This window comes from Pollicipes pollicipes, unplaced genomic scaffold (genome assembly GCF_011947565.3).
Source record: "Pollicipes pollicipes isolate AB1234 unplaced genomic scaffold, Ppol_2.1 Scaffold_5724;HRSCAF=6776_pilon_pilon_pilon, whole genome shotgun sequence".
Classification (NCBI taxonomy): Eukaryota; Metazoa; Arthropoda; class Thecostraca; order Pollicipedomorpha; family Pollicipedidae; genus Pollicipes; species Pollicipes pollicipes.
Window position 1 is genome coordinate 40,055,656 of NW_023596746.1, and position 142,634 is coordinate 40,198,289.

The following is a 142,634-nucleotide window of genomic DNA, read 5'->3' on the forward strand; positions in this document are numbered from 1 at the left end:
TTTGTCACACAACCACGCGTGACTGAGCCTGGCGCGTGTCACTTTTCCCGTGATGATTCTTTCCTTTCTTTCTGTGACGGTGATGACAGGGCCGTGGAACACTGACCAGCGGATAACTAAGGCACTCGGTCGAGTCATATGTGCTAACAGAGCCACAGGAACATGCCTCCTAAGTCGGGTCTTTCATCTGTTCTCATGTCAGAATGAGTTATACATGTATATGACATGCAATATAAGACATATATATGACATGCTTGACAATACCAGTAGAATTGTATGAATGATCGCCGCAAATCTTCACGATTCGTTCAGCGTTTTTTTTTTTGCACCAGATGCATTGTTTACCAATCAATATGCCCGCAATATCCTGTCCCTAGCAATGACCTATGGATGCAATTGTAAAATGGCGACGTCTCGATCGTGGTGGTGTTGCAATCCATAACGTCATTACCAAAGATAACCTGGGAATATTTGGGATTTTAATCGACAAGAGCTCAAAAATACGTGTGAAATCAAACACGATTACACGCATCTTCATTAATTGACGGAAATAAATCACTAGTGTTCATTAGTGTCACCAGAGTCCCAATCGGTACTTATTTTTCAATATTCAGCATTATGTGTCAAATGATTGCATCATTGTTATGTTCACATATTGCTAGCGTTTTTCCTCCATCGCCGTTTGCTTTGTTTTGGAGGGATCTTTCCCCATAACACCTCGTTTTGTGTGAGCCCGCACGCTGAGTGAGCCTTACTTGAACTGTGATAAAATTTCCAACCTCAGTGGCCTGACCCAGCCAGGTAAGGTCCCAGCAGTCACGCTTTCTATAACGACGCTTGAGCAAAAACCGAATGGAAAAAGTCAACTAAAAAAGTCGAGCGGCAAAAGCTGAACAACATATGTCCACAGGGATAAAAGTCGACGAGAATCAAAGTTGGCAGAGATGAGAGTTGAATCGTAAAAACTCCAAAGACGAGAAGCTGGAAGGAATAAAACTCGAGTCAGATAAGAGGCAAAGGACAAAATTGCAAAGGCTCGAAGTCTGTCTTCCAGCCAAGAGTGTTTATCGTGTGAGCACAGGCGGGCCCAAATTAGACCCAGGGGAGCGAGGTAGCGAAACCCAATGAATCCTCGGGAGCAACCGAGCGCAGTCGGTGACATCCCTTTGCATGTCAGGCGTCCGGTCAATAAGACGCTCCTGACTTTAATCTTCTCGCCTGCGTGTTCGTTCGACTACGTGCTTGTTTCACGTGTTTGTTTACTGTCATTCCAATCGGCAATTGTCCATGCCAAATTTCGGTCAGACTGGCTATCATTCTGACTTTTATTGCTATCAACTTTTATCCCTCGCGAACTATTTCTGCTCCATGCCTTATAACTTTTATTTTCGATCTTTGAAGCGATGCCCAATCTTTCACCACCGTCTACTTTTTTTATTTTTCTCAAGCTGACTTTTGTCCCTGTCGATTTGTATTCCTTTGAATTGTTGTGCTCCGCCTTTATTCGATTCGACTTCCATTGTCGTCAACTTTTATCCTTTCGGACTGTGTTTGTGCGTCTTTTTCCATTATCTTTTACTTTTGGCCATTCGTCCAGGAGGCTACGAGGTCTGATTTGTTTCCAAACCTTGATTGCAATTGCATGCAGCTCACAGCAACAGGTGTTACCATTCTTCGAGCCTTGAGCAGTATACATTGCCATTCAGGTGTGCACGGCTCGGTCAGGCGGGCCTGCCCAGCAACATTACAGTATCGCCTCGAGCCATCTGCTGCCATTCAGTACGTATAGGCGGAGCACAAATTCTAATTTGCGAAAAAGCGTAAGCACTTGCACGGAAACAGCTGACCAGATCGCATAATCTGTGTGATAAAGTCGAGTGGACTCCGCGTTGCGGCAGTAAAACATTGGAATATTCTAAGCGAGCAAGAGACGATACATGGCATCTGCAAAAGCGTTTGTCGAAGGGTGCAGACGGTCACGTGTTGCCGCGCTGTGTTGCACGGATCCACTTGTTCTGGAGCATGTTCAAGGCTTGGTATCGGATCTTAACAGCCAGAGAAGATAAAGACATGAAGGCGATTACACCGCGTAGGCGAATGCACTGGTGACCACTCACTCGGGGATCTCAAGTCTGTTCGATTAGTACTCGCCGGTGATCGCCGATGAAGCGCCGGCAATCGACTGCAAAGCGTTCAACTGCATCCATTCCCATGCTGATCCCGAATGCGAGACGTTGTGGCCTTAACTGAGAGGATTTGGCCATGAAGTTTACATAAAGTTGAAGCTCTGCTTGTGGTGACCGATAATCGTCCCAAATATTTGCCTTTTTGCACTATCTTGTTCACAATTATCAAACGGTGACTTACTGCAAACTGTTTGATGTCACCGACAAAATTCCCAAGCCTGACCCGATTCAGGGCTGGCCATCGTTAAGCCATGTTATTCGTGGATGAGCGATGGCCATAGCAAGCAGCGTTATTCCGAACATGTCACCCCTGAACTTCATGCTGTGGGCTAACCTTAACAACCATGTCCACGTGGACAAGCCAGTGAACCTCCAAAAGCTAAAGGCCCATTCAGGCCTAAACTGGGACGCGTCATCAAGGACATCCGACCACCACAGACAGTCGGATAACAGGCCGGCTGCAGCGGATTCAGCTGCTGCGCACTCTAGACCACCAGCGGACACGTCTGGAGCCTATTTTGTCGTTACGATTTGATGGGTGCGGAATTAATGATGAGCACAGCTGTAGCCAATTGTGTTTTTCCATTCAATTGCCAATCGAATACCACCACAACCAAGCCACTTATGCGAGAGTTGCACTTGTGTGACCAGAAGGGTGATGGCACCCACTTGTGCGGTCGGCTGATGACGGTATAAAAGCTGGGCTCACGTGGCCAATAACATCGTCTGAGGGACAGACGGCCAACGCCTCAGGATGAAGCTGTTCGTAGCCGCTAGCCTGCTGGCCCTCGTGGCCTCCGTGCCCCTCGACTCCAGGGTCGAGGACCAGGACGAGCTGGAGATGCACGAGATGTGGGCGCCCACCTATCAGGAGGTCCAGGCCAAGATGGGACTAGGAGGTAGCGCTTCTCTCTCCCGCTCCGGTCAGGTCTTGGACTCGGTCTTCTGGAAGAGCATGGCCCAGGACATCATCAAGACCAAGCTGAGCGACCAGGTATACCACAAGCAGGCCAAGAACGCGATCCTATTCATCGGTGACGGCATGTCCATCCACACGCTGGCCGCCGCCAGGAAGCAGAAGGGTCTGCTCCATGGCGCCGACGTACCCGAGCACACCATGCTTTCCTGGGAGATGTTCCCCTACACCGGTCTCTCGAAGACCTACAACTGCGACCGCTGGACGGCCGACTCCGCCTCCACCGCCACCGCCTATCTGACCGGCGCCAAGGGCAACTTCCTCACGGTCGGCGTCGATTGCTCCGTCCTCATCTGGAACTGCGACGCCGTCAACGAGGGTTCCTCACCCAAGTCGATCCTCCGCTACGGAGTGGAGGCCGGTAAGTGGGTCGGCCTGGTGTCCACCGCCCGTATCACGCATGCCTCTCCCGCTGCCACCTTCGGCCACACCGCCTACCGCACCTGGGAGTCGGATGCCGACTTCGCCGCCATGGAGTGGATGACCGGACCCGTCAAGGATTCGTGCAAGAACGTGATGAAGGACTTGTCCACCCAGTTTGTCGAGCGTGAGGGCATTGACATCAACGTTGCCTTCGGCGGCGGCTGGGGCAAGTTTACCCCCAAGGAGGTCGAGGGCGGCTCGCGCCTGGATGGCCGTGATCTGATCCAGGAGTGGAAGGACAAGCAGGAGTCCCTGGGACGCAGCCACGCCTACATCAGCACCAAGGCCGAGCTGAACAGCTTCGACGCCGCTTCCGCCGACTACGTGCTGGGTCTGTTCAGCCGCAGCCACATGCAGTACCGCGCCTTCCAGACCGCCGACGATGTCAACCTGACCGAGATGGTGAAGAAGGCCCTGGAGATCCTGAAGCGCGGACCCAACGGCTTCGTTCTCTTCGTGGAGGGCGCCAAGATTGATCACGGACATCACTACGGCAACGCCTACACGGCCATCGACGAGACCGTGGAGCTGGAGGAGGTCGTCCAGTACGCTGTGGACCACACCGACATCGAGGACACCCTTATCGTTGTCTCCTCCGACCACGCTCACACCTTCACCATCAACGGCTACCCGGAGCGCGGCCTGGACATGTTCGGCCCTGCCTCCTTCCTGGCCGGCGGCATGCAGAAGGGTGGCCCGCCGCCCAAGCTGCCCTACTCGATCCTGCAGTACGCCAACGGTCCGGGCGGCGCTCGGACCAAGGAAGAGCTGGACGCCAAGCGCTCCGGTCTCATGCAGACCGGTCCGGACGCCGAGTGGCGTGACCCCCACTACAAGCAGGTGGCCGGCATCTACCTGCCGAAGGAGACGCACGGTGGAGATGATGTCGGCATCTTCGCGCGCGGTCCTGGTGCCCACTTGCTGCGCGGCAGTGTGGAGGAGAATTACATCCACCACGTCATCAACTGGGCCCTCTGCCAGGGCGACTACCTTACCGTTTGCGACGAGTAATCGTAGGCAGCGCTTCAGTCAGATACCACAGCTTTGTTAACTCAGTCACTCTGTAGCGTTCCTGTCTGTGTGATCACTGTTGCTCCTACCAAGTCTTCAGTGAACTTAATAGCCATTCGGTAAAAGCAGAATACAATGTTTCCTTGGATCAAGCAGTGCTCTTTGGTGCTTGTTTTTAACTGTGTGGTAGATTTGAAACCTCGCTGACGGGCTTGAAAAGGAAGCGGGCCTTGTCAGTTATGCCATCAATCGAAGCATTCATCAATGGATGCGAAAGCAGGAGACTATGAGACAACAGCGCCGTTGTCTGCCTTAATTTGACAAAACACTTCCCGTGAAACGGCAAACAGCACCATGAACGGAGCTGTTCATGGTGAACGAGCAACGGGCAACAACGTCGAATTCGATCAGCCAAGTTTTCCCTAACTAATCCGAACAAACAGAAAACAATTTTGGTATGCTTTATTCATTAATCATGTAATGACAGTGCTGCTCACCTCCTTGCCCCTATGCAAATAGGTTTTCATTAGAGCCCCTTTAATTCTCACAGCCTCAAATAAGTTTCATTTTCACCGTCTAGGCCATGGACAGCATCCCGTGCCTCGGCGACCTTCTTCGGGCGTAGCAAAGCCATAGCGGGACACGTTTACCCAAAACCTTGTATGCTATTGGATTTAATACAAATGTTTTAGCTGCTAACGAACCTACACCAAGCTTGATGCACGCCCACGTCATGCAGGCACCACATCGCAGCACCCGAGTGAAGACTAATACTAAACACGCGAAAGTCTTGGGTTAACAATGCATAACTTGGGACCAGGCGCAGCGGTGGCCTTCCTAGACCCGCACCTCTATCAGGCTGATCCGCATGGCCAGGTCCTTTCGCGCGAATATATCGGAGTAGTGAGTTATTACGAACGCATTTTCCAGATCACCAACTGATGGTCGCGTCAAAAGTGTGTCAAATTACGCCAGATGCAGACAACTGGTACAAGGTGACGAGAGCCTAAAGGCCCGCCGAGCGCAAACCGTCAGGTCTGGCCACTCGGAGCTGCATCTGTGGTCAGGCATTCCAGGGCCAGTCATCGTAAGTGCTCGTGCTCGTACATTTGTCGTGTTCGGCGCCGAATTCCCCCGCGGAGGTATTGCGATTTCGTCTGGACGGCTGCGTCTCTTTCGAGCAGGTCACACCATACCTAAAACCAGATTGAAACAAATGCTCTTTTCCACACTTGAGCAATCGAACGCGCTAGGCAGGCCGAAATAAGAAGACCTTTTGCGCAAAAGCCGCTGCTTAAGTCCTCAGACACGGAGTCGTAGTTCCAAGACCAGCTCATTAGTAATGGCGGATAGATAGACCATTATTGTCACAAGATTGAGGAATGTTTGTATTCCCCATTTGCTCTTTTTGACTCCTGTTTGGCTGACAGGGCTACTACCCATGGCCTACGCGGCCGTCACAACTTAGAGTTTTAAATTACGAAGGTGGCATGCCTAACAGGTGAGCAGCCATATTGAAACAATTTTCGCAAACCTCGTATTACGAGACCAAATACAGCCGCGGCATGCCTGTATCATATGTGTGGGGCCTTGGAGCTTGCGCGAGATGGCGCTGCTTCCTACGCGGTGGCACACTGTCGAAGGGAGGCCGGTGTCGGCTTCAAGACCCGCTGGCTTATTAAAAAGAGTCATTTTTGCACGTACTACTGGAAGACAAGCGTTCGCCACGTGCGGGAGTGGTCGACGCTGGGACGTGAGCCGCACCCTGAGCTGGGCCATGAGTGGGTAGATGCTGGAGTGCCGCCGGCAAATCTGCGAGCTCCGGGCGGGACTGCACTCTAGCTTGAAACCCGACATCCGCAGGCTGGGGCTAAAGCGCATAGAGTTGCTATTCGATCTAGCCCGATTCGTTATCGTTCGCTCTCACGATGATTTACTGTGTTCCTGTATCGCTGTTTGAGGCCATGTTTTGGAGCAATTTTCATTCATCACCATGCACCGAAACCAACACGGTCCGAGCTCAACTGGTCACAGACTGTTTTTTATTGTTACTCCGAGCGTCCATGATATGCAAATAAATGATCTTCGGCTGGACGAGGGACACTGACAGCGTCAGTACCATTTTACGTGGCGATATGATCTGACAGTGGAACCCAAGACCGCGCCAGTCTAAATTGACACTGATACAAGCAAACGTTTGATTTAACAGCGTTCGCACCAACGGGCACCGGTGTTAAAATATTTCATAAATGACTTTTTTAGGCACTCCAATGGTCGCACCCGTTTTGAGTCTTTTCTATCAAAGATCAACGTAGATTGGTGTTTGATAGCGATATCTGGATGAAGCGTCCATCTACCAGTCTATTTGTGTGATGCATGGATCAGGGGTGTCTCAACAATAATGAAAAGGTCGAGCATGATCAAGGTATAGGGTATTTGATATGATGTTTGTTTTCATGTATTTCCTGCTAGATTAAAGGAAGATTATCGCCATTGTTTGCCCATGGTGCCATTTTTTTACCTTTTGACATGCGTATGCAAAAAGACAGTGAAAAGTGAGGGTAGATCATGACAGGAACATGATGACCTGATAAGGCAAATCATCAGATTGTCATGCTACTTGGATCTAGTTGATAAAATGGGCGGGAAAATCATGCCAGATCTGCAGATACGTGGCGTTGCGCACGAGATGGCACCACATGCAAACGTGGCAATTTCCCTTGCATGCTCCCTAACATACATCGCGGAAATGCAAGATAAGATGGAATATTGCGCTAGTATTTGCCGGCCAATTGTTTGGAAAATGGACTTAACATGCAAAAGAGATGGTGAACACAACAATGCTAATGTTTCCAACATTAGACATAATTAAGAAGCAAGAAGGGATTTACTGCTGTGCTCCATCTTTTCCATTAATTAGGGTGGTGTCCTCTTTTTTGAAGAAACAAATAATCAGACCACGACGTGGAACAGGAGATAACTTAAGTGGGCCAACATCATACCGAACAAGTTTGCGGCTGAAAGCCATCTTTTTTCATTATTTATCAACTTTTCATGAATCTGCTCTGTTTCTTTTCTAGTGGTGGCCATGCTCGGGGCAGATATTCTACGTGGAGAGGGAGGGAGAATTCTCCAAGGCCCTCTTAGGGCCTTCTCGTAGGGCTCTTAGGCACGACTTTCCATTGCGTCTCTTGAGTTCGCACGGGAAAAGGCAAGTGGATCACAACAGCAACCAATTCATGCTCCTCAGAACTATGTCTGGCGTGCATCCCTAGCTTAGGCAAGTACAAATTTCACATTTTTTCGAAGCGACATCGGGATTCGATGAGGCAAACGAAGTCCCTTTGTTGTGCAACGGATTAAAAGTTGGCGTGACATTACGGCACTCTCTGCATTCTCATTTCGGCACATTTCGGTGGTTACCAAAATTAGTTTAGGTAGGTAAGGTTTGGTTATAGATAAATACTGCTTAGGATTCTAAATGGTGGATTCTACGGTGCAATAAATGCGATTTGCGCTCTACGACAACCATGCTCTTGATCAAATATCCTTAAATTGGAACAAAAACCCATATGCTGCTTTCATGAACGCTCATTTTAGGATTCAGACTCAAGTTAAGATGGACGCACATTCGTCAATGATCCATAGCAATTGTGTTTTTTTCCTGTCATGTCAATAAAAATAAAACATAAATGATAAGGACCCGGGCATCACTCTACGAAGCACGGAGTGCGCACCACATGCACACACGAACTTTTCAGCGACGTCTAGACATGATTGCACATTTCCGTGGCGGAGGGAGGTTCAACAGGATTGCACGTGACCGTGATGGGAAGGAGGCCCATTGACATAGTTGACGTGCCCAATACCAGCATTTGAGTTCTGGTGATATGGTCTTAATATCATTTTGACAAAACCATCGGTAACCATAAAACTTGCATCCACGATTATTAAGGAGTGGCGCATGTCACTAAAGAATACGACTCACTCCGCGCTACGCTGCAGCATGCACGCTCCCCCACATTCTCATCCTGCTGAGTGGTACCCCTCATTAATGACCGCCAGCACCCCCAGACTTCAGCTGGTTGTCCGACGTGGCCGCCCAGCCGCCCAGCGCACTTCTTTTTTTAAACGCTGGAGCCTTGTCTGGCCGAAACTGAAACAGCTTTGGGAAATCTCCCGCGTGTGTCTCGTGGGGGCTTGAATGGAGTATCCCACTTTGCTTGAGCTCTTCGGCTATTGTTACATCGAAACGTGCGATTTTCAGTTATACCAGTTTTCTTCAAATCCTTCTGAATAGCTTAGAATGTTGATTTAAAGTAGCCGACCCTGCGGGATGAATCGCATTTGACTCCCTGCTCATCTCCATAAAAGTAATGGGTCAAACATGTGATGTATTGTTAGCAACACAGTTCATGCATCACAAATGCGACAAATGCCTTATTTTTTTTCCAGCGTGTGTGTTCTGTAATGTTAGCAACACGCTACTGTGCCAAAACGTTTGTGCAATAAATGCTATGAGAGTTTGAAACATTTCGTTTAGACAAAAAACATGCTAACATGAAGTTATTAGCCCGCGAATTCAACCAAACGTTTTACTATAGCTTTGATTTCTCCCCTACAGCTCTTCTCGAGGCGCATTTTGGCTTTGGGAATGGGAGCATCACATGATGCATGTGACGCGCTAATTACACTTCAACCAATCAGCGTCTCAGAAACAAGCACTTGTCCGCTGGGCCAACCACAAACATATTTTTCGCACCAGTAGAGGTGCACACGGTTTTTGTCACGACGGCAGTGGTCGCGAGGGTAGTGTTTTCACAAAGCGTTGACGGTGCAAGTTGGACTCAGAAATAATTAGATTTGATTTCCTTATTATCCTTTGATGATGCTCCAACTGCACTACCAGGTGCAATTATAGGTCTTGAGGTTTCATTAGAGAATATTCTTGAAATATGCCCTAAAGATGGGATTCATAGGCATAGGTAAGACCCTGCAGAAGTCGAGTGTCTCACACGCATATATTGCGGGGCTGCCAGGTCCGGCCAGAACACAAACCACAGGGGCACACTTTTGGCAGGTAACTCTGCACCAATTGAATGCTGACAGCACGTGTCCCCGGCCGCCACAGCCGCGCTCGAGGTTTACCCGCCTCCTGGTCTGCACATTCGGATTGGTCACAACTATATGTGTGCACTAAATCGTGGTAGAAGGGGCATCCAGTGCATGGCAAGAACGAAAGCCCGCTCATCACGGTAAGGATACCATTTTGGACACCCCTTTTGGGAAGCTAGCCACCCATGCGCGAAGCTTCCGAGGAAACTAGTAACTGCACAGTACGTCACGATTATGTCTTATCAGGAGCGCCTCCGCCTGGCCCAGTATAAAAACCTAGGCTGGCGGTCATGCGACTTTCAGCACAAACATCGAGGCTTTCATCTTTCACCACTGAAGCCAGTTATGGCCCGGCCCGCAGCAGGCTACGAGACACCTGCCTGAGCCGAACACGGGGCAGCGGGGATTGCTTTGTTGTGACGAGCGGGGCTTTCATTCTTTTTTGTGCACTGGACGCCCCTGCCACGATTTGGCGCACTGCCACGATTCTGCCACGATCTGGCGCGCATATGTATGTAGCTTTGGTCAATATGTAGCTATATGTAGCTTTGGTCAATCCCAGTTTTAATGTAAGACAGGAGGCGAGTAAACTCCAACGCTGTGCGCGGCTATCCAGGTGTCTGCAAAGGTTTTTATATTTTGTTCCGATCAAATATTCGACACGACTACTTAAGCAGACAGGTTCTGTATGCATCCTAGACCAGGGCTCTTGGCCTTGGTAAGGGAGGTGAACACAGGGTTGACAAAGGGTCCCTGATGGTGAAAGGTCCTTCTAAGGTTTTGACGGATATGGTTCACTTACTGGCCCCTATACTATATGACATCAAGGGGCATGGTTTTCTTCGATTCTTTTATTTGTCTTCTTTTGAGGGCGGCCCAGCCCTTGGGGCATATTTCAAAATGATAATCAGGTAAAACCTCAAGACCAGCTGCATATAATCATAGCATCCGGTAGCGCTACTGCGGCACTACCAAGTTACAATGATACAATTTATTTAATCTATTGTTTGGCCCAACTACGCCGTCAACGTCTTGTCATCGCACTACGCTTCTTCTCTCTTTGGTAGCCCCAGAGTGTAACCGCAGTTCGCACCAACTGACGACAGAATCTGCTGAGGACCGCTGAGGAGAATCAGCTAGAGGCACCACCTTTAAGCTGGTATAACTCGCACATCGCGGACCACGGGTTTAAAAGTGGCACCGCTTCATCTATGCGTGACGTCAGCACAAATAAATACGCGTCATTGGCACAGTGGGCGGCGAAGGCCGTTTAGCGAGAAACGCGTCAGTTTGAGTTTAAATCAATGCCTCACTACAAACCAGGCGAAGTATCATTTTCTGGAAACCAACTTGCGTTTTGAAAAGAGGCGCTGTGCTTAAAGCCGTAGGGAAGAATCCGCAGTCATCATATAACGTTTCGTTGAATCCGTTGGATAATGCCCCTATGTTCGTATAAGTGGAAGTGGCAAGAGTAAAGGCTCTCTCCTTTGTTCGTGTAGCTGTAAAGGTTAACCTGTCAAATGATCAAAGCTTACCTGGTCTTTCTGGATTTGATCGTCTGCAGCTGTAACGATCAAGGTCGAAATCATACAAAGATACACCCCAGTCTAATGTTTCAGCGGTGCACTCCGACCCTAAAACAGCTTCGGAAGTATCATTTCACGACGGCCGCTCTCGCCCGCCCGACGCTCGCCGCCTCGTGTTACCAGCAGCGGCCAACGCCGTTCGGTTCTACGGAAGCTTTCACCTCAGTCACCGCTGTTACTGCTCCTTAGATTGCGAAGCGCGGGCTCTCATATGTTTCATGCAATTTGTTTCTTTACCGATTCTGCCAAAGAATGGACGGTCGCAAGCTAAGATCAGGTGTCCCCGTCATTTTTGAACTTATTTCGATCCACTATATTGAACATTAGCAACCCCTTAACTTTTCGCGCGAGGAGCTCGTGAGAAGAACACTAAGGGACACCTAGCCGTTCTCGGCCAAGGGCTGAAGGGCCATTCCGTCCCAGCGCGGCATGCCTATCGGCTGCAATCCTGGTGACACGGGGGACAGGGTTCCATGGTCGAACCGGAGGCCCTAGCGGGATACATCACACATCGATCCTCCCTAGACACGAGAGGTTCTCTGACCCGGGAAGTTCGTCCCAGATCGATGCAGGAGCTCTCATTGATGCAGCTAGATCTCTCATCGCCACAAGTGGTCCAATAATTAGCACGTAGACCCCAGTCCGGTTTAACGGGCCCTTGACTGGAATGGGGGTAGGGGTCTCCCGTTCGGTGCATGGAGCTATGGCTGACGCAGGACCCTTCCACTGCATTAATGTGGACTCTCACCATAAGCTATCATAACTCCTTTTGTCGTCAGAGGCCCTCGACCGACACGTGAGACCCTTGGCATTCCGGGTCCATTCACGGGGAGCATTTGCTGTCTCCGTTCAGTAGATGTTTCCCTGGCCGACCTGGAGCTCGTCGACACAGAATCTCCTGATAGGTACTGTGGATCCCTGACAAATACAGGATCTCCTGTCGGCCACTGTCGGCTCCCAGCAGAGGCCTCGGCCACTGTAAACGGCTGACCCGAGCTTTGTTCCTGCATAGGAAATAATAGGCCCTCAGGCCCATACCGACACGTGACTGGCTGTGCGGTACTGGTGTTTCCAGACAGACACAGATCCCTTATCGGCTCAGGGACTCCCCCATCGTCGCAAACGACCCCCTGACCGTCATTCGAGGACTTGTTCCTGCGGTCAGTGCCTGGGCCTAACAGCGAGTCCGTTAAGTATCCAGCCAGTCCAGCCAGCCCTTATCTCACCGTGAGCTGTTTTTTTTTTACCGCAGCTCGTTCCGCCCCACAGCGTCGATGATGGCGTTGGGTCTATTTTTTATGGCAAGCAAAATAGGCTTTGCGAGTCTATGTCGCTAACCATTCAAATACATTGGTATGAAAGTGAAAACGTACACCAGAAAGTTGAGCGAGATAGGACGGCCAAAACGTCGGGCTCTTCGTATCGATGGCAGATACTGGGGTCAGGCGCATATACTGGGGTCAGGCGCATATAATCAGAGAGCCGAATGCGCAGAATGTTATGGCGAGTATGAGCATGTCCTCACCGCAATTCGATATGCCTAAAAGCTACAGTGCAATCAGCGTGAAACTAGGAAAAACGTGCACACGAAAACGTGCAAACCTTGTTTTTTTACCGGCAACAAGTAGACTATTCCTGGTACGTGCATGCATCACAGAACCGATCTGGTATAAGTAGATTTGTCGCCAATTCCTGTCGCACCTGCATAAGATAATCCTTTTTGGCCCTTCGCCAGGTCTCCTGGAACCGGGCCGACGGCGGTGCCTGCTCGATGCGGACCACTGACGGCTAGATTATGTCACCCTACCCAAGATCCCAGCTCCTGACTGTTCTCAGCTAACTGCACATATTGCCATCGCCATCCCGCCATCACGCACCCGGCGAAATTACACCTCCGGAAAGCACAACACCAAGTGGTAAAAAAACATGGGATATATTTGTCCCTGGATGATCAAGACGTACGCTTTTAGCGGATCGTGTATCCGTGAGTTCGCCTCTAGTGTACTGAAACGACGGGAAAACCGTGCGCTGGACGATTGTAACGGAGCGGGATTAAGTCCATGTAGCTCCTAGATTCGGGGCTAAATTTGCTTCTCTTGAAATATCTTGCGTTTTTAGCAATTCAATGAAAAAAGGAATGCAATTTATCAGACGTGCCCTTTCTTGGCACCAGACAGTCAAAAACCCCGCCAGCAGAATGCTGCCACTACACAGTTTCGGCCAAACCACCCGGACGGATCGGTGACAGCTGAAATGACCCCAAACAAGGAGTCGGACACGAACTACAAGACACAAACCAAAACACGTGAAATCACAAGCTTTCAGCTTCAGCGCCACGAGGAGATCCGCCTATCTCGCTTAACAGAGACAGCTCAGAAATCAAGTCTCGCACCGGGCTGAACAACAGCTGATCCGAACAACACTAAAACATATCCGCGGGACACAGCGTCCGCCTGCACAAAAGAGCGCGCCGAAAACCGTCAGACCGGAATGAGCAGCGCTGGCGCCGGCGCCCGTTGCCGAGCCCGCCGGCGCCGGCCGCCGAGCGCGGAGGCGGCGCGAGCGGGCGGCGCCAGCGCTCGCGGGGTGCCTAGGGCGGTCGAGCGTCAGCCGTCGCCGCACGCGAGCGCCAGCTCCAGCAGGTGACGCACGTCTCGTGGATCCTCCGCCTCGCCCGGCGCGTCTGCAACGGCACGGCCGGCGCGTCAGCTCCCTGCTCAGCCCGAGCCAACCCGGCCACACGTCCACACCGGCCTGCCAGACCACGCACACAGACGGATACGGCGCGGCTTTTTAAGGGGCAATACATGCTTGGTGCAAGTGAAAGCTTGATGACAGGCGCGACAGTTTTTCGTGACCACGAGCGCGGCCTACTGCCACGCGAACATTCTATCGCAGACCATCTCACCAACGACACGAGCCGACCGAACTCGCGCAAGCATCGGCACTACCGGGCCCCACCGCTGGCGGCGGCCGGCACGGCCGCACGCGCCGTACCTGTGCCGCCGCTGATGTCTCTGTCCAGGCTGAGCTTCTCCTGGCCGACCTGCAGCATACACTCGTCGATGGAGTTGGCGCAAATCAGCTTGATGACCTGCACCTCCCTGCGGTAACGCCGCAGGGTCACGTGGCGGGCCAGGCGCCGCTCACGGACGACACCGTCTCCAAACGGCCGCACCACCGCGACGCACCCGCCCCATGTCAGGTCTCCATTCTACCATGGCACGCGCAATTGCTTCGGCTGTCGAGATCTCGCTCTCCGAGAACAGCGGTCAAGACGATCAACCGGTCGCGACATCTGGAACCCAAGACGCATTCGCCAAATCCAGCGGGTGAGCCCTGACACCCATCTCAGCCTCGTCCCCCACTCCAAGAGCGGCACAGCCGAGCGCAGCACAGCCGAGTGCCAGCAGCGGCGGCGCCCCTGATCGGAGCGCGTCGGCCCGCGCACGGGGCCGGTGCGTACCGCGGCCCGCGCCGCGGCCGGCGGCGCGCCTCACCTGGTCTGACCGATCCGGTGGCAGCGGTCCTCCGCCTGACGGTCATTGTGCGGGTTGAAGTCGACGTCGTGCAGGATGACCACGTTTGCCGAGGTCAGGTTGATGCCTAGGCCGCCCGCGCGCGTCGAGAGCAGGAACACGAATATGTCTCTCTCAGAGTTGTACTTGTCGATCAGCTCCAGCCTGGGCAGGGCGCGCCGAGTCACACGGCGGCGTCACAGAGGCATGCATGCTGCCACGGCCACCTCGTCCGTGACGTCACACGACCAGTGCTGACGTCCGGGGTCGGGGCGTGGCGTGACAAAAATCACCTCTGGGACCGCCGTCCAGGGTCGGGGCGTCGTGTGACAAAGCCCACCTCTGGGACCGCCGTCCAGGGTCGGGCCTGGGGCGACAAGGCCCACCTCTGGGACCGCCGTCCGGGTCGGACCTGGGGCGACAGGGCCCACCTCTGGGACCGCCGTCCAGGGTCGGGCCTGGGGCGACAAGGCCCACCTCTGGGATCGCCGTCCGGGTCGGACCTGGGGCGACAAGGCCCACCTCTGGGACCGCCGTCCAGGGTCGAGGCGTCGTGTGACAAAGCCCACCTCTGGGACCGCCGTCCAGGGTCGGGCGTGGGGCGACAGGGCGACCTCCGTGATCGCCGTCCTGGGTCGGGCGTGGGGCGACAAGGCGACCTCCGTGATCGCCGTCCAGGGTCGGGCGTGGGGCGACAAGGCCCACCTCTTCTCGGACCGCCGTCCTGGGTCGGGCGTGGGGCGACAGGGCGACCTCCGTGATCGCCGTCCTGGGTCGGGCGTGGTGTGACAGGGCGACCTCCGTGATCGCGGTCCAGGGTCGGGCGTGGTGTGACAGGGCGACCTCCGTGATCGCCGTCCAGGGTCGGGGCGTGGCGCGACAGACAGGGCTGACCTCCGGGACCACCGCTCTACAGCGAGCGAGTCGAAGGCACTGGCGTCGGTGCACGCGCGCGGCGGCACCCTCCGTCGCGCGCACCTCGACCCCGCGTCCGACGCTGCACCGAGTGCGCCGCGGAGAACCGGGCCCCCGCGGAGCCGGCGGTGCGGCGGACGGGCGCCGGCGCCACCCACCGGTCGGTCACCGCCGTCTGGCCGTCCAGGCGGCAGTACTTGTGTCCGCGGAGCCGCAGGTACGCCTCCAGCACGTCCAGCATGATGACAAACTGGCTGAAGAGTAGGACGCGGCTGCCGTCGCGCTTCAGCTGCGGCAGCAGCTGGTCCAGTGCCGCGCACTTGCCCGAGTCCAGGATCAGCTGGTCCGGCAGCTGGTGGCCGCGCAGCCGCTGCCGGTCGGGCCAGGCCAGGTCAGGTGAGGCGGGTCACCAACGGTCAACTCGACACCGCCTGAGTACGGACGCCAGGGGTGGGTCAGACGCCAGAGATGACGGTGAAATGCAATATCTTACAGGGGGCGGCAGTGGGTTCCTCAAGGCTCGTGTATTACGCTAGGGTGGCAAAGGGAAGGCGTTCCAGGGAGGGATCCTGATGAGCCTTTGAAGAATCCCGTAGCATCTTGGACATTGCTGCCTCGATGTCAATACTATAAGGGACATGTGACAAGTCCACTTACCGGATAGAGCTTGCAAGTCTGGTGAATCTCGAAGTCACTCATGTATGTTAGGTCTTCCAACACCAGCGCCTCCTCTTTGTGCTCGTGGTCAGGCATCGCAACGAAGATTTTGGTGATCTCTCGGAGCTGAAACGAAAGCGTTCAGCCAATGCTCCAACACATGCATACCTACAAACGCCATGCAAATTAAGTGGGAAGAACATGCGGCCAAACAAATCCTAAGTTTCACCCAGACGCTGCGCATACTAGGCAAAACAAGCGACACGGATGTCTTAATGTAATCACCCCGATTATTTGCTGGATGATCAGCACCACATCAGGCTGTTGGTATTGGACGGTTACTTCTCAGGTGTTGCCTAGTAAGACCTGGATGAAGCGCAGCCACTTGGCCATATCCCGCCAGTCTGGATCAAGTACTTCTAGTGTATAATAGCACGCTACTTTCCATAGCATAACGAATAACGACCATCACGTCTGTGCAATGCGACCACATCGCTTCCATGCCCACGCGACAACTCTTCCTTCCGTGTCAGCCGAACCCGCCGCTGAGAGCCGCCCCCCCCCCCGCCCGGCCACAGAGCGGTACTGTCCGAGATCCCCGCGGCGCCGACGGGAGCCCGCCGCTGAGAGCCGCCCCCCCCCCCCCCCCCCCCCCCCGTCCCGCCCGGCCACAGGGCGGTGCTGTCCGAGTTCCCCGCGGCGTCGACGGGAGCCCGCCGGCGCGGCACCGCGTGCCGAGTCCAGTACCGCGGCCGGCAGCGGCTCCACCCACCTTGGCGTCGTCGTAGTAGTGGCGCAGCAGCAGCGGGTGGTTGGCCAGCTTCCGCATCGACATGACGAGGCCGATGCCGGTCTGGGAGACGTCAGCCGCCGAGCCCCGCAGCTGGACGCCAGGACCACGGTCAAGCGCACGCGCAGGCACAGCGCCAGCTCGGGGGCCCACTCATCGTTAGTGCCAATATCATTTTCTTGGTGTGCTATGCAGTGGGGCATTATGATATACTAAGCTCCGTTCTTTTAAGCAGCAGCGGCCTGCAATGACAACGAACGCCCCCTCCCCTCTCGCACCCTCGTCCAAATTTTTCGGTATACGCAGACTGCCAGGTCGCACACAAAGTACGAAGCGGAGCGCTTCCTCGACTTTAAGCACTCGCCGAAATACCTAAACGCAGAAAAACCTGCCCCGCAACACACACGCCTCCCCCCCCTCCCCTTCCCAAACGGGAGCCACCGGCTGAAAAGAGGCAAGGCGCCCACCTTGTCGGAGGTCTCACGGACGAAGTTGTCTCGCAGCTGGCGGTACTTGGCTGCCTGGCCGGCCGTCATGGCTATCCGCCGCACCTCCTCGCGCTTAGCCGGCAGGTCGACCAGCACGTCCCGCTTCAGCCGCCGCAGGAAGAACGGCGACATGATGCGTTTGGCCTCACTGATGCGCGCCGCCTCGTACGAGGAGCGACTCTCCTGACCGGACGCCTTCTGTGGACGGGACGGGCCGGGGGGGGGGGGGGGGAGGTCACGGCCGCCTCGTGCGAGGAGAGGCTTTCCTACGACGCCTTCTGTGGACGGGACGGGCCGGGGCGGCGAGGTCACGGCCGCCTCGTACGAGGAGAGGCTCTCCTGACCGGACGCCTTCTGTGGACGGGACGGCCAGTGCGGAGTGGTCCCGGTCAGGGCGGGGAGGTCGCAGCCGGCCCGGACGACGCCGCCGCAGCGTCGCGTGGCGGCCGCGACAACAGTGACGTCACAGCGCGCGCAGCGGTGCCATGCTAACCATGGCGGGAACAAAATATGTAGTGGCCAGGGTCCATGTGGCTGCAGTGAACATTGTAAAGCGACAGCATGACGACAGTGAAGGCCAAACTGGGTAACGTCTGAGCAACCCTAGAAAAACAGTGGATTTATCAAGGTGACCTAATCTGGCTTGCAACGTGTCGTGCAATACGATTGTGGCCGAGGCAAGACAGATCCCCTTTGACATTGCAGCCGACGCTGAGTCATGCCAACACCGCCCCGCCCACAGCCAGAGCTGCGTTATTTCGGGCCCCGGCAGACAACGATGCGTGACCACCGCCTCCCTATCACACGCACGCACACACACACATACGCGTGCACGCACGCACACGGACACCCCAAACGGAGGGACGCAACGGGCACAGCACTGATAGGACACACGCCCCCGCCCCCGTCCCCGTCCCCGTCCCCGTCCCGTGCCATCCCCGTCCCCGTCCCGTGCCATCCCCGTTCCCGTCCCCGTCCCCGTCGCCGTCCCCGTCCCGTCCACGTACCGGGATCACCTCGAACATGGTCTGAAGCGACTGTCGGAACTTGCCGAACATGTGCGGCATGACGAACACCAGTAGCGACATCAGCTCCAGCAAATTGTTCTGCAGCGGCGTGCCCGTCAGCAGTAGCCGGTGCTCCCCCTGGCGGCGGGAGGCCCGGTCAGCGGCGGTCAGCGTCCCCTACCAACCCCACCGGAGCCAGGCCGGACATGAGAGGACGTCCCACATTCACGAAAGTACGCTGCGTAGATATGTTTAATTACGCATCTAATTACGCATCATACTAAAACATGTAAGATGTCGTATGGTACATGTCAAAATCAATTGCATACATGTGTGCCTGCTCCCTTTTAATGCCTGGCAAAGCTATGCCTCCAAACCCGGGCCGGAGAGTAAACATATCAGGGTACTACTTGCGCACTTAAGGTATCACTAGCCCTTGAAGCCCACTTAAGGTATCACTAGCCCTTGAAGCCCACTTAAGGTATCACTAGCCCTTGAAGCCCACTTACGATCAGCCTCATGAGATTCGTGTATCGTTTGGAGCCCATGTTCTTCAGCATATGCGCCTCGTCGAACACAATGTACTTGAAGCTGAGGTTTCTGAAGAGCATCCTGTCCTCCGGGGAGCTGGCCACCGTATTGTACCTGCAACGAGAGCGAAGCGCCGCTCCGGCATGGGATAATGCACCGCTTCGTCTCCCTCCCAGCTGTGACTCAGCACACGCAGACGCATCACCAGGTAAGGTACAGCATGGCGGCGCTGGGGCGAAGGTTAATGACAGGGGGAGCTGTCATTTAGCAGACCGACAGCCGCATTGCGAAGACAGGTTTTCAGGCAATGGCCGAAACAGACAGGATCAAGAATAACAGCAAAAACGCGTCTAAAGATCATTTAACCTTTCCAACAAACTTGGGCCCTTCGCATTACAACGCGGCAGATGGTGACAACAAATAGTGATGTAACGATGCCACGCCAATGTCAACGACAGTATCCATATCCGTATCCATGACACGTTTTAGCGACAGTGACCGGCACAACTCCCAGCGGCATCCCACAGGACAGTCACTGGCACAAATCCCAGCGTCAGCTCACAGAACGGCGACCGGCACACATCCAGCGGACCCTCACAAGACAGCGACCGGCACACATCTCAGCGACAGTTTACGGGCCAATGACGGACGGCCGCCCCAGTGACCCGACAGCAGGACGCTGGCGTGCGCGCGCGTCCGTGACTCACGTGGTGACGACCACCTGCCAGTCGTGCTGTTCGCGCAGCAGCAGTTGCCGCAGGTCGCGGCGCTGTTCCAGCGAGCCGCGGTACTCCACCACCGAGAGCGAGGGGCACCACACCGACAGCTCCCGCACCCAGTTGTCTGGCCGGAGGGCGGGCCGCGGGTCAGAGCGCCTCACCACCACCGACAGCTGTACCGAGTGTGCATGCTCGGAGCCAGCCGCCTGCCGACTCAGCCAGCTGGGCGCCGGCTGTGCGGGCCAACCGTCCGATGTCGCGGCGAATCACCGCACCGGCCGACGGCTCGACTCGCGCCTAGCCCGCGGTCGGTGGGGGAGGGGGGGGGGGGGCGGGGAGAGAGCGTCCGGCGCCGGGCGCGCCGGGCTCGACCAGCGCACACGCCAAACGCTGGCGCCAGCGCATCAGCCGACGCACGCGACGTGTGCAGCTCTGAGCATGCGCCTACGTCTTCGGCATTTACTTATCAGATGAAATCACAGCATTTGTTATCACAATGGAACTGAATTGCAAAGGAATGACTTAAGCCGCCACATTATAAATTTGTTATCACAAAGGGTATGAATTGCAAGGGAGTGGCTAAAACCATCATATTATTACCACATAAAGACCCTCAGAAGCCTACGCGCAATAGGAAAACCAGCGTAACAGGGCCATTCTCAGAACGCAACTGATTTGAAGCCTGCAGCCGATACGTCCTGACTCTTGGCGTCTCCGAACAACACCAGGGTTCACATGGACGGTGTCCACGCCCGACGCGCGCCGAGCGTCTGACCGACCGACCACCTCGCCTTTCGGGAGTGCGATTACACGGCGGTCGAGCGCGCGACGTACCGAGCGTGGAGGACGGCACCACCACCAGGTACTTCCAGGCGGCGTTCTGCTGCTGCAGGTACGCCAGGAAAGAGATGGCCTGGATCGTCTTGCCGAGGCCCATCTCATCTGCGGGGGGGGGGGGGTGAGTACTCAGTCCGTGGAAACAGCACACGCACCGTACACGCTTTAAAGCGGGATAGCACGCACTTCCACACCAGGGCGGAGTTAACGCGTCCACATCCTACACCCGTGACCAGTTAGGCCGAGCCGCGCAGCCCCAGCCCACGGACTGGCGCCTGGGTACCTCGCGCCACTGACCTGCCAGCACCGCGTTCAGCCCCTCCTTGAACATGATGATGAGCCAGCTGAGGCCGATCAGCTGGTATGGAGACAGCCGCATCCTGCCAGAGCGTGGGGCAGCTGGTCAGATGGGACACGGCGGACGGCAGCGGCGGCGCCAACACGGCCACTCGCGGCCTCTGTCGCAGCAACAGCGGCGACCCCTCGACAGTAAGCCCGCGCTGGGGAGGCTGAACGACCGAGCAGTTCAGAGTTGGCTTCCAAACAGCTGTCAGGACAGGGTCGAGGTCGAGAGAACAGCTGACCGACACGACTTCAGTTAACGCTGCCGGCATACATCCCACCGCACGCCAGCCAGCACGCAACAATGCAGCCATGCAATGCGCGGCAGCTCAACGGCGTGGCGATGGACGACCGTCACAGCCAAAGCAAACGGCAGTGTCGGGAGCCGACAGCGGCCAGGCGCGTTGTAGCGCAACCCATTTACACCCAGCTGGCGCCTGGCCCAGCGGAGCACACGGACAGCACAGGGTCAGGGCGTACAGCCCGCCCGTGTGGCCGCGACGGCGGCGGCGGCCGTACTCGGAGTTGAGGTTGGAGGGCTGCTCGGTGATCTTGTCCTGGTCGGCGCGGCCCTGCACCAGCTCGGCCACCCGCGCCTTCAGCTTCAGCGCGATGTCGCCGCACCGCTGCAGCAGCCGGTCCAGCATCTGGCGCATGCGCAGCACTCGCAGCGTGGCGTTCAACATTTGCGGGTTCAGGCCCTTCAGGCCCATAAAACGGGCCAGCTGCGGTGACACACGGCGGCCGTTACCACTCACGTTCGGGTGACGTGCGCGTGTCACCCGGCGAAGCAAGGTGTAGATACGCTATTGTAACAGCATGGCGTGGCGTTCGGACAGGTGGTGTCCACGACATCAGCCTCGCCCAAAATCAAACTAACGCACATCATGACCTCATCGATGCGTATTACATCAAAGCACGGCATCAAAACCAATAGGAAGAACGACGTCCTGTAAATTCGTTATAGCGTAAATAATTATTCTGATTTATATCCCATTAGGCTGTCGGATGCAGTTCCGCTGTATCCATGACCTGCTCAAACTATACGCAGCTGTGGCCAAGGTACACGTGTATACGACCAGCACAAAACTTGATAAAACTGAACAAAACAGAGCCGTGTTCAGACCATCAACAACCGTTGATAACCATGTCCGGTCAATCGTTGAATTGAAACGCATTCCCCACCAACCAGCGAGCGACACGAGTGCCACTCTCCAAAATGTTCGGTATCATTTGAAGCAACGACTCAGCTTCCACGATGACACCCTCTGGCCTTTCGGGCCCCAATCACCGAAAGCCAGCAGCCAAACACCAAGACGCCTAACAAAGCCCCCTCCCCGCCCTAAAACGCTGCCGGGCACCAGGCCTGGCGGGCGCGCAGGTCTCACCGCGGCCGACCAGTCGGCGAACGGTCGCTGCTGGACGATCAGCTCTGCCTTCTTGCGGCTGCAGCCGTTGATGCAGGCCAGCTCGTCGGTGGTGGCCGAGTCCAGGTACTGCACCACCAGGCGACGGTCGGCGGCCAGCCGCAGCCCGTCGGGCCGCCGCCGGCCGCCGCCGGCCGCCTCGTCCTCGTCGTCGTCGCTGTCACTGGACGCGAGGCACGGCTGGTTACCGCGGGCGCCGGCCGGACGGAGGGCCGGGCCACGCGGAGAGGCGCCAACGCACTCGAGCGGGAAGTTGGACACGTAGGTGTACTGGACTCGCCAGTGACATGGGTGGTGCCTCTCACAGACTGCGGTGCTTGGCGTACACGTTTGAGAAAACAATGAATGGGAAAACGTGGGTCCCTGAAAACACTTACGACGACGGCAAACGGCCTACAAATTGCCCGTGTCCGCTGCTATGGTGACAAGCGGGGCTTCCCGAAACTATGACGCACATTTGGTAGGTTTTTACTGTGTTATAGCTAAGAAACATACGTTTGTTTACATCATACATCTCCAACGTCTGCGCGTCTGTGACGTCCGTGGCCATAATGTTGTGTCCATGATGCCCGTGCCGACCATATTGTGTACCCGCTGTTGGCGGCGACTCTACAATATATAAAACAAGGACAACACGCGCTCACTCATCTCTATCTGCTTACCGCCCAAAAACAGACGGAATAATGCGTGACGATCGGTCAGCCGAGTCAGGCACTTCCCGCAAATTGCAATGCAAGCCCCGGCACTAACTCCTAGCTCTGAGTTCCAGATATTCCCTATCCTCCCCACACCCGCGACTTAAGACAAGCAACTCCTGCCTGTGGTGACAGCGAAGCCTTCGTACCTCATGTAGACGACGCACTTTGCCTCGAAATCCTCGTCGTCGCTGTCGTCCGCTGCCGCCGCTTCAGAGGGCGGCCGTCGAGCCGGCTTCGGCTTCGGTTTCGATTTCGGGAGCCCGTTCGTCGCCGCTGCCAGAGCGGCGACACCAGGTCAGCAACGCAGCCCGCTGGAGCGGCGCGCGCGGCGTAGGTCGTCGTCACGGACTCCGCCATCGGGTCAGGACGCCGGCATCACGCGTCGGGGGGACGCGTACGCGTATGTGCGCGCGGCAGTGGCTCGCCGGGTCGCTTTCTGTGACCTAGCTATGAAGAGTACGGCGTGACAGACGGTGCCCCGCTGGGACATCAGCAATGAGAGCGGGTAACCCCGTGCACCCGCCATGTGCAGCTCGCCTCCGTGGAGTGGGAAACTACCGGATCGAAGGCTGACTGAAGAGTAATGGCACGTGACCAGCAGACAAGCACGCATGATCAAGTTAAGTTGGAGCAGGTAACACATAGCAGCACTCGACACATGCAAGCATCGTAGAGCCGTCATTCACATGAGCAGGAGATGGGGCAGGTGTACCACACCGTGCCCCACATAAGGAGTGTTTCGTTGCTGAAAAGCCGCACTCCCCCCCCCCCCCCCTGTCCCTTCCCCTCCCCCTCCCCCAGCGGATCGAGCCCCGCTCCCTTCCCAGCGGATCGGATCCCGCTTCCCTCCCCGCGGATCGGGCCCAGAGGATCGAGCCCCGCTTCCTAGCAGGTCGAGTCCCGCTCCCCTCCTAGAAGATCGGGTCCCACTACCTCCCAGCGGATCGGGCCCCGCTTTCCTCCCAGCGGATCGAGTCCCGCTCCCCTCCCAGCAGACCGGGCCCCGCTCTCCTCCCAGCGGGTCGAGCGCCGGCCGGTCACCTCTGGCGGCGCCGTTCTGGAGGCCGTTGCTGGCCGGCGCGGCGGGCTTGCCGTCCTCGTCGCTGCTGTCCGACTCGAGCAGGACCAGCCGGCGCCGCTTGACCGCCGGCCTGGCGGCGGCCGCGGCCGGCTGGGGCGCCGTCTCAGGACTCCGGTCACCGGCCTTCTCCACCAGAGCCGCCATGGCTGGCTCCAGGCACCACCCGTGCTGCGCCAGACAGTCCTGCAGCTCCTGAGACACGGCCGGGGAAGCGGCGGTCAAGTGGGGCGGTCGGGTGGACCAAGGTCACAGCCACGGGGCGGGCAGTCTTGCTACGCAGGCCGACAGTACAGGCCCCAAATATTGAAAAAGGACCAATTCCGACGACACATCAGTTTATTGGCGCATTTCGGGGTAGGTATCGTATTTCTTCTTGGCCCAGTCCCACCCTCACCCCCTCGGCTGATTCATTTTGATAAACCATGCAACTGAGCGTATTTGCATTTTCCTTATCACCTTCGCAGCTCTCAACACCCCGGAGGACAGAAAGACCTGGCCCATGGGGCAGATATCACTCACGTGCTGACACGGGTACCGACAGCCCGGACAAGGACGCGGGCAGCCCAGACACGGAGAGCAGACAGCCCAGATACGGAGAACAGACAGCCCGGACGCGGAGAACAGACAGCCCAGACACGGAGAACAGACAGCCCAGACACGGAGAGCAGACAGCCCAGACACGGAGAGCAGACAGCCCAGACGCGGAGAACAGACAGCCCAGAAACGGAGAGCAGACAGCCCAGACACGGAGAGCAGACAGCCCAGACCGGAGAGCAGACAGCCCAGACGGAGAGCAGACAGCCCAGACGCGGAGAGCAGACAGCCCAGACCGGAGAGCAGACAGCAGACAGGAGAGCAGACAGCCCAGACGCGGAGAGCAAACAGCCCAGACGGAGAGCAGACAGCCCAGACGCGGAGAGCAGACAGCCAGACACGGAGAGCAGACAGCCCAGACGCGGAGAGCAAACAGCCCAGACGCGGAGAGCAGACAGCCCAGACGCGGAGAGCAGACAGCCCAGACACGGAGAGCAGACAGCCCAGACGCGCAGACAGCCCAGACGCGGAGAGCAAACCGCCCAGACGCGGAGAGCAGACAGCCCAGACGCGGAGAGCAAACAGCCCAGACGCGGAGAGCAGACAGCCCAGACGCGGAGAGCAAACAGCCCAGACACGGAGAGCAGACAGCCCAGACACGGAGAGCAAACGGTCTTCGTCACAGCGCAGAGGCATACAGCCCCGTCACAGAGCACACACGTGACCCAGCGGAGCTCGACGGCGCCATTCTGTCACAAACCACCGATGAGAAGCTGCTCAGTCCACTCTGACCACGCAGACGAACGGCGCATGCGTGGGGAGGGGGAGGGGAGGGGGGGGGGGGGCACCACCCGAGCGTCGGGCAGCCGGCGAGTTACCATGGCGTCTGCATCGGGGAAGGCCTCCTGCATGAAGGCCAGGTTGCGGTCGATCGCGCGGGGACTATCGGGGGCAGACGGACAGGTCGGTTCCGGGTCCGGCGCCGGCGCCGGCTCCGGCTCCTTCTCCTTCTCCTCCTCCTCCCCGTCATCCTCCGAATCGCTCAGCACGCACCGCTTAGCCGGCCTCTGCAACACGCGGACCGCGGGATAAAGTGAGGGCCAAAGAGGCTGGTGAAAGTCAGCGGCAGCAGCTGTCATCACGTGAGGACAGCGGTGACCCGAAGGCAGACACAGTGGCGGGCAGGCGGCGGCAGTCCAGTCCCAACAATCACATGGATGGGGAATCACGGGGAGAGAGGCGTGTACCCTGCTGAGCTTAACAACTTCGTCGCAGCCGCGTTCGGTGCGACACGTAACAAGTCGATTCGCCAGACAAGGTATTTCAATTGATATTGTGCTCACGCTATTGTGCCCAGTAAGCACAAACAGCCATCACGTGCTCTGTCAAATCTCAACGTGTCGGAAAACCGGAAATGTTTATGACGCACAAACTACTTGCTCCAAATAAGCAAGTTGGTGGTATTACGCAAGGCATTTCTTTTCTCATCATTATCACATGGCCCCGTAAAACCCTCCAAACATTGCCGTAGCCGACGGTATTTCACGTCGTCCCGGACGGGGTATTGGGTAAAGTTTTCAACTAGCAATAACAGCACCTCGGATGAACCTCATTAGTTACTGTATCGCCACTGCGCAAAGATACTTCTCTGATTTCATTTCATTTGCTTGTTTGAGGCGTTTCGGCCTGTTCAGACCATCTCACGCCTGGATGATGTTATTTTAAATTGGTGTAATTATGTATGTGAAGAAAAGTGCACGTTTATTGACATTTACAAAGCTTGAAGCAAACCGGCAAGTCTGAGAAAGTTAAAGACAATGTTAAGCAGTTCAGGATGGTCATCGCCAAGGACGTTTTTTAAAGAAAACTCGATATTTTAATTACGACAAAAAGCCTGCATATATTTGCGGTCCTGTTGATATCTTGTGCACTCAATAACAATGTGTTTAACCGAAAGTGGATGATCGCAAGGCTGACAGTGAGGACGAGGTTGACTTAAGTATATGTAACTATGTGTGAGTGTAGTGTGTCCGATTCGTAAACGGGCCAGCACCTTCTCCTCCAGGCGGTCTTTACGATGCGTTGATGGCCAAGGGGTAATGTCTGGTTTGGTATCATGAAGTTGTGTTCTGGTAGTATCGGTCCATTGTTGTTGCCAAAAACGTTTTGTCATTGTGCGAATGGAATGTTTTGTAGATGCATGCTCCGCAGGGATCTCCATGATGTGTTGGTTTGTCAAAGCTTCCTTGGCTAGTTGGTCAGCCCGTTCATTGCCCATGATGACTGTATGTCCTGGAATCCATAGAAATTTGATATTCATATCCTGTGTATGTAATATATGATAGAGATTGACGATTTTAACAAGGAGGTGGTATGTAAAGTCTGGGTCAATAAGAGATTGCACAGCTGTCTTTGAATCCGAACAAATCACTATTGTCTTCGTTTTGTGGGTGTGTTGTTGAATGTGTTGCAATGCAAGGAAAAGAGCAAATATTTCAGCCAAATATACTGAGGTGCCATCCGGTAACCGACAGTTTTTATGGCAATGTTCAGTGCAAATAGCTGCACATCCGGTGTGGTTATTGGCCTTGGAGCCATCGGTGTAAATAAAGTTGCTATTTTGATTGTTGAAAATTAGACGATTAAATGTTTGTTGAACATAACTTGCTGTGAAAATGCGTTTGGGATCATCAAAAAGAAACAAAACTTTCCGAGGGGTTAACTGCCATGGTGGTACTATTAAAGCAGGTGGCATGGAAGAAGGCGGTGAAGTAAACTGAAGAGCGGTACAGTAGATAGTGGTTCGAGATGCTATTGTAAGTCCTGAGCGACGTTCTGCCGGTCCTACGTAGTCATGGTGAATGTGAGGTAAGACATGTATGGATTTAAAAGCTGGGTGACGGATTTTGTCGCACTTTTGTGATGTAGCTCAATGTGTGTTCCATTCGTCGGAGGGCAAGAGGCATAACATGAGCGTCCACTTCAAGCGCTGAAATCGGGGAAGTACGCAGAGCTCCTTGGGCAACTCGCAAAAACATATTTTGTATGGTGGATAGTGATTTGAGTGTGTTGGCTGCCTCCTGCATATACCACGGAGCCATATTCAATGATGGGAAGAACTAAGGATTTGTATAGACGTAATAACGATTGGCGGTCGGCACCGTATGTTGACCCGGAAATACATCTAAAGAAATTTAGTCTTTTTAGGCATTTGGAGCGAACATGCTCCACGTGCTGTCGCATCGATAATCTGGGGTCAAGTACGATGCCAAAAAATTTGAAAGACGAAACGAAGGGAATGTGGTGTCCATCTAGTCGAAGCCGAAAATTGGGAGTATCACGCATATTTTTGCCGAAAATCATAACTGCAGATTTGGGAGCGGAGAAGAGGAACCCGTATCGCTCTGACCACTGCTGCACCTTGTTTAGGGCGGCTTGGAGCCGTGGCAGCGAATGGTCATATTCGGCGTCTGAGCACCAGATGGCGCCATCATCCGCAAAAAGTGAAGAGGAAATACCCGATGGTAATGAGTCAAATAAATCGTTTATCATAAAATTAAAAAGAATCGGTGAGATACAGCTCCCTCGTGGGAGGCCGCTCTCCATATGGTGAGTGTCGGAAACGGCGGATCTGCATCTCACAGGAAATGGTCCGATGCCGGAAAGAAACCCAATAAGATAATGTGCAAAATGGCCTTTAAACCCTAACTGATGGAGCTCGAAAATTAGTGCAGGTTTAAAGACCATGTCGCAGGCTCGGCTAATATCCAGGAATACAGCAGTTGTGTGGTGTCGATGTTTAAAGAAAAGTCTGATGTCAGTTTGAAGTCTGATGACATGGTCTATTGTGCTAGGATTGTGTCGGAAACCACATTGATTTTCTGTAAGCAGGCAGTCTCGTTCTACAATCCAAGAGATTCGCTTCACCACCATCCGCTCAAAAAGTTTTCCTAGACAGCTGGTAAGTGCAATGGGACGATAATTTGATGGATCTTTGGTGTCTTTTCCTGGCTTTGCAAGTGGAATAATGATGGTGTCTTTCCAGGCGTCAGGAAAGACATGGGTTGACCACAAATCGTTAAAAACTGCCAATATAAAACAAAGCATATCTTCTGAAAGATTACGAAAAAAAGAATAGTGTAACTGATCATGACCTACTGAGGTGTTGCCGGCGAATTTTATAGCCTTTTGTAGTTCCAGAAATGAAAATGGTAAATTATAGTCTTCGGTGTTATCGGAAACAAAACAATCAGCATGTAAACGAAAACGGGCTTGCGCAGTCTCCACAGATCCTGGTCGGTAATTTCCAGATGAGCTACACTGAGAGACTTTCAGCAAGAGCATTGGTGATAAGAGGTGTTGCCGAAATGATTTAATTATTAATGCGTAAAGTGGGCAATGAAATAGAGGTGCGTTTTCCGGAAAGTGCTCGAACCAGTCCCCATAGCTGGCTTAGGGGAGTAGCAGCAGTGAACTGCTGGAGATATGCTTGCCAAGAATGACGTTTGGCACTCCTTATAATTCGTCTGGTTCGAGCACGCTCATAATTTCGGGCAAGAAGATGAGGTACATCATGGTGGCGACGAAAGCAGCGGAAAGCACGTTACCGTCGCGCAATAGCGTTCTTAACTTCGGTTCGTCCACCATGGTACTGGGATGCGGCGTGATGGCGTTTTAGTAAGTGGAATTGTCGCGGTTGCTGCAGCATGAATAATATGTGTAATAAGGCCAACGAGCTATAAGGCCATAAGGGCCATGAGGGCTCTGGCCATAAGGGCCACTAGGCCATAAGGGCTCTGGTGATTCATAACAGTCTCGGTTCACATAACAAAGTTCTTGAAATTTGGCCCAGTCTGCTTTTCGTAAATTTCAGCGGGGCATGGATTGCAAAACTTCGTCAGCGGCTGCGTCAAAAGCGGAGTAAAGTTTAATTGGAAAATGGTCGCTGTCGTGTATATCTCCCCCAACAGTCCAATCAAAGTATGTTGCTATTGAGGGAGAGCACAGCGACAGGTCGATGGCTGTTTCTGTACTAGTGGGTAAGTGGTGATGAGTATTACTGCTTTTGTTTAACAGGACTAAGTTGTGTGTATCAATAAAATCTTCAACCAAATGTCCTCGGCGATTAACGGCTTGGGTGCCGTTACTCCAAGCTGGACTGCGAGCGTTGAGATCGCCGAGGATGAGAAAAGGGTTTTGAAATTGAGCGACGAGTTGGTCAAGTTGCCGCAAGAGCTCCGTATTATTAAAATTTGGTGTAATGTATATTGAGCATATATCGATGGTACGACCATGCAGTCGAACTGAACATGCAACGGCCTGAAAAGGTGTGTTAAAGAGTGAGTGGCGTGTGTGTTAATTTTTGACTGATGTACAGCGCCACCCCACCTTGGCGACGCTCACCGTCCATCGTGTCATAGCGATATAACGAGTAATTTGGCATTTTAAAGTTATATGTGTCGGTGGGACGAAACCATGTTTCCTGTACGGCAATGATGACTGGAGATAGTACGGCAAAAAGTGCTTTCATTTCGGACCATTTTGAAATGAGACCACGACAATTCCACTGTAAGATGAAAGACATTTAGTGATGAAGGGATCCATTCCCACCGGTTGATGGGAATCGCCCGAACGAAACACACCTAGGCCGTCCCATCGCCACCCTCACCGGTGGACGGGACCGGCGGTCTTCGTTCGGGCGTGTTTCGACAGGTGTTGTGGTGGGGGAAGGGGAGGTGATGTTTGTGTGGTGGCCAGAGGGTCCGGGCCGCCGACTGTTCATAGCCGGGGGGCTAGAACGCCGGACGGCCTGACCCGCACGTGAATCACTCACAGCCGGCGGGCTGGAACGCCGGCCGACCTGAGGACGGGGGTGCACGGGCGCCTGGGCATCCGAACGTCCAGCCAGGGGCGACTCAACGGCATTTTTCGTCTGGGTCTGTGTAGTTGACTCAACTGAAACCGAGGGGCGAGGGTTGAGAAGTTTCAGGAGAGGCAGATGGGTGATAGGGTCTGTCTGTGTTGCACATGTGGCCATCGTGGCTTTTGCTACTTGTGCATATGTTTTGCTGGGCTGCGACGACATTTTAGATTCAACGGTGCGCCGTGCTTCGGGGTACGACACACCTGTCTTTGCCTTTTCAGAACAAATTTCTTTTTCTTTTTTCCACGTGGGACACTGAGAAGAGTTGGCGGCGTAATCAGCACTTCCGCAGCTCAGGCATTTCTGGGGTGATGTGCAGGCAGATCCCTCGTGAGGAGTCTCGCCGCATTTCAAGCATCTGGCACTCTGTTCGCAGTACTTGCTGCCGTGTCCGAACCGTTGACATTTAGAACACCTGAGTGGATTTGGAATGAATACTCTTACTTTATAACGAAGGTAACCAGCGGTGGGCGAATCTGGAAGTCGGGTGGTACCAAAGGTGATAACAAGCAGGCTGGTGTCGTGACGCTGACAATCTCTGAAAGTCGTCAGCCAACGGACATGGCAAACTTGCTCATCTCTGAGCTCCGCTAGGATCTCGTCCTCCGTCATGAAGCGGAGTTCAGGCGCGAAGATGGTGCCCTTACTGGTGTTTCTGGCATGGTGCAGGGAGACTTTTACTTGTTTGCCGCAAAATTCAGCTGTTCTGAGTAGGGCCTTGGTTTGTGCGCGAGTTGTTGTTTTAATGATGAGTGATCCGTTTGCTGGTGCTTCAATTTTGAGTTCGCATGGACCGCAGATAGCTTTGATTTGCTTTGATGGCCAAAAAACGTTGATCTTTCGAAACGACATATTTTCATCACAAGGTTGGACGACAACGTACGATCCGAGAGGATCCAGAATTGGCTCAGAAGGCAGGCGAACACTGGTCATTGTCGAGAGAGGGTCAGCATCAGGGCGAGCAGGCACCGGAGTGGTCAAGGACGAGCGAGGGTCGGAACCGAGGGCGTTGAACGGAGACGGAGTCTGCTGTCCACCCACCGCGGTGGAAGTGTGCGTACCAACGGTCATGGCCTGGGGCGCGCGAGGGTCATCAGATGAAGTGGCAGCCAAAGCGGGGCTGGCGGCACTTCCATCGTCTACATCCAGGGCATTATCAAGGTCGGAGGCCGAGTTCGAGTCCGTGTCAGTATCATCCTTCTTGCGCTTGCTTCGCTTCCCCATATTAGGGGAGCGAGAAGGGAACGACAAAAACTAAGCGGAAAGGTGTGTTTGGAGCTAGTACGAACGGAAAAGCCGACGATGCGAAAAAAGGACTCCTTGGTTGAGAGCCGCAAAAGGAGCAAACCACTTGCTGGGGTCCTGCCAGACGGATGTATGGCCGCCGAATGGGTCGACGACAGCCTGTCGATGTGTGTGGGAATTTCTTCAACGGCATTTTGCCTGTACATGAACTCTGCTTTACCACACAACGCCTGGTTTACTAGACAAAAACGGATAGAACCTGGCTGTTACTTGCAAGGTAATGTTCACCCCAGCATCGCAGTCTCCACCCACGTGACACCCGGTGCACCTGACGTTTGATTTCACGCGCTAGTTTGCCCTTAAGCACCATTACCAAAGACTTTTGCGTCGCAACAAGTTTGCCGTCTTCACGCCATCTATCGAACGTTCTATGAACCTCAAATAAATATACAAGGACTAGTTTTTCTGGAATGCTGTTGGCAGACACAGGCTTTTTTAAATACTTCATCTGATCCATTTTAATAACTAAATTTCTGGGATCAGAGCTCAGGATAAGCAGTGCTTCTGGTATGAGCCGGCACCCCTGCCTTCCGACCGCGAAATTCCAAGTCAAAGGCGGAATTTGGTGGCGAAAGTTTGACGCGACGCAATGCTCGGCACGGTTCGTCCTGCTCTCTGGCATTATCTGACCTTTAACGCGTCGCAGCCACCGGCCCGAGGCCACACCTGCTTCTGACGACTAACTTATTTTACCTTTAATAGCAGAAAGTTAGTGTTTATTATGCTTAATAGCACAAACAACCACCAAGTCATACGTAAACTCTCAACGTGGTCATGTCGGAAAACAAGAACTTTGAAAGCACTAACTACAATTGGCGAGGAAAATACACTTCAGGTGCCCTAAGAACAACGTAACGTCAAATTTCGCACCAAGTAATGACAGGGGACTACTTCCACAAGTGTCTCATGTAGGGCTCCGCAAATTTCAGGCTACATTCGTGCTATCGGCTAGGGTCCCGCATATCCCGAGGTAATATGCGTTTAAATGTTTCCAATGATTACACGCCGTCATCTTAGACTGCTGACAACGTTCTGAACACTTACTGGAGACATGAATCTAAGCCAGTGCGCTCCAAATAAGCAAGTTGATGGTACTACGCAATGCATTTCTTTTCTCATCATCATCACATGGCCCCGCAAGACCCTCCAAACATTGTCGTAGCCGACGGTATTTCACGTCGTCCCGACGGGGTGTTGGGTAAAGTTTTCAACTAGCAATAACAGCACCTCGGATGAACCTCATTGGTCACTGTATCGCCACTGCGCAAAGATACTCTTGCAACGGCCTTTTGTCTATACATACACGTCGCTATACCACACAACGCCTAGCTTACTGCGCAAAACCCATCCACTTGGCTGTTTCATGCAAAATAATCTCACCCCAGCATTGCAGTCTCCATCTACGTGACATTCTGTGCACTCGACGCCTGACTACGTGCGTATATTTGCCCTTAAGCAGCATTACCAAAGGTTTTTGCGTCGCAACAATTTTGACGTCCTGACGCCATCTATCGAATGTTTCATGAACTCAACATACATATACAGACTAGTTTGTGTGAAATGCTGTTGGCAAACACAAGTTATTTGTAAAGATTTTATCCGACCCTTTTGAACACACGGATTTCTGTGACCAGAACTCACACTAAACAGTGTTTGTCGTACGAGCCCTGACCTCTGCCATCCGATCGCGAAATTCCAAATCAAACGCAGAGTTTGGTGGAGAAAATTTGACGTGCCGCAATGCTAGGCAGAGTCCGCCCTGCCCTTTGGCGTCACCTGACTTCAACGCGGCCGTAGGCCACACACGTCAATGGCGACTGACAAATTTTAGATCAAATAGCAACTACTTAGCATTTATTATGCTTGCTGGCACAAACAATCATCATGCAACCTGTAAAAACTCGACATGGTCGCGTCAGAAAAATGCAAGTGCTTACCAACCACAACTTACAAGTAACGAGGAAAACACAACTCATGTGACTTCAGAACAAAGTAATGTCAAACCTCACACCAAATAATGAAAGCAGACTATTCCCACATGTGTCTCATGTTGGGCTCTGCAAATTCCAAGTTGTATTTGTGCTATAGGTTTACGTCTCGCATATCCCAAAGTGACAGGTGTAAATGTTTCCAAGGATTGCTCGCTATCATCTTTACCCGACGTAACGGCAATCTCGACACTTATTCGCGTATGGAGTCAAAAACCTAAGCCCGTCTGCATCAAATAAGGGGGAATCAGTGCTTCACTTCTGTCCCTTTTTCGCGGAACACTGAAGGTTCAATACAAATAGCCCTGCAAAAACAATCAAAGCTTGTTTCGCAGCATACGAGACGGGACACAACTAGCGTCGTTCCATCATCCCACGACAGCGCGACGAAACAAACACTCGCCACAACTTAGCACTCAAATGGGACCGCACAAGGTATATTTATTTCCTCATCGTCATAACATGGCCCCGTAAAACCCTCCAAACATTGCCGTGGCCGACGGTATTTCACGTCGTCCCGGCGGGGTATTGGGTTAAGGTTCTCAACTAGCAATAACAGCACCTCGGATAAACCTCATTAGTTACTGTATCGCCACTGCGCAGGGATAATTTCTTCAACGGCATTTTGTCTGCACATGAACTCTGCTTTACCACACAACGCCTGGTTTACTAGACAAAAACGGATAGAACCTGGCTGTTACTTGCAAGGTAATGTTCACCCCAGCATCGCAGTCTCCACCCACGTGACACCCGGTGCACCTGACGTTTGATTTCACGCGCTAGTTTGCCCTTAAGCACCATTACCAAAGACTTTTGCGTCGCAACAAGTTTGCCGTCTTCACGCCATCTATCGAATGTTCTATGCACCTCAAATAAATATACAAGGACTAGTTTTTCTGGAATGCTGCTGGCAAACACAAGTGTTTTTAAAGATTTCATCTGATCCATTTTAACAACTAAATTTCTGGGATCAGAGCTCAGGATAAGCAGTGCTTCTTGTATGAGCCGGTACCCCTGCCTTCCGACCGCGAAATTCCAGGTCAAGGCAGAATTTGGTGGCGAAAGTTTGACGCGCCGCAATGCTCGGCACGGTCCGTCCCGCTCTCTGGCATTATCTGACCTTTAACGCGTCGCAGCCACCGGCCCCGGGCCACACCTGCTTCTGACGACTAACTTATTTTACCTTTAATAGCAGAAAGTTAGTGTTTATTATGCTTAATAGCACAAACAACCACCAAGTCATACCTAAACTCTCAACGTGGTCATGTCGGAAAACAAGAACTTTGAACGCACTAACTACAATTGGTGAGGAAAATACACTTCAGGTGCCCTAGGAACAACGTAACGTCAAATTTCGCACCAAGTAATGACAGGGGACTACTTCCACAAGTGTCTCATGTAGAGTTCCGCAAAGCTGCATTCGTGCTATCGGTTAAGGTCCCGCATATCCCGAGTTGATACGCGTGCAAATGTTTCCAATGATTACACGCCGTCATCTTAGACTGCTGATAACATTCTGAACACTTACTGGAGACATAAACCTAAGCCAGTGCGCTCCAAATAAGCAAGTTGATGGTACCACGCAAGGCATTTCTCTTCTCGTCATCATAACACGGCCCCGTAAGACCCTCCAAACATTGCCGTGGCCGACGGTATTTCACGTCGTTCCGGCGGGGTATTGGGTAAAGTTTTCAACTAGCAATAACAGCACCTCGGATGTACCTCATTGGTCACTGTATCGCCACTGCGCAAAGATACTGTTACTACGGCCTTTTGTCTATACATAAACGTTGCTATACCACACAACGCCTAGCTTGCTACGCAAAACGCATCCACTCGGCTATTACATGCAAGATAACATTCACCCCAGCATTGCAGTCTCCATCCACGTGACATTCTGTGCACTCGACGCCTGACTACGTGCGTATATTTGCCCTTAAGCAGCATTACCAAAGGTTTTTGCGTCGCAACAATTTTGACGTCTTGACGCCATCTATCGAATGTTTCATGAACTCAACATACATATACAGACTAGTTTGTGTGAAATGCTGTTGGCAAACACAAGTTATTTATAAAGATTTTATCCGACAATAGCAAGAACTTAGCGTTTATTATGCTTGCTGACACAAACAACCATCATGCCACCTGTAAAATCTCCATGTGGTCGCGTCAGAAAAATGCAAGTGCTTACAAAACACCAATAACAAGTAATGAGGAAAACACAATTCATGTGACTTCAGAACAAAGTACCGTCAAACATCGCACCAAAGAATGATGGGGGACTATTTCCACAACCATCATGCCACCTGCAAAATCTCAACGTGGTCGCGTCAGAAAAATGCAAGTGCTTATTAAACACAAATCACGAGTAATGAGGAAAACATATTCATGTGACTTCAGAACAAAGTAATGTCAAACATCACACCAAAGAATGGTGGGGGACTATTTCCACATGTGCCTAATGTTGGGCTCTGCAAATTTCAAGCTCTATTTGTGCTATAGGTTTACGTCCCGCATATCCCAAAGTGACAAGTGTAAATGTTTCCAATGATTGCTCGCTATCATCTTTAGACACGTGACAGCAATCGCAACACTGATTCGCGCATTGAGCCATACAGCTAAGAGTCTGCACCAAATAGGGGTAATCAGTACTTAAATTCTGCCGTTTTGTTCCGGAGCATTGCAGGGTCAACAAACATATATAAATTATTATATATAAATATAATCAATGATACGAGACTATTTACAAAGGTGTTTCTTGACGGGCTCCACAAATTTTAGGTCGTATTCGTGCTATCGGTTTGTCACGCATATCGCGAGGTAACAGGTGTAAATGCCTCCAACGATTGCTCGTTGTCACCTTTAGACGGCTAGCAGCAACCGGAACACTTCTTTGAGCATGAAGACGTAGATCTAAGCTCCTCTGCACCAATAGTACCAGCTCGTGAGCCCAGCCACAAATGGCGCGTCCCATCGTCGCAAGACAGCGCAACATGACAAACACTTGCCAGGACGAACTGCGGGGTACTGCAAATTAAAGCATACTGCAAACTTTCACAGCGTAGTGCAAAAAGCCTTCGTTCTGGTTCCTTCACTCTAATCCCGGGTCTCAAGATGTTATCTGACGCTACCCACTCCTTGATCCCATCCCCCTGCCGTCTAAAGGGGGACCCAGACTTCCCGCTTTCGTGGGAAAACGGAGCAGAGAACATCGCGCAGTGGTCGCGGGTCTGGCGGCCTGCAAAAGAAATACATGAACCACACGTGGCAGCTGGCGCCATCCGATACCGATGCGGCATTTTACGGTTTAAACTTTCTCCAACAAGAAACTACATGCATTCCTATCACGCAAATAACCGTAAAAAACTATCCAGTGTCAAATGTAACTGTAACCACTTCGGCACCCGGCTGCTCACCACAAGACTTGGGCCGAGACTATCGGGGAATGCGGGGGACGAACCGCAGTCACGCGCCGTAGGATGCTCGGGCTAGTCCTGCACATGTAAATATACTCGATGGCGGCGATGGTAATTGGTGTGAGCAAGAAATGAGCGCTGCACATGGCACGGAAAAGCCCGAAAGCGATAGGAGGGAATGTTTAGGCATTTTTAACTATTCGCACGCGAGGTTTCGGTATATCCAAAAGCGGTATGTGCAGTGCATTACTGCATTTTCACTTCTTGATGTCTGATCACGCAGCTGATTCGAGCTGTTAAGTGCATTGCTCATCCCTGGGGGAACATCTTCTGGCATCACCTGAAATCGACCTGACCTGCGCTGCCCTCATCCATACTTTTTGCTTCCCCAGAATTTGGCCCACCAACAGCTTCTGCATCGCCACCGCCAATCGAGTCGACTGGCTCAGTTGGGACCCGGCACACCCCGCCGTGCGTGTGCCCTGCCCCCACCACCACCCGATCCGCCAAGGTCTGCTGAAGGCGCGTCACGGCGCGCCCCCTCGCGACACCGCCGGCGGCAGACAGCTCGCGTTCCGCCGCCTGAGGCGATTATCCCTCCCCCTCCCCCCCCCTCTCCGCCGTCCCCGCAGCCCGAGGCCGCCGCCCCGACGCCGGCACCGAGAGGTGTGACGGCGTCGTCCGCGCGCCGGCCGGATGGTCTTCACGCCCCACTTCTAAGGCGGTGTTGGGACCGAACCGCTGTCGGCTGGAAAAAATTAACGATATTCACAATGACACTTAAATGTGCTGAACATATACACCACTGACATCTTTGAGGCAGAGGAAATATAATAACGTACTAGTGTTGCTCCCGGACACTGGGTTTCAGCTCCGGAGATCGGGACAGCAAACTGTACTTCAATGCAAAGTGCAACTGACGTACCAGACACGCGACCTCGTTGAAAACAGCAACCCGGGGCCCAGCTAAAGCGTCATACCTCGTGACCCATCTTGTGGGCAACCATTGTGCAGAAACAATGGAACGGAAGGCCGAAAAGCGCTATATTTTGTGAGACCCGCGACGGAATCCCAGAATTTTCCAACGATAGACAACAAACTACTTTTCACAGTCATATGTATGCTTCTTTTAACTTGTTTTCTTTACAGATAGGGCAAAAAGACATTTTCTGTGCCGACTTTTGGCACGGACGCTTTCCTTGGCCCGACGAACTTCTCCCCATCCGCAGCACGATTACACCTGCTGACTGCGTGCTAGCAGGATCAGAACCACTTGAACACACCTATGATAGCTTCTGACTAGATTTCGAACACGCGAACACCCATGCCGAGTCGAATGCTTAGCTACAGCCCCAATGCCGTCACAGGCGTTTAGGGACTGCGGCCGTACGCAATGTGGCGGTCATTTTACAGCCAGTTCTCCCCTGAATTCACTTCCTGAATCGCTGCTAACGACATTCCTACTGCCGCCATTGCCATTCCCACCCGCCGCGGTCGCAGGTGAAGCGTGAAAATGGCGGCCAAGATTTAGAGCGAGAGCGCGCCAGGATGTTCACGTCAGGAGATACTTGGATACCATCAAGACGCTGAGCGGTAAGACAGCTAGCTCAGCAAGTGCCCCATCATTATCTATGCAGTTCTGTTTGCTTAATATTCTGCACTAGAATACTCAATGCGCTTGCATATATTCAAGAGTGCATTGCAATGGTATTTGCAAGCACCCTTGACCAGGCATAGAGACGAGGCCAGCTTCTGGGCACGGAGCGGCATTTAGTCAAGACAATGACACGAACCCGAATGCCGAAGCTTCCAGGTTTGCAACTGCAAAGCCGAAGCTAGCGGCTTCGTATTTTAAAACGCAAGGCCGAATCAGAAGCCATTGCTTCTAATGATATACACGCGAGGCCGTAGCTGAAGCCAGCGACTTCGAAATTAAGAAACGCCTAGTCGGGGCCAAACCAGTCAGTTCACAATTACGAGGCCAGAACCGACCCTTGATGTTGCGTACAATGACATTTTGCGGAAGAAAAACCATTTTTGTCTCCGCTTAACTGGCTTGGGATCGAAAAAAATCCAGTAAGACAAGGCATTGCGGAAAGATGACTTGTCTCTGAATGTCACCCCCGTCATGTGTACCGGTCTGTACGCAACATTTCGGACAGCTGTTGTCCGACCGTCGGTCTTGAGCATGGCACGCTGTTTTTGGTAGCCGGTTTGAACCAGTGGATTCCCATCACGGACCATCACACTTCAGCCACGCATGCGTCGTAGGCTCGAAAAGTCGAGTGTCAGACTGGGGTTGAGTGACAAACAATGCCGCTCTTTTTCTTAGCGAAGTTAAGTGGCATGTACAGTGAAGACAAAAATACAATGACAGTGACAAAGTGAGCCATGATTTCAAGATCACGTGGAAGCGTGAGAGTTTACCATTAAAACCTGTTTGAAGCCGAAGCCAGGTGATGACGTCATAAAGCCGGAGCAAAGGCCAACCGTCTAAAAAGGCATAAAGCCGAAGCAGAAATCGGCCGTAGAAAGATCTCATGGCCGAAGCCAGAGCCAACCGTTAAAATGGCATAAAGTCGAAGCAGAAGCCAGCCGATCAAAGACTGCGGCATCACGACGTCATGGCCGCAACTGGCTTTGTCGCAAGTCTGCCCTGAACAGGAGAAGAACAGTGTGGCGACAAAAATACCGGAATTGATCATTTGCCAGCGGACATGTTCGCTGTTCCTATGACGCTTTTACCAATCAACGAGCGCATGGTTGCTGCCACGACTACGCGCTGGTATTTTGTACAGGGCTACGGAGACAGTATAAACTGCAATAACAGCGGAGCACCGAGAGACTGACACCTTCAGCCAAGCATTTCCTGGAGTACGTGTTCACACCGGGTTCGATCAACATAAAATACCAGATGTCGTTGAACCCTGGGTGCTTCATGTACTGCTATTCCCTTGCCTTCCTCCCGTATTACGCGAGGACCGCAGTTTCGCGAAACAAGTTAAGGGGGGGGGGGGACAGAGCAGTGCAAAACCATTCAACCTACCTCCAAACTATGCCAAGAAATGGGTTCCTTCCCGGACTTCTTGTTCTCGAAATTGGGGGGGTCGCCCGTCTCCCACAGTGAACAGGAATCTAAACCCCTGATCGGATGAGAACCCCGATAACCAGACACACAGGAAACAGTCGCTGCAATCTATATCCAATTCTTCCCTATTCTTTGATGCTCACCAGACTCTGTCATTTGTGTGCTGGCCCCAATTCCGGCACCCAAGCACCGACTTCCGAATCCCACAGCTTCTTACGTCGTAATGACTGGGCCCAATGCCACGCTTCACCGAACTCGAACCGCCATACTTCGAACTCAACTCAAAGCACTCCACAGCACCACAGCCGCCCAACATTCGCCACGTTACAGTTTTCAAATCGATGTGATATGGCCCCGTGAGGCCCTCCAAACATTGCCGTGGCCGACGGTATTTCACGTCGTCCCGGCGGGGTATTGGGTAAAGTTTTCAACTAGCAATAACAGCACCTCGGATAGACCTCATTGGTTACTGTATCGCCACTGCGCAAAGCTGCCTTACTCGCCGACCTTTCGTCTATAGATGAAGTTAGCTCCACCACACGTCGCCTAGTTTTCCAGGTAAAACTCATGAAATTTGGCTATTACTGTCGTGAGAATGTTCGAACGCGCACCTCCGCATCCACCCGCGCATTACCCGACGCACCCACCGACTGACTTCCCGCGCTAGTTTGCCCTTAGGCAGCACTACCTAAGATTTCTGCGCCGCAATAATTTTGACATCTTTACGCCATCTATCGTCTATTCTATGAACCTGAGACTAGCATACAAGACGCCACCTATGTGTAGCTTCATCAGGTGCTGCCATCTATACGTTAATGTTTTACATTGCCACCGGCCCTCACGAACACACGTTTTGGCCCGGGCGTGCCGAGCATTTTCGTACCTTAACGTTTCGCTGCACACCTATGTCAAAGCACCATAATTTTACGATCAGCAGATGGCGGCATCAGCGTTTACACAACAGGTGCTGCTCAGCGTAAACTATGCGCCCAGAAATCTATGCGATCAAAATATTCGGACAAAATCGGACCAAAATCGACTTCAAAAACAAAACGCAGAGCCCATAACTGATGAGCGTGCCAGAACAGTCGGTGTCAAGAAATACAATGGTCCCTGGAAAATACAACAGGGTTCACAGGCAGCAAGAGCCACTACCAGAGCTCTGTAGAGTGTTCACAATACATCAGGCATACATACTTGACTTCATAACGGCAAATGGTCGGTGAAAAATCATTTACAAAAAAACGACCAGCATTACCAACCACGCGAATGTCAGAGCACCCTCGGTGCAGCGAAAGACCTATTCCACGAAGGAGGAAACTAAGAACAGTCGCTACAGTTCCACTGCCGCATTTAAGTGGTAGCCAGCGACAAAAACTTCAGTGCCCGACTTTCATTCAACATGGCATACATCCTCACATAATAGGTTGGGCCGTGTGTCTTGGTTTTGAGCTTATACTTATTACCTGTGCTTCTGTAAGCCTTTATGTGATCGTAAATGACAATTCCATTCCCATGTCCTTGCACTTAAAAGTTATTTATCTGTGTGTGCCCACTTTGAGGTTGGCACACATGTTTGTTTCAAATAACCACACTTTTCGGTTCAGCTTTCGAATTCGTGCACATTTTAGTGTCTGACGTCACGGCGTTATAACGAGGCAAATTTATCGGGCGTTGTGACAAACCGAGGACCTGAAAAGTCAGCTCCACCGAAATACGCTGGTAGCACAACGGCTCCACGGCGTACTGACCTACACTATGTATCTATATATCTACTAACCCGTAGGGTTCATATGGTGACCCTCGGCCTGATTCACCGTTCTCCATAACGCAGATTGATGGGGCCGGGCGGGGGGGGGGGGGGGGAGCGGGCGACTCCCTGCCGTTTACAAACTAAGAAAAATGGAGATGTTAGCGAAAAACGCCAGTGGATTGGTTTCAACAAGATTTTGCTATTGGAAACAAAATATATCTTGTTATGTCACTAATCGACCGCATTCTGCCAGGCCCAAGGTGAAATTTTCCCGTAAATCGCACTTCTTCAGGTTTGCAGCCTGATACATGAGAGACGTTTCGTCATAGCAACGCAACACCTAAACAGGCGTGTTCCTTGTTGAATTCGGAGTACAACGGTGTACATTTTAAGTGTTTTGAGCATCTCTTTATGATATACGGCTCCGTTAATGTAACAATGTCGGCCCGCCACGCACGTTCCGCGGTATCGTCGGTTGCGACCCGCCGCACGCGCCGGCTGAAGAGCGCCGCGCCCTGCTCCTCACAAACGGCCGCTGCGCTGAAACCAGAAATCCCAGAGACACGTTTGAAGCGTCAAAAAGCGCGCCATGGATGCCTCAGGGCTACCGCAAATTTGAGCGCGATTGCAAGGTATGCCGGAGGGGTATCCTCAAGAAATATTTGGGGGTGTCCCGTTGATCCCTGCCTTTCAGGGCGAGAAGGCCTGCTTTTCACAGAGCTCTGAACCGCTGAAACCAATTCCTATGAACCCGGCACGAGACGAAAGATTGCATGATGGTCTCGAGCCGATCCATCTCGAGGAGCCAACTCTCACGTCGTACCAGGCGGGTTTTCGTGCATGGTACTTCGTAAATTATCCGACTTACGAGAATGGACCACTGGTCTCCATAGCTATATCAGCAACATGCCAGATGCGGAATGAAAGGGTTGCGCGTTCGAAGCCGAGCTTGTTGAAACTTTTCCACCAGTTCGCTATGGAATATGCTACATTTGCTTACAACCACCACATGCTTGCAGTGTGCCGTGCCGTGCCGTGCCGTGCCGTGCCGTGCCGTGCCGTGCCGTGCCGTGCCGTGCCGTGCCGTGCCGTGCCGTGCCGTGCCGTGCCGTGCCGTACTGTTCTAGCATAGCATCCTTAAACACTAGAGTAATACCAGACCAGAATTTAGTATAAAGTAGAAATACATCGCACATCACGGCTGCCAAACATTTCGCATAAGCTAGAAAGTTGGCCTCCATTGCACATTTAGTGTGTTCTTTGTTCTGTACTGTATTTTTGCAATGAAATTCGTTCCGCCCAACATCTATTACCGTACCAAAAAATTGCCGCTTGACTGAAATTCGAGCAAATACAAATGGAAAGACATTTCCAGACTCTGGACTCCGACCAACATTTACAAAATTATTTTTGCACTGCCTCCTTAAACCATAACGGCAGGCTGTGCTCATCGTCTTGGCTGGTTGTTTATCAATACCGGAAATACAGCAGGGCCTTCTCAAGCCTGAGGTTCTGAATTATCTACATGCCCCAGCAAACATTTTTGATTCAAAACTCCACACCCAGCAGTCGCTATATTTATATACACCATCTCGGTGTTAATGTTCGATTTTAACATTCAGAACATCCCGATGTCTCACGTTTTACCCTGTCCTGTCCTCTTCTACCCCGGCTGCCGGCGAGTGCCCTAGCGATAATCTGCGTCCATAATTTCAGTGCCAACAGCACATTCACTCACTGTGTGTGTAACTTCCGTGTTTTGCCACCACCTCAATACCAGCATTTACTGTGCCCCGTTTCCATGTTTACGGTATCGACATACTGCGCTGGCCAGGCTTGGGCCGGGCCCTGGAAAATCATAAAGATTTCAGCCCAGTTCAGCTGCGTCAGTGCGATGCTCCGTTTCACTCGTTCTGTCCCACTACCCCATGGAAGCAAAGATGGGCCAAGCTCCTTTTCTTTTCGCTCTTTCTGTATCCTGGTTATTTCTCGTCGTAGTCTCTGTTTTGAGGATTCCTTTAGTGTTTTCGGTTTGCGGACGGAAGTTTTTTCACAGTTTTTTCAGGATTCACAATACAGCGTTAAGTCAAATCGGTTTCGGTTAAGGAGGTGTCGTTCGATTTCGGAATTCATTCTCACGGAGTCTATTCTGGCAATCGGTTTATGAGATGATCTGTTTTACGGGCGTTAATAATATAAACACGACATTAATTTAAGCATGAGAGGACTGCATTATCAATCCGTCCTCCCGTCCGCCCCGGCAGCTCAGTTGGCTAGAGCGCCTGCCTTCCGATTCACCCATCTGTGGCGGGGTTGGTTCGAGTCGCTTTAAGCGCTCCCTATTTGCCCTTGACAGATGTGGCCTGCGGCCGGTGGCTGCGACCGCGCCGAAAATCAGGTGACGTCAGAGGGCAGGATGAGCCGAGCTAGCCATTCCGGGCCACGGAGACTTTGCCCCCAAATTCTGCCGTTGGCCTGGCATTGCGTTACGGAACGCGGAGGTCAGGGCCCACACATGAGTACCGTTTACCGTGAGCTCAGCTCCCAAAAGTCCCAGTCATCCAAAAAAGGTTGAGATGAAGCCTAAAAAAACAGAACCATGCTGAATTTGCCACGCATAAAAACCACCAGACATCATCACATTACCCAGATCCACTTTACAACCTAGTCAATGCATCGATTACCTGGTTGGCTCTATTCTGAATCAATTTTATAACGAGTGTGCGAAAGAGCTGATTACACCTTGTCCGAAAAAAATGATCCCGATTCTGACCGGGATCGGTGCCGGATTCCGAATGCCGTCAATTTCTAATTCCGACCAGGGTCGAGTTCGACTGCACCTGGATCCAAGCATTAGTCTGTCCCTAGTTGCTGTTACGACACAGAACAAGCAACATCAGTAAACAAATTCGCAAATCATTATTTTGACTGAGGGTACGGCATGTTGATCACATTTCATTGCTTATGCATCGCTAAGATGTAATTCTACGCTCCCGTTTATTTAATATGATATATTTCGAGCGCACACAGAGCAAGTGGGCGTACCATAAACTTCCTGACTGTAGATCCTTTACATCGAGCATAATGTGATGATTTCAAAACAAAGATTTTCAACCGCTACGGGTTCCGGACAGCTGAAATACACTGTTGTATTTGTCTCCGGCGTGGATCAGCGTAAAATAAAACGACGCCATGATTGAAAGCACTAGCGCTAAATTCCTATTGCAATGCGTTACCCTACGCCTTCCGGGCCAGCGCTATATTCAGAGCGTCGTATAAAAATTTCAGCGCGAGCGGCAGACGCTTGGCAAAAATTTACGTGTCAAAGGATCTGAAGGGGACACTGTCACTCTTATCATCTTTCGGTCAGGCAATTTTCCGCAGGTCTCATCCCCTTAACCTCAAATTTGGGAAATAATGCACATAATTATGTACAGCATCGGCCAGAAACATCCAACCAGCTCACAGCGATGAATGTTACCATTCATATCTGGTGGGAGACAGCAGATGTTTAGTTTGCCCACCATGAAAAGCGTGAGCAGTGTGTCAGAATAGTAAAGATCGAAGCTAAGCATGTGTTTTGGTGTATGGGGTTTGAGGGAGGAATAGGCTTGGCCACACATGTTAGTGAAAATGATGAAATGCAAAAGGACACATTGTTATGGAGCCAGAAAAACCCAATTTAAACACAGATGTAAACGTATAAATGTGCTCCCAAACAGCAGAAAAGAGACCCAGAGACAACATGATAGCATACATTCTATCATGTTATCTATGATAGAAAGCATGATATCATATGATACAATAGAATGTACCTAGATAGCATGCATTCTGATATTACTGCTACAGTTTGACTCACCTTCTTGACAACAAGCATGTCACCATCGCCGCTGTGGCAAGAGCTGATGCGACGTCGTCGGACAGGACTGTCGCCGTCGGCGCTGTGGCACGAGCTGACACGACGGCGGCCGATCACAGGGCTGGTCAGACCGCACTCTGAGGGCTCTGAGGGGGAGGGGGCACTGGGCTGGTCAGACCGCACTCCGAGGGCTCTGAGGGGGAGGGGGCACAGGGATGGTCAGTCTGCACTGAGAGGGATCTGGGGGGCACAGGGATGGTCAGGCTGCATTCAGAGGGATCCAGGGATTGTCAGGGATTGTCAGGCTGCACTCAGAGGGGGAGGGCACAGGGATGGTCAGGCTGCACTCAGAGGGATCTGGGGGGGGGGGGGGGGCACAGGGATGGTCAGGCCACATTCAGAGGGATCTGGAGGGCACAGGGATGGTCAGGCTGCACTCAGAGGGATCTGGGGGGCACAGGGATGGTCAGACCATGTTCAAAGGGCCCTAAAAGGGCACAGAGATGATCAGAATGCACTCAAGGTGAACACTCTGTACTTTGGGGAGCACAGAGGGACTGGGGACAGCATTCAGAGAAATCCGAGGGGCACCAGGTTGTCTAGACAGTAACTGGAAAGTTCTGTGAGTGAGGAGTTATGAGGTGGGTACTCAGAAGACCTTGAGGGCCACAGGGCTGATCGGGCTGCTCTCAGTACTCTGGGGTATGCAAGGGTCAGGCTGCAGGTGGCAGACATGAATCAGATACATATGATCCAAATGAGACAATAAGCAGATGAATTACATATGGAACAAAGGCTGGAAAGTGCTGAGGGATATTTTTTAATGGCAAAGCCAATAGAGCTGACACCTTTCAAGGAAGGAAGAATATATACTTATGCAACATGCTTTTTTAATTGTTTTTTTCTCTTTTTCTCATGAAAAAGCTTTTATTAGAACTTCTTTAACTGTCACTGCCAAAATACCAACCATGCTGATCATCCACATACATAATAGACCACACTACCCTACTCACAGGTATTTCACCACTTACCTGTTGCAGTGCTAGGTTCCTGGCCCATCCCCTGAGATGCATCCCCAGCAGATTCAGTTGGTCTTTTCTGGTACCTGAATCTTTTTAAGTCTGATAACAATGACTGTGACATGATTCCTCAATATGGACCTTAAAGCTGTATAGCTGACTTTATGATTTCTTGATTATATTATTGTCAGACCTTTCTGGTACTCAAAAGGCAACAATTTCATGCAGATTCCTGAAATTCACAAATGGGGATGGTAACAACAGCATTATTTAATAAGCCAACTTGGGTTTAATAGCAACACCTACTCATAACCCATTTCAGCACGCATGGAACATTCTCAAGCTCTTCACTATGACCTGTTCTGTGAGCTATAGTAGCTTTGGAAGAATCTTGATGAAGCTATGGTCCTGCTCCAAGTAAAAACATTGATTTACCCAAGCACCTAACCAACATCACTGCCATGGTTTGCTGAATGTCTATGGGCATGTCTGGACAAGCACCCACAAACTGTTGTGCTGAACACTGACTCTTTGGCCTTTTCATGTTGAGATAATTTATAACTAGGATACAATTTGCCAAACACTTGACATCATTCATTATGAAAACAAACAAAACAGCTACAATTCTCATATCTGCATAGCTGATCTGATGTTTACCTCCTAACTTGCACTGAATTCATCATATCTGGGCCACAAACCAGGCATCAAATGATCCTCTTACACATATTGCATAAACTGCAACCTGATGCCTTCATACAAGTTAAAGAGACTTTCATGTTCCGATAACGTCTCTATGATGCCATGTATCTACAATCAACTGCACATTAATTACAAACGCCTGGACAATGTGCCATGGTTTTGAATCCCCGCAATACAACTCAGACCAGCGATCCAAATGAAGCAATTACACGATTACAGGTACCAAATTACCTATTCAAGTATTTGACAAGGGAGGCAGTGCAAATTTCGCTGATTTATAACCCGCAACTGGCCCACTCAACCCCGCATAACCGGCACGGCCGGCCCACAGTCTTACTGGCTGGTGCCTGCTGCTGCATGCTGGAAGATCGTAAACACAGAAACGCTGCAAAAATGGCGCTAACACTGGAATCACAAAGTGACGCATTGAAAGCACTGAAGTTGTCAGCTGAGTATATGACGTCATTGAACCATAGTGGGCCCGAACTGCAGGATGCCATTACTACTTAACACACCCGATCGCACTCCCAATGCACGATTATCAATGTTTTTAAAGCGCTGCCGTGTTTTCGTCTCCACGAGCCAGGTGACCGTCCGCGTTCGGTTACGTGCTGCCATGGGCTCGTATTAAACAAATGGGTGTTGCCGGCGGAGCAGAATGCTTCGATGCTGACGGTAGCCCTGAGCCAGCGCTATGAAGCACGCGGAGCCCAACGTTCCGCGCATGATTGTAAATATTTTGTCAATTCGTACGGTTTAAAGATTGCACCGTGCGAATGCTTTTTTTAATTTGGGGAAATAACACGGAACTGGAGCCTGTGTGACAATTTTTAGACCACGTTTGGCGATCAAGGATGTTGTGTCGTCAATGAGTGTTCCTGTGCTGATCCGGGGCCAACTGTGCGGGTCAGAAGGCCTCCTGTGTCAGGGAGGGGAGCAATGAGATATGATATATCCTTCCAATGGCCTCCGGATCGACCATGAGATCCCGTCTCGTGTCACTAGAGTGACAGCCAGAAGACGCTTCGCGATGGAAAGGAGTGACCCTTCAGCTCTTGACCGGAACCGGTAATGTGCCTTTGGTTTTCTAGCCAAGGGCCCCCTTGCCCGCAAGAAATAAAGGGCCTCTTTATTGTTGAGTAGAGTGGAGGTCTCATTATTGTTGAATAGAGTAGGTCGAAATTAATTCAAAAACAACAAGCAAGGCCGTCCCATCTTTGCCCAAGAACGTTCATTTCTTCAGAATGGATTAGTGAAAAAGTGCGTCAAAATGTTTGAACATGCCTGCCCGCAACCTCGAGAGCAAGGAGAGCGATGGTCTGGGTTGCAGCTTTCGTAAAACCGAATGGCGTTGGCCACTGCAAGTGCCACCAGACAGTGGGCGCCGTGTTCATCTATATTCTGGACAGATTAATAGTTACAGAAACACGCAAAATAGAAAACCTACCTTCATTCTTCCAGTTCCACCACCAGATTCCAGCCCCACTTCGCGGTGCTTTAAGGGCCAATCCGTTCTTATCATCAGTCTAAAAATCGCACACGTGTAATATGCGCCCAGACCGCCTTGTAGATGTAAGATTTGATGTCATGGAGCGTTCAAAAGTACTTCTTTCAGAATTGTCATCATTTTCGTCCACCCGTTAGCCACGGCTCAGTAGCTGTTGAGCCGAAGCTGCGCGGCCTACGGAGACTGCAACGCCTGGCGTCGAGATTTTTTAAATAAGATTCGCGAGCACGCACGCCCAAAATTATGTAACATAGGTTTTATCACTAACCGATTTAAGTGTTCAAAAATAAAGGTAAATTTCAGAACGGTTGTCATTTTCGTATACCGATGGACCATGACGAAAAGTTACCCACTGAAAAGTATCCATAGTCCGCTCTGCGGGCTATGGAGGCTGCAACGCCTGATGTCGAGGTTTTTGTTGCTAAGATTTGGGAGCGCGCATGTTAAAAACCACGTTATATGAATTGTATAACTAACTGATCCTGACCGAAAGCTAAACATTTCCAGATGAACATGACTTGGCAATGTTAATACACAGTGTTGACCACTCAACCTACAATGAAAATATTCACCCTCAAATTTCGATCAAACATATCGATCTACAATTTACCTTCACGGTGTCCTCAATGTCTGTAGAACGCAGACAAACATTATGAAAAAGCTTCTGAATTCTATCGGTTTAGAAACGGTCCCCTAAGCCCTTGCAAGTTGGGGATGGCGGTGATTTATTCCATGCGGCCGTTAAACGCCTGATTTCTGCAGTTTATCGACCTTAGCACGCGCTCGGTTGGGGGTCGAATGACTCGCCCCCGAAAGGTTTTCCAGAATGGCACCGAACGGCGCGGCGCGGCCGCGCCCTGTTTTGTATTGCCGTAGACAATTTAAAAGCGAATCGTTTGACATAAAACAATTTAGATGCATTTTGTAAGGTCGCTCGCCTATGACAGGTCAAAGTCAGACCATCGTTTCTGGGAAATCCACTTCTAGGGAGTCGTTCAATCTGATGCCAAAATGGAGTGTTGGACGAAGCTATAAATCTCTGAGATCCTTTCTTAGGCATCACAAATACTGAATGAGCAAAATACGTTCACCTAAGGTAATGTTTGAAGGTGAAACCAAGGTCAAAGCCAACCTGTTTTTTACGCTAGGGCTTGCTGCAGGAGATTTTTCATTTCCCGAGGTCACGGCCTCGCTTCATGTCACCGGAGCCACACCAAAACAGTCCTCTGATTCACTGGGCCCGAGGAATCGGGATAGCCCCTGCGTGTGCACAAGTGTCACCTGGGGAGCCTGAGATCAGGCGCGTGTTCAAGACTGTCCCGCCAGGCTGAAGCCTCTGATATGTGCATGGCGCGCGCGCGCGCGCGTGTGTGTGTTAACTAACAGCGTGATAGCGTGCGTGTAACAAGATAAATTCCCGGTGGGCCGCCTACAAATATATCAAGACACCTATGCTCCCGCGTGGAGAGCGAGACCGTGCGCGTGTGATAGCAATGGCTCAGGACCATCGAATGACACCGAAGCATCATATCATATTTATCCACTGGCGCCAGCGTTTGACATCACCCGCTGGAAACGTACACTCGCGCATGATGGTGGCCGCGAGGTGCGTGGAGGCGACCCGTCGACTGACGTGTCTGCTGGTGAGTTTTACGGTGAGGACGGCGACTTGCGGCCGCCAATTTGCGAACGGGGGATGAGTCATTCCCTCTGTGCATAGATCGACCCAACCAGGGGCCCATTTGTATGTCTCGAACATCGCTTAGGTAGAGCTATGCTTTACATGAAAGCGGCGTTGCGGAAGTGCGCTCCGGAGCTGGAACTGGTTTTGAGTGATACGACCGCGCCCAGCCGACCTGCGACACAGCCTACCCGCCAACCGGTGAGCACCCGGCCGATGACCGCGTGAGGGGGACGCCGTCCACCGCCGCGGGCGCCGCCTGCTGCCTGGTCGCTAATCCCGACAGTCAGATAGGACTGGTCGCCATAACACGCCTTGCGAGTAATTCGTGCTACGCTGCTACCTTCCGTGCTTTAAGCTTTCTACGCTTGATCCCGAGGAACATCAGTGTGTTTGGAGATTGCATGTAACTCGCTTGTGCGAGATATTCGCCTCGGAGCGGCCGATCTGCCGCCTGACATAAGTACCACGGTGAACAATTGGTATTCGTGAAAGCATCGGGAGCGGCGGTCATTTTGCGCCCAAGCCGGTTGAAAATATTCTGGACGTGACGCTTCAGACAACTAATCCTCCCCGCCGATGTGAAAGCGACTCCGAGTCAGAGAAGGGACAACAAGCCAAAATCGCGGGCAGGTAAATCACGGGACGATGCATAACAAAGCAGGCCACTGATGACCTTCTCCCAGTATCCACTCCAGCCCCCGTCCCCTATCCCTCGGCTCAATACACCCTACACTTCGCGTATTCTCCGAACGTTTCTCAGCCCGACACGAGCAATGAGCATGTGATTCACATGTTGGCTGTTTACTGCAATGTTTACTTGAATTGAAGTTTACCGAGCCTCCACGCGCCAGAACGCAGAACTCGAAACTGGGCGTTGCCCTTATTTTGGAATGTTTGCAACAGAACACGCTTAACGTTACCATGTTTTATTGCTCTTCAGACGCGCCTTGTGCCCCCGCATGGGACCGGACTACAGACGGCACGTCATTACCCATCCTCCATTAGTGTTTTAGATAAATGTTGCCGAGCCGCAAAAGCAGGCCGGGTCAAAGGCATAACAAAGCGTACAATCTCAGCAGGACTGCAAGCGCCAAGCGCCAGCAATACCAAAGCACACGGTCCTGACCGGCCCGATGTGTGAAGGCCTGCCCCTCTGTCGGTGCTCTCCAACCTCCACCGTCCTTCCTCCCGACTGTGCCAGACACGAAACATTACAGTCAGAGCGGTGTATTATACTAATCAGTTCTTCTTGGCCTTGGTGGGCCGGGGCGGCTCCTGGGAGCGGATGATGGCGGCGGCGCGGCGCGACGCCAGGCCGCGCAGGTCCTTGCGGTAGTTGGCCGCCTTCAGTGCGCGGCGCACCTTCTGGATGGAGACGCGGCGGCCCTTGGTCAGCGGCTGGCGCAGCACGCTCTGGCCCGGCTTGTGCTGCGGCACACGACACGCCGGGGGTCATCACCGGGCACGCTCCAGCCGCGTGGTCGGCTCGGCACTCACTGGCTGCAGTACTGCCCACACGGTGACTCGGATTTTAACGCCTATTAGCGTCACAAACGATTTTGTGGAGACTGTTTTCGCAAAACACTAAAAGAAGTTTCGGAGCGTTTGACAAGCAACACCCGTGTCTTATTTATTCTTTATTTAAACACAATTCATCGCTTTAACATTTCAAACTGCGAAAGCGCGGAACCTGAAAACGCACAACACGTCATTTTTGGGTCCGTCAATCAATTTGCATACTTTTTAGCCGGGTCCAGACATCATGTATAACGGCATTCCAGTGTCACTGTAAGCTTTCCTGGCGCTTCTGGGCAATACGTCAGCGGCCAATGGAGACAATGCCAGCTACAGCTATTAGTGACATCTAAGGTCCTCGCTTCATTTCAGATCGCTTGAGGCTGCAATCGCAAATCACACGCGGATGTCATTATTTACGTGGGCATTGCCAGTGTAAATTGAACAATATGCCTGCAACAATATTCCAGGCATGCAGCCAAATAGAGTGGCAGGACATAGACAATTCATTGATGACATGAGCGCTACCCTTTTGAAGCTTTAGTTCTGAGACAATCGCCCGTGTTACATTCCAGGGTGGATGTACACGTGCGAACACGAGCTCCTTCGCGTGATTTGGTAGCTTAACGGGAACCACGGGTATGAGCGCGCGTTATTCTGGCTCCGTCAGCCGGCATGCGTCTCGTCTGCCAGATGTTATGCGTTAGATGCCTGCGTCCCAGCCCCGAGTGCCAATCTGTTCCACACAACAATGTTGCAAGTCGCACGCCCGTCAACACTGCAAGCTGGCAACGAGCTCCGTTAAGCGGCTTCGTCGAGCCGCTTGACGGAGCTCCATTCACGGCTTTCGGAACTCAAGAGTTATAAGCTTCGTCAACGGCTTTCCTCGCTCAGCGAGATAGGTGTGCCAAGTCAGGTTTCTCGTTTTAACGGACATCACCACGCCATTTCAACACAACAGACTGTACTGTGCTCTACAGTACTCTCTGATTTGGTGCGACACCAAACTAAGCCAAGCAAACGTTTAGCTCCTACTTCCCGCTCCCAAGATCGCTAGGTAACAATGACGACCGAGTGAGCCGATCAGTAACTTACGATTCCTACCCACTGTACTATATATTCCTACCTATTATACTTACGATTCCTACCTGCTATATGACAGGTACTAGAACATTTCAGGAAATGTCGCTCGAAAAAGGAATTTAAAAAATGCGAGACCATATCAAGAAACAGCACTAAACACATTAGCCCGACAAAGAAGCGTTTATGGGGGTTCTAGTTCACACATGAAGCCAGATACCCAAGCGACAGCAGTGGGATGTTCGCACTTGTATTCGTTCAAGACTATCCACAAGTTGGCTTCCCAACGTCTAACGAGGTTCATAACAACGTTCAATAGGTCCCACTCGTTACAGCGCAGTGACGGCGGATACCACGAAAAGACGTACGAAGCTGAACGATGAATATGACAAACATGCCAATTTGAAACAAACCAATGACGGAATACATCACATAACAATGCATAGCACACACGCATTAAACTAACCCGATGCAAGTGAAAGTCATGCATCTGAGATTGCAGGCCGAATTTGTGGCCAGTCAATGCCAATGTCGAAACCGCCAGTCATGTAAGCTGCAATTACAAGGCTCGAGGGCGCCAGTACTCACCGCGGATCTCTTCTTCTTGGTGACCAAAACGGCACCCTTTCCACTGGTCGAGGGCTCCACGCCCACCACGTTGTTCTGCACGAACCCGTTGTAGCGGTACGTGTTCACATTCTTCAGGTTGTTGGCTTCCTGGAAGAGAAACAATCGCGTGACCATTACACTGTCGGCATGTCTACGATAATCAGCACTCGGCTATGAACATGAAGTCACTCAATGGGCTGTGCCTTATTCCTGCCATATGAATGGCAAAGCAACCATAATTAACATTTTAGGAATATATTTCGAGCTGTTTGGATTGGTGCGGGGTTCAGAATGCCTGTAGAACAGAGCTTGGTGCTCTGTTCAACCTGTATGAATGTTTGCCGTTCAAGTTCATTTGATGACTTGGCCTCGGCCACTCACTGGCCAGGACCGCGGACGGTTTCAGTGCGACGCAATCCTACCAGATGGCTGTCTCGAGCCAGCCTGACCGTCTCTGGCCACTGGCTGGCCAGGACCGCGGACGGCTTCAGTGCGACGCAATACTACCACATGGCTGTCTCGAGCCAGCCTGACCGTCTCTGGCCACTTGCTGGCCAGGACCGCGGACGGCTTCATTGCGACGCAATCCTACCACATGGCTGTCTCGAGCCAGCCAGACCGTCTCCGGCCAGTTGCCAGCTGACATTTCCATATGAATTAGACCAAACAATACGCCCGTTCTGGGACTGGTACCAGCCGCAGCTGGATTAAAATCTCAGCACACATACCCGGACCTCCCGAGGGCACGAATCCCCTGCCTATGGTTAAGTCACCATTCCAATATCTTTGGGTCCCCACCGCCAGGGCCTTTCACGAAGCCGCTGGCCTACACCGCAAGTTGTACGCAATAAAAGTTCCATTTTCGGGACAATTACGGAAGCACGGACAACGCACGACCAGACGGACCCGGTCTGGTAACGGCCGATTCCGGTCTGGTTCCGATCGGCTCCAGGTCTGGTCCGTCTGGTCCCAGTCGGTTCCGGTCTGGTCCCGATCGGCTCCAGTCTGGTCCCGGTCAGTTCCGATCTGGTTCCGGTCTGGTCCCGGTCGGTCCCGGTCCGGTCCCGAGCGGTTTCAGTCTGGTCCCTGCCGGTCCTGCACTGGTCCCGTTCTGTCCGTCCGATCCCTTTTGGTCACGCCCCTTACCGTCCGACCCCGCTCCATCGCGTCAGGTCCTGTCTTATCACGTCGGACTCCGTCCAGTCCCGCCCGGTCCGATCCGATTCCATCAGGTCTTGCTTAGCTCCACCTGGTGCCGTTCAGTCTCGCCCAGTTACATCCGGTCCCATCTTGCCTCATCACACTCCGTCCTGCCCCGTTTAGTACTGTTCTGTAGTGTCCGGCTCGATTCGGTCCCGCCAAGACGCATCAAGTTCGATCTGGTCCCGTCCTGTCACATCTGGCTCCGTCCCGTCTGGTCCCGTCTCATCCCGCCTCGGTCCCAGTGGGTCCTGTTCGGTCACGTCTAGCCTCGCCCAGTGCCATCTGATCCCACCAGATCCTGTCTGGTTCCACCCAGTCCCGCCTGATTCCTGTTGGTGCTGTCCAGTTCCATTCCATCTGGTCTGCAACTACCTGGTCCCATCAGATCTCTTCTAGCTCCACCTGGTCCTGATGTAACTGTCACCAGGTTGGCAGTGATATTTTGACATACCATACAATCAGGTGGAAGTGTTGAGACTTTCCACTATCTTCCACAAAAGCAGCTGAGTCTCACCACACATTTTTGTATTGGTTGATGCAAACTGTGTGAGACACATGTGAGGGAAACAGTGATTTATTATAATTTTGCAACAGAAATAGTGATTTATAATTATGGAAGGGAAACAACAATCTATGACTATTTTAAGTGTTTCAATACCTTGGTCACCAGTGCCAGGGGTTTTAATATTTTGGTCATGATATTACCCCCTCTCTCCCAAATCACATTTCAAGGCCTGCTGCCCCTCCCTCACTCAAAATTAATCAATCATCATCCAACCAAGCAGTGGCTCACCCAGCATCTAGGTGCTCCAGGCTTGACAAATGGGCTGGACATGTCATATGTCTGAATTCAAGGTCAAAGAGAAACAGACAAGCACCAACGAATTGCTTGCATGGGCCAACAGCCTGTATTCTGACATAATGAATCTACCTTTACATCAGTGCACACCTCACTGGATGATTTTTAGATGCTGCATATGGCCAGTCTGAAAACTATAGCAACATGACCTAGAGGGTGTTTGGGGCAGATAGATTCCTGTTCCAGATACAACAGTAAGCTGTCCTACATTAAACAAAATTTGTTAACCTTGTTAATGTTCCTATTGGGACTTAGTACTCACTCAGCAGCTCAGCCATATGGCATTGCCTGCCTCTTACCCTGCCAGGGAGGGCAGACACCTAAGAAATCAGGTTAACGCAGACAAGCCAACCATTACACTACCACCATTCCTTGTTAACCACACTTATTCCGAAAACACCAATTACAACATTTGTCACTTGCTGTGGTCTTCCCCATTTAAGTACAATTTTATCATGTTTGCCACAAATTTTTAATAAGATGCCCTAAACTGGAAGATATCCCTCAACTTTGTCCTAATGACATCTAACCAAACATTGTAAGTAAAGATTGGCAGATAGACTGATCTGTAGCAGCAAGATACATTCAAAAACATTTTGTGCATCTATTTATACTATCTACTGCATGATTCACATCCTAGATATAAAGAACCTGATCATTTTTGGAAGTGTCAGGCCTATTAAGCTATGTAGACATTGATCCATGGAAACCACAAGTTTTATATCATGTGCTACAGAGGATTTAACTTGAAATTAAGTCACCTTGAGGCATGCATGGCATTCACCCATGTCAATTGGATAAGTAATGAGCAGGATACTGAGAATAAATACCTTGCTGAAGGGTCTACGGATGTTGCGGGACTTCATCAAGTGGGCATGGTTGTTACGGACCATCTGCCACACCAACTCAGGTGATGCCAGGGATGCCATCTGAAAAAAACATTGGTCAGATGCAAAATAGTGAGATTCACTTCACCACATTAAATTGTCAAATAAAATGAACCTAGTAAAATATGCAGGCACAGCATTATCAGCGTAGGGGTTTTGAAAATTAGGTGGCACAGTGCACATAATCACACAAAGGCAGATGCTGTCATTACAACATCCCCCCGCAAAGTTTGATTAGTACTAGCCGAACATTCAGGCAGCAAATCGTAATATAACAAATCGTGACAAGCACCATGACAGCCTGCATGCAGGGTGATACCAAATTTTCGTCATACCGTACCTACCCTACTTAAGGTAAGGTAAGGTAAGGTAAGGTATGACAGCCCGCATGCAGGTTGATACGAAATTTGCGCAATACGTAGATCATTCGACTACATATCGGCCAATAGGGAACATAAAAACACCTTGTAAAAAATCTCAGATTACTTAACAAATAACGATAACTGTATAGAACCTTCAACGCTCCAACGTCAATTTACGTACCTTCCACCGCTTCTGTCGACGGCCAAAAGGAAGAGATGGGGACGCTAAAACAACGCTGCCATTTCGAAATAATGTTTTCATAAGACCTCTCAGCTGTCCAAAACCTAAGAATGGGGTAAAAAATACCAGAAATAGATACTTAAAGGCTACCGAAGAAAAAATTAAGGAAGCTTGAATGATATAAGGTGCATATCATAGAAGAGAAGGCTTTCTTTCAGTTCATTTGTTTTCAATGACGTCAATAGCTGTACCCAGATTGCTACCAAATTGCATCTTGCTGAATTGGTGCCGAAACCGACGCAGCTATTTCAGTTCTGGTATGCAGAAACGCGCCTGTTTGTGGCTGGGAGGGTTGGGCGATATCATCATCATGTGTAGTCGGCAGGAGTTGGGTGTTTGGGTGGGGTGGCGACGCCGAGGTTAGTCGGTCTGTTAGGACGAAGCTACGAGCTGGGGTGCGTTCCATTACATTAAAGTTTGCATGTGTTTCTGTGGTTCAGTTAACGAATGGATGGTTTGCTTTACCCAGGTGTAGGTGTACTTTCCTACCTAACGTTAGAGAAAATCATTGCACACCATTCGTCGCGTTCAAGGCGGCACATATCGTAAATCATCTCAAAACAGGTAGAATCATGCTCCTACCTTCGAATTTCAATAACTTCGATGGCGAGCTCCCGAGCGCCGCGCGCACCGCACCGCCTGGGCTCCCCAGCGCCGTTTCTGCGTTGCCGTTGCGTAAATACAATATTTCTGCTTACCAAGAACTCTACAAAATGTACGGGACCAAGGTAAACCATTCGTCGTGTTTAAGGCGGAACATATCGTAAATAATTTCAAAACAGATAGAATCATACTCCTACCCTCGAATTTTAATAAATACGATAGCGAGCTCCCGAGCGCCGCACGCCCCGCACCGCACTGCCTCGACATCCAAGCGCCGTTTCTACGTTGTTGCGAAAGCACAATATTTCTGCTTATCAAGAACCATAAAACATGTGCGGGACCAAGGTAACAATAATAAAGCAACCAAAATAGTTTCTTATCGAGTTTAGGTACATTTATGAAACACGCAGGTCAGAAAAGTCCAGAACATATCCTATCCTAACCTAACCTAACCCAACCTAACCTAACCTAACCTAACCTAACTGAGAATAGACCAGAACCTAAGCTAAGCTAAGCTAAGCTAGCCTGACCTGACCTGACCTGACCTGACCTGACCTGACCTAACCTAACCTACCTAACCTAACCTAACCTAACCTAACCTAACCTAACCTAACCTAACCTCACCTAACCTAACCTAACCTAACCTAACCTCCCCACCCTATATCCCCTTCAACCCAGCATCTCATTGACATCCATGTTCCATGCCATCTATAGGTGCCATATAGTGAGCTTTTATTTAGCTGCCATGTTCTCATTTTGCTTTACATTCCCCACCCAATCCCCCTGCAACCCATGGTCCCGTTGGTGTCGAGGATCAAATTTCATGGATTCTTGCTACCTTGTCCCGGTACATTTTTATGGTTCGCAGTGAATATGGTTTATAGTTATAGTATGGTTTATATAGTATAGTTTATAGTTATAGTTATGGTTTATAGTATGGTTCACAGTTAATATGGTTTACATGGTAAATATGGTTATGATAAATATGGTTTATGTTCAGTAAACATTTTTATGGTTCACAGTTAGGTTATGGTTGTCCTGCCTTAAACATGACGAATGGTTTACTTTGGTCCCGTACATTTTGTACAGTTCTTGGTACGCAGAAATATTGTATTTACCCAACGGCAACGCGGAAACGGCGCTGGGGAGTCCAGGCGGTGCGGTGCGCGCGGCGCTCGGGGGCCCGCCATCGAAGTTATTGAAATTCGAAGGTAGGAGCATGATTCTACCTGTTCTGAGATTATTTACGATATGTCATGCCTTAACCATGACGAATGGTGTACAATGATTTTTTCTAACGTTAGGTAGGAAAGTACACCCTGACCGCTTTACCCTTTCATTGGATTTGTTGAAGGTGCAGAGTCAGGGTGTACTTTCCTACCTAACGTTAGAAAAAATCATTGTACACCATTCGTCGTGTTTAAGGCAGGACATATCGATAAATAATCTCAAAACAGGTAGATTCATGCTCTTACCTTCAAATTGCTAGTTTTGAATAATTTCTTCTCAGCCAAAATGGACCTATCTGCAAAACTATCTCATAAGAGCTAATAATATGTGCATTGCTATGAAATCTCATGCAGTGCAGCATTGTCATTAGCTGCTTATGCTAGGCATATGCCTGCAAGCTATTGGACATATGAAGGACTTCCTCTTTCCTCCTAGCATTGCACATCACACAGGGCTTAAAAGCTTTGCCTTATCCTGTATGCACCCCAAGCGTTAAGGCCAATTGACTTATTAGGCAGGTTTGCTTTCCCATCTGTTACCACATTCATTTTAGACAGCAACAAAGTTAGGTAACATAACTTATATGTAATAAGCAAGTTCAGGTAGCTATGGAGTACTTTCATATTCATGGAATATATTATTCATAGATATTGAACATCATTCACCTCCACCTTCATTTCAGTCAGTGATAACTCATAATCCAATGTGATGCACATGAATAGGGCTGACTGGCTATGGAGGTAATCACCATGATGAAAATTGTGAAACTTATAATCCAATGTAACACACATGAATAGGGCCCGCTAGCTATGGAGCTTATCTCTATGATGAGCAGTGCTCATTGAGGATTGTGAATTTGCATGTCTGGACTGGGTGACAAAGGCGGTTTCCATGTTCAGAAGGGTTTTCTCACCAGTATTCAATGATGTCTGCAACCTGGATGTGCTGCTTTGACCTAGTGCCTCTTTTTTCACATCCCTGCATGTACACTTGCTTTTGGAGTAACTATGGATCTTTTCTTGCAGATCAAAATGAATGAATATTCTCCTAGCCTCATCCTCTTGATTAATGGAAAAAGGAAATCAGGAAAAGACTTTTTTGCAGAGCTGCTGCACAAAAGGTAAAGACTGCTCTCAGAAGTGGCCTAAATGCACTTGAAAAACTATGTGCAGCTGGTCTACAGATTACCTGAGCAGCAGCCTTGCAGTACCAGTGATCAAGGTTATTGTTGCACCATATGCCATTGTCTCGGATCAAGATGCTGCAAATTAGAGGTCATGCTCTACCTGTTGAGCTGGGTGCACAGTAGCCAGATGCAATAGACATTATTCAAAATGAGTTTGCAAGTGACAATTATTGTAACATCCAGCATGGTATGACATGCCATGCCACACCATGTTATGCTATGCCATGCCATACCGCACATGATGCCAGTCTTTTGCATGGAACGTGTTGACGTCCTTAGTCGTGTTCTGTCTTTGGGTTGTTCAACACTATTTAGACAACTTGCGAGCTGTGTTCCTCGTGTGGCCTGATGCTGTGGAGGTTGGCTGCTGACTAGATCACGGAAGTGTGCGTTCAACACGCCTGTCGTCACCGTCACTCAGATTGGGCGACGAGAGATCCGTCATCGTTCGGCTGTCGGCCCCCATCAAGTCCCGCTTCGCCCAGGAGTATCGCCTCGACTACAATAAGCTGCTCAGTGACTCTGACTACAAGGAGAGGCGAGTCAAAGGAGTGCTGACTTCTGCGCCAGACCGGTCGCTCGCTGCCAGCCCTAATACCAGACCGGCCGCTCGCTGCCAGCTGGTACCTGCTGACACAGACTTTGCTGCACCTTGCGTCTGTACAAATCTGGCAGCCATGGTGACAGTAGTTGTGCAGAAGTGATCGCATACCGGCCCCAGCCCACATCAGTTGACGCCGGGTGGCACAGCAGTACTGTCTGCATTACTGCACTGTAACCAAACATACTGGTCCCTCACCTGGTGTTTGTCAATGCATATGCTGAAGGATGCCACAGCAACATTCTGGCTTTTATGGCAACACTTGGCTCAGCTCTGATATGGCCACACAGCAGGGATCGGTCTGAGGAGGGAGCACTGCTCCTGGACCCGGGCCCGGGCGCAGTGACCTGGCCCCGGCCCGACTGCGGCCCATGACCCGTAACCTGACCGGCAGGTACCGCCAGGAGATGATCGTCTGGGGCGAGCGCATGCGTGCCGTCGACCCGGGCTACTTCTGCCGCCTGGCGCTGGAGATGGTGCCGGCTGCCGGCCGCGCACCCGTCTGGATCGTCAGCGACACGCGACGGCGCACCGACATCAGGTCAGCGCATCCGTGGTGGGCCAGGCTCGGGGTCAGGTCAGCGCGTCCGTGTCCGGCCAGGTTCGACGTCAAGTCAGCGCGTCCGTGTCGGGTCAGGCCCGTGATCAGGTCAGCGCGTCGGTGTCGGGTCAGGCCCGTGATCAGGTCAGCGCGTCGGCATCGGGACAGGCCCCGAGGTCAGATCGGTGCGTCGGCGTCGGGTCGGGCCCGAGGTCAGGTCAGCGCGTCGGCGTCGGGTCAGGACCGAGGTCAGATGAGCGCGTCGGTGTCGGGTCAGGCCCGTGGTCAGGTCAGCGCGTCGGCGTCGGGACAGGCCCGTGGCCAGGTCAGCGCGTCGGTGTCGGGTCAGGCCCGAGGCCAGGTCGGCGCGTCGGCGTCGGGTCAGGCCCGTGGCCAGGTCAGCGCGTCGGCGTCGGGACAGGCCCGTGGCCAGGTCAGCGCGTCGGCGTCGGGACAGGCCCGTGGCCAGGTCAGCGCATCGGTGTCGGGTCAGGCCCGAGGCCAGGTCAGCGCGTCGGCGTCGGGTCAGGCCCGAGGTCAGGTCAGCGCGTCGGCGTCGGGTCAGGACCGAGGTCAGGTCAGCGCGTCGGCGTCGGGTCAGGCCCGAGGTCAGGTCAGCGCGTCGGCGTCGGGACAGGCCCCAAGGTCAGGTCAACGCGTCGGCGTCGGGTCAGGCCCGAGGTCAGGTCAGCGCGTCGGCGTCGGGTCAGGCCTGAGATCAGGTTAGCGTGTCGGCATGCTGACCGCAGCTCTGACTCCCCCGTGTCGCTCTCTCTGCGGACCACCTCGCCTGATCGTCGCCGAGTCTCCTGCCCTCGTGCTAATGCTGATGCTGATGACCTCCCTGGCTGCGTCTTTGCTGAGTCTTGTCGGCACGCCTCTGGCCTAGACGCAGAGTCGTGCTCACGTAGATGCGAGGACGCACGCGTGCATTGGACTCTGCTTTAGCCGTTTGGACTCTGGCGCACTGGGCGTAGTTGGGATTGGGACTCTGAATAGCAGCTTGGAAGTCGTGCCACCGGAATGCCTTCAGGCACGAGCAGACAGTCGGCCGTCGGCGGTGGCTCGTGCGAGGCCAGAGCTCTAACGGGTTCGGCTCCGTTTCAGCTGGTTCCGCGAGTGCTACGGAGAGCGTGTCAAAACGGTGCACATCAAGGCCAATCTGACCGTGCGCGAGCTCCGCGGCTTTGTCTTCACCAAAGGTTAGACCGTGCCCGTAGACACCATCGACCGAATATGCGGCGGTGTCGGTGGTCAGCTTGTTATATTGTGATCACGACCTGCTTGCTCGGACCGTGCTATGTAGTTCGTTGACGAACTTCAAAAAGCGCGGCAAGCGACATTAAAGAGCTCGATTTTTATTGATAATGATATTGGGTCATCATGAAAGCACTACAAATGACATATTTGATATACGTACCTAGAATAAAAAGGTGTCAGCTACGTCGACCATATGTAACAAATGCGTTAAACATCGCTAGAATGAGCACCCGGTCTACAGAAGTGGGCAGGCGGTGGCATTGCAGGTTATGTACCATTCAACGAGCTATTGCGAACGTTATATTTGTTTTACTGTACTCCACATCAAGCAGTTTATTGTGTGTTGAACATCACGGATCTCGCCGCGTTCCTGCGTTCGTCCAAGTGAAGCGTATCGGACTCTTCAAGCCAGAAGGCTCTCAGCGACGTCAGTAGCGTCTCTAATGTCACGACAGGGTCTCAGGGTCCGTGACCCAGGTGGGATCCTCGGGCGGGTGGGCTCACGCCAGCCCCTGTGTGAGTGCTCGCACCGCTGTTTTGGTCAGCGCTGCGCTTGATGGGCCCGTTTGGGGGTCTGACCGTGTGCCGGCCCGGCCCGGCAGGGGTGGACGATGCCGAGTCCGAGTGTGACTTGGACGGCGTCGCCGACTGGGACCTGACCGTGCTGAACAACGGCGACCCGCGCCCGCTGGAGGAGGCCGTCGAAGCGGCCGTCGGCTGGTGCCCCTGACCGCAGCCCCGGCAGGACGTCGTATCGGACCTCGTGTCACGTGACTTGGCGTGACTTTACGTACTCCAACCGCACTCCTAAGCAGACCTCCAGCTGGATAATGGACTGGTCAATCCGTTTTTAGCACCGTCTCTGGTCAGACCCATTGCGGCACCTCTCTGATTGCTACTGGCATGTTTCTGAACCCAGCGTACAGAGCGGACGTTCTGTACCTACTGCTTGAAGCGGACGTTCCGCTGCAGACTGTGACCGGGCGTTTGGCCTGGCCTGGCCGTCGAACGTCCGACGTGGCTGCAGACCGTCCCTCAGGCGGCCATACGGACGACAGACTGTGACCGGGCGTTTGGCCTGGCCTGGCCGTCGGACGTCCGACGTGGCTGCAGACCGTCCCTCAGACGGTCATACGGACGACAGACTGGCCAGGGCAAGCCTAGCCTCACTTTTGATGTGGGCACCGAGGTTTCGGGGCCTTGGGGCCTCGGAGCCTCGGGGCCTTTGAACACAGCTGCACATCTCTGGAGCACAACACTTGGATAGGGTCGGCTTAGCTAGCTCTCTTTCTCTCTTCGTCTCTCCCTCTGTCACGTACTGGGGATTCCGGTAGCACCGGTCGTCTGGCGCGTGGTACTGCACCTGTAAGCACAGTGGTCAGGCGCCAGACGTGGGAAAACTTACGGCCCTCTGGTTGTGGGATGGCCACACCATGCTTTCTAATGCTCAGATGATGATCAACCAGTCCTATCGCGGTCGAGGCCAGCAAAATGCCAGACGGCCTCCCATGGTCAATACCGTTTCTCAGCCTTCCGTCCTATAATTTTATGTGTTATAACAGTTTTAAGGTGTAATACTTGCCCTTTATATGATGGCATTCCACACGTATACTCGCCGTTAAATAATGCAGAGAATCCGAGCGACTCAGCCCGCTCGGTCCATCGCCAGATGGCTCTGTATGTCACTAATGTTTGCCACGTGGGGGGGGGGGGGGGGGGGGGTCTCATGAACCGTCGTGCAGAGACCGTTCGCAGGAGGCCCAGCCGCTGTTACGTCGTCTCGGGCCATGGGCGCTGGCGAGTCGCTCAAACCAGGGCTCAACTCTTGTGATCAACGTGGGCCATTGTCGGAGCTTCTGAGATAGTTACCAATGTTCCTTATGGAGTGTCATGGGCGCCTCGGCAAACGGCCGTACTGTTACTGTTACGAGCAAGGCATGGTGTTGGACGAACTGTTTCCCTCTGGTAGGGTGTATTTTTATACCTACTGTTTGCGTTGCTGTTAGACGAATCGCTTGTCTTGTATTGGGACGCACTGCGCTGTTTCTAATACAGCAGTTCACGTTTTAATGGCCGTCTGTCTTCTATAATGGGATCTTCTGTCACCAGCCCCCACGCGTTTCGCGCAGCTCGTATTGAGCGCCGCTTGAGCACGCTCGAAGCCTCCAAACGTTTGATTATTGGCCTCCGATTGGCCTGTAGAACCGATGCTGCGGTCGTCGTAAAGCAGTGCGTTTCGTACCAGGACACGCGTCTGCTGGGCCACGCCATGCGGTGCGCGATCGGCACGTGCTCATAGCTGACGCCGCCGACACGCTGCGCGCCGTGCCCGGTGTTCCATCGGCGTGTGTTCGGAGCTCCCGCCGCCGACACGCTGCGCGCCGCCATGCTTCCCACGCTTGGCTGGCGAGCCGGCGCAAACGACGTCGGAGAGCGGCGCCGCTCGGTCCCGGTTTTGCTGCAGGCAGCGCACAGGACCAGGTGGCGACTCGAACACGCCCGCACGTGGATGCTGAGTGCCAATCTGTGGTGGCCGTGCGTGACAGCGGTCGATCTCCGCTGCTGTTTTGGTGGAGATCGGAGCGCTCCAGTGGTCCGCTGGCGGTGTGCTGTTATCCGGCACCGGCTCATCGATGTGCTGAACGCGGGCTCACTGGGATACACAACCCAACAACGTGGTCAACAGCGACCCAGATGCGCCAAGGGCTTACATCGAACTTTGGACCCGGATACCCGCCACATAGAGAAGAGTCCTCTGTCCTCCGGTCTGTCAAGGCTTAAGTCCTTTGCGAGCCATGACCTCGGCGACCCGAGGTCATGGTCCGCCCCAGGGTCATCGGTCGCGCCGGGAGCAATCGATGGCACGCAGACGCTCTGTCGCGGGACATGGCGCGGGCGCGGCGTCCAGCCGACGTACCTGCCGGACTAGTGGCGCCCCCCTCGTCTTTCCGTCGACGTACCTGCCGGGCGACGGGTGGCGCCCCCCCCCCCTCGTCTTTCCGTCGACGTACCGGCCGGGCGACTAGTGGCGCCCCCCCCCCCCTCCCCCCTCGTCTTTCCGTCGACGCCTGGCTCAATGATGTTATTCCGCTCCGGCTTTCTTGTAGCCCGTGGGCGACGTCGCATCCGGCAGGCACGGTCACCTCGCATTAGCAAATGGACGACGCTCTTAGACTACAGCCACCGGTCATTTACGCCGGATGTAGCATCGGAATACACTGGAATATGGAACACTACGAATGCAAAGCGCGCTGACATCTACGTCTCGTTAGGCAACATAATGTATCAGCAGGTCGTCTGAGAGTGGAGGCGCACAGATCAATGCGTTCGTTCGTGGTTTTCGCGATCCGTTGCATTCTACACAGGCCCCATATGCGAGCACGGTGCGGGCAAGAACCGCAGGACCGGAACGAGCGTGCCGTAGAAAGTGTCACGCGGAATGCGACACTGCATGTGCGGACTTCTTTGCCGTCGCACCTCCGACGGCAGTAACATCGCATCATCACGTCCGCCTATACGCTATCGTGGTCTGTTGTGTGCGCGCTGACCATCAGTTGAATCAAGGATTGGTTCATCCGTGCGCTGCCAGCAAGAAACTACATCTGATAGATTGCCGAAGTCGCGAGCTTCACAGCACCATGACCAACGGCCCGGCCTTCCCAGTGACCAACGATCTGCTCTGTGATGCGTGCGCTGGTCTGACCTGATCGTCAGCAGGCCTCAGCGCCGACACCAGAACCAGCCGCTCTGTGATGCGTGCGCTGATCTGACCTGATCGTCAACAGGCCTCAGCGCCGACACCAGAACAAGCCGCTCTGTGATGCGTGCGCTGATCTGACCTGATCGTCAGCAGGCCTCAGCGCCGACACCAGCCAACCGCTCTGTGATGCGTGCACTGGTCTGACCTGATCGTCAGCAGGCCTCAGCGCCGACACCAGAGCCAGCAGCGCTGTGATACGTGCGCTGGCTGACCTGATCGTCAGCAGGCCTCAGCGCCGATACCGGAGCCAGCCGCCCCGACATATTCCTGCCACGCTTCGCACCCGCACCGGGCGCCTGCGACGCTTCCCCGCAGTTGACGGCCCTCCAATCCGGGCGCTCCCCGCAACATAGCAGCAGCGTTTTCGAGAAGGTGTATTTGTGCGGACGTCGTTTGTTACAAAATGCGGGCGTATCTCTAATGATGCGCTATGATGGCTCTCTTCGTCTCCGGGGTGGGGGCGCCGGCCGGGGGAGTAGGGGCGGTCGGCGCCGCGCCGCCGCGCGCGCAGGCGCAGCTCGTGCGCCGGGAATGCCTGGAGTGCGGAGCGCACCTAGTAGCCGCCCCTGCCGTCCGAGTTCTCGCGGACGCTGCAGTGAGAGGAGAACGGACACGCGTTAGACACACTGACAAGGCTCGCGGTGGCCAGGACGACACGCTGATTCGTAAATACAGACAGCATGGATCGCGACACGTGAAGATCGGTAACGATTACCATGATTACGTCACAAGTCACATAGTGTGGACAACTGCATACCACCATCACATACATGGCGGTGCGCCACATCGAACAGAACTAACGCGACATCAGAAAAGGCACGGCACGACCCAAACGACCGTCCGATGACTGATGCGTTCCGCCACACCTCAGGCACTGCTCGATATGGTCAAGTCGAGGTCAGGTGCGTCGCAATCGCACGCCGCACATCTCGGCGCCCACCCCTGCCACATGGACGGCAGGCCGGTGCCCGTCGTAGTCACCACGTCCGCACCGCACCGCGGTGCCGCCGACAGCGCGGCCGTCCCCGCCGCCGCACGGAGCCTGCCGCCGGCCGGCCCAGCCGTAGGAGATTAGCGATTTCTTGTTACTCGAAACAGAACAACAAAATCACTAGTCTTCCACACGGCCGGGCTGCTAAGGCATCCGTTGGCGGCGGCGCGGGTCCACTTCTTGAACTGCCTCCAGCCACAGTATAGCAACACGTCCCGGACACGGCAGGATCGGTGCCGACAGGCTCGTGTTTGGTTCGACTTGCATTTTGGTAACGTGACAAGACACGGCCAGTTTTTTCCATCTGATGCTGGCACCCCAATAATCTTTCACGCGTGAGACGAAACCGCTTTCCAAAATTTAGGTCCATACAGGCGCGATCAATCAGTCTACGGGCGAACTTGTTCGAAAGAACCGCGCAAAATGGAGGGGAGGGGGGGGGGGGGGAAGTGGCGCCTTCCTGCCGCCAACGACCGCTGCAACCCCGCGCGTCGTCAGCCGCCAGCGCCAGCCCGTCCCTCGGAACCCGCTAACATGCTGGCACGACGCACCACGCAGCTCTCCCACCGCTTCGGACTTTTTCTACGTGTAAGGCCCGCACAGCGCACACATGTCGTCAGCAATGTCTCAGACGTATGCATCCGGGGAGTTCGAACTCGCTCCGTATCCCAGCCGGCGTAGTCTGAGTGAACCGTAATTGTCATCGTTTCACGAAAACTAGACACGCACTAGAACGTTACAGCCGTCCCCGAGCGACTGTTTTTCCGCGAGTCGGAGACATCTGTCGTTCGCTGCACGCATTCTGACCCGCTTACCAACCGGTGCCGTCCGGTGGACAGCTCGCGCCGACAGCCCGGCCATCACCCCAGCCCGCCCCGCCGCAGCTCACCTCTTCTGCAGCAGGAAGTGGGCCATCTGCAGCTGGTCGGCGGTGCCCGTGATGGTGACCACGCGCTCGGCCTGGCCCTCCTTGGCGTCGTCAATGTTAATCTGGGCGCCCGAGTCGGCGCGGATCTGGCGGATGCGCGAGCCGCCCTTGCCGATGATGGCGCCCACCGCCTGCCCGGCCGGACAGCGCACGGGTCAGCCCAGGTCAGGTCAGGTCAGGTCACTCGACGGCAACGGCTCGCCTGAACGCGGCTCTCTCTGCCGACCCTGACCGGCTAAGACGAAACGCGACCCGGCGGCGATGGCGCTCCGCCACGCTCCTGTACATTGTCGAATTACTTACAGGTACGAAGCTATGCAAATGTGCTGAATGCAAAGCACCGCATCATACCTGGGCATACAGCGCGCCTGTTCTCCCCGGATGCGATGCCTCTATTACCACATAATCGCTATATACTCGCAAGCGACATGCCCTTACCAATGACGGAAATCGGCCACAGACTAATGTACCATAATTGCGTCAATCACATGATGATGAGCGCGACACACGTAACTGTGAAAGTCTGCAATAAGCCGTGCGCAATGTCGCGCCTGACGACGTTCGGCGCATATCAGCTGTTGACCCAAACATCCGGGACTGACCGCCTCGCCGCGGGTGGGAAACCCCTCCCCCGTCACTCACGTTCTTGGGCACGGAGAACTGCTGCGTCTCGGTGGCGCCGCCACCGACGCCGACGCCGGCAGCCGCACCGGCGCCGGCGGCGGCGTGGCCGGCGCCGTTACCCTGCAGCAGGGTCAGCATGTCGCCGCCGGCCGGCGCGCTGAAGTCCATGCCGCCCGGCGGCAGCTGGCCCATCTGGCCCGGCAGGCCCATGCCCATGCCTCCGCGACCGCCACCGCGCATGAATCTGTCGGGACGGCATGCAGGCGTCAGGGCTGGCACAAAACACGCCGCTGCAGACGGCCAGCCGCCGCGCCACGCTTCAGTGTCGAAACACGCGAGCAACCGAGGCAGACAGCGCAGGTCGCAAGCGACGGCATTGAAGGGAAGCTAGCCGTATAATATCTGGTCAACGACAACGAACGCGACTGGCACTTAGATCGCGACGTCAGGGTGCCGAACTTCCACGCATGTCTACCATGTCAGCTCTGCCCGGCTCCAGCAACTCACCCTCCGCGAGCCGGCAGACCGCCGCGCGCGCCGCCCATGCCAGCGCCCATGCCGGCACCCATGCCGCCTCCCATGCCACCGCCCATGCCGCCGCGCATGGGGGAGGCCTGGAAGGGGCGCGGCCCGGCCATGCCGCCGCGGCCCGGTCCCGGGAAGCCGCGCCCCATACCGCCCTGCGGCCCCGAGCGGCTGCGGCCGTCGGCGAACCCGCCGTACTCGGCGGCGAACATCTCGTCGTAGTTGGACGGGTCGTACGGGCTCGACATACCCTTGGGCGGACTCTGCGGCGACGAGGCGGACGATTAGACGCGGCCCGGCGGCGCCTGCGCGCCCACGGGCGGTACAGCGGTCAATGGGCTGCACAGGGTAGCGAGCCCGTCACGTATAGGGCAACGGCTCATTACACAAAAGGCCTCCGACCCCTCACACGAAGGGCAACGAGCTACAACGTGCAGTACCACTACACGCAAAGTACGGGGAGTTCATTAGACGGCTGCTGAAAGGTCATCACACATTTAGCAGCGGACCTATCAAGCACAGCGGAATGTGTGACGTATACAGTACAGTGCGACCAACGCACACCGGCCTGCATCTGAGCGGAGCAGCCGGACGCGGCGCGGAGCGAGCTCCGCGGCAGCCTCGGGCCGGCCGGAGACAATTACGTCCAATGCCCGGAGGAGAGATAACCGGCCGCGTCCAGAGACGGCCGCCGCCCTGAATTACAGCACGTCCGAAGTTCAGCGCTGGCGTCATGGCGACATGGGCCGGGGGCATCCACTCACACCGGCCCGAGGCGGCCGGCGCGGCAGGCAAGGCCGGCCGGATCCCCATGCGCTTTCGGATGTCAGCACGGCAGCTGAGAGGGAGCAGCGGCGCCGAGGAGGCCTGAGCGTCAGCGGGTGCCGCTGAGGTCACAGCAAAGCTCCAGCTGAGGAAGGTGGGGCACCGCAAAGGTACGCAAAGTGGCGCTGGGTCACAGCAAAGCTCCAGCTGAGGAAGGTGGGACACTGCAAAGGTACGCAAAGTGGTGCTGGGAGCAGAGGAAAACTTCAGGGGTCGCAGGGATGCTGCTGAGGGCTAAAGAAAGCTCCAGAGGCGGCCGGGGCGGTGCGGCGCCACTGGGGTCCGGCCACCCTTACCTCGTCGAGCAGCGCCAGGATGCGGCCCAGACATTGGACGACGCTGTCGCGCGGGCCCGAGATCTGCGTCACGCGGTCCGACGACTGCGGACACGGCTCGGTGTAGACGCGGATCTGTGTGCCCGTCTCCTGCGGACGGCCGGCCGGGCGGCGGGTCAGCAGGCGGCGTGCGCGGGCCGCGCGGCGTCACACGCGGCCGCCGAATGGTGGCCGGAGCGTCGTGCCGCCCACCGCTCCGCTGAACTGAGCGTGAGCGGATCGAGCGAGTGCCGGTCCACCACCCGCCCCACACAACAGACGAGGCTTTCGTGATGTACGAGCCAGATCAATAACACCGTCACGCACAACCTGCGTGACACAACCGTCCTTTACCGCCAGTCGACAACATCGCACCTCCAGCCTTCCCCGCCCCGTCAGCAGTCCCCGAGCACACACGAAGTATACGCACATGACAAATTAAAAACGTTCTGCCGATGACAAAAACCAACAAGGAGCAGCAGCCCGCCACCTCCTGTGCAGTCGTCCGCGCGCTGGGCACCGGGCGGGAAGGGGCGCGGCCGGCGCGCGCGCGCGGGCGCCGGCGGCCGCTCACCTCGCGCAGCTCCTTGATCTTGAAGCCCGACTTGCCAATGATGCTGCCCGCCTGGCTGGTGTGCACCAGGAAGCGGACCTCGCCGTCCGTGGCGTCCGGATCGCGGCCCGGAGACTGGCGGCGCGCGCGCGGACAGGTCAGGGTAAGTCCCGGTCTGGCAGCCCGAGCGCACGTGCCGGCACCGGTGACGGCCCGTGCGCTCTGTGACTGTGCACCGGTGACTGCCGGGAGAACACGCGGGCCGGTGCGGGAGTCTGGCCTCGCACCAGACGCGGTCAGCCACGGACCGGAGGCGGGCACAGACGCCGGGTTCGGACATCCGTGACCCACACAGGCCGAACGGAACGGGCTGCATTGGGCTGGTGGGCTGATCGCGCGCCACGGTCCGAGCCACACATGCGCACTGGACTCGTACACCAATTGGATCTTCTCCACACATAATCAGATCTTCACACTACTGACACCTTGTGATGGCCTGGAGGCAGCCAGGAAAGCATCGACTGATAGCCAAACACGTGTCCACCTCGCACAGAAACCGGCCTGAGCCTACACAAAGCCGTGTCGTCCCTGGATTCCACGTCTGAGTCTGAGACCTCAATCACGGCGGGCGGCGGCGGAGGCGCGGCCGCGGGGGGGGGGGGGGAACGGACAACCACTCACGTCATCGAGGTTGGGCAGGAGGTCGGTGACGATCTTCAGCGTGGTCTCGCGGTCGGCGCCGATGTTGACCACCCTGGAACGCGACGGCGGCAGGTCAGACGGCGCACCGCACGCCGTGCGCACGCTCAGACGACCGCGACAAGTTACCGATTTAGGCGCAAGCGGCTTAACGTGAGCATGCAGCAGCTAATACGAAACGAGAATGAACAACATGTATTTGATAGCGAACAAGACGCGGTGACTGACTATACGGAAAGCGGCAACTTTAACAACGTGAACGACCTATCGTAGCCGCTTTACACACAAGTAGACATTTCATGTATACGTGAAGCTTTAATGAAGTGATAAAAGCAGCCAAAAGCATCCTAGTCATATAGCCACGGGCAAGCAACACGAATGATATATTAACTTTCACAATAAACGAGGCAATATAGTTGAAAGACCCGTGATAACGGCAAGTAAACTAACTGAAGGCGCAGAGCGCCGGCAACTGAACTGTCGTTCACGTCAGCTAAGCAAATGACTACCAAGCATGCAATGACATCGCGGCAAGAGCGCGCCCAGGCAAGAGGCACGTATGCACACTGAGGCGCCAGCGGCGCTGTTTATCACGGGGTTTATAGAAGTATACGAGTTGGTTACCGTTCCGGACCCATTGTGTCTGGTATTGTTACAGTGGCACTGTTCTGTTTCCCGGGGCGGGGCGAGCACCGGGGCAACACCCAATCGCGGTGGCGGTCGGGGGCCGGGGGCGTGGCGGCGCGCACGGCGGTGGGCGGGCCAAGCGGGGCGGGGGCGGGAACAGATGGGGAGAGAGAGAGAGCAGAGTTAACGCCTCGCGCTGGACCGGCCGCCGGCCGCCGGCCCGCGCCACGCCCGGCGGGCGGGCGGGCGGGCCGCCGGCCGCGGCCGCGCCACACTCTCCAACAAAAACAACTCAAAACAAGACACACGTCGGTCAGGGACCGGCCGGTGCTCACAGACGGACCTGGTCACCAGCAGCAGAACCAGATACTACATGATGTCGACCCCAAGTGCGTTCTCCAGAGCAAACAAACACGGGCGTTGACATTGAATGGGTCGGTCGCTACGTTGGTACACTATTTAAGACCAGCTTGAGACAACATGAAACCGTGGCACGGCGGGCACTAAATGGTGGCACCCCTAAACCAAAAGAAACCGAGGCCTGCAATTAAAAACATAACTAAACGCACAAACCAAATAAAACGCGAGTTCAAAAAAGAAACGAGTCATCAAAACACGGCATCGATATGCTGAACATGGCCGCTGGGGGCCGGCTCGACGTTATCATTACGGCAGGCTCCGGCCGGAGGGCCGACGCAAGGGCATGCGGTCCCTCGGCGGCGACCCACCTGCTCGCGGAGGCGGCTGATGTTGCTGCCGCCGCGCCCAATCACCGAGCCGGCCGCCTGCCGCACACGGGGCAGCACGGTCAGAAGACTCATTCGGAGCATCGGCCTGATTGACATCCGCGCAGTGGCGACCAAGTTCGGCTGCGTCGTAGCGCCGCATCGACGTGCGTTCACAGCCACAGCACTCGCGCAGACACCCGCAAATACTGACACCCAGACTTCGCTACAGTGGGCTGCACCTGGCTCCAAATGACTTGATGCTAACGCAACCCAAACAGACATGAAGCGAAACGTTGCAAAGCATAGCCTTTCAGAAAAAAGTCAAAACGGTATCTACCAACTTGCGAACAAGAAGTCAAAGAGTAGAGAGGAATCGGCCATGATCTTACCTCCCTTGTACATTTGAATAAAGCGAGAGGCGGACGGCCGTGCGATACAATTGCATGCTTCACTGGCCACGAACATAGCTGCCAGGGGAGAGTGTTTGCAGTCCCAAAAGCTCAAACTACCGTTTCAATTCCACAAGGACCACCGCCCTTAGCCCCCCCATCGTCCTTCTCCCTTCCGTGCAGCATACCACATACGGAACACCGAGACAGAAAAAAACCACAAGGCGAGAGTTCATCCTCTCCAAATAGACACCTCAACAGCGCGGTGAACCGCGACCAGACGCCATATCGCATTATTCTCCGACGGGTCGCCTCCCTTAACAGGACCCCGGTCTCCTTTAACCCGATCCCCGGTCCACTTCATCCGGACTCCAAACCACCTCGCACGCCTAACCGCCCGCCTCCCCCCTCAGCACGATCCCAGGTCGTCGGCGCGGTGGCGCGAGACCCGGCGGTAGGTCGCGGCGGAGGCCGGCGGGGGCGCCAAGGACGCCGGCGCGCACCTGGGCGCCGCCCGCCGCCGATCGATGGCAACAGCGCCTCATGAACTCTCCGCCGCCGGCCGGCCGCACTTCGTTACCCAGGTGAGACAAAGTGGCCGGAGGAGCCCTCGCGTCAGCTGGCCACACCAATCCCGGGGGGGGGGGGGGGGATGGCACACGCAGCCGGGAAGCACGCCCAGTGGACGGACCACTGCGACGGAGCTCCCGCCCCAGGAGAACACGAGGCGCTCACCGCGCGGGAAGCTCCTCGCCCAGCACGGACATTCTCACCGCTTACCGACACGGCTACATCCCCCACCGCTATTCCTGGTTAGTTCCGCGGCGCTCTGGACGACGCGAGCGACCGAACGGACGGCGGCGGCCGCCGCGCCTGCCCCACGGCCGGCCCGAGAGCCTGTCGACCTACCCGGCTGCTGATGAGCAGACGAAGTGACACGTCCTGCGACCGGTAGCGCTTCGTCGGGTCCATGTTCCCCTCGGTATCCAGGCTTCGCTTCATGCCTGCAACAGAGGGGCGCGGTCAGGGACGGCTCCCGCTGGGCTAGGACCGTCGGCTCGACCGGCCGCCGCCACCGCCGGGCCGGCCGGACGCTCGCGCGTCGAAATCGCTGCCAAAGCGGCAGCACGGCGACGGCCGGGAGAGGGCGCAGATCCGGTCACCGTCGAAGCACCTGTCGCTCGTCCACACTACAGACAGCGACTGACGACCGTCGGCCGGGAGCTAAGCCGAGACCGAACCTCGCCCCACAAAGACAGCCGCAAGAGTCCGGGCCGCGCCAACTGAGGACTCGATCCATATCGCGGCTGGCCGGCGGCCGCCCGACAAGGGCGCTAGCCGTCGCCGCCGGCGGGGCGGCTCGAGGCGGCGCCGCGACGGGCCGGTCGCGCGGCCCGGGCCGGCGGCGGCCGCGCGCGCGGACGTCGCGTGCGCGGGGCACGTACCCCGTGGCCGGGCCCAGACGCCGTCCGCCGACACGTCCCGTCACGGAGGCGGCGAGCGGCGGCACTGGCCGCGGCCGGCCGGCGCCGCCGCCGCGCGCTGACGTCAGTCGCGCGTATAATCGATACACGGGCACGGCCGGCCGACGACTCCGGCGGCGGGGTCGGCCGAGGCGCGCCGAGAGGCCGACGACGACGACGAGAGCGGTCGCCGGCGGCGGCCCCCGCCGGCGACGGCGGACCTACGGCGCACGGCGCTCGGCGCGCGAGCACCAAGCACAAACGCAGACACGGCGCCCGCAGCCCCGGAACAGACAACAACTAAGACTAAAGACACAGAGCTTCTTCCTAACATCCCCGACACGATGTAAATCCCAGAAACACAGACCAACACACCTCTGAACAGCATCAGCAACAGCGGCAGCGACCAAGCGTGAGTCGTGAGACACCCGCGGACGGTGCGGCGTAGCGAGTGCGCGCTGCGCGACGATTGGCCGAAAGCGAGGCCGGCGTACCTGCTGCCGCGCCCGAGGCGGCGACCGGCCGGCTCGGCCGCGGCCACCCCAATAGGCCATCGACGCCGCCGGCCCGGGGCGCCGCCGCTGGCAACAAGTTCACCACACAACGATTCCGATGGACGCCACGACGTGGAACGCTGCCATTGGGCCAGGTGTCGCCCGTTGCCATGTTTGCGTGTCACGCCCGTTGCCATAGTGACCGATAAACAATTCATAAGGCGGCCAGCGTAATCGCGGCGGTTTAAGGCGGCGGCGCGGCATTGAGCGGCGCCGCGGACGCCGCCGTCCCCGGCCGACACACCGCCAGCCATCTCCTGATTGAATCCCAATCGTCGCGACTGCCGGCAAATTGGTGCCGGCGGACGAAATGTCAGCCAGCGCCGCCGGCCGCCCGGCCGGCTGGCCCCATCGAAGCGTCCCGGGGCGACGACGGCAGCGGCGGGCGGAAGCGCGGGCGGGGGCGGACCGCATCCGACTGGCGAGTCGTCTGCGCCACAAAGGAGTCGGTTGCGAACGGAGCCCGGCAGCGGCCGACGCCGGCAGAATTACGGCCCCAGGCGTCGTCGGCCGGGGCGGGCTGAAGTGGCTCGCTACTGGGGATCGCAGCCAGCAACGAGGCACTCGGCACGCGTCGGCGTACGCAAAACCGCCGCTGGAAACATCTCCTCTCTCGAGCGGGGTCGAGAGGAAGCCGACTGCGGGCTGGAGGGACGCACAGTGTCAGGTGACCTGCCGGCGGGTTCCGTGCCTGATCGAAGGACGGCAGACAACAGGTCTCTTGATTGCGTGCGTGAAAAATCCGAAATAACGCCGGTTTGATTGTGCAGATGCATGTAATTTATTTGTTACGAACGCAAGACAAGCGCCCTCCACACCATCATTGGCTTTCACCCACCGTTCCGCGCCCTCCCTCCAACATACCGCATTCATTGCAGACGCAACTTTGAATCATGTGGACCTATTTGAGTGAGTTATGGTCGACTAATCGCCACCAGTGATCAAACATTCTGCAGCCCGCACCGATTACAGATGAGTCCAATTCGGTTCCAGACACAGCAACACTATCACAACTCACCAGCGAATCGCATGGTTGGGCGTGAAGACGAGCGAGGCGATAACAGACGGCATTATAAAGAGCCACACACCTTCGGTTATTGATAACTCGAGCAATCGGGTTTGGTCAATGCCCTGGAAGATCTGCCTCTCATAGGAAGAGGAAGATCAGGGAGATCCGCCGATGTATTGCTCGCGCACAAATCCGCGCATCGATCGCGCACAGAGCCGCAACTGCCATTGCTTCAAAATTGGCGTTGCAGCTGTGGTCAGGCCCCACAATGCCATTCGACGAAGTCACTGGAGTTACTGATTTTCCGCTCCATCAACCGTAGCCAGAGTCCCACGGAAAACGTAAAAATTTTGGTTGGATGTTCACCGCTTGCGAGACCGTTCCGTTCGCATGGTCCGCTCTCGCTGTAGGTTATGGAGCTCCGTACACGACATCAGCCAGCCAGTGCCAGTGCAGTGCATCTTAGAAAAGGTGACACTGGCCGCTCACAGGTGGCTACCGACGTATATATATATATATGGGATCACTAGCGCATGAGCAGCGTCGAGGTTCGTTAGGGCGTGGCACCACGTGCATGCGCATGCGACGTGCGGTCGGCTTCCGGTTCGGTCTGTCATCGCCATGAAGCCTTCGGAACGGCCCGAACCGCGCGAACCTGGTCCGCGCGCGTGCGCCTGCACACATCGCCCGCCACTTTGGCCCATACGGCAGCCCGTTCTCTCCTTCGTCAGAATCTGCCAGTCTCGTGTCGCTGTGGCACCAGGCAGGGGCGCCGAAACGATAACACGGTTGGGGGAGCGGGATGGGAAGCAAACAACAAATGACCTGACAACCCCCTCGACGATTTTCTCTGACCAGATTTCGGCCACTTTATTTCCAAATTTGGCGCAAAGGGCGATTTGCTCTGTTGGAATGTTTATCATCGATGTTAACACGTGCCCTGGTGCGGGTCAAATGGCCCGTGCCAGAACTGGACCTATCTCCTGTCATGTATAACATTTCGTATTCGTTGTAGAGTATTGTTCTTCTCATGCATATGAACACCACATCCGGCCACTTCTCAGTAGAGATAGAGGAATCATACATGCTCAACATACTGCAACATCGATATCCTTATGTTCACGCTGTCCGCCTTCAAGAGCACGACGCCAACCAAAAACAATAATGGTGCTGGAAATGCTGGAAGTGTTTCAGTGCCCATATATGTTTCGAGCTGAGGTCGATCATGAGCCGATAAACATGAAATGGCTGACCAATCATCTACCGCAGCTCGAGGCAGCTCCTGCAGCCACTCCGCGTTATGACCACTGCAGTGACCCCGCGCCACTTTTGCCTCTGCCACTTGGATTCGCCTCCAGTGAACACCACATCCGCTGACCGCTGACCGCCGTGGTGGTCCGTTATGGTCTGAATGATAGGGACCATTGAAATGTCACGAGAAGACAAGTACGCCACAGCATCGTCACCTTTCACTCTTCAGCTGCTTGCATCTTAAGGTCGCGATGGTCAGCCAGCTCAGACCACAGGTCCGCTGACTGATCCACGCCTTGTCAGCAAATTGTGAGCAGTCACGTAAACGCACAGATTTGCTTCGCACGGTCGCGCATTAACTCGCACCGGCTCACGCTGCCATGACACCGAGTTAATAGAGGAGGCGATGGATGGACCATAAAACTGTAGCAACTTAATTCCAGGGGCGGATCTAGGGAACAGAGCAGGGGTCCTTCTCAAAATCAAAATCTGTTTTTTTATCTGTGGCTTGAATGATAGCACAAAAAAAGATAATAGTCAGTCGCTGTGTGTGCCTTGTCTCTTTTGGATCATCGCAGGGTCACTGGAGAGACTGGGGGCTATCTAAAACATTCCCTTTCATATGCCACTTCTAAAAAATGGTAGCAGCTAAATATAAAGTGACTGGAACAATCAGATACATGGGTAAGGGCGGGGTACACGTGAAGTAACTTTGTCGTTGATGCGCACGTAATTAAGCGAATATATCACACAACCCGTACAAACAAGCCGCTTAGCTGAGACCACGTGGAAAATAAGTCGCTTTCGTGTGCAGCGAATCATTATGTTCTGCACTTCCATGTCCGAATGAACAAAATATGAACCAATCCACGCTCATGCATAAGTCGTGACAGGCCCCCTAGGCCACCACTAACCGATACACTAAACGCTGCATATGACAAATACTGGGTGTCCCCAACACAAATTGCGCACTTTGGAAATAGCTGCTTCATCTATTGATTTAAGAGCGTCCGAATTTTCACACGGCACGTTACATGACCTGTTTCCCCTCAGCGCATGTCACGCAGCCTATCGAACGATGTCCCAGCTGGCCGAGTGTCCCACGGCACGCCAGTTATTACGGGTACACGGACAAACCTCGTCAAGCAGAAGCACGTAAGGCAGATGGCCATACGCAAAGGTATGTACTCATATGTTCGCAAGCGCCCACCTCGTAACCGCTGATGTAAGAAGTGCATTGGTTCGTATCGCTGATGTTCATCGGCACAGAGTTCGCACACGCGAATGCACGCACCGCAATTATTCGTATCATATATGTTCAAGACAAATGTCCGGAAGTGCAAATGTTCGTACCACTAATCGTCCGTCGACGCTAATGTACGTAACGTAATAGTTGGAGCCGCAAAGGTTCGTACAGTGGATGTTCGTAGACGCAGCTGTTAAATGCACAGACAGACGGAGACATACCCTCTTAATTTAGCTGCTCAGGTTTCGCCTTTACCAAAGCCGTGCCAGGCCGAGCCAATTTGTACGCAGTCTCAAGCTGCATGACCACATGTAAATCAGCGTTTACAAACATCTGCGTTACGAACATCTGCGCGTGTGAATATAACCGTTTACGAATATTTGCGCGTGCATACCTCAGTGCTTACGAACGTCTGTGTACGTACGGACATTGGCGACACGTAAACCTGCCGGACGTCCATTTGTAATATGATCGTTTGGCGACATGCTCAGTTGTTGACATACGAGTGCCAGATTAGCAAGCTTTGAACACAAACATAAATTGTTACCAGTCAACCACAACATTTATCGCAGTGTCTTGCGTAGGAGTTTCGAAATCCCCGGCCAACTCGGGATCCGACACTGCATACGACTCGGCACGGGTCGCGGTAAGCACGCCGGTGTGTTTTGGAGCCGGCCGGGGTGGACGGCGCGGGCCGGACACACGGGTCCGCCGGGCGGGACCGGCCGCTCGCCTGACCCGGCGGGGGGATCAATATCGCCAGGGAGGCTCTGTCGCAACGGCGGCCCCCGGTGCCCCAGCACAAGCCGGCGGTGCCGGCCACGGGCCACCCGGGCGGGCGCCAGGCCGGGCCGCAGGGACTGGGGCACACCACTCACACCCAGAGAGCCCGCTGTGACTGCTGTGAAGCAATCGCTAGCACGATGTGTAGGACCGATACACACACCTCGGCAAGCGTGCCATCGTGCAGGTGCCAGCATGGGGGCATACATATGTGTGTGCGTCATTGGGGCTTTACGACGCACTCAGCTGCTGAGGCTATATGGCGTCGCCTGCCTCTCACCCTGGCAGGAAGGGCGGGCACAGCGGGGAATCGAAGCCCGTACCTCTGGTTTCCCAGACGCGCAGTGGTTAACGCAGACCCGTTAACCACTACACTACCGGCACCCCAGGGGCATAGATATAGGAAACTGTGGTAGTAATTGGGTCTTTCTGACGCTTTGCCTGCGCGACTTGCTGTTCATTGGGGCTTAGACCTGCCGGGCGTTGATTGGCACCCCCACTGATGTGGGCTTAAAGGGAGCATTCCACATTAATGTACGGTTGTGATCTGGAAAAAAAATTGGAGCTCATTCAGCGCAGTTTACACGCTTTGCCTTTCCAAGACCTAAACCCTTTAATTGCTGAGCTACACGTCCGGGGGGACGTGCAGACTATTTCAAGATTATACAGGTACCCATGGTGTCATAATAACGTCATTCAAATCATGGAATGTCCTGCGGGGTAGGCAAGTGAGATTGACGGATCGTTCATATCCGGCGTTTGCGAGCACAGTTGCCATATATAACGGCCATCAATTGGCTCTGAACCAGTGATGTGCAGCCTGAGCAGGACCCTAACACTAATTACGCTTAGTGCTACACAATACAAGTGTCTTCCTAGCTATAACGGAAATCAGGTTTGTAATCGAATGCGCTGTAACTGAATGTGATTACAAGTAAGCACCTTAAACTCATGAATAAATACGCAACAACACCACGAGAAAGGGCCACAATATGAGCACCTAATGCTACTTGCTTCGGCCAGCATCCAGGACCGCCGCGGTCACCTCTCGGAAGATTGAAGAATTACAAGTGAGTGCTATCATACAGACGTTCCATGACGCGATCAATAACGTATCGAGGCGCACAATGAACCGATAAATTTTGTTGTCTAGAGCAGTCATTTCCACTTAAAAGTACACCCAAATAAAAGAACACCAGTGAGCTTATTCCGTCATACCAGATGCCCGCTGCAATATCTTCAAATGTGGAGCATTCCCTCTCATATTAAAAACAAAACGGGCAGACATTTCCTGGCACTGGTGCAGCCCCTGCACCGGCAGCCTGGGCACCGCTAAAGCATCCCGAGCGCTGATACATAACCGAATGTATATAACCATAACCACGACACGAAACGTTCATCTCAATCCAGACCACTTAGCACTAACCAGGACGAACTCCGGTGACCTCAACAGAGCGGCACGCAACGGAACTATGTCAGTCAGAGCACCGCAGGACCACCGATCACCAAAAGCCGCTGCTGCCACCTGACCTGACCTTGCGATGGGAGTGCCGCCGTCCTGACATCGACCCGTGCCCGTCCTGTGACCCGGCCGTGCCAGCTTTAGTGACAGGCGATTACGGCGGCCGGCCGGCGCACAGGAATCCAACTCCACTGTCCCTCATGACCCGCATTGCTGTGCAGCGGCGCTGGCACACCGGTAGTGTGGGCCGCAATGCGCGCTCCACACCGCCGAGGCCCTCATGCCAGATCACGGCGGGGCAGCCAGATTAGAGGTGCCGTTTGGATTCCAAATTTCTGGAATTTCAAAAAATTATTAGACGGTCAGGGTTGTTATCTTTCGAGCTGTTTGGACAGCCCACATCATTCTGTCGTGCCGCGCATTGATATGCACCTCAACTTATGCAATGCAGATGCATGTTACTTTTCCATGACCGTTTTCTTTCCTTCCTTCCGATTCCAGCGGGGGAATGCGGCGACGCAAGCAGACTGGGTTCGCTGGTTGCGGGTAGTAATCATTTTATACCAAAATTGGAAATTTCTGGACAGGTCCGGTTTGTTGGACGGCTAGCTAGTCCGTCCTTGCACTTTGGATTGAGCTTTGGATACGAACTTCCAGAAGACCGCATCCCTGATCCAGACCGTTCAGTCATGCGGTACCCAGGCCAACCGTGCGACAGGCACGAATCCTATGGAAGAGTAAGTCTTATGCATGTTAACAGGAACGTACCCACCTAGTGGCTTGCTCGGGTATCTGTCCCCCTCTCCTCCTCAAATGTATTATATGATTTATATGTGCGTGAATGCATGTGGAAAACTCAAATTCGGGGTACACAAATCAAGCTAAGCCTATCAAAAACATGCCATGCTGTTTTACGCCATGCAGGGAATTGGCGCACCGGCGGGCAGTCCTGACTTTTCAGCGAGCATTTTTAAGCAGTGCCCTTCCCCAACCCACTGTAAATTCTTGCGTATGCTCCTGCACGCAAACAACAGGCTGGCCGTGGGCACGAGCCTCGGAGGTGTGGCCGGTGCCGTGCGTGCCGCAGCACCTGACTCCGCCAAACACCGCCGCCCCCCCCCCCCCCCCCACAGACTAACACCCCAGCTGGGTGACGGCCACCATCTCCGCAGAAACATCTGCCCTGGGCCACCTAAACAGCGCTCAAGTGTTCAGTCACGCCGGAAAGCAAGAATGGCTGGGGCCGTGAATAACTTCTGGAAATGTCGCTACTGAATACACGACGGCTTCACTACAACACCAAAGCCGAACTTCCAGCCATTCCACAAATAACATCAATCGGTCGCCCATCCCCACCTCCTCCCACTACCTCAAGCCGTGAAGTGAGCCCAGGGTCACCGAAATACAACCAGACGAGCTATTCGTATTATTTCATTTCATTTCCTATTTCATTTATTATTATCCACGCTGCTCGAAAACGCCTTCAGCTGCGTCGCCTGATGCGAGCCAGCATCGCCCCGGGCCTGAAGCTTGCCTGACCTGCCACGCCCAGCCCAGACCACGCACGACCTGAAGGACAGGTGCGACCGGGCCCGGGTCGCGCCGGCAGCCCGTCCACCAACTATTGAGCGGCGGCGGCAGCGGCGGCGGCGGCGGCGGCGGCGACCCGGCCCACCGGCCGGAGATTTCCCCCGGCGGCGGTGGCGGTGACCGCCGCCGACGCCGGGAAGCACCGGCCGCGACATGGCGGCGGCCATCCCGGGCGCACCGGATACTACGGCCGCTGACCGGTCCGCGACCGGGCCGGGGGTCGGCGGCAGGAGCCGACGACGCCGCCGCGGCCGGACCCGGCCCGGTCCGCCGCCAGACCCGTAACGATCGCGGCGGCGCGGCGGTCCAGTCCGCTTCTCACCGCCCAAACGGGCCCGTGCCCCGCCGCATTCATGCACCACTGAGCCATCGACCGGGCGCGCCACCCTCCGTCCGAACCGGCCCGTGCACCCCGCCACATTCATACGCGATGCACCAATCGACCCGAGCCCGTCCAGTCCGCATTCGCTGGCCGTGCGCCACCATGACATGTCGAACATCGGCCGGACGGCAGGCGTGGCGCAGCTGTCCGTGCCACGCTGTGCTGCCAGGCGCCCCGCGACACGCCAGCCACCGCCTCTACATGTACAACACGGGCTTCAGGGAAACGTGTGTCGTGGAGTAGACGTGTTTCTGGTCCATCAACCCTGCATGCGAGCGAACCTGACCGGATTTCTTGGCATGACTTAGTTGAGGCTCACCATGCACATCGTACGTATGTTTACGGCACATTTCCAAGGACTACGAACATAGAACACATAACGGAGATAAGCATATACGCGGTATCATACCCTTCATTCGCTGGCAACAATTTCTAAGGGCGACGAGGACAAACAATCAGCCTTGCAAAGCAATACACAACAAGTAAGACGACGTGCGACGTGCGGCAAGCGAGGCGATAATGGAAGTGATCGTTGCTGCCATGTACATGGTACCTGAACATACGCAAATGAAGCCCGACACTCTTGGAGAGCAGGCAGATAACGCTGTACTGGATGAACTGAAATGTACTGCATGATGTACTGGAATACGTCACGCTCATGACTTTAGCAGGCGTAGGAGCAATGATTTTCAGAGTTTCCATACAACCGTGCAAATGGCATTGATATAGTATTGGCTACCCTGGGGCAGTCAGGCCCTATCAATTGTAATTGATGGGATGGATGAACTTAGAGGGAATCTCAGTTTTTAGTGAATGTGATGAGATTGTTGGGACCATTTTTATATTACGAATGGATGGCTGTCACCAAAGCCCCGGACAAGTGCCTAGGTAGTGCTCATGGCCCAATCTGTCTGACTTAAGCCATTGTGCCGTGTTTGACTTTATATCCATCAAAAAAACCCTAGCGCTTCTAGTTTGTCGGCATTTTGAGTTTCCCAGTTCTTCTTCGGACAGCTCCCCACCCTCATAAACCAAGAAGTACTGGTACTGGTTACACGACCTTATCATTCGAGCATTGGCTATATCGTCAATACTCACGCTTCGGGCTGTCAAAACGGTCGCGCCGTTAGGTCAGTAAAGAAACTGACCAGAAAAAGAAACAGCAAAAGAGCTCTGAACTCATTATGTTGTATTCGACCGTTTTCTGGGCGGGTCACATGGGCCGTTTCCATGCTCACTGCCGGCGCACGACTGCGCACGGAAATCGGCAAACATCGGCCCGCTCCTCCGCCAGTACGGGAGTCAGCCTCCTCCCCCGCCACTTCCACACGTCGACTTCCAAGAAAGTCGACGTGTGTACATGAGTCGATAAAGTTAGTACATACGGCCCGAATGTGGTAGTCAGCCATTATTTTTCGCAACAAACCAGAAACGAGGGACCAGGAAGAACCCCAAAAAACCAATGTGAAATGACGTCGAGAAACCAGTAGGAACCAAGATCAAGCCTATCGCTAGACCCACAGAATCAGAAAAAACAACAACATCCCGCTTGGGGTACGCCTGGAGATTCGACAGGAACCAGGATCCAGCCTGGAATCGTGCCAGAGCATCCAGCAAGAATCCAGAGACCCAGCGTGGTGATGATTGGAGGGGGATGGATCGTAGCATGACGGTCAATCCTCCCCCTAATTTGCGTTCGTCAACATATTTCAGGCTCTTCCTTTTGACAGACTGAGCATCGGCGAAATATGGCTTTGTTTGAGAATCATACTAGTCAAGGCATCAAACAATACCCATGCAATGAAGGCTCTGTCTTTTGTCTAACATTCCACCTTTTGTAGATTCCAGCAAAAAAAGATCTGGGGCTGAACCAACATTGGAGGGGAATCAACATGAGAATGTGGGAGGCAGGACCCCTCTAAATATGGAAACACACACCCCTGTTATGCTGGAATGACAATCAGATAGCCTCAGCTATAAGATAATCACTTCAAGTCGCCGACAATAATCATCAGCTAACGGCAAGGGCTTATTTGTTGCAGTGGTGGCATCAAGACGTGCAATGGGACTTTGATTATTATGCGTCGTCAAACAAGCGTGGGCAAGGTGATGGTATATTTAGCCTCAGGTACATACAATCAAGATCAAGCACGCACATGAATGCGTTCCCATTTTCTGAGATCGCTTCGCGCTGCCTCCAACCGAATCACGATGCCGAATTCAATGAGACCGAACACGAGCGTTGAATGGGATAACCATGACGTGACACCTCTCAGCGATTGGGACAGGGCAGCCACAGAGTGCAGCGCGCCAGAAAGTGGCGTATACGACTTCGCTCCGTTTCCAGCGCGCTGCCCAGTCACAGGCACAGATAGCGTCTGATCGAATGTCACGTCACGAAATCCTGTCACGAAGATTTCATCCCACCGTGACAGGGCTGCTGACCCCGGGACCTCGCCGACCCCGAGCGGTCTCAGCGAGACCAGACACCCGGTCCTTACGGTCGTGCGACCGGCGGTCCGCGGGCCGGCCGGGGCCGCGGCGGCGGTCAGCGCGCTGCATTATGTATCGGCAGCTCGCGACCGCTGTTTGGCGCCCATCCCTATGGCAACGGGTGGGGATCGATCGTCACGGCCGAGGCGGGGGCGGAGGCAGGTGCTGGGCGCGGCCGCGCGCCGCCGTGCACGGCTCGGGCACGACCCCCGGCCGCGCCTCCAGCGATCGATGGGCACGGTTGCGGCCTCGCCGCTCGCACCAGCCCCCGCCCCCCCCCCCCCCCCTCGCCGCTCGCACCGGACCCGATCATCCCCACCGCTCGCACCAGCCCCGTCGCCTTCGCCCTCGCCCTCGCCGCTCGCACCAGTCCCCGTCATCCCCACCGCTCGCACCACACCCGTCACCATTTCCGTTCGCACCAGACCCGTCGCCCTCGCCGCTCACGCCACCCACCGCCTCCCTCGCCACTCGCACCAGCCACCGTTCTCCTTGCCGCTCGCACCAATCCCCGTCCTCCCCGCCGCTCGCACCAGACCCCGTCCTCCTTGCCGCTCGCACCAGCCCCCCGCCCTCGCCGCTCGCACCAGCTGCGGTCCTCCTTGCCGCTCGCACCAGTCCCCGTCCTCTCCGCCGCTCGCACCAGACCCCGTCCTCCTTGCCGCTCGCACCAGTCCCCGGCTTCCTCGCCGCCCGCACCGGACTCCGTCACCACTTCCGTTCGCACCAGTCCCTCGCCCTCGCCGCTCGCACCAGACCCCGTCACTATTTCCGCTCGCATCAGCCCAACGCCGCCATCGCGGAATCGGTTCGGTGTCGAACCAAGGATGGCCACGATTCGGCGAATGAAGATTGTTTTGAATAGTTGAATATTGTAAGCGAATCACAATCCGAGAGTGATAAGCACACTTTCCCTTATTCAGCATTGAGTCCAGCGACGGCGAAGTGTATCAAACAGGTATGCGGCTTGCCTTTCATACGCTTGAACCATTTCGTACACCCGTGTTAATATCGAGCGCCCGGCTTACAAAGACAAAAGAACCGGACGTAGTTTCGTAGAAAGTACGCATCTAATTTTGGTTTGTTCTTGGGACCTTCATAAGGGTTGGAAGAGACATACCTTCTCAATGCCCCTGTCGCATTTTCGAACCAGACAGTGGTTCATGTTGGTGGAGGTGGGGATGGGGGTGGGGGCACTTTACGACGCACCCGGCTGGTGGGGCTACATGGCCATCCTTTACGATGAACCCTTCTTTCAAACCAAATCGTCAGATATTACGTAAATATGGGCCTCACCCCAAAACTTACAAAAAATAGAAAGATAGTTGTGTGCAATTCTTATAAAGCAATCTACCCAGCATTGCCTGTTGCAGCATTCTTTTCCCGAAATCGCTTCAGTTTCGACGCCGAATGCCAAACATTACGAAATCACTGCAGAACAAATACACCAACGTCGTGGCATTTGCTTCCATTAAATATACTGAACAGAACTACCGCTGGCCTCGGCGCAATAAACCCAATCCACTCGGAGCCCCGTGGGCCAATTTTGACACGCCACACCCCACGTCGAATTCGCATTGAGCTAAGATCATCTTAGTGGGAGCAGTCTGCACTGCCCGCCTGGGTTGAAGCCGTGTTCCACGGACACCAGGCCGTCCACCAATGCCGTCCCGAGCCGGTAGCCCCGGTTACGGCGTTCAAACCAGCGCTGCTCGGCTGACACGCGGTCGATTGGAACACGGCCGACAGTGCCCTTGGAGCCTCCAACGCAATCCAGAGCAACCAAACATCAGCCCTGCGACTCGCGAGCCCGCCTCGTGCGTTCAGTGCTGCCATCTACGGGACGATCAGCCAATCGCTTTTCCGGGCTAAACTCCAGGTAGCGCCACCTGCCCTTTGGTAAATCCTCGGGATTGAACGCCAGACGCTGGTCCCTCCCATTCGCGGCGCCGCCACCCACGAACACGTCCCCCAGACGCCTGCACGTCCCGAACGGCTGGTCTGGTGGCCGCTGTTTCCGACCGTGCTAGCTTCCCTTGACAGAAGAGGCAGCCTCTGGTGTGAGGCTGGATGGGGCAGCCACACACCCACCAGGCTAGCCCCAAGGCGGAATACAGCACCCGGAGAAGGTACACAATGGCTGGTCTGGTGGCCGCTGTTCCCGCCCGTGCTAGCTTCCCTCGACAGAAGAGGCAGCCTCTGGTGTGAGGCTGGATGGGGCAGCCACACACCCACCAGGCTAGCCCCAAGGCGGAATACAGCACCCGGAGGAGGTACACAATGGCTGGTCTGGTGGCCGCTGTTTCCGACCGTGCCATCTTCCCTCGACAGAAGAGGCAGCTTCTGGCGTGAGGCTGGACAGGGCCAGCCACACACCCACCAGGCCAGCCCCAAGGTGGAATACAGCACCAGGAGGTACACAATGCACGACAGTGGACTAATATTGGGAACAGAAGCACGGACGGCTTCTCCGCCCTGTCGCCGCGCGCGCAGGCCTATATCTGTATATCGATACTCAATGGCAGATAGATAAAACTAATAAGGAGCACTCGACTGCAGCATGTTGTTAACGCATGGCCGAAATATTCCGGCGTCTAAGCGATGCAAATCCCCTGTGTGTGCACAAACAGTGGGGCATAACTTAACCTTTCAGCGGCAAGAGGCAGGAGCAGGTACCTGAATACATCCTCATCTATCTTATGTAATCAATCTTAATTACATGCCACTCTGCAATCACACACCCTGCCAACAATAAATTCTGCAGTCTCTGATCAGGAAGGAAAGTGAAAAAAAATCGGGAGAACAGTACTCACTAGCAATGTGTTGCAGACGTCCTCCCAAACTGTATCTGAAAATGAGAGGTGCTGTCAGAACTGATGCATCATCATCTCAAAGACCATCAACCACCTGTTTTTGTTGTTGTAAATACAACAGGCCCTCATGAAAGGGATCAGCAAGACACATATGGTCTAAACAAGCAAAATATCATGCAACATCATTTGTACATCACTCGCACATCAATGCCACAGATGCATCTGAGAAAACCAACAATGTAATGGCCTCTGCAGAGAGTTGCTCATGGGTCCAACTCAGCCATTTTCTACGATATATTGGGTAAAAACATTGGGGGAAAAGAGAGGCAAAATGTAAACATGCCCTCACCACTCCCCATCTTTTAGGCATGTATCAACATGCACACGCACACGCACACGCACACGCAAACGCACACGCACACACACACACACACACACACATATATATATATATATATATATATATATAGATATATATATATATATATATATATATATATATATACATGTTTGATTAAAAATAGCTGCTGACTCAGCATTGACAAGCTTTTTGATGCATCGTTCTAGTTTCCGGGCATTTGGCTTGGCGTCATTGCTTAGATTAAAGATGATTTGCACAAAATTACTCATATATTCATCACTTCATCCATTCTAACATTTCGAGATCCTATCTCATCGTCGGAGAAGGCTCACTGGCACAAGAAATAAGTTTTGAGTTATAAAGGATGAAAAATTGTGTGCTACTGTTCTTGCTACTATTGTACGCTATTCACTATTCTCGCTACTATTGTGCGCTACTGTTGAAAACATCTTTTGGTACAGCGAACATAAATGAAGCATAACTAATTAAAGTAAGACAGTATCCGATTTTCATTTTCATACATGTAAGAAACACTCATAATGGGAACACCACAAAGACACAATGGGAACACTATTGCCACAATCACATCAGAAGTGCTCAGTGATTGTGGAAATAGTGTTTGTGGCAAGGTGATTGTGGCAATAGTGTTCCCATTGTGTCTTTGTGGTGTTCCCATTATGAGTGTTTCTTACATGTATGAAGATGAAAATAGGATACTGCCTTACTTCAATTAGTTATGCTTCAGTTATGTTCTTTGTACCAAAAGATGTTTTACAACAGTAGTGCACAATTTTTCATCCTTTAAAACTCAAAACTTATTTCTTGTGCCATTTAGTCTTCTCCGACGATCAGATAGGATCTCAAAATGTTAGAATAGAAGAAGTGATGAATATATGAGTAATTATGTGTGAACCATCTTAAATCTAAGCAAAGACACCAAGTCAAAGGCCTGGAACCTAGAACAATGCATCAAAAAGCTTGTCAATGCTGAGTCAGCAGTTATTTCTAATCAAACATGTATCAAAGAAAGGATTTTGCCAAAAGATTCCAATATATATACATATATATATATATATATATATATATATATATATATATATATATATATATATGGCTTCATGGACAAGATGTATCAAAAATGTCTTCTACCTCTCCCCTGTCCCACTATCCCTCCAGTGTAGCATCAGCTGGTGGTGCAGCACCCACCTTCACTTTACTTCTTTGCTTGTGAACATAAGCACAGCTTGAAATGCAAAGTACTGTCAGTAAAACTGACATTTGTTACATTACATTACATGCAATGTTCCACTAAATATACATATATACATATACATTAAATATATATATATATATATATATAAAGTTTAGAACTGAGATAGCCACAATGAGGATCATTTTGTGCCATTCACAGCCATACCCTTCATAAGACCTAAACCTCTCTGGTTTCTGAGCATGCAAAGATGTGCAGATTATTTTGGAGACCATTTCATGGTCACCCAGTCATCCATCATCCCATGATAACTCTACTGAAATCCTGCCATTCCACTAGTTATGCCACCATTAAGACCCATAAAAATATAAGTTTTGAGTTGTTCATACCTGGTGTTTGTGGGCATGATTTCCAGATGCATGGGCCATCAAAGTAGTACACTGCGTAATTGTGTAATCCAATAGCATATACAAAATGATATTCACTAAACAGAGTAACTGGGTTGCCTAGAGCAGTCTTTTTAACTTAAAACACATACTAATAGTGATAGAAGCAACCTTATATCATCAGATCTCATAATTGCTTCAACATCTTCAAATGTGGAACATTTTCCTTAGCTGGTATATCCCAATATGCATATGTATACTAAAAGGAAATGTTTCACATTTGAAGGCATTGAAGCAAGCATTAAATAATGTTATTGTTTAGCAAATATGCACATTAATGCATCACGGTTTGATTACATTATCGTACCTTCCACAACATTGATCAAGAGCTAATGACAGCTGTTATGTCTGGAAATCACACCCACAAATGCCATACATGAATGCCTCCACAATTACATTTTTCTTGGCCTTGACTGCAATGGCTAATAGAATGGTACATTGGGGCTTTGAAACACTTCCCAAAATACTCATGTATTTCCTGGACAAGATATATCAAAAATGTCCTCACCTGGGAGTGTACTGTGAGAGTGTAGCTCAGAAACAACAGGGGCATAGGTATGAAGACAGGTAGGGTTCTGAACTGCACCAAAATATCTTCAAGATGGCTATTTGAATTCAAAATCCCATGCACATGTGGAACAGTTCCTCCTGTCTCTATCCAGTGATAGAGGCATGATTGCCAAATGATCACAAAACAGCATCAGTCATATTTTAGTTAAGGCTGAGTTTTACACCTGCAAGTCAGCAGCTAAAATATCACACTTAAAGTGAGTGTTCTACATTTCTGAGGTTTTCAAATGACAAAGACATCTTAAAGATCATTCAGTGCAGCTCACAGCACTGTCCCTTCTTAAGAACCAAACTTCCCCAGTTTCTGAGCTGTCAGCAAAGATGGAGACTATTTCAAGGTCACTCAGGAAAATGGCTTCACATTTTTTGAATATCTGTGACTCAATTAGTAATGAGGTGATCAAGGCTAAGAAATCTATACATGCTAAGCTGTTCACATCTGGTGTTTGTGAGCACAATTTCCAGAAACAATGGCCATCACTTGTGTAAAAACACATCCTGGCCACATGTCAAAATTATCTGAAGACCACTTAAGGGGTTTTGCAATGCAAACTTTGCATAATTGGAGCAATGATATGCCATTCTAGAAACATTGCAAGCATTCTGCACAAAACAAGAAAATGGGTAAGGTGGACATTTGTATTTGACTGTATAAGAACACATTGCACATAACTGGCACTATGACCAGGTTAAAACCCTACCTAAAAAATATGATAAATATTATACTCAAATCAGACACTGAATCATAACTAGTGATATAATGCAGATCAATAAAGGTCATCCCATTGGACAAGCAAGCTTCTGTTTTTCAAGATGGAGCTTTAGGGTAATAATCACTGATTGATCAACATAATAACTGAATGTGTAGTCTACATATAGAAGTAAAAAACTGGTATGAAAACACGCATGCAAAATAAGATATCCAGTACCAGTACTGCAGGCCACTAAATTTACAGCCTAGCCCAGGCCCAGCCCTAGCCCTGGCCCACCCTACCCATTCTTGATATACTATTGTACAATAACATATATTACTAATCAATCATTTTACCTTACTAATATGTCATATTTAACATTCTGACCACATCAATGATCAGCACAACTGCAGAAAATGCCCCGCTCTAAGATGGAAAAAAGTGCTGGCCTTGATCTGGTGGGATGGCCATGAGGCGTCTGTGTCAATGCTGTGCTCTCAGTGTTACGGACCGATATCCATGCTATTGTTTCAATGTAAAGATTTGAAGGTAAGATAAAAATATCACTTAATATCCCTGTTTGAAAATTATTTACGGCATTTAATGACATAACATATTAATTACTGTACAATGCAGTTAAAGTATAAGGTAAAAACACAACTGATTACCAGAAGAAAACTAATATCTTCCTTTCAAGGCCAGTCCACAAAAAGTTGGTATACAAAAAAAAACAACAAAAAATGTCTATAAATATGCCATGTCTGTGTAGGCCTACTCAATATTACCATGCTGAACCTCACGCCCAGCTGAATTCCAATGAACTTTAAACTATGTTAGTGACAAATGCTTTGGGAAGCATCTTTCCTACAAATCACCTCTGCAACATCATAATTCTTTAAAAACTCAGGTACATATGCCCTGTAATTGGTCACATCCATACACCAACCTCACAGACCTTAAAATAAACCCTGCACATATGCCAAAATATTTTCTCCCACCTTACTACCTTGGCCATTAAGTTTGTCACATGTATTTTGACCCATGGCTTGCACACATTCTCATTTTTATAACATTTTAAAGAAAATCACAATGGCACTCATCACTATGCTTCCTAGCTGTACCTGAAATATGGCTTCCAGGATTAAACTATCGCTTCCACGAAATTTTTGCAGGACACTAACCACACACACACACACACACACACACATATATATATATATATATATATATATATATATATATATATATATATATACACCACACCCTAACACATAAGCAATGCATCCAACCATTATGGCGCCAAAACGTTGATGGGCCGCAATGGTGCCGAATGCGCGTTCTATGTCGTAACTCACCAAGCACCACCGAACAATACCACACAAGTAAACAAAGCTCACCAAAGAAACCCCGAGAGACACGATGAACACCTGCAAAAAAGAAAAGCCAGGGCAATCTTCGCGACTAAAACGTCCGAAACCGTCTCCCTCTGCAATGGCGGCGCGGCGTGAGCAACCGGGAGGCACACTCAGGGGCCACGTTTGGCGCCGGTCAAGGGTCGTCGATGAATGTGGCGAAAGACAGCAAAGACTTAATCCAAGCTGGTAAAAGCGTCTTTGTACTGCCTTGGGTTACACTATCTCACAGAAAAATAATAAGACGCCGTTTTCCTCCATTTCTCGGTGAATTACTATAAAATGAAGAAAATTAGACCAAAAACCTTGTATTCTTTTTAACGATAGTCATTACATATCAACGTACGATATCGACGAAGGATAGGTACCTTGCATTCAAAATGTACGCTTCTCGCTCAAATATTTGAGCTCATTTCATTAGCGAAACTAATCCTCCGAACCCCGTTTTGCTACGAATGTAGCAGCAGAAAGAAGAAAGTCTATTAAATGCTTGAACTTTTACAGCTCATCCTCTAAGTGACGTATATACCCGGTCCAAATTCGCAGGATTTTGGAAAAAAATGCATAAAGATTCAGTTGAAAGTCACGAGTCTCTCAAGATGAGCCTTTCGGGTCCTAAACGACTGATTTCAGTTCAGCATCAACATGTTCTTTAATGGGTAAACCGAGGCAAACATGCATCCGGATCCCGCATCAGGGAGGGTATAAATGTCAAATGCTGTCATTTTCCAACCGTTTTTCTGCAAAAAAAAACGCCCTTCATCTTGTTAAAGGGGGTGTTTCACGTTTAAATGTATCAGAGAAAGCATCACATATGATGAAACAAGCTCAATCACAGCTTTTTGTATGCTTTTAAATGTAAAAGAATGATCTAGGCAAAACAACTTCTCTGTTTAGCAAATATGCTCGTCGATGCGTGATTGTTTGATTGCGTAATTGTACGTTGCACAACATTGATTAAGAGCCAATTGACGGCAGTTTCATCTGGAAATCGACCTCAAAAAACGCCACATGTGAACGACGCGATCATTATATTTTCATTTGCCTTGACCTCCACGCAGCTTATAAAATGGTAGGATCAGTTTTTATATGTCGTACATGCCGAGGTGACTTTGAAATACTCTGCTCGAAATAACTGGAAAACTGGAGAAGTTTAGGTCTTACGAAGGGCAGGGCTGTGAACTGCACCCAATGATCTTCAAGATGGCTATCTCGGATCAAAACCCCCAAAAAGTGTTAACTACTCCCTGCCAGGCTTTTTATTTCGTTCATAGCATAGCCCCATGCCGCGGATCCCGTGGCACGCCCCTGGGGCTCCGTGGTATTTGGTTTGAAGCATATAGAGCCGCCCATCTAGTGCGTTACGTATTTAACCTATTTAATTACATCACGCATATTTAACGCGGTGAATTAAGCTACGCTTGTTTTGCTTTTCTCATCCACCATGCCTATGCGTTAAAATCCGCAGGCTGGTTGGCGCCCCTTCCCCTCAATACGGGCGCGTTGCTTGTCATGAAAGAATACCATCGGTATCCGAGTTTGGTCAATCCGCCTATCGCAACTGAATAGCGCGTAGCCAGCCCCGCACTAAGACGGCCATGAAGCCAAGCGCAATTAAACGAATACTTCATTACATCTCACCGGATCGCTTCCAACCGGATTGATTTCGACCCGGCTGCCTACTGCCTGTCGATACGTGTTGATATCCGGCGGGCGGGCGGCCGCCAGTACAAAGTTTCGACTTCCTTGCCAATGTGTAACGGTCGATAAACTGGTGGATGAGAACGGCATTTCGCAGAGAAGAAAGCGGAGAACTCCGCGGGGCGAACGTTTTGAGCGAATGCAGCCAAAGAGTATGAAGTTCGATAAAAGTATGGATTGAGATTTGGCATCGTGGACTGGAGTTTACATCCTTACTTCTTTGTCGGTTTTCTGGCCCAAACTTGCTCAGTTTCGGCACCAGCGTGATGCATTTGAGATTGTTCTGTTTAGAATGGCGTAATGGGTGATAAAGACCGGGTCAATAGACGAACCAAAGACACATGTCAGAGACAGAAGACTGATATCACGCTTCCCAGGTAATAGCTGACATTGCTACGGATTGCAAATTCATGGGCTGCCAGCATTTATGCGCTGGCTGGCTACTTTGTGCACGCTACATGCACCTACATAGGAAGCTGGCTTCACGTCGTCGGTTCAGGACGTCGGGATGGCTGACATCAACTCTGGACAACGCTTCCGAGCAGTCACATCAGTTGTTTGGGCGCCAGCGCGTGGATGTGGCCGTCCGCGCGCAACGATTCATACTGTTGCCCGCTCTCTTCCGGATCGAAATGTGCTCGCGCACGGCGGCCTTGCACTGCGCATTTCTTGTCTTCCGCGTTGAACCAAGCAATGGGACAGTTTTGCTCGTGTCACGTGGCCAGCTGGCACGGACACCGATCCGTGACTGTCTATGATAGATTATGAAAGTTAAGCGCAATATTAACACAAACTCGGGGGATGACCCAATTTCTCCCCCGAAGGTCCTCTCAGAATGATTTCGGGATGGTGTGGCTGCGCCGCGCTAAACGCTGCACAACTGTAAAAATCAAATAGCAGATCCCTTGATTTAAGAAATTAGACGTACCTTGTAAAGTCACTAACCCATGGCAGGTCAAAGTCAGACCATGGCCCTCAGCAAAGGCCATTTCTAAGGAATCGCTCGATCTGATGCGACAGCAGATTGTTAGACGAAGCGTCTCTAAGATTGCCATGACAGGGACGGTACCAGGCAGGTACCATGGACTTTTTAAAGGTCGGAGAAGGTTACCGATCTACAGTGACACACGCCAACATTTTGTTTTTAGGAACACACGCCAACATTTTGTTTTTAGGAACATACCGCTTAGCGTAATCCTTGATGGCATCTCGATGGCAAAATAGGAGCAATCTCGTAGGTTTGTGGTAGCCTTGACCTTGTGAAGGCAAAGCAGGGTCCCTGACCTTAAATTAATATCATTGATCCCATAACAATGACTAAGCACCCAACAAAAGTCGTTCGGCACAAGGTGATCCTGTTGACCCAGACGAGGTCTCTTAATATCCTACCTCCAAGATGATGGCAACGACCGCATACCTCGTCCAAAAGTATCCGATTATCGTGGGGTGCCTTATATCTCGTATTATCCAGAGACCCCATGGAGGACCAAAACCACTAAAGCTTTGTTTTCTTCCGAATTAACATACGCGTAGACCCTGGCAATGCAACGGTCTTTCCGGTGATATTTGACGGGTCTTTGGGAATCGCCATCTTCAGATGTCACCGAGGCATAGAAGGATGGTTCCGCGCATCAGAAAACGTTGCGTACTTGTTGAGCACGAGGCACACGCAGGTCACGTGATATTATAAAATAGACTGCCATTTTTGCATAATCCATAATTTACCACATCACACGTTTTTCAGTGAAATCGGAGCCTGTCTTTCAAACCACTGTTCTCATTATAAATGCAGCAGGGTGCGTTTGGGTGTAGATGTTCCTGAAACTTCTGCATGATATAGAACTAAAGTGCGCGAAACAAATAAACGGAGGGCTAACGGAGGCCCGCAAACATAGGAATGGGTAGCGGATGGCTATGAGCACGTAAGATGGGTAAGGGTAGATTGGATGAGGAATATATGACCTGCGAAGGGCTCTGTTGAGCATTTTGCCGATATTTAACTCATTTCAGCATTGAAATTCATCATGAAGTTTCAGTCTTTACGTTATAACCCCTCCTGTCATAATTTTGTTCAAAAGCCTGTTTAGGAAAAAATGTCTGAAACACCATGAAACATTTGGAAGCCTGGATCTCGTTTGTCCATTTGTTCCAACTTCTCTTCAGTCTTCTCTATGGCGAACATATCCACGCTTTTGTAGTACGCTGGGTCCATTATCGGGCTTCATCTGCGGTCGGCGCTCCGCTGTTGCGCATGGTCCTGTCATGCGCCCCTGCCTGTGGATCTTGTCGTGACCTCCGCCTCCACCGCCAGCCATGTTCCGCGGCCTCCTCCTGCTCGTGCCCCAGCGCCGTGTCGCTGAGCTGGGGTCGGCTCAGAGGCCGCATACGCGTCCGTGGGACCACCGACGCGGACGGTCGGGCAGAGGCTGCGCCGACCAGCGACGATGGCGTCAGCGTCGCTCGAACCACGACAGAGGTGCGGGGTAGGTGAACCGGTCGACAGATGACAACGCCATTGTAGGGGTGGACGTGTTGATTAGGACGGACAGAGTCTGTGAACGTACCACAGCCAAACGACCGCACAAGACGCCTTCGGGTCGGTTTAGTAGGCTCACAGACCATGGCGTCGGCGGAAGGCAGTTTTGGGCTTCTGTCACGCGTGCACATGCTCCAGCAACCCCTCCCTTCCCATCACTCTGGGTAGACAAATACTTCAGGCGTCTGAGACAGATAAACATCCGCCCGGCGGACGCAGCATGGCAAAATCTGACCGCGTTAAGGGGGGGGGGAGAAAGCAGAATGAAATAGATCGCCCGCGCTCTTCATTTTACAATGGTCCAGTGGACTCTTTTAAAATGATAGAACTCAGAGACTTTGTCAGAATTTGTGTCAAGTTCTGATTTTGCCAATTTTTTTGAGTCATACACAAATAGCAGGGATTCCGCGAATATAGATTCAATATAAAAATGGGTCAACAATCTGTATTAACATGGCCAGGCCATGTTTGCTGCGTTCCAAATTCATCCAGTAGGGATGCAGGATGTGAATATGATTTGATGCTACAAGAATCCTCGCCCTCCAGTGGCCTCCGCACGCAGTTCGTTGGCACTAATCCGCTACCATTTGCTCCCGAACTCAGACATCTGGCCTGCCCAGCACATTGCCAAGCATGAGCCGCTTAGATGCTGGGTGGACAGCCGTCCGGTTCGATGTTGATTGGCTGTTTTTGAGCAAGGGGAGTGGCAACAGTGAGCCCCAGGCCGGTGTGCATAGAATGAAGACGTATCGACATCCCTGCCAACCAAGTGCCCGAATATTAGAACACTACATGTTTGTACAGATATCTTCAACATTCAGTCAGAAATGATTACAGGCACAAATTATGCAACGTAGTTTTGAGCATGCCCGCTCGCATATCTTCAAAACAAAAAACTAGACGCCAGGCGTTGCAGTCGCCGTTAGACGCGCGGCGCCGGACCCGCGGTTTACCGAAGGCCGTGGCCAACAGGTGGCAGAAAGCAGTGACGCATCTGAATGAAGTACATTTGAGCGCTTTTGGACACCGAATCGTACGTTTAGGGATATTCTGGGCGTGTATTTCGGCTGCGCGGTTTTTAGATTGATGACAATAAAGTACTGGCCTTGACAGCACGGCAAAGTGGTGCTGGAATCTGGTTGTGGAGCTGGAGGAGCTGAGGTAAAATTTGTATTTGTCGTGTTGCTGTAACTGCTAATTTATCAAGAGGGCATCCTGAAAGTTGTAAAAAGAGATTCGCCCTGGGTGACATTCGACCTGTACAGATTAATTTTGAAAGGCATTCAGAAACATTATTTTACTACGGTCATTGTTGTACACTCGACGCCCGCACCCTGGCGCTACTTTGTAGTGGCCAATACCGTTCGGTTTTACGAAAACTGGGACCCAAGCCTCTCAATCCTTGCTCCCCGGGATTACGGTCGTGCTCCATGACGCACTCAGCGGCTGGGGCTATATGGCACCGACAGCCTCTCACCCTGGCTGGAAGAGCGGACACCGCGGGGAATCGAACCCCGTACCCGTAATTTTCCAGACGCGCAATGACTATCGCGGGCGCATGAACCCTTACACTATCGGCACCCGGTGCGCACGCGCCAACATTTTGATCGTATTTGATTCACTAGTCGATTCTGCACAAAAATGAACGTTCCCAGGGGCACATGGGATGGCAATTTGCGTTTTGAACTTATTTCAACCCACTCCACTCGGCGCTAGTCTTTGCGGTGCAGGGGTCCCTCGATTACAACACTACGGGGCACATTGCTACCCGCGGTCAAGAGCTGAAGGGCCTTTCTGTTCCACCGCGGTGTCTTTTTCGGCCGTCATTCTGAGGATACGGGGCGGCATTCCCTGGCCGATCCGGAGGCCCTTAGACGTCATATCACATTGGTCCGCTCCCTGATGCGGGAGGTCTTCTCACCCGCGCAGTTGACCCCGGATCGACGCATGAACTGTCATTAACGCGACAACATCCCTGCCCACCGCAGGTGGTCAAATAATTGGCACATGAGACTCCAGTTGGGCTTAACGGGCCAATGCTGGAAGATGGTTAGAGAGCTCACCGCTCGGCACCAGGGGCCCTGACTGCCACAGCACCCTTCTTTTACCTCAGCGTGAGCACCCATCATAATTTCATGTTTGCGGGGATCCTTAATGTAATCTGCAGCCAGTCCTTCGGGTCCTTATGCCCTCTAACCGGGCCTTTGATAGTCGGTTTCGATGGGTCGCCGGGGCCCCTCTTCGGGCCTCATCGAACACTTCCTTTGGTTGGCTCGGGGCTCTTGCAAGCACAGGGCTTTCCGTTAGGAGCTGTGGGCCAATATCAGATACAAGGCCCCGACCAGTGTATATTACTGGCCCCGGGTTTATAGCTGATTGGGAAGTGGGTCGTCAGGCCCATACTAACACGGAGGCGACTATGTAGTACGGTGGTACCTGACCGACATATGCGCCCATATCGACTCAGAGGGTCCATAATCGGCACAAAGAGCCCTCTGACCGTTATTTGAGAGTCCGCCTTTGCAACTAAAGGCCCCTCAATAAGACTCCGGCCAGTCCTTTATGCCCTTAGACCCTCCAATCGGGCCCTTGATCGTCGGGCCGCGTGCGCCCTCTAGGGTCTTTGGGTCTCCTCCAACACTGCTTGTGGCCGACTCTGGGCCCCTTGACAACACATGGTCCCTGTTAGGCGCTGTGGGACCCCGAACAGTGTAAATCGCTGGCTCTGGCTTCATCCCTGCGTGAGAAATGAGCCTTTAAGCACATGCCGCCACAGAGCTGACTGTGCATTACTGGTGGCGTCTGACCGAAATATAGGCCTTTATCGACTCAGTGGGCCCTGATCAGCGCGCATGGCCCTTTTGGCTGGCATTTGAGTGCCCGGCCCTGCGGGCCGCGGCCCCTGAATGAGGCCTCTGGCTGGATTTTCGGGCAGTTCGGGCCCTCAAATTGGGCCCTTAATCGTAGGTTCCGAGAGGCCCGAAAGGCCCCTCCCAACCTAAGAGAGGCACATGTCCCCTGTGCCCCACCTGCCTATGCTACTGCCTCCAACGGAATTTCAGCATGGGCCCGTTAAGCCAAACTGGAGTCTGTGCCAATTAGTGGACTCCCCTGCGGCGATCGGGGATCTTGTTGCGTTAATTAAAGTTCCTGCGTCCGTCCGGGACCAACTGCGCGGGTTAAAAAGTCTCCTGCGTCAGAGAGAGGGACCAATTTGATATGACGCGTCCGTCTAAGGGCCTTCGGATCGACCGGGGAATCCCGCCCCAGTGTCGCCCAGAGTGGCAGGCCCGCGGGGGCAATGAAATGGCCCTTCAGCTCTCAACTGGAACAATAATGTGCCCTGTAGTGTCCTACTCAAAGGGGTCCCCTCGCTCCGAAAAAGTTAGGGATCTCGTAGGTGTAGAAAAGAGTGGGCGAAGATGGGATAGAAAATGAACAGAGCCCCCCATGTTTACCTGACGTTTATTTCTTACTCGAGGAGTGAAACAGGTTCCGTCAAAAGGGTTGAGCCGGCATGAAGCAATGCTTCTGAATGTCGTTCAAAATAAATTGTTGTTCCGTTCAAAGATTAAACCGAACGTAACTTTTTACAGATTTGAGGATGTGCTCAGGACAGATAAACAGTTACAGCGACGCGAAAATGAAAATTCTACTTTCTCTCTTCCAGTCCATCATCACATTCTAGCACTACTACGCGGTGCGTAAAGGCCGATCCGTTTACTTCATCAATGTAGCTATCGCAGACGTGAAATGTATGCCCGGACTACCTCCGTAGTAGTAGGTAGTGTTTTGTGTAGAAAGCTGCGTCTGCTCGGCCGGCTATGCGCCCTCTCGGAGCCTATCGCCCCTGCAGGGCCCAAAGGGGGGCCTGACCTCGTGCCACCCCTCCCCCTCTGGATCCGCCCGTGCCGTGCCAAGCATTATGAAATGTAACTTTTCCATAAAGTTCTGTCGAAGAATTGTAGGAAGGAAGGTGGAGTCCTAGAGCACAGACAACAACGCTGCATTGTGTGAACTCTAATCCCAAAATTATCAAATCAGGAATGTTTTAAAGCCAATTATGACAACAATAAAGCATTCCATCCAAGCGCTATGCGAAACGTGGTGTGGACCGCAGTCGTGGTTATCGGGCTCACGTTTCAAACGGGGCCCTGGGTACGTTTTAGAGTCCAGACCAGGCCCTCTAAACGCCCCTGTTCGGAACTAGAGCCGTGACCGGTCAAACCCTTCTATTATTTATATTATCATTTTTTATTGTGGACCATGTCATTGTCATTTCTCGTATTTCCATCCTATGCCAGACAAGAGGACCTCGACCAACGCAAGTGGCTCTTGGACATTCAGGGTCCCGTCTTATTCCTCTCTAGCAAATGTGCATCTGATCGATTAGGAGCCGTTTGCCGACACAGGCTCCTCTGCTGAGCCCCCTGTGCTTTGATACAGGGAGCCATCGGATTTCAGGGGCGCGACCAACGCAGGGGGCCCTCAGTAACTATCGTGGACACCGGCCTTGTCCCTGCTTCTTAAATGGCCCCCCAGGATCGAAGCCGACTCAGAGCCAACTGATCAGCAGTGGAGATTTCGAACCTACCTAAACGCCTTCATCGTCCCGGAGACCTCCGACACGCTCAACGAGTGCTTTTGGCTGACCTTTAGGGGCCAGGCCTTCGCCCCGAGGTAGTCCCCCGCCAGCCCTTCGTGTCCTCCAATCGGGCCCTTGATAGTCTGTGCCGAGGGTCCCGAAGGCCACTTAGAGGCTAGCGGGAGGATGTATCCCCTGTGCCTCCGTCCCCCCCCCCCCCCCCAACCAGATGGCTGCGCTCCTAGATGTTTAGGCATGTACGAAACTCAATGTGGTCCGCGACCCGCGCTTAGAACGCAACTCCAAGGTGAATAATGGCGTCCGGTGTCTAAGATATTCACAAGTTAATGTCAGTTTAGCATAAAATATGGTCGGTTTTGCTGGTAGGCTAAGCATTCTAGATTCCAGTACAACTTTTTGTTTTCCTAATATATCTTGGCGATTTCTTGTTTCACCGTTTTGGTAAAGCCTTTGGTAGACGATGTTCTTTTTTGGTATGGTAGACCATATTCTTTCTGGACGTTTCTTCCTATTTGCTGAACGCATTTTGTGGCTTAAGTAGGCATTACGGTTGACGACTTCGTTAAACCTGTGGTGAAAACGTCCATATTTGTGTCAATAATCCAATCGGTGGTGAAATGCTAACTTTGGCTGTGATTTACCCGATTTGGTAAGTGCCTCCTTTGGTTATTTCTAATTCATTTTTGGTGACCGGTTGAAAGGGAGCCTTTCTTTATTCGTTACTGCGCCATGTTGCTGATGTCACTGCGATACCAAACAGACGCACGCGTCACAAATATGCGAAATGCACGCAAATTGCTTAAAAAAAAAACTATAGGAAGGTGCGACACGCTCACATGTGCAAATTTTTACGCTGAAGAAATGGTCGGGATCAGACGGGGGCCCCGGACCTTTGGCACCGATGATGAAGGGCCCAATTGGAAGGCTTAAAGGCTCTAGGGAACCGTAGGGCTTCATGTAGGTCATATTGAAAGTTCGGTCGTAGGACCGTGACCTCAGATGCCACTCAGAGGTCCCTTTGCACGGATTGAGAACTCCCTGAGACAATACGGACATCTACCCCGCGTCCCGAACAGGAACAAATCCGAGCCTGTGGTCTGCATTGGCCGGGGCTTCTGAAACAACGCGTAGCCGCTTGTCTGCCAGGATCTCGCAGCGACCAACAAGGGGCCCTGTGTCGGCAAGTACTGCTGAGTCGACTTAGGGCCGTGTTCGAGAGGGCCCGAAAGAAGAGTGGTAGATGGGTCTGAATGGCCCGCGGAGCTAAAGATCAAGAGCCCAATTGGAATCTCCGAAGGGCTAACTGTAGTAACGGAAAATGGCTAACTCTGGTTACCAATCATGTGTTCAAAGCAAGTAAGGTAAGCAATTACTTGGTCCACAGAAGGCTTACCGGCTTCTTCCTGCTCCCCCCCCCCCCCAAACAAAGTCAGTACCTTTTGTGTGGTCTGCTGGCGGACCATACAAATCATCAAGTCATCTCATTCACCCCCAAATATAAATATCAATCATGCCCACCAACCTACGGGATTAAAATGCGAAACAAGTAAAAGGCGTGCATGATAAACATATCCAGAAGACAGAATTTCGTCGTCAAACACTTCAGTATTAGCTGCGTCAGGTCTGTCCCAAGGCTCTATATGGAAACATTATAATAGTCTTGCCAGGTAGACTGGTGAGTCAGACACTCGAAAGGCTCAGATTTATCATTATTGAGCGCCGCCATGAACCAAGGAAACGGTTAATTGAGAGTTAAAGAGGGCAAAAATGGCGGTAAAAATAAGTTCCGTGCTTCAAATTGTCTCCTCCATTTCCTGTGAATTGTTCACGCTTGGGTGCATATCAAACATGTTTGGGCGACTGGCGAATTAATCCAATTTACGTATGAAATACGTACAAGTTTGCATCTTGTAAGCTTAATTTAGAAGACATTTCTTGAACTTTTCACTCCTGCATTTCGGGAGTGATGCAATTTAGTGGTCAAGTTTCCTGGGGAAAAAATAAACACCTGGAGTAAAATTCTCTACCAGGCCTTGCTGGTATTTACAACAGGCTCTGCTTTCGTGGTGTGGTGGTGAGACCAAAAAAATAGGTAATGCGTGAAAACCTTGCATTTGGCGCAAGGCTGCAGATTGTGATGTGTTTTGTAAACAAACCAAACTTATTGCGTGCAAGCGGTTGGAGTCGCTGGGGTTCTCGGGCTTGGAGGTACCTGGCGCCCTTGCTCTGTGCATACATAGACATGATTCAGATGTAGGTGAGGCAGGACATAGTCATAGGTGTCCAGGTTCCGTGGAGCTTCGTTTATGCTTGGTGGTTTCAAGTGAGTTCGGCTTTGGATGACATCTGAAAACCTCAGAAAGGGATATAGGGGTTTGGTATGTACGATTAGACAATGTCAGGCAGCAGTGAAAAACTCGCATAAAATAAGGGGGAAAGGAGTGAAAAATTCCTCCTCATAAGGTGTTGCTTTACACCCAAAGTCAGCAATTCTAGGACCATGCCTCAATGCGTCATTAGTTAGCTGCGTGATCGTTCCTTATACAACAGTGATTGAGAGCCATTTGAAGGCCATGAAATCTGGAAGTCGTGCTCACGAATGCCGATATGTACGACCCGCAAAACATATTTGTCTTGCTCTTGATCGCCACATGGCCAACGGAGTGGTAGAATTTGAATGACGTCATTATGGCGCAATGGATGCATCGGTGACCTTGAAGGAGTCGCCCCCCGAATCCCCCCGAATCCCCCCGAAAAAATTGTCGCGCATCTTCGTCAGCGTGGAGCGCAGAAACTAGAAGGTTTTTGTAAGAAGGGTAGTGCTGTGAACTGTACCGGATGGTCTTCAAGACGGCTTTTTCAATTGAAAGCCCAATGCAAGTGTGGGGCAGAGCCTTCAAGCCGAATTAAAGGGCATGTGGGAAATGTAACACCACCCACATTGAAGGCTCCCAAATGATCCATATTTCCCCGGTAGAGTCCGGTCCCATTCGCTCAGGTCTGGTCCGGCTGCATGGTTGTCGGACATTTGCCCCAATACCGGCCTCGCCTGTCCTTTGAAGGCGCAATTAAATCCATTCCAATATCGTCGAGCCCATTAATTCCGTTCTATTTCGACCTGGTTGGATCCTGGACTGACATGACTGACTGCAATACAATTGTAAGGGAAAAAACTCGCAATGAGTAAAAGTAGATTGCGATAAAAGCAAACAAGCAGGTATTAATGAGGATTCCAGGCAGATGGCTTCAGACGTTTAACTCCATCACGAAAAGGAGTTTTGCCGACCGCACTAGGATATGACCGTGAGATCGATGGGTTTGCTACCATGCGCCTCTGGATTCTCTAATTTAGGCCCCTCACACTCGGCCTGATTCTCTCCTCCCCTACCCTCAGTGACCAGATATTTCCCTGTACTTACAGATGTTCTGTTCTAGCCCGTAATAGCCCTTACGTCTTGTAGATATAGCAGCCATTTTGCTATGTTTTCTTCGTCGTTGTTCATCTGATCGCGGGAATCTTGTGGTCTAAGTTCCAGGGTAAATCGAAGATGGGATGTGGTTGGTGGATCTACGTTTGGGATCGATCAGTTTATTGTGATTTATCCGCCGACACAAAATTCATTCAAGCTAAAAACGTCTCTTGCTAGCCTATGTCTATGACTGTAGAAGTTTTCTCTCTAGCCATTTTCCCAAACGGGGATCCGGATGGACATGGCCAACGATATCTTAAAATTACATTTCTGATGAGAAAGCACGGAAAACGTGCATTTTATGGACAAAGTTAGATAACATTAGGGGGGGGGGGAAGCTCTCCACACTTTCCAGTTGGTTAAGCCCTTGTTGTTCAGCACCAACCACCGGGATGGTACTGGGAACGACACTGGCCCGGCAGCTGGATGGCAGTACGGGATGGCTGGTCGGCTCCGGCGCCGCCGCTATCTTCCGCTCACAGCCAGCATTGACGACGCAACGTCGATTAGTGCGACCCTGTTATACGGTGATCTCTTTAAGTGTGCCTTTACTAATTGTACGACTGAGTTTGTAGCCCAACAACAGTCCGCGCCGCCAGGTCAACGCAAACCGAATGTTGCAATGTTGCCGGCTCCAATTGCCGCCGACCACGTCAGCGTCGTGCACGGCGCTAGCATTTAACCTAACTTCATAAGCTGCTACATAGATGGCGTTATGTGGTCGCCACGCATTTTCCCATGCGCTATTTTACAACGCGTCTTTTCATACGATATCGAAGAGATATGTGGCTCGTATTTTCATGTGGTGCTCTGAAGTTCATTCAATGATGGAGCTTCTCTGAAATTACTGCGGACGTATTTGAATTCGTAGATTCATTTATTTCATGCAAGGTCATGGACAGCAGTGCATATTTTGGAATTTCGTGACTACAAGTACATTCTCTTTCAAGGGTAGCAGCACAAAAACCTCCTTTCTGGAAAGTATTGATTCCATGCGGTAGGCTGCAAGTTCCTTGTCATTGCCGGAGAAATCGTACGCCATTTCCAAGCATTCGCGCCTCTTCCGTTAACTCACTGCCCACGGGCCTAGTCGTGGGGCTCGAGAGCGCTTTCAAGGTTTTGTTAGGATCATAGGAAAAAGAGTTAATGCATGTTCATCTAGCCTCCAGCGCCCTTTCACATTCTTTAATGAACTCTTCAAATCTTCGAGTGTACGTCAAAGTCGGTTACAAGCGGGTGGCAGATCAAGGTTTGTCATACATTTTTAAGTTTCAACATGTCGCCGCTTTGTCTTATTGTCACCGTTCCAATAAATGCAGAGCTGAAGTTATGATGCAATTTTATTTAATTATCTCTTTAACTCAAATCATTCGAGCTAATTCTCTACGCAAAAGTTTTGATACATTGTAAGGATTACGAAACTAGGATCAAGTTGTCGTTTACGTGCTTCTCGTACTTTGTGGAAACAGCCGAAATCTTTAAGACTCGTTCTGCTTGAAAATAACAACAGAATGCGCACTAAGCTAACGATACAACTCTTCCTCAAATACCCATGACTTACGCGTTTATGTCAATGTCAGATAACAGCTGACATGCATTTGTTGCTTTCAAGACCAGAGCAGTGCGGTATCCATCCGTTTTAGTTGGGGTTGAGTACTTTTGAAATGTTCTTCCAAACTTGAAACGCAATGTCCCCTTTAGGTTAGCAGCATGCCCCTACATTGCTTGACCTGACCTGATGTGACCTGATCTGTTCTGAACTCACTCAGTACATTATCTTGAGGGAATGCTTCTGCTTTTTTATACAAGCAGGGAAAGCAGAGAGACCCCTCTCTTTTCTCAGCATTATGAGTTTGTAATTCCTACCCTGACAACAGTCTGCCTTCAAGATACCTGGGATACTGATAAAATGACGTTATCGAACAAACAGCGGCTATACTGCGCCGGTTTTCAGGCAGCGGCAATGCTCAAGGATTTTTTTCTGAAGACGATGAGCAAAGCTTTAGGCGTCAAATTTTGACAACATAACTGATATTTGCTTGAGAAAATGTCCAACCACTAACTCTTAGCAATGGCGCAACCACATTTTTGGGCGGGGGAGGCAGAGTGTTTTAGTGGGTCTTCTGGACAAAATAAGGTCTCAGCCACAGCGTTGTATTCAATGGTGAAGAGCACCGAAGCCATGTGCTCGCTTGTCAATTTGCTACAAGTTTGTTCAAGTAAATACATGGTGGTTGCCAAATGCTCCAGAATGGGCCTTATTCAGCAAAATGCCTCGCGAGCCTTAAACAGGGCCTCCTGTTCAAGAAAAGACCTCGCGATGCATAGTCACCTTCTAATCTAGAACAGAACTCTACCGATTCACGAAGGAGGCCTCCACATCTAGCCAAGAAGCCTCGTTATCCCAAAGCAGAGCAACCAGATCCAGAACTGCGACTTTTTAAACGCGGAAAGAACATCCTGTTCCAGAAACGGGGCTTCCTGAGTAGAGGGGGTGCCTCGTTACCTAAAAAAGAGGCTACCTAGCTCGTAACGGGGGCCTCTGGAGCCAGCAAAGAGGTTTCCTTAACGCGCCATTGGGCCTGCTGATCTAGAATGTTAGGTACCTTGTTCATAAAGGTAACCTCATGATCCAGAAAACGGTTCTCTTGATATAGCAAACGGTTTTCTGAGCCAGATTTCTTACTTTCTAGCTCAGGCTAAGACATGGAGTCGACTTGATAGCTGCACCCTTCGCTTCCCTCCCCCCCCCCCTTTGCTGCACCGCCCCTGCTCCTTAGTTTAGCAAATACCGATTATTGCCATCTTAGTAACTCAATACTCATATTGTTTTTACTTTTGGTGATGCAGCATTTATTAAAGTATGATGCAATCTAACTCACATCTAGCGTGACACCAGGGCAGGTTAGCAAAGGTAGCATGCCCACCGTGTTACAAACCATTTTCCTTCTTCGGTAGTTGGCCATCCGACTTATTTATAAATGAACTTAAACACATTATCTCGGCGCCGTTTCCTAACAAGAATATATGCATGTACCAGAACTGTTTTGGGCCCGCAGGTACGCAAAGCAGACTTAAAAAGGCCCGCAGTGTTTAGAGCATGTTTTCATGGCAGTGCCAAGTTTTGGCGGGCTTTCAGAAAACTAGACTCGGAAAACTACTATTTTGATCGCTGAATCTGGTAGTCGTTCCTAAACGAGCCATCATGATCCAACAATTCATCTTATAGGACGCACACAGAGTTCTACAGTCACACGGTGGCTATATGTCTGATACAAGCTTTTAAGTTTCCCTGTTGTATCTACTTCAAGGCTGCCTAATTAACACTCTTCAAGGGAGCAGCACTGTTTTAAAGAATACATTCAACCTTTTGGAAGGGATTGATTTCTGGGAACAAAAATTACGCAAGTATTGTTGTGTGGGCCCTTACCTGTACCATCCGACCGTACACTTCCAGGTAAATAGGCAGAATTTGTCGGCGGAAGCTTAACGTGCCGCAGTGCTCGGAAACGGTCCGTACTGTCCTCTCACGTCACTGACCTTTAACGTGCCGCAGTGCTCGGCACGGTCCGTCCTGTCCTCTCACGTCACCTGACCTTTAACGTGGCCGCAGTGCTCGGAACGGTCCGTCCTGTCCTCTCACGTCACCTGACCTTTAAACGTGCCGCAGTGCTCGGCACGGTCCGTCCTGTCTCTCACGTCACCTGACCTTTACCGTGCCGCAGTGATCGGAACGGTCCGTCCTGTCCTCTCACGTCACCTGACCTTTAACGTGCCGCAGTGCTCGGCACGGTCCGTCCTGTCCTCTCACGTCATCTGACCTTTAACGTGCCGCAGTGCTCGGAACGGTCCGTCCTGTCCTCTCACGTCACCTGACCTTTAACGTGCCGCAGTGCTCGGCACGGTCCGTCCTGTCCTCTCACGTCACCTGACCTTTAACGTGCCGCAGTGCTCGGAACGGTCCGTCCTGTCCTCTCACGTCACCTGACCTTTAACGTGCCGCAGTGCTCGGCACGGTCCGTCCTGTCCTCTCACGTCACCTGACCTTTAACGTGCCGCAGTGCTCGGCACGGTCCGTCCTGTCCTCTCACGTCACCTGACCTTTAACGTGCCGCAGTGCTCGGCACGGTCCGTCCTGTCCTCTCACGTCACCTGTTCTTCAGCGCGGCCGCCGCCATCAGTCGCAGGCTATATTTGTAGAGGGTCAACAACGAACGCCTAAAGCGACCCGAACCCACCCCGCCACGAATGGAGGGTTCGGAAGACAGGCGCTCTGGTGAACTAATTTATCAAGACACAAATACTGGGTGATTCGGAGGGCAGCCGCTCTGGTGAACTGATCTATTAAGACACAACTACTGGGTGGTTCGGAAGGCAGGCGCTCTAGTGAACTGATCTATCAAGGCACAAATACTGGGTGGTTCGGAAGGCAGGCGCTCTGGTGAACTGATCTATCAAAACACAAATACTGGGTGGTTCGGAAGGCAGGCGCTCTAGTGAACTAATCGATCAAGACACAAATGCTTGCGAGTGTCAAACACTTGCAGGTGTGCATACATTTATCGCCACTTTCTCGTCACTGTTTCGCAAGAGGAAATTGCAAGACTACTGCAAAAGATACATTTTTTCTCATTTGGCCATTGGTTCCAGAGATACAAGGTAAGCTCCAATTGGCACTGCCCGAGGCGGCCGCTTGCAGAAATACTCCAGCAGGTGCCGGGCTGATGTTAATGCTCTGGCTGGAGCAGGTGGCGCCGCATCGCTACCCAGGCAACTATTGTCAGTTAACATGGACGGGACGGCCAAATTATTGCGCGTGCATTTCATCTTTTACTCGCCATTTTAGCATAAATTTCGTTGGTTGACTTGCGCTCATCGCCATGCTCTTATGGACGCATGTACCGTGTCAATCAGGAGGTGAAATATACATCCGGTTGGTAAATGTCTAAAATCTTCTTCACTGACTCATCATGGGTAGCGTATCGAAGGAAGCCATATTTCAGTATGCAGTTGGTAGCGCGTGAAGCGGATGTCTGTGCGGACACCTGAGAACACGATATCTTCAACCATGCCGCACAAGCGCTCGTGAGCGACGCGAGAACGCTCGCGACGACAGCGGACTTCGCCACGTAGGAGTCTCATCCTGGCGCAGCCGCCCGTCCGGCGCCATGGGGCGGCCTACTGAGAACCGTACCGGCGGCGGCGGGCGCAGGCGGCGTGTCGGCGGCGGGCGGGGGCAGACCCCGCCTGCCACCGGCGGCACCGCTGCTGGCTCGGAGCACGCCCGCGCGCGCCCTACGTCAGACGCCAGTCGCGCGGGCGCGCGCTGGGGGAGGGCGCGGCCCGCCGGCAGCCGTGCGGCGGCACGGTCGGCCGCCGTCGCGTCCCGCACGACTATTTATGGCGCGGCTCGATTGCCGTCAATAAAGGCGACCGGAGACGGATGAGTCGCGGGCCGGGCCGTCTGCCACCGCCGCCGCATTCTGGCCCGCGGCGCGCAGGCAACGGGAGATTACCCGGGTCTTGGAGGCGATGCGGTATCTGGAACTACGGCGCGTTATGGAGCGCGTGCACGAGGAGACGGAGATTGATTTAGGATTCATTTGTGCGGCTACTGACAGGATGAAGTAAAACGAGGCATGTGACCGTGGTGCTCTTGGCCCTTTGAGCCTTCAGGGCATGCCGATTCCTTCCACTTATTCGGTCACGCGCCACGTTGGCAGCGGTGGTTGGATGGCGGCACTGAACCTTGCTCGGTCACGTCGGCCCCGCTGCTTGTTCAGCACTTAACCAGAGGTCTGGACGTGGACGGCACAAGCTGCTGCATAACGAAAATGCGAAAGTTGAATAATGAATTGGTCGAATTGTCTTCTGTTTTCTTTCATTTGCACTGTCCGGCACTTTGTGTTTGAATGGAATGCTTGAAGCTGTCTCACATAACGATCACGATCACACATAACCGATCGCTCTCCAAGGGGTAGGAATTGTTATGACGTCATAGGTCATCAGTATGCCATGATAACCTATGATGTCATAGGTTAGCATGACTCTCTTCTCTTCCCTCTTCTTCCCACCCCCCTCTCTTGACCATCCCCACCGTACAAGTACTTGTGTGCTTACATCATCACGTACAGAGATACCCCTTTCTAAAATAGTTTGGTGGGCTCAGCCGAATGTGTTGACCTAGCGTTCCCAGAACTTGATTTCTCCCTGGATTTCGGCCTAAGCCTATGTTATATTTTGTGTGTTCAGTTTGTTTTCTGCAGAAAATGACTTCCATTTCAAGTCAGTTGTACTGCCTTTTTTGAAAGCTTAGAATGGGATATAATTCTGCGAAAAAAACATGGTATCAAATCTTAGCATGGGAGGATTGATGACTACTGCTATCGCTGTGTTGTATAACCACCACGCCTCGATTATGCAATAACTACATTTGTCACTGCACAGGCAATAAGGTGCACGCGGTGACGTAAATTTAGCCACGTCCCTGGCTGCAGTTTCGACGACAGCGCGTTGTATACGGCACCGTTTTTCAAAATGCCGACATTCCCGACTTGCCAACGAATACTGACTCATGACACTGACGGCTGCTTTGGCGACGGCGTGTTCGACGCCGTTTTCCGAATTGCCGATAGTTTGGCTTGTTCGACGATGAATGGCGCAACCGCTTTCAAAAAGAAGCATCCCATACAACCCAAATCAAATGCACTGCAGTCTGGGCAGTTACTGAATGAGTGTGCTGCACTGTCAAGCAGTCTTACAGTCAAGCCAGCAAAACATCGTATCTTGGCTGACACTTAAGAGTGGATCCGTCCCCATTTCTACTTAAATAGAGCAGTGACCAATGGCCACTCGTCTTGACCAGATCATACCCACGTGCTGGAGGCAGGCTAACATGCACTCAGAGGGACCATGTTGATAGTTTAGAAGGTAACTACATAATGTGACTGACATGCCGTTGCTTAAAAGCTGAGTGCCGCGTCCGCTTGCCGCACACAGGTCACGTCCACTTGCCACATAGTCTTGCGGCCAAACGGATGTCCATTGCTGTTGGAGTTTTGTCGCGCATTCCAAGCGTTTCGAGAAAGCCGTTCTGTGCCGCCGGTGCCCGAGTCATATTCACTATAATTCGGATGTCACTTATTAACTCTGCTGCCCTACTTCTGTCGCACTCAGTAGCGATTCAAAAACGCACCACATGAAAATGCGGTAGATGATGTTTCATTTTGTTGCGCTGTCAAGGGATAATCAAGTGGGCCCACTTTACGAGTTATCTGCAGCTCATTGCTCACTCAACTTGTTTTTATATCATTTTACGGGGAAGCGATGCATACAAATGAATGAAAAATGAAACTGACGGAAAGTGAAATTTCTAAGGACACATTCATAGATTTTGATCATGACCGTGGCTTACCTCCTCCGCCCGCAACGAATGAATGAAATGCATTTGAATAAAATACCAGTGACCATCAGCGATCACAGCACTTGCGCTTTCCCACGCTTTACTTGAATTACTCGGCGGCGGCGACTGGACGACCATTCTGTGCTCTGGCTGCCGAGATGTGGCATAACGCGTGAAAAATTCGAAAACGGGAAAATCCACCTTGGCCGCTGCTGTCCACGTAACTCGTGGAACATGCAGCATCAAACATAACACCCCGCGATTCCCCGTTCACCTATCTATCAAAACATGTTACTTTCGCGTTGCTGTAGCCTGCGTTTACCGTGATGCAGCCACGGGTTTGAACGGTCTCTCGCTGCCTTCGGTGCGGGTCAGTGAGCTAACAATATAATTTGCAACATGCGCCACGCACCACCTGTTGACTGTGCTGACGAGCACGACACTTCCCGTGGCACGTCGCCTCACGCGCACCTGCACCCTGTCAAACCTGCATGATTAAGCCACCCAACATTTGATCTGCACATAGTTCAAAAGACAAAAGGCGGCAAACAGACAGACGCACGCTCTCTCTCTCTCCAAATAGTCTTTTAGACTCTCTTACCGACAACTGAGGCCTGCCAGCCGGCCATCAGCCAAATCACAGTCCTCGGCCCGACAGCCGGTGGACAGGCAGCTGATCAGGATCGATCACCGCACCCACCGACGCAGCAGCCTGTTCGGTATCTGTTCGGCCAGCAGCTCACTGTTTGGACTCTCTGGAACGTGGAGTCGATTGTGTACCGGATGCGAAGCGGGCTACTCGGTGTTTCGGACACAGAGCCGTCTGCGCAGCCGTCGGACACAGAGCGAGCCGCTGTCTTCACAGGTTTTTTAATTTTCTTTTCTCTCCTTTTTCCTTTCTCTTGGCTAATCTCTTGGGGTACTCGTTGAGCCTGTTTCGAATGAGAGTGTCTGTCAAGATTTCAGACATTCTCTTTCTTCCCCCGACGCTCGTTGTCGTGCTGGAGGCTTTGCTTTCGGAAAGGGCCTGATACTGATAATCTCCGTTATAATGGCATATATAATCCCTTGGACGCTGAGTCGAGGTCCGCTCGTCTCTTGTGGACCGGTCTGTTCGAGGTCCCTCCGACGCTGGACCTGCTGTTCGATGTTCCTCGGGAGTGAAGTCCACAAGTCCACAAGGTCACGCAATGCTGGCCAAGTCCGTCGGCAGGATCTCGCTCTCAGTGTCAGGTAAGGCCAGCATTGGAGCCATCGTGACCCGGTCGGGTCAGGAACCAGCCGACTCGGCTGGACTCGGCCAGCCCGACCACAGCACATCATCGCACACCGCGGTCGGCGAGAGTCGGTTCAAAAACCTCAGTCCGGGCCGCTCAGGGTCCGCTTGTTTACGTGCGACGTTATAGCGGCGCGCCGAGCCACCTCATTCTTTCGTGGAAACGTGACGATACTTTCAATGGCCGGAGCTGAGCGTGACCATATATCGCAGGTGATAATATTCATGCGGCCCCGGCAACGTCCAACGTCGAGTGGGTGCGTCTTTTTTGCAGTCCGGGGCATGGACAAATGCATGCATACACATCCGCACCCCGTCAGGAGTGACACGAGCCTAAAAATATGCTGTATATGCTTCGAAAACCATAACAGCACACTGAGGTAGCGAAAGCCCACTGTAATGTGACAGGACTGCAACAAGACTGTTGAAAAGTAAGACAAATGTTCCAAATGTTCCAGCTATGTTTCAGCTTAATGAATACTGTGAACGATTTAGGAACATGCCTAAGTTTCACTTATAGCATCGTTCGGTGCCAAATAAATAAAACGTCACTGAAAGGACAAAATCGATTCAGGGGAGAGTGGGGTGCGTTGATACGATTTTACGGTAATCGCTAAAGCTCTATTCTATTTGCACCTATCCGATTTTAAGTATGAACAGCCATAAGCCATAACAACATTTTTGCGACGTCCTTAAGTGTGAAACTGAGAGAGACTAAAATACATAGCAAGGTCGGTTGTATCAAGGCGCCGCCTATGTGGGGTATTTTAGCACGCTATACGGGAAAATAACACAGCAAATGTATTTTCTTAAACAAGCAAGGGTGTATTTTCTTCAAGAACGGGAGCGATAACGAAGTACCCCGCACAATCTTAGCCAAGAACGGAAATGTTTTGTCGATAGCTGGAATGACACCACTCCTCGTCTCCCTGCCAGCTTTCATAACGACAAAAATCACACCAACGCTCCAGCTCCCCGACTTCTACATCGGATACACATTCCCGTTTCCTGCGCTTTGGCACTAGATCCACAGATTAAGTGAATGTGAACATCTTATCCCGTATGGAGAGCAGAATACCTCCGCATCACCTTTGTTTGGCACGCGAGCCGCTGTCTTCACAGGTTTTTTTATTTTCTTTTCTCTCCTTTTCCCATTCTCTCGGCTAATCTCTTGGGGTACTCGTTGAGCCTGTTTCGAATGAGAGTGTCTGTCAAGATTTCAGACATTCTCTTTCTTCCCCCGACGCTCGTTGTCGTGCTGGAAGCTTTGCTTTCGGGAAGGGCCCGATTATCTCCGTTATAATGGCAAAGCTGGAGGTCCTTGGTCGATCGCCGACCGATAGCCGGTTGCTGAAGTCAAGGCACGGACGTGGACCCTGTACTGAAACACCCGCTGCTCCGCTTAAAGCCAGCTGGCCGGAGCCGGAGCTCCACCCGGGGCCCGCTGACGGAGCTTGCTGACGCTCCCGGGGCCAGATGACCGGAGCCTGCTGACGCTCCTGGGGCCAGATGACCGGAGCCTGCCGACGCTCCTGGGGCCAGATGACCGGAGCCTGCTGACGCTCCTGGGGCCAGATGACCGGAGCCTGCTGACGCTCCCGGGGCCAGATGACCGGAGCCTGCCGACGCTCCCGGGGCCAGATGACCGGAGCCTGCCGACGCTCCCGGGGCCAGATGACCGGAGCCTGCCGACGCTCCCGGGGCCAGATGACCGGAGCCTGCTGACGCTCCCGGGGCCAGATGACCGGAGCCTGCTGACGCTCCTGGGGCCAGATGACCGGAGCCTGCTGACGCTCCCGGGGCCAGATGACCGGAGCCTGCTGACGCTCCCGGGGCCAGATGACCGGAGCCTGCCGACGCTCCTGGGGCCAGCTGACCGGAATCTGCCGTCGCTCACGGGGCCAGCTGACCGGGGTCTGCCGACGCTCCCGGGGCCAGCTGACCGGAGCCTGCCGTCGCTCACGGGGCCAGCTGACCGGAATCTGCCGTCGCTCACGGGGCCAGCTGACCGGGGTCTGCCGACGCTCCCGGGGCCAGCTGACCGGGGTCTGCCGACGCTCCCGGGGCCAGCTGACCGGGGTCTGCCGACGCTCCGGGGGCCAGCTGACCAGAGTCTGCCGACGCTCCTGGGGCCAGCTGACCGGAGTCTGCCGTCGCTCCTGGGGCCAGCTGACCGGAATCTGCCGTCGCTCCGGGGGCCAGCTGACCAGAGTCTGCCGACGCTCCTGGGGCCAGCTGACCAGAGTCTGCCGACGCTCCTGGGGCCAGCTGACCAGAGTCTGCCGACGCTCCTGGGGCCAGCTGACCAGAGTCTGCCGACGCTCCTGGGGCCAGCTGACCAGAGTCTGCCGTCGCTCCCGGGGCCAGCTGACCGAAGCGCGTATATTTGTTTCCAAGTCGTCAGAGACTTTTTAAAGATAAAGACATAAAGATGTCCGGCCAACAAAGAGCCGCAAGGGCACATCGAGGTTGGCTTTCCTTTTGATCTGTACGCATCCTCACAAACTAATGACCTGACCTACACAAATTTAGCTATAAAACACATTTTTAGACCGACAGAGCTTGCCCAAACCGTTTCTGAATGTTGCTAGAGAAGGACTTCCTACAACTTCGTTTATCGGCTCATGCTAGTGGTTCACGACTCTTCGACTGCATGGTATCTGCCTCTGCATAGTTCTACTCCTATCTGTTGCTAAATGCAACTGTTTTCCTCTATGTCTCGGCCTAATTTCCTATAGTCTATGTAGATCTACCTCGTCTGCCCGCTACATAATCTTGTATACCTCTGTCAGATCCACTCTAAGTCTCCAATATATCAGCGAACACAAATCCAAGGCCTTAAGCCCATCCTAACCTTCTGAGTCGCCAATCCCATTTACCATCCTAGTTGCTTTTCGCTGTAATCTTTCCAGTCTATCTATACATGTTTAGAAGCATGGGACAAAGCCTGTACAGAATGCTCTAGGTGTGGTCTGGCATACGTGAAGTTAAGCTTTTTGACAACATTCCTGCCCTTGTAATGGACATTCCAAGTTATAGGTCCCAGCATCCGAAGTGCCTTGCTCCTCGCAGCCCCACTTCGTTTTTCACCCTTTAAATCCCAGCAGTTATAACCCCTAAGTCCTTTTCTTTCTTGATCTGGTCTAACTCCCGGCCTCACACTTTATAGCTTATGCCCTCACTACTAAAATTACCCGAATCCATCACCTTACATTTATCATAATTGAATGACATCTACCACAGAGAAGACCGGCTCACTAGTTTATCTAAGTCAAGTTGAAGTTGGTTCATCTGATCAATATTTTTCGACAGGCCTAGCAATTTTTGCGAAGAGAATTCTACGGCTACTGGGGGGCAGTTTGCGGTTTTAGAAATGTCCCCAGTATTGCTGATGTCTCGAGGAATAGGGCGAGCTGTTGTACTTTGATCTTGGTTTTGGTGGCAACTTCAAGATGGTGATGGGTGAAACGATTGTCGGGCTGTGTATGTATATGTACAAAATCACAGCTAAATACATACACTGTCCTTGCAAGTGATGGAAAAGTTACCAATGTAGCTATTTAGCACACCGTTTAAGGTGGACAGCTCTTCACGTAGAACATGCGCCCCAAAGCCCAATTCATCACCATGGCAAGCAGATGGTTTCTGGCGCTTCCATCGCTTTTTTAAGCCTATCCATCCTCATTGTCCGATGTCTATGAGCTCAGTTTCTTCAAAACTAGTTTCAGCCAAATAGCCTTAAAATGAACCCCCAAAAAGGCAGCCTTCATGCTGATTAGTACCAAGCCCTCTATCACAAAGACCGGCAACTGAGTGCCGGTTGAGCAAAGATACTGTGTGCACTCCTGGACCACCACCTCACCTGGGAACCCCACATCTCCTCTCCCGTTCGGTGCTATGATGCAATCCTCGTATACCTGTTCAAAATCCGACCACTTCACGCCTGAGGTTTTGAAGCTCCTTGTCCACACCCACGTCTTTCCCCACATCCTCTACTCCCTGCCCGTCCGGGTTGGAGCGGCTGAGCGTCACCTAGACAGGATGCAAAGAGTGATGTACTTCGCAGCCAAGCTAGTGAGTTGTGTCCGTCACAGCGATCACATTTCATCCGTTCTGGAGGCGCTCGACTGGCGCAGCGCCGCGGATCTCGTGCACCGCCGGAACTGCCTGGATGTGCACAGGACACTACGCGCCCCAGAATCTTCCAGTGCATTGCGTGCTCTGTTCGGGACGCGCGTCGAGTCTTCGCGACGCCAAACTCGGGCAGTTTCGGGCGGTGTCGGCTCGCTGCGTCTGCCACGCGTCCCACTGAGCGCCACCCAGCGCCACTACGTATCGCGCTGTCGCCGCGTGGAACCGGCTGCCTGCGGCGGACGTCCGCAGGCCGTTGCCCTAGGCATTCTTGACTTTTTAAATTGCTGAGTCATTGACTGAAATTGTGTATCTATGCTTATGTGCGTATTCCTGTGCTGTGTGTGGGTTTTTTCCCCTGCGCGATTAGAGGCGGAGCAAACACCACGTGGACGCGCCTTAAATAAAATAACTGTAACTGTTACTGTAACTGGGTTGACAGCATTGCTGGTGAATCCCAGTAACTTCGAAGTCCCAGGTTTATCTTAAGATATTTAGCTAGGAAAAATATCTAGCGACTTGGAAAGAAATATGATAAAGATACGCTACCGAGCCTGCCGGCGTCCCATTCGGCGCCAGCTGACCAGGGCCTTTAAAATGACGGGCTATGGGACTGGTTTATCAGTCACTTGGCTGGGTGACACATCTTCTCCCGTTGTTACCACCGTTCATCGTAAAAAAAAACACTTCGATTGTGAGGGTAAACCCCGGGGAGCTCAAACCCCTGCACATGTCGCACATTCTAAGCGCTCTCTGTAAAACATCCTTCACCGCAGCTGGGATGTCGTATATGGACATTGCGTGAGCTGAGCGACTCCGCGTCCATGCATCACCTACCTGGTTCACACAGGTTTTTATCGGACCATACACTGCACGGCCTAGGGGCTGAAGTCGGTGGGACGTATCGGGTCGAATCGTCAGCATAACGATGCCATGCGTATTGCACAGGTCAGTTAGCTCAAATGACACGTGTGATATGTAATTATAAAATATTAACAGATAAGGCTTCTCCAGGATGGACCGCTCAACGCCAGGAGGCTGCCGCATGTAGAACATGAACTCATCCTCTCATTCCCGGGGACATATAAAATGAGATGGAAAACAGCTTCCAGCTGCATTTACTGCCACAGCGGCAATGGCCGAAGGCTCTTCTTTAACTGGTACCGCCCCACTCACTTGTCAGAATCCCTTTTCTGCAATTACTCTTTGCGGAGTCGAACACGTAGCACCCGTGTCGTTCATGTTCCAAGCATCCATCGGCTCAAGCTTATGCCTGTCACATACTTCGGCCATCCGGTCGAAGAAGTTATCAACGGCGACCCTTCTGAAGCTGGTGGAGCGTGCCAAGCTGGTGCCGTGTGGCTTCCTTATGCTAAGATGGGGGTTCCGGCTCATGACGGAGAAAAGCCCATCTTTGCCTGCCTCCTCTTTTCTGATGGAAGATTTTCGAACTCGAAGACTGTCGCGGACCGCGAACTGGTGGGCCATCTTCTTCGTTTTACGACATGCCGATCCGTGGTTGATTTTACTCTTGCTCACTGGCACTCCGCCTACCTTGCACTCCATTTTACTCGCCGATTATTGCGCCCTCCGCTACTTACGCTGAATATTTTTACTCGCGATCACTGGCAATCCGCACCTTACACTCATTTTACTCGCGATCAACACGGCACTCCGCTACCTTAAACTCATTTTACTCGCGATCACCTGCACTCCGCTTAACCTACACTCCAATTTTACTTGCGATCACCTGGGCACTCCGCTACCTTACACTCATTTACTCGGATTCACCTGGCACTCCGCTACCTACACTCCATTTTATCGCGATCAACCTGGCATTCGCTACCTTACACTCCATTTAACTCGCGATCACCTGGCACTCCGCTACCTTACACTCCATTTAACTCGCGATCACCCTGGCACTTCCGCTACCTTACGCTCAATTTCCGCTGAGAGGACGATTTGGGCTGTAGCCAAACGTCTCTCAGCTATCCTCACCATTGATGTGACACTACCGCCGCAAGGACATGAACTGGACACGCAATCGTCTGCGTCCCTCCTCAACGACATGCCGGATCTGACCACGCCACGGATCGCGTCCAAGACGCCGATAGGCGGCGCTCTTCGTGCAGTTTTCCTGACAGAGCTCTTCACCATAGCGCCACAGGAATGCGGTACGATCACACCGCAACAACACAGGAAACGATTGATGGGCATGAATCAAATTCTAGCACTCTGTTTCACACCACAGAATAAAAACGACAGGGACACTTCGCTGACCAGTGAATGTATGGCCTCCTCGCAGGGTGAATGTGAGTGCCCCGGTCTTCACATGTTTCTGTGTCCGCTTTCTGATAATTATCTGGAGATCGAATTAGCGTTCCAACGCGTAACAACGCGTCAAATCTGCCTCATCCCTGGGATCATCCTGTAGTGCCTTAAAACTATCCCTGGTAGAAACAGCTCGCATTTTGTTCATTAACACATTATGGCCTATCCTTGCCTACCTGCCATTCTTCACCCATACATCTCGTGGTATAGTCAACCTTCAGTCGGCTCTGCATCGAGACGCCCCTGTAACAGAATACCCCACTCTCCCCCACACGTTCTTTGAACCTGTCGTCACCAAAAATGGGTCATTATTATAATAAAGCAATCGTGTCAATAGAGCCCGAGACAATTCGTGCCATCAGACACTTTCTGCGGCATGTAACGAGTGAAACCATAATTTAAGTGGGAGTTGTCAACTACCATGTTGGCGATGTCAAAAACTAGCCGCGCTCCCACGACTTGTGATTTTATCACTTTCACTCTTGAGTGTAGCACCGGCAGATTATAAAAACTAGTGATTGAAAATAGAGGTATACCCACCTGCGGATATTTTGGGTGCCATTTTTATCACTGGCTTTTCCTGCTTATGGTACAAACCCGCTTTTTTATTCCACTTATCAAACCGTAGTAAAAGCTAAGTGGGCTTTCAATTTTCCTTCTTCAGTTTGCGACAAATCTCTTTATTCAACGCAAGGGTGTCAATATTTGTAAATCGCGGGAGAGGGGGCGAGCTGTTGGCTGACGACTCAGCCTCCCCCATTTTTCTATACGCATTTAACCCACTTTAGGCGAGGCAATGTATTTTTTAAAGTTTTGCATGATCTATCAAATATAGTCTCTAATACTAGCAGCATAGATGTCATGCAGGGACAGATCTTGCGGGAGAATAGGGACATTCGGGGCACGGGGTCCTTCTGATCGGAAAGTAAAGGCTCCCCTCTAGATGCCGCCCTTGGGCGCCGAAGGCACCCTTTCTGGCGACATCCCTTATGGTACTTCTGGGACGGGGAGGAACAAGGCAAGGTGTTAATGGATACGAAAACTTAAATGTGCCCAAACCTTGGCTGAAGGGGAGGAGGCGTCCCAGAAGACTGAAGGGGCGCCATGTGGTCTGTGGATATGTCACGAAATCTCGAACGATGCCCTGATAAGTGGAAGGACGTCCCAAATCCCTAGACTGCAACCCCCCCCCCTCCCCTCTCCATCACCACCCTGAGAACTCATTCGGTTGTCCATCGTCTATGCCAGTGACGAGAACACCCATGACACTAAAGGAGCGCCCAATACCTGGGACCTTTTCCGATGGTTCAAGGGACACCACTGAAGTTCGAAAAAAAACGTGCCGAGGGCGACAAGAGCCCTAATGCCCCAACCAATAAACAAACAAAGCTCTAAAAGGGGTCTCAAGACATCCAACAAATATTACAGGACCAGGTCTAAGACGCCCTAAAAATCCAGTGTCGTCCCAAAGATTGACAGGACATACTGAACAGTGCCTATATTACGCATTTCGAATATTAAAAAAATAAACAAGCCGGCAAAAGCGAGATAAATTAAGAAATATTACTTTCAAAGTGGTATGCAGGGGGTCAGGTAAGATTAACACGCGCTCGGGTGTCTGGTTGGATACCCTTCGCTCGGATGTGGGGTCGCTTTGACCCCACTGAGATCTCATGAACTAAGAGAACTAGAGACACCAAATCTACGGAGTGTGTTGGCCTGTACGTGAACTCCCTTAAGACAATGCATGAGGTTTCTAAGTTTTCACTCTCGGATCAAACAGTGTCAAGAAGCTTAAACTCCACATTGGTCTTCGATGTCCCCCAGAAAATGGATACCTGTTCTAAGCAAAAGGTCACATGCTCATTAAAAGTCAGTTACCATGTTTTACCTTTAAAATGTCATGGGGACCAAAAAATACATGGCTGCTTTGAGTTTCGCATTTGAATAAGCGACAAAGTTTACGCTAAGCAGTACATTCCTAAAAACAAAATGTTGACTTCAGTAACTTTAGGTAATTGACCTATTGTAACCTTTAAGAAGTCCATGGAAGATGTATAATGCGGGCGCTGTTATCAATAAATTCGAAACGAGCATCCCAACTACCCCATACATCAAGCCCTAGAGTAATAAAACAGGTTGGTTTAACCTTGGACTGACCTTTATAGCTAGCGCTAGGTCAAGAGGATTTATTGATTCAGTTGTTGCATTGCCTAACAAAGTATCTCAGAGATGTGTGGCTTCGTCCGACATTCCGTTGTTGCATCAGCTTGAACTATTGCCTAAAATTTGGCTTCGCTGAATCCATAGCCTGACTTAGACCTGCTGTAGGTCAGCAACCGTACAAGTTAAATATATATTTTTGACACCAAGCAATTTGCTATTGAAATGTCCACAGCTCTGCAAAATTTGGCGTAGCTACGCCGCGTCGTTCGGAACCCTTTCCGGAAAAAAACATCGGGATCAATTTAACCTCCACCTGAGCGCGCATCAAGCGTAAAAAGCTTCCATTTATGTTCCTTTTGAGCTCAAACATAGCTACTTAGAACATTTGCGAGACTGGTCAACAGCCTTGTTGCATGACAAGGCTGGGGTTTTGGGGTTTCGCTACCTCAGTGTACTGCTACGGCTCTCGAAGCGTACACATGATTTTTTTTTCTCGTTCCGTGTCACTCTTAACGCATTGCGGACTTTTATGCATGCGTTTCTCTGTGGCCAAGACTGCAAAACCAACAAATCCCACTCAACGTTGGACGTTGCCGGGGCCGCATGAGTATTATCACCTGCGATATATGACCACGCTCAGCTCCGGCCATCGAAAGTATCGTCACGTTTCCACGAAAGAATGAGGTGGCTCGGCGCGCCGCTGTAACGTCGCACGTAAACAAGCGGACCCTGAGCGGCCCGGACTGAGGTTTTTGAACCGACTCTCGCCGACCGTGGTGTGCGATGATGTGCTGTGGTCGGGCTGGCCGAGTCCAGCCGAGTCGGCTGGTTCCTGACGCCAAGTTGCTACAACTAGCTGCGCGTCCGAACAGCTGGCTGCGCGTCCAACAGGCCTCAAACATTGGACTTTGCATTTAATGAACCTTAAACAGCGAGCTCTACACCTGCGATACCCCGAACAGCAGGCCCCGCATCCGAGGAACCTCAAACAACAGGTCCCACGTCCGAAGAACCTCAAACAGCAGGTACCGCCTCAGAGGAATCTCAAACAACAGGTCCCACGTCGGAGGACGTCGAACAGACCGATCCCGCATCGGAGGAGCCTCAAACAGCAGGCTCTATGATGGAGAGTCCTCAAACAGCAGGCCCTACGTCGGAGGGACGTCGAACAGACCGGTCCACAAGAGACGAGCAGACATCGACTCAATGTCCAAGGGATGCTGTACAGACTATGTCTATGTCCGACAGACACCGAGTAGCCCGCTCCGTATCCGGTACACAATCGGCTCCACGTTCCAGAGAGTCCAAACAGTGAGCTGCTGGCCGAACAGATACCGAACAGGCTGTTGCGTCGGTGGGCACGGTGATCGATCCTGATCAGCTGCCTGCCCACCGGCTGTCGGGCCGAGGACTAGGACTTGGCTGGCGGCCGGCTGGCAGGCCTCAGTTGTCGGTAAGAGACCATTACTTGCGTGGATTTTCTGCGCTGATAGGTGTCGGATGATTTGTAGGTGGTCACTGATCAGCAGCTTAACCGGGATCGAGATCCGTGAGGGTACCTGTATGTAAAGGTGATGGCGAAGGCAGCGGGATGGTAGAGGGAGGGGAAGGAGGTGTTGGTGGGGGGGGGGGGGGGGGGGGGGGGGGAGTGCTCTGTTAGAGGCGTTGATGATGTGACATTATGTCCAGTCTCACACTTTTTGACGACTGGCAGCTCACACAGCCATTGATGCAAAAGTGGACACATCTTCAAGAATTCGGGCCGGTGTCACGACACATTCAATAATGATTCCACTTTGACACGGGATTTGATGCCAAATGTCATCAAACTTGTGGTTGTCTGGTGAAATTTACCTTAACTCGAGCCCTAAATTCTCTGCTATTGATTTGGCGACAAGCGGCGTTACGAAGCCGTGAGGCAATATTTGTATACTGCGACCGCCTTTCTTATGGAAAGCTTTGCCAGCTGACTAAAAATTCCTTACCAAAGTTGCGTTTGCCTGATTTAGAAGAGAAAAGGTCATCACGACATAATGAGCTTGAGAGCAAATAGGCTCTGTTCATAGTCCATTATCTTAAATATCATAGTAAAATCATTACCATTGCCCTACCATGGCCATGGCCATCATGGCAGCTTTAGGAGCGTGTGCTTGTGCCTTAAATGCGCTGTCACACATGCAACAGTAGAAACGTGGTTTCATCTTGAGTTGGGGGCGGGGGGAGAGGACTCCAGCCCCTTAACTTGGGCTCCAGTGCCCCGACTTTGAGGAAAAAATTGGCCAATTCCGGGTAGAAACACATTTGTTGGCGTATTTTGAGGGATAGCCTGTGCCTTTTTTCTCTGCCCACCCACCTTCCTAAACGCATTTTGTGAAACTACGCCCCTGGGCGGCAAGTCCAGGAAAGGCACCATCTTCAAAGCTAATTGATCGAGGCCCATATCGCTGATTGGCATGCTGTGGGTCCTCACTTCTTCCACCAAACAACACACGTGGCAGAGAGCACCGGTCATCTGGCGTCACTCCGTTCCCACCACACCGTGCCACTGGCCGCCGTCCCCATGCGCAGCCAGACATGCAGGCCCGTGCCGCAGTGGCCGCCGCGGGGCTGCCGGCGTGTCACAATGTCTGCAGTCTGTCAGGCGGCTGCGGCGGGGAACGATGGCCAGCGAGGAGCGACGGCCAGCGGGGAGCGACGGCCAGCGAGGAGCGACGGCCAGCGGGGAGCAACGGCCAGTGAGGTGCGACGGCCAGCAAGCAGCGACAGCCAGCGGGGAGCGACGGTCGGCGGGGAGCGACTGTCAGCGGGGAGCGACGGCCAGCGGAGAGCGACGGCCAGAGGGGAGCGACGGCCAGCGGCCGCCGACACGCAACGGTGCGGCTATTCGTGGCGCGGCCCGCGGCCCGTGTTCATCGGGGAATTTGTCTTTGGAGGTGGGATTGATTGCCGGTCGGGCCGCGGGGGTGGGTAATGCACGCTGGCTGAGACCGCCAAATAAAGCCATCCGCGGAAGACGGATACCTCCTTTGGGTGCGAGATGGCTGCTCACCTCGCCGCACCCACTGTTTTACAATGAGAGACATTCGGAGCGCAGCTAATTCAGCGGCGGCTCATTTCGACAGGTGTTACGAGGATGTTCCCCGAATGGGCTTAAGTTAACGAGACAGTCCCGGAATAAGCCAGACGAAATGACAGCTCGCGTGTGTGGGTGAAATGCTTTGTGCCGTTGCTCAACGCTGTCAGTGAGCAACGCTTCCAGCTGATCCTGCAGTGGCCGGCGACTAGTCAGTCATGGGTGTGTATGATTTTCCCATCCGTTCTCGTGCTCCACCCTAAAGGCTATTCGTGGCGCGCGTCTACCTGCTATCCATTGCGTATGCGCATCACTCTTTTAGCTTGCCGCTCATTTCCCACATCCCATTTCCCACCCGCACTCGTCTTCCAACCACATAGCTATTCGTGGCTCAGGTCTGCCTGATATCCATTGCACATGGGCATTGCTCTTTCAGTTTACTGCCCGTTTACCACATCGCAATTTCATGTGTGCAAGGTACGTACATCTTTCCACAGGCTTTCACAAAACGTAAAGTTAGACGTGTTTTCTACTCCTGCTCTTCCCTTGGTTCATTGCACACACTTCTACCAAGAGAACCAGTACCAAGCGGCTCTCACTGACCAGCCTAGACCACCAGGTGACCACATGGGGGAGCTTCTGCTGTTAACGATTTGACAAGTGTGAGGTCACTGATGACTACCCCTGTCACTGCGTTTTTTGCATGTAGTTGGCATTCGAATGCCACTCTGGTCACGACGGTGCGACAGGCACACTGGCCACCGTTAAAGGAAAGATGGCTTGACTTATACCATCCTGGTCACGACGGTGCGACAGGCACACTGGCCACCGTTAAAGGAAAGATGGCTTAACTTATACCATCCTGGTCACGACGGTGCGACAGGCACACTGGCCACCGTTAAAGGAAAGATGGCTTAACTTATACCATCCTGGTCACGACGGTGCGACAGGCACACTGGCCACCGTTAAAGGAAAGATGGCTTAACTTATATCTGGGCCACCCTACACTTCTAAAAATTGGCGCATATTGCAGTCGGTTACTTTTCATCCAAATCTGGGTGCACTCACGTGAAAAATTTGTCAAAGATTTGCGCACAGACCTAGCATATGAAGTAAGTGCCGTAAGAAACGCATTAGGTACCTGCACTCTGCGGGACGCTATTTTGTACAAAATGAACTACATGTGGTGATGTGATGAGCTATCTTTAACGTGCCAATAGTGAAGACGATTTTCAGTATTTCTTTTGCGCACTATTCCCATTTTCCCCACCTGCATTGAGGGGGTTCAGATAAGAATTAGCGGGGAGAAACCCAAGTGAGCATGGAGAGGGGGTCTCAGACCCCCAAGAATGTATAAAGTGACACCCCTGCAGGTGAGGCGCGCAATGATAAGTGAGCGCCTACTTACCTCGATAGGAAGTGCTTTATTTAGCCTGTATGTTTGCTTTCAATTGCCAAGTCATGTTAGTCATTACCAGCGTCGCTCAACCCAGACAATTCACTGGCAATACTTGTGTGTATTTGCCACCAAGGAATATAACCTATAATCTATGTGTGATTACTATAGTCGGGTTGAGAGGCGTGAGGTAGGCTTGCCTGGTAGATACTTGCCAGCATCACATTTGACTACGTACTGTGACATTACGGATCACCGTACGCATGCATATGTCTACCTGGTCGACGCGCCTTGAAAGCTTTGCAGGTATGTCATAGCAAGCCAGCGGTTGGCCAAGTATGATTGCTGACTGCTGATGAAAATCGGCACCACTCTTGCTGTTGCCTGCTGCATGATGTTTGCATTTGTGATGTTGTGCCCAGTCGCTGTACATGCCTGGTGTTTTGATGTACAGTTTCCAGTTTCCTGGTGTTCTGAGGCACAGTTTGTTGGGATGATTTTCTGCTCATCCATATAGTAAACGAGAGAGTTTTTATAAACATGATATTTCTTTGTCTCATATGCTTTTAGTATTTGGCATAGCCTGAACGTAGCAAATTTTTCATTAAGGTGGTCGAAACATTTTGCGATGCGAGTGACTAAGCCCATGCCTGTTTTCTGTTTTGCTTCTGCGTCAATCTTTGCACCCAGGTATTTCCAAAATATTATACCCAAATCGGCAGCTTTGTCGGTTCGGTCTGAGCACCCGCAGGATTAACGCGGCCGATGCGGGCCTTTAGGGACGGTAGTTCGCCCGGCCTGGGGCTGCTCCTCATGCCGCGCCGGATCAAAGACCCTCTGGGTCACACTCTCCGAAAGATGGCGTGCTTCGCTGGCCCGGCGCGAAGCGATGCCCCACAGGCAGCACATTTGTGCTTCGCTGGCCCGGCGGGGAGCGATGCCCCAGACGCAGCACATTCGTGCTTCGCTGGCCCGGCCGCGAGGTGATGCCCCACATGCAGAACATGTGTGGCGGCGGTGGTGTGTGGCGTTTCGGGAGCGGCGGAGAATACCCAGATCATACGCTGTGTAACAGTTGATCTGCCGTTGTTCCTTTCATTGCTTTGCAGTTTGCTTTATCATGTCATTCTTTTGTCGCTTGTTATCACGCGCGCAGCGCAATGCGCCAATACCGGGCTTACGCAACGCGCAAGGAGGAATAGCTGATGACACGGGAGAAATCAGCCGTTGTGGTCACTCGCCGCACTCGCGAGTTTCTGCACCCGTTGTTGGTCGGCGCGCGGGCGGGAGTTAATTTTCCGCCTGTGACACTCGGCCAGCAAACGGCCGATCCGTCGCCCGGCCCGACGGCACCGCGGCCCGGCCGACCCGTCAGGCGGCCGTAAAACGGCACCGAAACGAGCCGTTCACGGCCGCTATTCGGCCCGCCCGGCCGCCGCCAGCGGCGTCGAACGCGTTCGATTAAGGAGGAATCTCGGTGGCGGCTCGGTGCAGAACCACCCCCACGGACATTAGCGGCCGACTGGTCGGTCGGGTCCGTCGGCCCGGTCGCTATTTTGGGGGTGGCGGCGGGCGGCGCGTCGGCGGCGGGTTTTCGGACTCGGATCTCGCCAGCTCGACACGGCGCGCCCTGTCGGCCGTGCGGGCAAGCGTGGGAGAGCGGTGTCACGCTCAGTCCCTGGTCTCTGCGCGTCGCATCAGAGCAGTGTCTCACCTGGCCACTGGTCTCTGCCCGTCGCGTCAGAGCAGTGCCACGCTCAGTCACAGGCCTCTGCTCGTCGCGTCAGAGCGATGTCACACCCAGTCACTGGCCTCTGCCCGTCGTGTCATAGCGGTGTCACGCTCAGTCCCTGGTCTCTGCCTGTCGTGTCAGAGCGGTGTCACACCAGGCCACTGGTCTCTGCCCGTTGCATCAGAGCGGTGTCACGCTCAGTCCCTGGTCTCTGCCCGTCTCGCCAGTCGGGCATAGGCCCACTTCACTGGAGTTGCTCCGACTGCGCGAGTGTGGCCCCATCCGACGGCCTGACCGCTTCCTGTCGAGGAGCTCCAGAGCGTGGGCTCGGCGGTGCAGGGGTATGGGCCATCAGCACAGCGGTGTGGGCCATCAGCGCAGCGGTGTGGGCCATCAGCGCAGCGATGTGGGCCATCGGTGCAGCGGTGTGGGCCGTCCGCGCAGCGGTGTGGGCCGTCCGCGCAGCGGTGTGGGCCGTCGACGCGGCGGTGTGGATCGTCGGCGCAGCGGTGTGGGCCGTCGACGCGGCGGTGTGGGTCGTGGGCGCAGCGGTTTGGGTCGTCCGCGCAGCGGTGTGGGCCATCCGCGCAGCGGTGTGGGCCATCGACGCGGCGGTGTGGGCCGTCCGCGCAGCGGTGTGGGCCTCTGACGCAGCGGTGTGAGTCGTCGGCGCAGCCGTGTGGGCCGTCCGCGCAGCGGTGTGGACCGTCGGCACAACAGTGTGGGCTGCCCGCGCAGCGGTGTGGGCCTCTGACGCAGCAGTATGGGCCGTTTGGCGCAGCAGTGTGGGTCGCCGGCGAAGCGGTGTGGACCGCCAGCGAGGCATTACACACCCAACACGATGCCGTAGGCCTGTTTGCCTTTTGTGCCGATGTTTGTGGAGTTGCCTGGCGCACCACATGGGGCTGTGAACAGCTTTCAAGTCAAAAGTCCCATGCATCCAGCCAGAGTGTCGAACTGAGGAATTGTATGCCGTTGATGACGTTACAAGCCGTTGCATTGCACAGACTACGTAAGGTCACGTTCGTAGAGGGTCATGCCGACCCTCAAAATGCGGGGAGGGCAGGTGCGAACGTTAGACGGTGCGAGCTGGGTTGCCTGCTCCAGTGTGGAAAGGACTTCTCCTCGTACTGCACGAACATGCCGTGAAAGCTTCTCCAATTCATTGCATGCGCACGCCGTGGTATGGCTCGAACAGTGGCGCTGAGCCTAAGTTGCGTTCGGGTGTTTTATGGGGAAGTCCAACAACAACGCGTGATTTTTGTCTAACGAAAACCGTTCGCGCATGCTTGCTCATGTTCGGTTCCGGATGAAGTCCTCAGCATAAAACATTTGCCATACATGACCTCCCAACGGGTGCTGAACATGGCGTGGGATGACAGGGGCACCGCTGATTTTTGGCCGTCATCTCATTTGTTTAGTCAGATGGGACCACTCCAGCAGCACGCCCCTCACGATAACGCCTTCGGATGCCTCCGTCGGGCTGCTGCGCTAGGACGCCGCTCGTCCCCACCCGAGATCGGCCGTCTCCCGACGGCTCGGAATGCCCCTGTCCGGCTGCTGCACTAGGACGCCGCTCGTCCCCACCCGAGATCGGCCGTCTCCCGACGGCTCGGGGTGCCTCCGTCCGGCTGCTGCGCTAGGACGCCGCTCGTCCCCACCCGAGATCGGCCGTCTCCCGACGGCTCGGGGTGCCTCCGTCCGGCCGCTGCGCTAGGACGCCGCTCGTCCCCACACGAGATCGGCCGTCTCCCGACGGCTCGGGGTGCCTCCGTCGGGCCGCTGCGCTAGGACGCCGCTCGTTCTCACCCGAGATCGTCCTTCTCCCGACGGCTCACTTGCCCCTATCCGCCCCCATCCTCTCCCGGGACGTCGCAGGCTGGAGACGGTCTCGGCTTGGACCAACGGCCGGGGCCGTGCCGACGCGCCAGACCGTCGAGTCGTTGTCAACGCCGCGGCGCTCTCGCGGTCCAGCGCAGCGACGACAGCCGACCCGAGCGGCGATAGCACGGCCGGGCCGAGCGAGACGCCAGCCCTATCACGCCCCACAGCGGAGTGCCCATCGATTAGACAGGAAAACCGACGGCGCTGGTGGAGGCCCGGCGAGGACGGCCGGTGTGTGGCTGGCGGTCGGTTTGCTCGTGTAATGAACAGCAGATATTGGGCATCGGGCATCGCCGATTAAAGCTCGCTTTTTTAACAGAATTGCCTGGAATGGATTCAACCAGAAAGATGACATTTGCATTTTTGAGTTCTCATCAACGCATTGCCCGTGCCGGTATCACGCCAAGCATGACAGTTCTGCATGTCGATCACTCTCCGGGAAGCATAATACACCCCGGGATTGCTGGCAAAACATCGTCGGGCACAGCTCATCATTGTATCATGGAAATCAGTCACTTTCTAACCTTATGATTGCTGTTTTCTCGCTCTCGAGTGCACCGCATGATATTTCGGGTCATTACCTCAGCCGACGCCACAGGTCACGTTACTCGACCTAGTCATTCTTTGGTCATAGCGCGCTATCGATTCTGCATCATGCACGCGAAAAACGCTCGAGAGTCTCACCATCGTTTCTCTCCGTCCGACTTTCACCTCTCGGGCCATTTGTAAGGTCCACCAGCAGTGCGATCTCGACCGCCCCTTAACCGTCACCGCTCCGCGTTGGCGGTCGAGGCAACCATTCCCACTCATAGATATAGAGATGCTAGATATAGATATAGAGGTGATAGAGGTAACCATCCTCTCTCCATTGTAGAGGGAGGTAACCGTCCTCGCTCCGCGTTGCCGTGGGAGCTAACGATTCCTGCTCCGCGTGTCGATGGAGCCAACCATCCTCGTTCCGCGCCGTCAGGGGAGGTATCCGTTTACTCCATGCTGAGAAGGAGCTAACCATCCCCCCTCCGGCTTGCTGAGGGAAATAACTCTCTCCGCTTTGGCGAAGGCGCCATCCATCCCGCCCCGTGTTGTAACCATCTTCCCCCGTCCTGGCGAGGGGAGGTAGCCATCTTTTAGCTATGTTGTAGGGGTACTTGGACGACACACAGTCAAAAATTTGCCATGTTTTGCTGGGTGCTACTTATAAGGCGATGCTGCATCACAGAGCGACCAGCTTTCATGGAGCAGGCCGCGCCTCGTGATCAGCATGGGCGAGGTCGCCCGACGTATGTTCCACTGGCCCACCGCACCCTGCCTGTGGCGAGGTCAGAGGGGCTCCGGCTGAGCGCCACCTCATCTCACCTTCCCGAGCTCTCCGGGCATGCTACGGTTGCCTCGCACGATTTCACTTCGGTGCGGGTGCTTTCGTCTGTTTTATGACAGCCCGCACGCCAGCCCGTCGCCACCCGCGGCTTATTGAGCAGGGCGCGGCGGGGTGGGGCTGCGGCCCGTTGCCGTGCGGCCTCGCGACGCTCTTGTTCACGGACGCCCCCCAGTCGGCAGGGCCGCAGACAGCCACCATGTCGCGGACGTTCGAGCCCACGGCGCGCCTGTGTTGACGCCCGCCTCACTTGGACCGGTGGCGGCCTTGGCTGGGCCGTGGCGGCCGACGCCTGGCCACGCTCGGCATGTGGATTAACGCCTCGCTTTTTCGGATTACGTGCTTAACGTGCGAGATAGGCCAGTCACAATACGGCGCTTTCTGAGACTGGCATAAGTTGCTGTCGGCGGAGTTAAGAATGCACGCCTTTTCAACTTGAGGGAGGTTTTCGTCTGTTGACGGCGTTGGTGTTTTGAAAGGGAGGAGGCAATAGGGCCATGCTTTATCGTCTCTCAACTTCTTTACAGCTTATTTTGCGATCTCGCTCAACCATTACTTGCTCATATTTTCCGCCAAGAATTTCTTTTGTTAAATTGCACATGCTGGTTGAGAAGGTGAGCTCTGCAACTTGCAGAAATGGGCTGAGTCGAAAGAAACCGTAATTTTTACCAACTGTTGGGTAAAGTAACGCTTTATATCAACATTGCGGTCATATATATATATATATATATATATATATATATATATATACATGTTACATGTAATGCCATGCATGCAATTATCATGTCTTTCAATATTAAGGGCAGCTGATTTCAAACCTTGGCTTCACATCAACATTGCGGTCATATATATATATATATATGTACATATATATATATATATATATATATATATATATATATATATACATGTTACATGTAATGCCATGCATGCAATTATCATGTCTTTCAATATTAAGGGCAGCTGATTTCAAACCTTGGTGTTAAAACAGCTCCATCTTGCACCTATGCCCTACTGTGCACCACCCTTAGCCTCCAGATTACGCTTTGTCTGTTTTTGCACCCTTGTTTTCCTGTTTCCACGAAAGATTTTTCAGCATGTCGGACATCAGGAGCGCGTAAGAAACCGGCGACGTTATGAGAATAAGTGTGACGTTTACGACGCACAACGTATAGGAGCAGCCTTCCCTCCCGTATCCAACACAAATCGAAATGATAAACACTGCCAGGAGTTTCTAAAATGCAAACGATTTATCCTCACCAAATGAAGGGAGGAGTTCTCAGGGACACCCTAAGGTTGTCTGGAGGGATTTCTGAACTATTTTCAGCATCGTTCTGAAGCTGTGGATACCTGACTTTATTCCAGACATGATTTCAACATTATTTTTAAACATCTTGTAGAAATTTGAAGCTTTTGACCCCGCCATTTATGATCCGTTACCTCATTCTCGTGGTGACGTTTTGATGTTCTGCTCAAAAGCGACGTACAATGTTAATGTCTCAACGAAATGCATTGCCAGGAAGGCTAATGCTTTCAAAGTAAAAATTACTAAAATCCCCCTTTCATCTAAAAAACCTATGATCTAAAAAACATTTTTGAGAAGGCCAAGTGATCCACAGTCAAAACGGGTCAGACATTGACATTTGTGGCCAGATTTGTCCATGTGAAGGCCTCCCGACTGAAACCCTAATAGCGCAAGTCTGAAGATTTGGCAAGGGCTTTCTAACCAAGTCCTCTCCTTTGGGATGGCCTATTGAGTTCTTAACATAGCCAAACGGGCCAATGCAAAAGTCGCGTTCACCTCTTTGACCTTACATCAGGGGTGTACGCGCATTGGAGCCTCGGGGGCACGTGCCCCATACCATATTCCATGCATGGCTTATGTGTAGTTAACACAATACTAACCGCCAACAATTTCAGGTCAACACGTAAACATGAAAAGATCCAGAAGATGCGCTCTTGTTTCACGACAGGCTAGATAATGCATATGACTTCGGGGCGTTAAACTCGGTTTTCAGAGTTTGTCTTTTATCAGTACTCCATCGTGGAATCCTGCGTACGCTCCTTCCTGGCACGACATGTCACAGTTTACACGTGTTGTTGTGTTGATACCTTTTGGTGTCCATCCGATAGGGTTTTTGCGGAGCTGTTTGTCTTTTTTCTATACTGTCTTCGGCATTGTCGTGACATGGTCGGAAACATTTCCTGCCGCCTAGCTGTGCCCAAAATTGTCATTCGAAAAAATGTTGATTGGCGGTCATCCAACAGGAACTGCGCTGTAGGCTCGGTTTGCTTCACCTTGGCGTATTCTTATTACCTTGACCGTCTAAAATATAATACAATAATTTGTGAACAAAGCAACGGCACATGGCAACCGTCACCTTAGATCTTTCTTCCCTATAGAATGTCCAGCGCGATCTAACTGAATAATGATGGGTGCAGACAAAATATCGTATGTGAGTGGCGTTTGCTGTCGGAAGAAGCATGACACATCACCCTGCTAGAAGGAAAATCAATTTTGTTCTGCAAAATTTGGTAGGGAGGAGGGGAGGGGCAGGGGCCAGGGGCGGAGTCTCTGTGGAGTGGGAAACTATGCTGAATTGGAGACAGGGTGGGGTTTTGAGAGGTAAGCATGGAGATGCTGGTGGACCGCGTGATCCGCTATCTTGGCGAACACTGGAATTAGGGAGATGGAACGAATTCTGGAAAGGTTTGAAGCATCTCCGGGCTTCAGGATGGGAAAAACAAAGGAATGCAGAGCCAAAGTTTGACAAAATGAGTTGCAGGGCTGAGCAGTAAAAAATGACGGAACCTGCCCACAAAATACACCAACAAACGTGTTTCTCCACAGATCGGCTCACTTCCTTCCTAACAATGTGGAGCTGAGGGGGCGGGTGGTAGCCAGTTGAGGATGGTTGGGTCGCAACTGAACTGGATCCTACACTCACCGGGATTGTGTCAAGTTTGCAGGACCTCGGACCGGGATAGACAGTAGTTAACCAGATGCTCAGTATTTGTAAACATGAGTGTGCTCACATCGTGGCCATCAGTGGCACATGCCGCCCTCACCGAGTTTATCACATTGCGTGCTGTCATTCAATCGTAGGACATGGCGGCCCTGTGCCAGATCGGTCCCCTGGACATTTGCCAGCTGACTACGAAATGCGTCCAGGGTCGTACGCACATAGATCTCCCGAGACCACGTGCTCGCACCCGTTACCACATTGATGACATATATTGATGCGAACATGAGTCAATGTTGACAGGTGAAGCATTAAGGTAGACACGTACAAATTAGAAGATTGCAAACATGTCATGCTACATTACGTCACGCAAGAAATTGGCCGCGCCTGTAGCGCGCTAAGCTTGGTCTTCGGTGGAAAAGTTTGGTGTTCCCCTCGTGAAATTCTGCGTACGCCCCTGTTTATGAAGACGGGCCTATAGCATGAGACCACGCGCGCGCGTTCAACGTCCGCAAAGCAACGGCCGTGTAAACAGACTTCAGGCACATGGTGGAGGCACACCACAACCAGGCGGCCTGAGAGGCCATTGAACGGGCTATGAATCAGCCGTCTTGCACTGCCGCGTCGCTCCTGCCCGGCGTCATCGGTCGTCGACCGACAATGGCGCGCCGTGCGTTTGGCGCCGCTGGTGGCCGCCGGGTCGCCGGATCATTGTCGTCCATTGTGCCGTCGTTACACGGCTAATCAGGGGCGTGACGATGGCCAGAGTGGCGCTCTGTCTCCGATAATGGCGCCGCCTCCGGGCCGCGCGCTCTGGAACGGCCGCTTGGGCTTTTCCACTGCGGAGATCAATGGATGGATGGAATGTGCTCTCGACGGCGACCAGCTGTCTTTGAAGTATCGAGCATCTCCACTGAATGACAAGGGTCTGTGCACTGTCTGGTGTGTTGACCTGGATCTCCGAGGCTAGCTACCTGCTTAGACAGTGATGCCTGGAGGCGCCTGAATCAGCAAGACAAGCCAGGAAGTGAATAGCGAAGTTACAGGTCACGGTAGACATTATCATTTCCGTGCACGCTGGACTTCTTAACCATATTAGATTAAAAAGAATGTCCCACATTTGAAATAAATACGCTCCTCAATACATTACTGCTTGATTACATCATCGTAATTTGCACAACATTGATTGAGAGACAATTGACGGCCGTTGTATTTATAAATTTTCCTCTTGAATATATACTTACATGTGCATGACACACACGCGCAATATGTATATAGATATAGATAGATAGATAGATAGATAGATAGATAGATAGATAGATAGATAGATAGATAGATAGATAGATATATATATATATATATATATATATATATGTATATATATATATATATATATGTATATATATATATATATATATATATATATATATATATATATATATATATATATATATATATATATGCTAGAGATATGTGCCAGATATGAAAGACTCCGCTAATTATATTTTCCTTGGCAATGATCGCTGCATGGCCAGAGGAGTAACAGGATTTCCATGGCCGTATTATGGCATGGATCCCAGAGTGATCTTGAAATATTCAGCACAACAAAGTCTGCACATCTTCACAGGTATAGGTCTGTGCTGGTGCTGGTCTGTGCACTGCGCCAAGTTGTCTGCAAAATGGCTATTTCTGTTCAAACTCCATACAGATGTAAAACGCTTGCCCTTTTAGGCTAACAATAACTTTTCGGTTGATGACTTCACAGAATGATATAGATGACTGCAAACCAACTGTAGGTGGATTGGGTGTTGCCCATGTGTATTAAAATACACAGGTACACGTTGTGCGGACTGATGCATCCTGCTGGTTCTGAGCCACCCATGCCTGTTTGCCACGCGCGCCCGTTCCGCCCAACACACAGGCCCTCCAGCACAGCCTGTCGGTACAGGCGGCGGGCGCAAGGACGGTGTGGGGACGCCTGTGCCAACGCGATGGCCTTCGATCCCGGCGCGCCATGATCGAGTCACAGACTCATGTAGCTTGGATCATCCACGATATGCCTGTGGCTCTTTTAGCCCATCGCTATGCGTTTGAGAATGAGATGTCCAAGGTTCCAGCAACACGCCCAAAGACTTGCGAGAGCAGACATCAGCAGGAGTCAGCCGACCGTGGTCGCCCGGGCTGTTCGACAGGTGGCGTGTCAGAGCGACTTGACATCGTCCTGCGGCGGATCTGATTTTTGTTTCGTAACGGAAACCGTAATTGCGCTATGTTCTGGATGTGAAATCCGTCTCACTCCATGACATTTGCAAAAATTGCTCGTATTGACGAGAGGGCAGCTGAGCACCTGCTATGATTGTCACTCTAAAAGGGTCATGGAAACAGGTCACACAATGGACACATTTAGACATCTGTTTGGCCATGGAAGATGCAGTTGGTCATCACCGATCACGGAAGGAACCACGCGGCCGTTATTAGACAGCATTTTAATTGGCTGAGTGTAGCGATGGGTTTCTTTTCCCTACAATGCCTCATGATTCATTCATCATCAAATTTCTAAATGACAGCTGCTTAACAGCTGCGGCACCCAGATGCTGTGCTTTGCTTTGATTGATGATGACTGCTAAGCAAGTAACATAGTTGGGGCACGTGTCTGAGGCTGGCAGTTGCACAAGGTAAGGTGCTTGCTGCCCATTGCCCAATAACAATAAGGATTTTGAAGCATACATCATATGTGCTAGTGTATGCTGATGGTGATCATTGTGCTGTGAGCTTTGGGTACTGTTGTCTTCTTGTCTAAAATACCTGCTGAACAGTGTGAAAAGCGATCTATGCAGGCAATACATATAACTAAGCCGCGTGTGTGGACTCCTCCGGTATCGACTCCGAAGGTGGCATCAAAATCGCTCGGATGTGACGTAAATTATACAGAAGACTTCTAGGCAACATTGCGCTGAGATCTGCGGCCGCATGCTTATGGAGGCGGCGAACGGTACCTATCACAATGCGTCTTACCATATGGCCTGATCAACGCTCATAACGCTTAACGTGCTGTTGAGTAATAATTCTTCGCCTATCTTGGTGACTGCGTCGCTTTCTCCGCAGCCACGAGGACTCTATTACGTAACAAAGTGTGTGTGGCCGGTCGGCACGAGACAGCTGTCAGCCAGGCGGAAGCAGCACACGGTCGGGCAGTTGGTTCCAGCCGATGTTTCACCCCGCGTCATCATAACGCAGCTGAAGCGATGGAATCGTGCGAGAGCTCCAGTAGCCTGGGCCTGAGAGCTTTCGAAATGAGTTGCGGGCTCCCGCAGCAGTGCGGCGTTAAGATTAGTCGCCAGGGCTCCAGCCCAGCGCCGACTGCCTCTGCTACCCGGGCGGCTGACCGGGCACCGGCTGACCTAGTGATGGGTACGTGCTCATGTCGCGACTGACCGCGCTGACGGCCACGTGCCAAGCGGGACAGACCGAGCGAACGCTTCTGGTTAGGCGCGCGCTGGATTGCCCTGGGTTGGTGGAATGCACCAGGTTCTTGAGTACTACACGTAACAGATGAACGTTGCCTTGTCTCGATGAAGTGGTGTGATGCACATAGATCTTGCGTACTGCACGTAACACGACAAACGTTACCTCACCTCAATGGAGTGATGGAATGCACTAGTCTAGAGCACCGCACGTAACACGATGAATGTTACCAGGTCTCGATGGAGTGATGGCATGCATCATGGTCTTCAATGCTGCACGTAACACGATGAGCGTTACCAGGCCTCGGTGGGGTGATGGAAGTCGCTTTGCTAGTATGCTATCAACAGCGCTCTCTTTGATTGTAGGTGGTACCAACTGGATGTCGATCCGAATGGTAGCTGGTTTGGATGATGGACTGGTCCAGCCAAGTTCGTTCAGGTCGGTGACCAAGATTGGTAGGATGATGCAATTCAGCCTCATGATTCTCCGCAGAATGAACTGGGGCCGAGGTTTTACAGGCCACTCGAGTACCGTGTCTGGCATCGAGCTGTAGGACTTAAATCACTGATAGCTTTAAAAGATCTGGAAGGACACTACTTGTCCAGTTCGTTTTTTCTCGGTTAAACATGCTTTGCAACTTTCATATTCTACTTGCGCAGCAGAATTGCAGTTCGTCGCCGTCATCAAGAAGCTTGAAGCTGGTGATGATATGGCTGACAAATACTTTTAAATATTTTCGTGAAATTGCTTGCTAGCTGGTATACCATAGATAGATCTTTTACTACTCCTACATAATATAGGTTTTTGAGAAAAAAAACATGTCAGTGTTTGTATGCTGCAGGGTATTGCTAATCACGACACGCAATAGTAACACTCGTTGGGATTTTGGTGCGGGAGTGACATCGCACTGAAAATAGCTTGGCAACAGGAATCGCGGGTATCGTGCCAATTAATCCGGAGCGACGGAAACCAGGCGCAAACTAAAAAGAGAAAACAGGATGCATTAGCTCATTCATGAAGGTACCAAAATAGCAAATGTTGTGACCGTACTTGCAGCGGGCTTCACCACTGGCGTGCGGAGGCTTCCAAAGTGGCGCTGACAGTGTCTGGCGCACCTTCCGGAATGTCAATAGAAGCGGCAGTGACGTGCTCGGCGGGCGACGGAAGGGTCTGCCGTCACCCGAAGCGGCCGGTTGTCTGTCGGATACGTCGTCGCCCCGCGACAGGCTCCGAGCGGTGTCTACTCTCGCCGCTCCGCCGCCGTTTTTGTGGGTCTGCCGGCGGCCGGCGACACGGAGTCGGCAGCCGATTGGCCACGGCGGAGCGTGCCCCGAATCGGGAGCACAGCTGATGCAGAGGCCCGGCAGCCGAGCAACGTGCGGACTGTTAGCCGTTGGAACGGCATGGAGCAGGAGACGGAAGAGGGGCTTACGCATTCGTACGGAGGGAAGCAGGAATGATTGATAACACGGACGGGCTCAATGGTCCCTGAAGCTTGTATTCTGTATTTTGCTTTAGGCTGCGCTGTGTCCCCGTTCTTGGCCCTTCCCTTGTGCTGCGGGAGATCACCGCTCTCGGCACTTCCCTCGTGCTGCGGGATATCACCACTCTCGCCTCTGCCCTCGTGCTGCGAGAGATCACCACTCTCGGCCCTTCCCTCGTGCTGCGAGAGATCACCCCATATCACCACTCTCGGCTCTGCCCTCGTGCTGCGAGAGATCACCACTCTCGGCCCTTCCCTCGTGCTGCGAGAGATCACCACTCTCGGCACTTCCCTCGTGCTGCGGGATATCACCACTCTCGGCTCTGCCCTCGTGCTGCGAGAGATCACCACTCTCGGCCCTTCCCTCGTGCTGCGAGAGATCACCACTCTCGGCACTTCCCTCGTGCTGCGGGATATCACCACTCTCGGCTCTGCCCTCGTGCTGCGAGAGATCACCACTCTCGGCCCTTCCCTCGTGCTGCGAGAGATCACCACTCTCGGCACTTCCCTCGTGCTGCGGGATATCACCACTCTCGGCTCTGCCCTCGTGCTGCGAGAGATCACCACTCTCGGCCCTTCCCTCGTGCTGCGAGAGATCACCGCTCTCGGCACTTCCCTCGTGCTGCGAGAGATCACCGCTCTCGGCACTTCCCTCGTGCTGCGAGAGATCACCGCTCTCGGCCCTTCCCTCGTGCTGCGAGAGATCACCGCTCTCGGCTCTGCCCTCGTGGTTTCCTCGTCTTTTCTCTTTCGTCGTTTGAAGGAATATGGCTTCATGTGCAACGAACACTCCAATAGTGACTATTCGGACTTGAAAAGAGGCATTGGTTTCACAGCCGCTTGCAAAAGTATTCACAGTTTTAAGCTCAACTAGATCACCCCGCGTCGCGGTGACCCGCAAAAAGCGGAGGGTAATAAATGCTGTTCACAGAAGTAGCCACTTTCACGGTGTGAGGGCATGCCGGCGCGTCGATGCATGGAACGCTTAGCTGTTCAGTGATACAGACTCTGCAAAGTTCAGCGGGGGAAGTTGCGGTCTCATGCGTCAATGTTCAGCCTAGAATCAATGTTCATAGCATAGCCCTATGCTTATCTTAATATGTACCTACGGATGCGCCAGGAAAAATGGTGGACTGGGTGTGACGCGCCAGGAACAAATCTGGAAGTCAAGCTTTATGTCTAAGCCAAATCTCGGCTCATGCGATATATTTTTGATGTCGAGAAATTGTTGCATTGCGTCTGAGAAAGACAATGACTGAGGTCATATCGTACATTTTAGATGCTGTGAACACGTAGCTTTGAGTCTGAAACATGGAATGGAATACATAAAATGCGTTTTATGTTGGCAAATGCTATTTTCAGGCTACGTTATAAACGCATTTATCTGGATGTACCACTTTTAGTTAACTAAGCAGTGCAAAAGCATTATGCGTTAGTCTGCACCTGCAACGAATGGGTTTAATACGAAATTCTTAAAACATTAAATTAGGCTTGCGGATTTACGCAGAAGTTATTTGAAGAAAGTTTGCTTGCGTGGCAGGCGGCAGCACAGATTTCAGTTTGAGCTGGGGGCATACCTGGTGATATCAAAAAGGCAACTATAGTCCAGAAGCCTCGGCGCCTTGCGCCGTTCACCCGCTCGCTGCTCTCCCTCGCGCGGCGCTGCGAGCGCGCATGCTCGTCGC

The 142,634-nt window shown here is 52.5% G+C and overlaps 5 protein-coding genes and 5 non-coding genes across 19 annotated transcripts; 2 read left to right on the top strand and 8 right to left on the bottom strand.

The window, feature by feature from the left end:
• Nucleotides 1–2,940: 2,940 nt before the first annotated feature.
• On the top strand, nucleotides 2,941–4,596 carry LOC119103040 (alkaline phosphatase-like). The gene has a single exon (XM_037226490.1). The coding sequence runs from the start codon at nucleotides 2,941–2,943 to the stop codon at nucleotides 4,594–4,596; it is 1,656 nt and encodes a 551-aa protein (XP_037082385.1).
• Nucleotides 4,597–13,860: 9,264 nt separating this feature from the next.
• Nucleotides 13,861–48,249, bottom strand: LOC119103625 (SWI/SNF-related matrix-associated actin-dependent regulator of chromatin subfamily A containing DEAD/H box 1 homolog). Of its 6 annotated transcripts, none has more exons than XM_037227228.1 (20): nucleotides 48,229–48,249; nucleotides 47,205–47,424; nucleotides 46,174–46,319; nucleotides 25,720–25,908; nucleotides 24,268–24,499; nucleotides 23,373–23,499; nucleotides 22,490–22,691; nucleotides 21,621–21,826; nucleotides 21,057–21,139; nucleotides 20,757–20,864; nucleotides 19,911–20,046; nucleotides 19,182–19,317; nucleotides 18,673–18,810; nucleotides 17,645–17,863; nucleotides 17,160–17,270; nucleotides 16,388–16,513; nucleotides 15,889–16,100; nucleotides 14,798–14,980; nucleotides 14,295–14,401; nucleotides 13,861–13,980 (listed from the first exon to the last, which is right to left on the bottom strand). In XM_037227228.1, the coding sequence occupies exons 2-20, from the start codon at nucleotides 47,314–47,316 to the stop codon at nucleotides 13,904–13,906; spliced, it is 2,850 nt and encodes a 949-aa protein (XP_037083123.1). In that variant the 5' UTR covers nucleotides 47,317–47,424; nucleotides 48,229–48,249; the 3' UTR covers nucleotides 13,861–13,903. The 6 variants fall into 6 exon arrangements, with proteins under 6 accessions (XP_037083123.1, XP_037083121.1, XP_037083119.1 ...); XM_037227226.1 differs by lacking the exon at nucleotides 48,229–48,249 and adding an exon at nucleotides 48,194–48,225; XM_037227224.1 differs by lacking the exon at nucleotides 48,229–48,249 and adding an exon at nucleotides 48,174–48,213.
• Nucleotides 26,342–26,483, bottom strand: LOC119104025 (U4 spliceosomal RNA). Its single transcript, XR_005094864.1, has one exon. It is a non-coding gene; the product is annotated as a U4 spliceosomal RNA (small nuclear RNA).
• LOC119104023 (U4 spliceosomal RNA) lies at nucleotides 33,201–33,341 on the bottom strand. Its single transcript, XR_005094862.1, has one exon. It is a non-coding gene; the product is annotated as a U4 spliceosomal RNA (small nuclear RNA).
• LOC119104026 (U4 spliceosomal RNA) lies at nucleotides 34,523–34,664 on the bottom strand. The gene has a single exon (XR_005094865.1). It is a non-coding gene; the product is annotated as a U4 spliceosomal RNA (small nuclear RNA).
• LOC119104024 (U4 spliceosomal RNA) lies at nucleotides 35,673–35,813 on the bottom strand. The gene has a single exon (XR_005094863.1). It is a non-coding gene; the product is annotated as a U4 spliceosomal RNA (small nuclear RNA).
• LOC119104016 (U4 spliceosomal RNA) lies at nucleotides 40,913–41,053 on the bottom strand. Its single transcript, XR_005094855.1, has one exon. It is a non-coding gene; the product is annotated as a U4 spliceosomal RNA (small nuclear RNA).
• Nucleotides 48,250–52,293: 4,044 nt separating the features above from the next.
• On the bottom strand, nucleotides 52,294–57,826 carry RpL28 (ribosomal protein L28). The gene is made up of 4 exons (XM_037226908.1): nucleotides 57,779–57,826; nucleotides 57,179–57,277; nucleotides 54,266–54,394; nucleotides 52,294–52,510 (listed from the first exon to the last, which is right to left on the bottom strand). Exons 2-4 carry the CDS (start codon nucleotides 57,275–57,277, stop codon nucleotides 52,322–52,324), a joined length of 417 nt encoding a protein of 138 aa, XP_037082803.1. The 5' UTR covers nucleotides 57,779–57,826; the 3' UTR covers nucleotides 52,294–52,321.
• Nucleotides 57,827–58,123: 297 nt separating this feature from the next.
• Pmvk (Phosphomevalonate kinase) lies at nucleotides 58,124–64,969 on the top strand. Of its 2 annotated transcripts, none has more exons than XM_037227412.1 (6): nucleotides 58,124–58,197; nucleotides 60,697–60,791; nucleotides 61,279–61,395; nucleotides 61,853–61,999; nucleotides 63,107–63,201; nucleotides 63,862–64,969. In XM_037227412.1, exons 2-6 carry the CDS (start codon nucleotides 60,703–60,705, stop codon nucleotides 63,987–63,989), a joined length of 576 nt encoding a protein of 191 aa, XP_037083307.1. In that variant the 5' UTR covers nucleotides 58,124–58,197; nucleotides 60,697–60,702; the 3' UTR covers nucleotides 63,990–64,969. The 2 variants fall into 2 exon arrangements, with proteins under 2 accessions (XP_037083307.1, XP_037083308.1); XM_037227413.1 differs by having other exon boundaries at nucleotides 58,139–58,233.
• A 2,407-nt stretch (nucleotides 64,970–67,376) lies between these two features.
• Nucleotides 67,377–94,200, bottom strand: LOC119103349 (heterogeneous nuclear ribonucleoprotein K). 4 transcript variants are annotated; one of them, XM_037226854.1, is made up of 12 exons: nucleotides 93,903–94,200; nucleotides 89,269–89,303; nucleotides 75,132–75,226; nucleotides 73,834–73,890; nucleotides 73,103–73,146; nucleotides 72,461–72,533; nucleotides 71,801–71,914; nucleotides 71,209–71,337; nucleotides 70,070–70,350; nucleotides 69,581–69,806; nucleotides 68,900–69,069; nucleotides 67,377–67,609 (listed from the first exon to the last, which is right to left on the bottom strand). In XM_037226854.1, exons 3-12 carry the CDS (start codon nucleotides 75,222–75,224, stop codon nucleotides 67,573–67,575), a joined length of 1,224 nt encoding a protein of 407 aa, XP_037082749.1. In that variant the 5' UTR covers nucleotides 75,225–75,226; nucleotides 89,269–89,303; nucleotides 93,903–94,200; the 3' UTR covers nucleotides 67,377–67,572. The 4 variants fall into 4 exon arrangements, with proteins under 4 accessions (XP_037082749.1, XP_037082748.1, XP_037082750.1 ...); XM_037226853.1 differs by having other exon boundaries at nucleotides 93,945–94,198; XM_037226855.1 differs by lacking the exons at nucleotides 89,269–89,303; nucleotides 93,903–94,200 and adding an exon at nucleotides 76,180–76,216.
• Between the last annotated feature and the right edge of the window lie 48,434 nt (nucleotides 94,201–142,634).

Excerpts from the sequence above, each read along its gene's own strand:
- RpL28 (XM_037226908.1), bottom strand. The coding sequence starts at position 57,277 with ATGGCATCCCTGGCATCACCTGAGTTGGTGTGGCAGATGGTCCGTAAC. Across the intron at positions 54,395-57,178 it reads TCCGTAGACCCTTCAGCAAG|GAAGCCAACAACCTGAAGAA; the intron begins GTATTTATTCTC and ends TTTCTCTTCCAG. Across the intron at positions 52,511-54,265 it reads CCAAGAAGAAGAGATCCGCG|CACAAGCCGGGCCAGAGCGT; the intron begins GTGAGTACTGGC and ends CGTGTGCCGCAG.
- Pmvk (XM_037227412.1), top strand. The coding sequence starts at position 60,703 with ATGAATGAATATTCTCCTAGCCTCATCCTCTTGATTAATGGAAAAAGG. Across the intron at positions 60,792-61,278 it reads GCAGAGCTGCTGCACAAAAG|ATTGGGCGACGAGAGATCCG; the intron begins GTAAAGACTGCT and ends ACCGTCACTCAG. Across the intron at positions 61,396-61,852 it reads GACTCTGACTACAAGGAGAG|GTACCGCCAGGAGATGATCG; the intron begins GCGAGTCAAAGG and ends CCTGACCGGCAG.
- LOC119103625 (XM_037227228.1), bottom strand. The coding sequence starts at position 47,316 with ATGTCACAGTCATTGTTATCAGACTTAAAAAGATTCAGGTACCAGAAA. Across the intron at positions 20,047-20,756 it reads GGTGCCGTCCTCCACGCTCG|ACAACTGGGTGCGGGAGCTG; the intron begins GTACGTCGCGCG and ends CCCTCCGGCCAG. Across the intron at positions 16,101-16,387 it reads AGACTTGCAAGCTCTATCCG|CGGCTGCGCGGCCACCAGCT; the intron begins GTAAGTGGACTT and ends CCCGACCGGCAG.
- LOC119103349 (XM_037226854.1), bottom strand. The coding sequence starts at position 75,224 with ATGAAGCGAAGCCTGGATACCGAGGGGAACATGGACCCGACGAAGCGC. Across the intron at positions 72,534-73,102 it reads GACACAATGGGTCCGGAACG|GGTGGTCAACATCGGCGCCG; the intron begins GTAACCAACTCG and ends GTCGCGTTCCAG. Across the intron at positions 67,610-68,899 it reads CACTTCCTGCTGCAGAAGAG|CGTCCGCGAGAACTCGGACG; the intron begins GTGAGCTGCGGC and ends CTCTCACTGCAG.
- LOC119103040 (XM_037226490.1), top strand. The coding sequence starts at position 2,941 with ATGAAGCTGTTCGTAGCCGCTAGCCTGCTGGCCCTCGTGGCCTCCGTG.